Source organism: Passer domesticus, chromosome 2, assembly GCF_036417665.1.
Source record: "Passer domesticus isolate bPasDom1 chromosome 2, bPasDom1.hap1, whole genome shotgun sequence".
Taxonomy (NCBI): domain Eukaryota; kingdom Metazoa; phylum Chordata; class Aves; order Passeriformes; family Passeridae; genus Passer; species Passer domesticus.
The window spans coordinates 122,873,352-122,977,960 of NC_087475.1; the positions used below are offsets into that span (position 1 = coordinate 122,873,352).

Here is a 104,609-nt window from a genome sequence, read left to right on the forward strand (position 1 = left end):
TCAACTCTTGTTAAATTTTGCCTTGCTCCAGTGAACAGAGCGCGTGTTCCAGCCAAAGGGCTGCCCCATCTCGGCTGTGGCTGACGTGAGCCCCACGCTCGGCTTTGTGAAATGTTTCTGAGCGTACCTGGATGGAAAATATATGCCCCCCTGTCATTCCCCTTTAGCAGTTGAACAGAAATATGGGCAATAGTAGAGAGTTCACAAAGAACTGTGAAAAACTCAGCTTAGCCATTTATGTATTATGCATTAAAACCTGTCTCTATTGAGCTGTCCAAGATAAAGTCCTACTGGCATGTGATCAAAAGCGTAGGAAATTACCTTGATTTGTCCTGGCTAGAGCTGGCTGCCTCATGTAAAAATATTTGTGAATAAATTATTTGCAGATTGATGAGGAAAATGTGAGTAATTTATTTGATGAATATTGTTCAGCTGGCTCTTGAGCTAACCAAACCATGAGGAAAAAATATTGGTGAATGATTTATTTGAAAATCTAGTTGAAATCTGACAGGAGAAAATGGTCAAAAAATCTGCCACAATTATTCAAATTCTGGTAGACCTGGATAATGTTCACACGCTGCTAAAGCACACCCCAATGCTTCAAGACATGGCAGTGAAGATATTGAAATCTGAATTCCAATCTTCAAATCTATACTCTAATCTATACCTTCTCCTTAAAAGAAATTCTCCTCAACCACAGACCCAAAGGTACCTATTAATGAGCATAGAATAGATTCTACACTTGCAGTTATTTATTCTTATTTATTATTAAGACACTCTGGAAACTCTCTTGCTTGATAGAACAGCAATGAAAATTGAGTACCTTTTACTCCTCTACAGTTTCCCTTCAGTGGATTTCTAAGCACTTTACAAATTTCAATGGGTTTAATGTTACAGCTGTTCTGTGAGGCAGGAAGGCATAATGAAATCCAGGAAAAGTAAAAAGCACACCACACGCTACAGGTTTCTTTACAACATAAACTCAAGCTTCATGAACATCTTTAGACTAGATTCCTTTCAACAGAGCACATCTTTCTAAGACTGACTAGATTTTTCAAATCTGACTGCCTGAGCTTGGGCTCCTAACTACTTAAGCTCTCATAGACACACTATGTGTTGAGCTCTTGTTGAAATTTGTTGGAACTTTTGAGCACTAAACACACAAAGAAAACCCCCATGTGTCGTGATATTTCCGTGCATATGCACAGATTTACCAGCATCTCTCTAGATGACTGATGGTCTCACGGGTTAGAGCCATAATAGCTGCAAAACAGGCAGGTTGCAAAAAGCTGCCTGTGGCTGTGGGTTGCACATCATGTCGCTGTCGCCACATGAGCAAGCCACATGCAAAAAGGTTATCCAACCTGTTAAGCAATAAATGACACATCCTCCTACCTCCCGCCTCCCTCCTGCACTTCCAGCAGCAGGGCTGCAGTCCCTCTGTTGCTTCTTGGTTGAAATGGTGAATGAAATATGAGGGGCTGCACTTCAAAGCGCTGGAGAGATGTTAAAGATCTGATGTTAGATGTTATGGCAGCTCCCACTAGGGCAGGAACAGTAAGGATAAAATCAACACCCTCTTCAAACTACTGGACATTTTCTTGTCAACTTGAGTGCAGACGGGATTTGATCTGTAGTACCTAAGTAACCAAAGAATTAAGGAGCAGAAAATACATGACAAAATTATCCCCCCAACAACTTACACTCTGAACTCCTACAGAAGTAAATAATTAAATAACCAATCTAAAAGATGCCTTTTTTTTAATAAGGAAGACTGAATATCAAATTTAAAATCTGCTGTCAGCCTTAACACAAATAAACTATAAAACCAGAAATAAATATTTGTATAATTGCTGTTGATCATTAGAGGCAGTTTAAAATCCTGATTTACTCAGTGTGATTTTTATTCTCCTTCCCACTGGCATGTCTCCTCTCTTGAACTAGGAGAAATCAAAAGGAGTCAATTTTGCTTTCAGGTTTTCTCTCTTTCTGCGATGTGACTGCAAAAAATCATAGGGGAGGATATTGCTCTGTTTTAAAGGAACAGATTTCATTAGATACAGAGAAGGAAAACAATAGAAACATTTCTCTTGGCATTTATTTGTTTTTATATGGATTCTCCTAGGGAAAATTGAAGTCACGAGAGAGGGGAGTCTCTGCTTATAACATGGGCAGGTACAATTCTACAATTCTTACCCTGGTCCAGATTCACTCTCATGATATTGACCAGTTGCACTCCATTTTGGGAGCTTGCTTTTTTTTCAGTAAGGTCAATCTGAACTTAGCTCTTCTTTGTGTTTTTCACTTGTGAGACTGCTGTCTTCCTACATCAGAAACAGGCTCAAATCCTTTTCTGACCTTGATTGCAGGACATCCATGTGATGAGAATAAATCAGATTAAATCAGAAGCAGGAACAGTGCATTTCTTTGGCAGGTCCCAGAACTTCACATATTACACAAGATGTGTAACCCAACCTTGACTTTAGGCTGTTCTGAGGCACAGAAATTATGGAAACAAGAGGCCAGGAGGTCTCTGCCTATGCTAGACTGGAATGCTACACATAATACACACTGAGCTGTCACCCATTATCCTGAGTTGATTTAAAATAATCTATAATCCAAGGATGATAAGTGAGCACCATAGGAAGTGGGAAATCCTTCTCATACAGCATGACAGTGCTGTCATTATACCAGACCATGAAAGAAGAAACACACTGTCTCTTCAAAAAAGGACTTCTAATTTCTTGAACACTACGGCTAAAAGAATCTTTTCGAGTCCATTTGCATTAACAGGAATTAATTAAGAGATTAGGCTAAGGCTGGTGATTAGGGCCCTGTCTGAGAATGTGGGCACACTCTTTATTAACAAGAGCCTAGAAACAGGAAGGAGGCTCCACACCCCCCGTGCATATAAGCTAGTGCAGTCACTGCATTCCAAGGAACTGAGATCTCAGTACAAAGTAGGATCCAGAAGTCAGTCTTCTGGGGATCTTCCCTCCCCTTGGTGGGACTAGAGGAGATGCTATGAAGAGAGCTTTGTGTTCTCAGACAAAAAAAAAAAATAGTCTGGGAAAGTCAATGAAGTCTCAACGTGTGTTTTTCAGGTTAATTTCTAACTTGCAGTGCCAAGCAAAGAGAATAGAGATGCAAAATACATGCAAAATAAAACCAACATAAAAGTTCAGTGACAACTGGCATATTGAAAACCCTGCTTTTAACAGAGTTCCAAAAACCAACTCAGAGAGCTTAATGCACAAATAATAAAGGAGAGCAAAGCAACCTCTGTACTTATATATTTCCAGTCCTTTTGGCATCCTAATAGTTCGGCATCTTCTGCCTATTGCAATTTGCTCTCCTTTCCTCTGTTTTGTTTTCACATCGAATGACCAGCTAACTAGCTATTGAGCCAGCAGAGACAAAAAAAAGGTCAAGAACTGCAGATGTCTCCGTGTTTGTGCCCAGGGGACATCAGATAACAAGCTGTTAGAGTCTGCCTGCAAATCTTGCAGGTTGACTTGTTATTCTTGAGTGTCTGCGTAAGGCCTCATTGATTCTAGTTTGGCACTGTGCTGTTGACCCTGCAGCGTTTTGAGGAGATCTGCAGTACAAAAGGCTCATCAGCTCATCCAGCACATCTTCTGTGAGTCTTGGATAATGGTCAGAGAAGTAACTCAGAGAAGCTGTACCTCACCGCAGACCTTCAGCTGAGCTGGCAGCTGAGGGCTCCTGCTCTCTGTGGGATGCTCCGTACACCTGTGCCTTGGCAAATCTTGCATCCTGGGAGATGGGCACTGTTAGAAGGTGCTCCTGTGTTGGCAGAATGATGGCTGCTGATCCTGTGGTTCTTCAAGACACCCCAAAAGCCCCAGAAGTCACAAGGTAAACCACAGCAAAGTCCCCTTGCCTACTCTCTGACTGCAGGGACTGCAAGCAAGGAAACACATTCAGATTCAAATCACGATATATGAAAGTCTCTCTAATTTAGACCCAAGGGACTTCAGAAGAGGGCAGATTTTGGCTCTCTGTGAGAGCGCAGTGTGTGCATATAAAGTCACTGGAAAATGTTCAATGAGGCTACACACACTGTGTCCCTCAAAATGCACTTCTGTGACTGGGGAGTAGTGGCTGTTATTCATGAACTGCATGTCTTTTAGCAGAATAAGAAGGATTGATAAAAACAGCGTGAATAAATCCCATTAGCATTGTTTTAAGGACACCTCCACTCCAGCCCTTGCACAGATGAGTGAGCAAAGCTGGGCAAGTCTGCATGGGGGCTCTGGCTATTTCCTTGTATCCCTGAGGGAAACAGCATTTCTCAGTTGGTGGAAGGGATGAGAGCCTGTACATTTCCTGCCACTCAGACTCCCCATGGGCTTTGAGGCCAGCTCCTCACCCACCACCATGCTGTGGAGTGGTGTTTCATGCAAGCAAGATGACTTCAGAGCAGGGGGGATTGAGGAGCAGGGAAGGACGAGTGGAAAAGGAAGTATCACTGCATTTCCAGAGCTTGTCATGGAGGATCAGGACAGCTGGGTAGCCTTGGAGACAGAAATTGAAGGTGTGTTACGGGGATTTACATGCTGGTTTTGGAAGTCCTGTTTCAATTTAAGATGATTAGCAATATCTGTGAAAGCCCTCAGGAAGCTGACTCCTTTACGTTTCCATAAAGGAATCAGACAAGGCATAGCCCCTTTCTTTTAGCAAGAATTTCCTAGCCAGTGGCTGGAGAAATGTGCTGCTTTTCTCCTTGCTTCGAATAGGCAGCTGCTGTGCTCACTAGATTATAACCCAGGCTGCATGGGAAGATTTGATTTAAGGCAAGCCTGGCTGATGACTCTCTGCATGCAAAACTTCCAAACAAGGAGGAGGGAGCAGCTGCAATTACAGTTTTCAATTGGGAAGTGAGAAAATAGAGATAATTTCCGTTTCTACAGCAATGTGAATAATTATCAAAAAGAAAATGGTCGACTGGCAGCTAGAAGCCTTGCTCCTGCTACCTAGAGCAATGGGCCAGTAGCAGCAGCACAGGTGAAATCCTTGGACAGAGGAGTCCACTTCTACATTTTAAATCTCCTTTCCCCATTCTCATGTTTGTTTGTTTTTCATTTACACATATTTGGAATTTACATTCCCCCACCCTGCCCTGAGAACACTGTGTATTACAAGGTTTGCATGTGAATATTGCTTCTGAGATTTCACCTTGCCTCTGCTTACATCTCGGCACCAATCAAAGACTGCAAGGCATTCAGGCACTAAGCCTCTATAAGGCATCCCTTTCTAGATTAAAATCAACACTGTTTATTCTCAAGAACGTTTGAAAACCTGCCATGTTTAGCAGGTGATGGACACTCCCCACAAAGTTGCTTTGACATAGCACTAGTTTTCAGGTGCTCTCCTGTCTCAGATAGGAATTCCTAGCAAATTTCATGAATCCAGAGACTGGCAAATCCATGGCAATAGCCTTCTGAAGTGCTAATCAAATGCCAAGCAAATTCTGGAGTCATACTCTGGCATACGAATGTGGGCTTATTTATCAAATGTTGTGATGCTTCTGCTGCCAGCTCAAAGAAGGTGGTGCCCCCTGTGAGTAACACTGGCTCAGCTGAGCTACCTGACCACTGCACACCAAGAAATCCAGTGGTACTCAGCTGGTATAACTGCAAATGCACTGAAATTCACTTAACTAGCAACACTGAAAATCCACAGGATCCTAATTAGAATGATCAAGTAGTCAACTTTAAAACATCGGTACAATCTGCTACAGAGCCCACAGGCTCTCAGAAATAATGAGCATTAAAGGAAAAAAACCTCTTCAGAAAGGAAGGTCTCACAGATACCTTAGATAGCAGTTTGTGCCTTTTGCATTTCTTGATGAGCTTCTGTAGCTGGTCTTCTCCAACTGCTCCTGCCAGCACATGTTGGAGCACATCTCATGCCTATTCAAACAAACAAAAGAGGATGTCTCGTCTTTCACTTTCTCCTTCCTCCATACTGTGGGGAATTACTGCTCTTCTCCATTCTGCTTCTCGTGTGGAGAGAGTAATTTTTAGTTTTTTATTGCAGTAAAAATAATACAAAGCTTCATGAATGAAGCTGGCAAAATACAGAATTGGGCTTTACTCTTCATGCACAAAGATAAAATGGTAACATAATATTTAATCAGGGAGTGAAAGAAAGAGAAGTGAGTTCATTAACTTTTCCCTTGAGTGAAAACTCCTGTTTTCATTCTTCTTTTATTTTTATTCAAATAATTTCCAAGAGAACACCATCCATATGCAAATGCATATGTGTTCTCAGAATACAGCTTTCTTTTATATAGATGATCATGAACTCACTTCAATAAAGGGAAAAAAGTCAGGATTTTTTCATAGAAATAATCAGCCAGGCAGCCAGCAGTAAAAGCTCTATTAACCTCCAATTATCTCTCCCACATTCCCAACAGCTTCTATACTTCAGTGGACAGTGTTTTGCAGTGCTGGACATCACAAATCCAAACTGCTTTTACTCAGTCCTTCTGTGGGAAGAATCATATGCTACTTTTGGGGGTTTGAAGGGTTTTTTTTTTTTCCCCAGTTGCTAATGACAGCAGAAGAAGAAGGAGCAACTTTTTCATTGAGTTTTCCATGAAGCAAGATCCATGCTCTTTGGAAGCTCCATAATGCTCTGTGAAGATCCATGTCTCCACTTCTGGATGCTGACAGGAGGTTTGGATTTTTGCCAGGAGTGAGCTCAGAGGCAGAGCTGCCTGTGACACAGAAGGACAGGGGAAGGGCAAAGGCACTTTGATGTTGAATGATGGGCAAACATCATTCAAAAGATGACATTTGAATTGTGCCCTCATGCACCAGAGACCAGGCAATGGGAATGTGATTTGTCCTGTGTGTATCCAGGGCAATGGCAGGGAAAAAGCTCAGGGTGACAGCTTCCAGCCAGATTTTGAGGGAATGCTGGGCCTTGACACGATTGCCTGTCTCTATCCCTTGACCTGTTTAATAGGCACCAGTTGCCAGATCCCTGAATGGGGTCAGGCACCAGCTGTGCCTCTCCTGAGGCATCCACTTTAGGGGAGGAACATTCTTCTCAAGGAGACATCCCAGCTGAAAGAAGCCACACAAGAAAGAAAAGGGAAGTTGAGCCCTGGGAATGCCTGCTCACAGCTCCACCCCAGCAGCTTCCCCATCCAGACTCTGGTGGCTGCACGCTCCAGTCCTAAAGCACAGAGCATGACAGCGCCGAAACAACTCCAGAGTTAATATGTCCTGAAGGTCTCCTACTTTCACAGGAGCATGTGTTATGCCTTTTCCAAAAGATCCCTCTTATGGGTGTTACCCCTGGATACGCCCATTTGGGAAGCAGTTGGGTTGTGCAAAAGTTTTTGAAGCAATGCAAACACAACCATTAAAATAATCTAAGCAATTCCCACACCCCCCCGTGACATAAAAAACCTACTTGTCTCCCATCACCAGGACATGTGATTTCTTTATTTTTCCTCCTGTTATTTCCTTTTAGGTAATCCCATTATCAGAACCCACTAATTTATGAGGAGCAGGCAAAGACCAGGAGAGTTAGTCCCTTCCTTGAAGACGTTACTTCTGTCAGATTAATATGTGAAAAACAGCCAGAAACTTCTCAATGAATCTTTCTGGAATATTTCCTAAGCAGCTGCTGATTCTTTCTGGGTAATAACAGAAAAGAAATCTGAGAGGAGAAACTGCAGCTGCTGCCACAACAGAAAGAGCTTATTATGAGACATTGCGCTCTTTTCTTTTTTCACTTCATTTGTTTGGGTTTTGTTGAGGTTTTTATTTTTGCCGAAGTGAAAAATTGCTATGGAAAATCCACACCAGGAAATTTTTATATATACATACATATATACGCCTACCAACATGCAGGTTCCCATACAACCACGGATGATGTCAGCTATTTTGGTTAGTAATGATTTCATCCCCTGTGGTGTTTTGATTCCCTTTCTACAGGACTCAAATTCTGCGCTGGAGGCACTGAGCTGGGATTTGAATGATTTGCCACCAGTGCCTGTCTCTTTCCAGTGCACTCTGGCTCATGTTACTTCCATTTACAGTGCCACAGTGCACCACAATCCCAGTTATCTTATCTGCCTCCATGGTTATTGTGTTCCAATACTAAACCTTTTCAAGAGAGGATCATATCTGCATCGGATTTTTTGGCCCTATTGCAATGCAATAACTGATAAGAGGGAACACCATCTGCAGAAAAATACAATTCCCAAAGCTGCACTTAAGGCAACCTTTCAGTCCTTAATTACCCAACACTGAATCAGAGAGGAAAGAAAGAAAACCAGCTCCAGGCATCTGCTCCCTCAGTTCCTGAGGAGGAAACCTGAGCTGCCAGCCCAGAGTCCACCACCATGTAACATTCCTCCTGCTCGGAGAGCACGGGGGTTCTATGTTTGCCTTATACCCAGAACTGGTAGGAGGGAAGAGATTATGAAATCTGATGTTGTCAGGGCAGACTCAGCCCAGCACTGCCAAGAAAGGACATTCAGAAAAGCTCAGCATTTTGAAAAGAATCACCAAAGCTTTTTGAGTTCCACAAAATGCTACTTTACATTCACGTTACAAAACTGCATGACATTGAGGCCGAGAACCAAAACGAGAGGGAATACTTCATATTGTAATATAGTCAGAATTCAGGTGGCTGTGGGCATGCCACCTGCATGCTAACAGAAAGTGAAGATATTTCTAGTCAGCAGCAGTTTTTTCTGAACCACCTCTGACATCCTCCAACACCCTTCTTTACTGCCAAGCATCTAAATAAAATAAAATAAATGTTACTATTGAGCAAGTAGGTTATTTACCCTCTTAGGTACTCCCTGCCCTCCTCTGGAGGCTGCACACTCTTTTCTCCACCACAGTTCACTTGCTGTGCAAGTTCAGTTTGGCATTTGTCAAATCCTTTCCAAATCTGGAAACAGTGATGTGTCACGGAAGTGTTTCTTTGTTCGAGGGTTACTGGGTGGATTAATTGCAGTGGCTTCTCAAAGGACAACTTAATCTGCATTAGCAACTCACCTGCTTCTCAGTGCAGCTACTGTGCATGTGTTGGGAAGGATGGATAGGAAATTAGGACATTTGAATAATTTTTGCTTTGTGTTTCTTGATGTGTCTTAAGCTACTTGCCTAAATGGCTGGCAAGCATTTGCCACAGTACTTAAATGTCTTATGAAAACGAGTCAACAGAGAACCTCAGGCTGGTTGGGAAATTTTTTAACTTTCTCAGGCAATCAACTAGATCATATCCTCCTAAGCAGCTGAGTCCCTATATTATTTGTCCATTAAAAAAAATAGTTTTAACCAGCAGTGTGACTTTGCAAACAGTCCATTGTATGTCTTGGAATCAAAACTGCTCTGTGACACAGACATGTTTCATTATTGATTCAACAAGTTTCAATTCCATATGGCTTCAGTTACAGAAAAACTAACTGGAGCCTTTCCTTCCTTGCACAAAAGCATCGTCAGCTAAACTCCAATAACAGAAGCTTTATTTCAGGCATGTGCAAGGGGTGGAAAGAGGCTAATTGAATCTGATCTGATAGTTTTTCCAGTTTTAAAAATTAGTGAGGATTGCCATTTCTTTTACGTGAAGGAGGGGGAAAAATCTAAAAGAGGTCAGATTCTGAGCTGGTGCCCTAGTTGATGACCTGGTGCCATTTTACAAGTAGGAAAATAGTTCTAGAAGGGTGACTCCCTACAAATGGGACAGGAGGGTGTGGGTAAGTGTGAGGGTTATGGACCAGCATGCAATTCCTCTTCAGATCAGAAATTAATGGGAACACCACAGCATGGGGATTTTGCTAAATCCATACCTCCAATTTGATAGCCACAGTGATTCAGACTTCCTCCTGCAGCTTGTGGTCCTCAGCCAATGCCCACTCAAGTCAACAGAAAACTTTGAGTTGAGTTCAAAGGATATTTACTTACCCTTTATTTGTCAGGCTAGCCTTTGAGTGACATTAAAGCCATATTGTGTACAAATGCATGGTGGACACCATTCCTTGGATGATGCTTTTCTTCCATCACTGCTTGTTTGGTAGGACTGGTGATGATAATAGCAGTAAAACTGGAATAATTTTGCCTGTGCTGTGAGCCTGCCAGTAGCTTCCAGGTGTTGGGTGATTTGAGGAATCAGGGCTTTGCCTCAGTTCCAGCTTTACAAAGATTCACAAGGAGAGGAGTTTAAACCTTCCCTGCCTCTGGTATCCCTTCACTTAATTGCACTGGCCCTCTCTTTTCCCTAGATTGTCCCACTGTTGCTTGAGCCCCTAAAGTAGGACATTACAAAAAGCTTGGTGTTAGAAGCCAGTTTTGCTGAGATTTACATGGTTAGTCAGGGTGGCAGTGGGGTCCTGAGGGAGGGAACTGGGACCCAGATCACTGTGAGAGCCAAACAAAATCTTTCTGTGGGCAGAAGTGAGGTCTGAAGAGCTCCCTGCCTATAAGCCCAGTGTCTGCAAGGTTTCACTCCAGCTCTTTTCCTGGTGACTCTTACTGCTTTCGACAAGTCACCAGGCAATTGCAGATCAAAATCACAAGCTCAGCCCCAACTCCATCTGGCAGTGCCTTAACTGAGACTGGCAGTGGCTGATTTTCAAACCAGTGAAAAGGTATTAGAACCTCACCAACGTATTGCTGGGAGGGACAGGGCTGTGCTTGAGGCTCTGGGCAGCCAGGAAGCATCACAGCTGTACTGCAATGCAGATCCAAGTGTAGACACACTCATGGCCAAGTCCTGCTTTGAGGTACTCCTTCAGCACAGAGGAAACCCTGTGGCAGCTCCTGTCTTCTAACCAAGAGTAAGTGGCACTGTCCTGCTTTTCTCCATCAGCCTGCAGGATGGGGTGACAGCCAATCTGTGCATACTGCCTCTTGCTGTCTCATGGCAGAGGTTGCAGGATGCTGTTCCCACCCAGGGTGCCCATTCCCATGGAAGGATTTCTGATGTGTTGTGTGATGCACTGTGTTCATTGCAGGGACTAAATGTTTAGCTGTCTCACAGGGTGCATACATTCAGAGCTGAGCTAAAAATGGACTGGATGTGTTTGCTGCATCTTGAACTGCCTGGGTGCAACAAAACATGATAGGCTGTTCCAGTTGTTCAAACTTGTATCTGTGTTTAATCAGCCCAGGTGCCCAGCTGTCTGCTAAAGGAAATCCTTCTGGAAGGCACTGAGATGGGCTTTTCTTTATGAACTCTCATTACTGTGATAGGTGGCAGCAGTGTCTGTTATGCAGGTTGGCATTACCTTCAGTTTCTTCTAACGCTGCCTGACTTTAACTGGCTGGGCTGACATCTTTGTGAGAGGTCTTGCCTAGGGCTGATGGATTCCTCAGCCTTTTGTAAGACATGCTATTCAAATCTGGTTACTCTGGTCCTATTAATTTCCTCTTATGTTCTTCTAGAATGCCATTGTAACGCTGAAGTGCTTACAGCAACTCCTGCATTTATAATCACCAGCTCACCTGGTGAGAAAAAGCAACTATTTCTGACACCCCCTTTGTGCTGCCCAGGGTCTGCCTACCCAAAGACCAGCATACTGGCACAGTGCATGGAGAATCAGGGCTCTTGCTGATTTCTGTCACTGCACCCCTTTGATTTCAAGATGGGCACTGGGCAATGAGAGCACACAGAGGCAGTGATTACCTACAAATCTTAATGATGTCCATGATATCCCACAGGTACATGTCACCACAGGCAGGGAGAAAGTCCAGTTCTCTGGGACAGAACCTTGGTGTCTTCTCAGTGAGACAGGACCTTCTTTCAGCCTCCACATCAACTGTTACACACTTTCCATCTCCTCCAAAGAAAGGAGCAGAGGTCAGCTGGCAGCAGCCCCCTCTGTCCTCATGCTTTGCTGTTCACCCCTCCACAGCTGCAGTCTGTGCACTAAGAGAGGCAGGGCTCCAGGGGCTAAAGGAGCAGGCAAGTTGGACACTCATGGGGCCCAAAATCAGATTGCACAAGGCCACCATCATTCTGGCTCTCCTCCACCGTCTTCCTCCTTGTGGAGGGCATGCTTTCACAATCTTTAGCACTGTGCTTTTAACATCTTTTTCCTAGCAGGGGTGGTGGTGGTGGTTAGAAAGATGTCTGACAGAAGCTGACCATCCTTTGTAAAGATTTCTCAGTGGTAGCTCAGGAGATGACAGGGCAAAGCTCCAGAGACAGGTACCAGTCCCTTGGGAGGCCTGTCCCTCCTTGGGAAAGCAGGGTGAGGAAATCTCAGCTCTTGTTCCTGTGAAACTCCAGCTGAGGTCAGGCTGCCAGGCTCCAGGTGCCTGGGAGAGGTGCTGCATGCCTTGGATGTGTGCTGTGGCTCTCCTCAGGGTCCTAGCCGCCCAAATGAGCTCCCACCCATGGATATGACCTGGAGCTAGCATGTCCTCCTGCATGGAAATCAGGGGTAAGGAGGTGGAGACCACTAATCTCTTCTGATTGAGCAGGTGATACACAGCCAGGATGGGCACCTAAATTCAGGTGCTGAAAAGGTCATTGGCTGACATAATACAGATGTAGCTTCTGGCACCAGAGACTACATGCCCAGGAGCACTACTATTTATCCATCCTGGCATCAGCTCATGCTGGTTTTAGTATTTAAAACAATGATTCAAGCCTAAATTCTTCTTGCAGCCATGAAAAGCCATAAATGGAGGCTGCTGGCTGACACGCAATCCCTTCCTCCTCTTTCATTTGTGCCATGACTGGTCCTACTTTATCAAGCCTAGCACCTCCCACTCGGAAATGCCAGTCGAGATTTTACATTTATAAAAACGCGCCGTGGCGGATCTCGCAGTCTATCAGAGCATGTGGTACTCTGTATGCTCTGAGCCCATCTTCACTGCTGCACTGAGCAAAATGGGCAATTCTCCTTCTGCAAGGCAGCTATTCAGATCCCAAACAGGGCTGGTTATTTTTTTTTTCCTGACTTGCAGTTATTAAAAGCTCTGTCTTTTGCAGGCGTGTTGTTGTGCTGGATCAGAAATAGCAATGCAGGGGCACTGAAGGTTGAGCCCTGTGTTTTGCTAACACTTTGGAAGACGATGCCATCTGTGACATGATTCAGATCAGTGGTTTAGTGAAATTCTCTTGGCAGGGAGTTATTCACCAGATTAATGTTTCAGAAGTTCTCATGCTTCCAAAATGATGCTTTGCCTTCCATCTCCCTCTGCTATTTTCTTTCACATCTCTAAAGGTATGCCCTGTCAGAGTGCCTCATTAGCATGTCTGGACAAGGCAAGAAATACAATCTTTGCTGGCACAAGCCCATGATGCACAGCTTGAAAGGGTGCACAGAGGTCCTGATGCTTTGAGCAGGTCATGCAGATGCTACCAAAGCCTGTATCATGGGCACACAGCAAGCTTCCCCCCCAGACACATTTTCCCCACAGCATCCCAACACAGGAGGCATCCCCAGAGCACAGGCAGAATACAGTGTGGAAAGGAAATTTGGTTCTTTCAAGAGAAACAGGTTTTGGCCATCTGATGACCTCCATGGCAAATCATCGTGTGCCTCTGGAATGCACCTCATTTGTGTGAGAAGAACAAATTGAAAATGCCTTTGATTTTGATACCAGACCAGTATTCTCAATATTCACTTGCACAGATGAACTTTGCAGAGGTCCCCTCAGGCCAGAAAGCCCCATGGCTTTGGGTGCTGCTCAAACACCTCCAAAGCCATCAAAGAGCTCACAGCCCTGTGAAACACCTCACAAACATCCACCAGACAGCCTAGGCGTGGGAAATAAAATTCTGCAGTACCTCTGTGGGCACCTCTCCCCAGCTATTTTCTGAAATACATTTTTCCATAAAGCACCAGTAGTGTCAGACACTTCAGAGTGGCTGCAGCATCCTAAGGATGTGGGGGGTGTTTTGAATTACACCAGACCTTCTCTGGGTAAAATGATCTCCACACAGCATTATTTGTAATTGAAAATGAGAGGTTAGAGTAAATGAATTCTCATCACCATCACAGATCTTCATAAACTGCCCACTGCCACAGTAATTAGGCGCAAAAATTAGGCAATAACAGCAGTTGTTTCTGAAGTATTTTGAACATCATAAAAATAGTTTTAATGGTTAAAACCCAAAGTGCTGGGAGCCATCACTGTGACAGCTCTGTAGATGAGAGCTGCATCCCAGCAGTGAGACGCAGTAAATTTACTCACAGTAAATCTGGATCACTGGAAAAATAGTTAGATAAAACAGAACATTTTCATACCTGTTAGTTTCTGGTTTGCTGTTGATTGGACAGTGTGTCTGATCATTTTGTGCAGCAGAGTGACAAATAACTTACAAAATTATTTCTTTGAAATTGTTTGGAAATATAGCTTTTCTTGCCACATATTTCATCTGGAAGGCAATTTTTTCCTGCCCTTCTGCACATCAGCCTGGAGTTTCTGTTAGAGAGAAGTGGTAATACAGAGAGACATCAGCATCATTCATTGAATGAAAATACTGAAACAGCAAACAGTTTCTAAAAATAAAAATATAGTGAATATGTCTTTAGGTCTCTAAGGCATTATATGGTGACTAATCAGAGCTGTTTTCCTACGAAAAAGGGACAGAAGCAATAGAGATGGCATCAGATTTAATAGTACAAAATGCAAGGTCGTGCCCCGAGGGAGTAATAATGAGAATTTCTGCTACCAGCTGGGAGCTCATCAGTTGGAAGTGACAGAGGAGGAGAAAGACCTGAGCGCACGAGCTGATCAAATGTCTGTAAGCTGGCAGTAGCATGCAGATGTGAGAAAGACAAATGTGAGCCTAAGACATGTCAGATGAGGGATTTCTAATAGAAATAGCAAGATTTTAATGCCATCACAGAAGTACAGAATATTGTATGTCCATATAAAAGATGAATTAATTTAAAATTGCCTTTTTTTGTGCCTTTCTCTCTTGTCATGGCCTGGGAGGAGAGAGCTTTCTTCCATAAGAAGAGACTAAATGAGCTTGATTTCTTGAGTCTAGCAAAATGCAGGCTGGAAAAAGATATATTTGTTGCTTACAAATACCCTGGAGGGAAGTACCAGGAAGAGAGAAGAGCTATTTGAGTGAAAGGGCAGTGCTGGCAGAAGAACAAGTGCCTATAAATTTGCCAGGAATACATTTCAGCTGGAAATTAGAAGAAGGACCTGACTGTCCAAGAAGTGCATCTCTGGGATTGACTTGCAGGAGGTTTTATGGCGACAAAAAACCCAACTTGTTTTAATGCAGAAGCGAGGCAGTTCCTTACCACAGCTACCCCAAGCAGCAGGGGATTGGACAATGTTGTCCAAAAGGTCCCTTTTTGTCCCTATTTTCCACTGTCCTCATGTGCCTATCTTGTTCAACAGCCTAAGGTTTCACACTGATGGTATTCAGCTACCTTTGAGTAGCTGAATAACCAAAAAAAAATGGTTTTTTCTTATTTTGCTGACTAGAAGAACTCAGAGCCAAGGCCTGGTGCTGTTCCCCCTGGGTAGTTTCTGGCCCATTTTATTGAAAAAATTGCTGAGGACAATCCCAAGCCTGTTTCTAATGGACACATCCCACATGAGTCAGACCATCCAGCATGTCTGTGGAGAAATGGGCCAAAGGCTCCAAGCTTCCCTTTGCACTGAGATCAGCTCTGCTCCTGCCCAGGGTGGAGAGAGATCACACATTATCCAAACGTTTTCATGCAGAAGTGAGGCATTGCACATAAAGGCTTCCTGTAATGCAAGGTGCAGCATGGGCAAATTACTTTTTTGGTGTATTTTTGTGACTCTCCTCTGTGTTGAAGAGCTAGAGATGAAGCTTGGGCTTGGAGAAGGGTAGAAAACCATGATGTGCAAGTGTCAGGTGATGAGCAGCAGCTCAGGGCAGCTTGCTTGCTAACTGCCCAGCACTTCATGCAGTACTCACTTTTGTAAGATCATCTGAAATATGAAGAAGCCCGGCCCAGAAGCAAAAATTAAATGGAGCAGGTTTGGCAGAGGATCAGCTGGGTGAGTTTAGGCATGTGACATTGAAGTCCTCACTTAAAGCAGCTTAAATGGAACCATGGGTGGAATCGGCAGGTGGGAACCTCAGCCTCAACCTGGAGGAAGTTTGCTAGGTAGTTCTTACCATCAGTATGCTCTGAGCACCCCTGTAGGACAAGGAAGTTTGTCCTTCCTCTGCCTGTAACAGGAGACTCTGGGCAGATGATCTCAGAAAGCATCTGGATGCAAAGCATTAGATAAAGACACCTTTTATGTACATTTCTTTGCTTTCAGACTTAATAGAACACCACTGACCTTTGTTTTCTTTGCCTCTTCTCCGCGGCACATTGTGTCTCCCAGATTGCAGTACCATTAGGGTGGTTGTTCTCTTCATGTCTCGCTGTAACTTTACACAGCAATTTGTCACCCTAGATAAAACATCTTTGCTGTCCCAGGCTGCACGCAATTTAGAACAGGCATGGCATGCAAATCCAACCAATATTCAAGAGTTCAAGTTCAGAGGAGTCTGGAGGAGAGGAAAGAAGGGGGAGTGCTTTAGGAGGACAGTTCTGCAGAGGACTGCCAAGGCAGAGCGATAGTGCACTCACAGATGAGAGGAGGGAGGGCTGCCCAGGAACAGGAAATGCAGCACAGAAGGGCAAGAGTGGGAGCAAGGGATGCAAGGAGGGATGTGGAGGAGAAACGCAGGGGAAGGAGATTGGAGGAAAAAATTAGAGAGCTAACAACACTGCTGTTGTGTGCTCAGAAACGAGAAGGAGCCCAAGGGCACTGTAGATAACAGAGTACGGCTGCTACATCCCCCACAGCAGAGCCTCCCCTTCATTGCTGGGCAAACGATCAAATGTACACACAGACCCACAAAGCCTTTGTAGAGGCTTCAAGGTGAAAGGCACCTATAACAGGAATTATTATTGTTGACATTAAGTAGCTGTGGAAGTTTTCACTTGGAAATGCACCTGGGTTTTGTCTCCTCTCAGCACAGTTGTTATTCAACTGCAAACCTGCGCGGGAATTTCTTAAGTGCATATCTTTGTATTTAATTCAGCCAATTGGTTTGGGTTTGCAGCAGCAGAGAACCTCCTGTGTGTTTGAACAGCACACACATAAAGCCCTCACTCTTAGCACAGCAACTGAATGTATATGCTTTGTTCAGTTTTATATTCCAAGCACTGAGTAAACCCTCAACAAATGCTGACTTCAAAAACTGGCCACACACCCACACCAGTCAAACTTTCCATGGAGTCAGAACCTCAGAAATCCCTCACCAAGAAGGGAGCACTGGCCTGGTCTGAATTCATTTTAGGAGAGGAGGGAACAAAGAGAACACATTCACCAAATTTTGTCTAGGCTAATGATACTGGCCTGAAATTCAACCTTCTACTTTTGTTAGATTTTATACCCTTGACAACCAGCAACATCTTACTCCTAAAGCCTACATGGAAGCAAACTTGGACTAAAGGGAATCCTACTCTTACTCCATCTTTTTGGGCACAAATGCATCCCTCTACAATGAGCTCTCTGTGCCCCTGAGGAACTGGGGTCTCTGGGGAGCCCAGTTTGTGAAACAAACTGAGATGAGGCAGCCCTTCTCCACAGGGCCTCAGGTTGTGCAAAACAGCTCTCCTCCTCCTTCTTCTCCCATGAGAAGGGAATTCATCACAGAATTTGTGCTGCCCTGCAGCAGGGCAGGCAATAAGGACAGAGAGGCAGGCAGAGCGTGCTGAGCGAGGCACGTTCCAGACATGGGTGTAAGAGTAGGGAGGGAGCCATGGGGCAGCAATGCAAGCAGGTCTCTGGCTGCACATGGCTTTTTACACACATTGAGCTCAAAATTCATTTAACTGGGTACCCAGGGACAGCCTGGTGAGCACAGCGGGAGCTTGTGCTGCTCAATCCTTCTCCTGCACTTGCAGCTCCAGGCTGGTTGGGAAATAAAGTTATCTTTAGGCTAAGGAGAGAACTGTACTAATGCCTAGTTGTTGATGCTATCCACTGGAGAGCCCACTGTGCTCTTGGAGAGGCCTCAGCTCTCCAGGGAAGGCAAATTTCTGCTGCCAAGGGGCTGTGTGAGGGCACAGAGCAGTGTCGGCAGGCGGGCTGTGTCTGAATGATGCAGTGCACAGCAGATGTCCAAGAGACAGCCAAGAGGTGGGACTGAGGCAAGGCACAGGGAATGAGTCACCCACAGCTGAAGCCAAGCAAGGCCTGAGCATTGAGACAAATTGTCTAAGATGAGAACAGGGCCAGAGCCAAGTGGGAAAGAGAAAAAGTCTTCCTATCAGCAAAACAGCCAGAGAGATGGAATAAGGAGGACGAACAAAATCAGAGAACTACAGAAGTGCAGGGTGTAATAAGGACCACCCTTCACCAGACTGGTGGGCATCCAGCTTGGAACACTGTCTGCAGCAGCGGCCAGCAGCAGATGTCCAAGGAAAAAGTGCAGAAAAGCCACCACAAGCTTGGAGTGTGACTTTCCCCAGAGGACCCTCCCAGCCTCTGGCACCCCACAGCGCAGCAACTCCCTGAGCCAGAGGCTGTGCCTGCAACGTTCACAGCCTTCAGGGAGTTTTCTCCTCTGAACCTGATTGCTTTGCAATCCCCTCTGTGCTTTTTGCCTCTGTCCGAATTGGCAGGAGTGAGATCCACAGCCCGAGGGTGCACAGGGGAAAACACAGGGCAGGGAGGGAGGGAGGGATGGAGGAAAGCTGCTGAGAAATGAGGGAGGATGGAGGGGAACCTTCTGGGAAAGGACCCATTGCATCAGCCTGTCCAGCCATTTGCAGAACCCTCCTAAAATGGCAAATTGAGGTCACATCACTGTGGTGCACTCCTAAAGCTCTTGTGTCAGCCCCTTGGAGGGTCCAAGACATCAGCAGTGCGTTTGAGTGGACTGCCCCAAGCGTAGCTCTGTCAAAAAGGAAACTGTTTCTGAGAAAGAAAATGCCAAAACCAATGACTTCAGCACCAAGAAGTTTGTTTTCCCTCCCAAGGAGCCTGCAGTCCCCATGAGGCCAGTTCCTCTTCAAGAGAAGAGCTCCAGGCAATTGGACAAGCCTGCATTGGTGTTCCTTTCTGGACACCTCTGTGCCAGTCTGTGTTAGAGAGACAAACTTGCTCTGGGCACAGCAAGACGATAGGACAAAGGCTTCCCCCCCCCCCCAAATAGTAGAGCATTTCTTTTTTCCTGTAGGAAGGGGGCAGCAAAAGAAGGTATTATGCCGATTAAAAGAGAGGAGGGGGCAGGATTTGAGTTACAAAAGAAACCGGCACATTACAGCAAGGGAAGCTGCAAGGTACAAGGCCACAGTGTAAAAGAAAAAAAAAGAAAAGGCATTCAAACCCTCTCCAGCATCCATCAAAGCGATAACGTTATTGCATGGTGCGTTTATAGTTCCCTCGCAGCTGCGGCAGCAGCTTTTCAGTGGGGCTGGGCTTAAAACGAGACCAGAGCCAGTTCTCTGCTGCTGCAGCACCAGCAGACAGGCCTTTTCCACCCCCTCCTCCATGCACAGACATGCACAGCCTGTAGCAGTGACTCCAAAATTCATTTCACCCTTTAATTGGATTTCATGGAGGAGAGCGAGGCGCAGAGGGGGAACGGCTGGGGCTGTGGGGGTCCCTGGTGCCTGGTGGGACAGTGACAGTGCAGAGAAGGACAGGGCTGGGACAGGGCTGCTGTGGCAGGGTCCTGCCCCGTGCAGGACCCACCAAACAGGGTGTGGGCTCGGGGCTCTGCCGGCCAGGCGAGCAGCAAGCGCTCTATTTCTGGTGTCAATTTTCAGCGCGCGCAAGTCGCTTCCATTTCATCGCACTCAAAAACGTCTGGGCTTAACTAGGTCACATTTCCTAACTGTATCAGAGGCAGAGGCTTGTCTTGCTTGAGTGATTTAACTAAACATCCTAGAAGAATTTTACTGAGTGGTGCCACGAGTGCCCATGATGAGAGATGAGTCCCCCTGCCTTGCTCTGGAGGAGCGAAGACGACCTGTGCAAGGGACCAAATGCTGTTTGCAGTCCCACTGCTTTAAGATCCTAGGTGAGAAGCAGCTCCTTTCCAGCAGTATGAATGTGTGTGTCTCTGAGACAAGCTATTTCCACCTTGCATTTTTACCCCATTAGTTGCCAAGGCACAACTTTTGTGGGCTGTGTTTGTCCTGCAGACAACAGCACTAAGCAGTAGAAGCTATGAGGCAAAGAGATTCTGCACCCCTGGTGCAGGTGGAAGACAAAACCTCAGTCCTGGGTGCCAGTGAATAGATGGGGAGGCAAGAATTAGCAGACATTTCAATGTAAACCCCAATCTCCTCTGCTTCTTTCCCCACTGCTGTGGGTGGCACAGCCCAGCACCTCAGCCCTCTTTTGTGAAGAAATCAGATGGGTCCCACATGCTAGCTGATGGTTTCACCTGCTGGGGGGAGCACTCACCTTCCCTCCCAGCTCAGCATCACCTTTGCACTGTGACCACTGCCATGCCTCAGGGAAGAGCTGCAGGGAGCCTCGAGGGCAGCCCTCTGGAGCTACAGCCCAGTCAGCCTGCCCTGCCAAATCCTAACCCCAGCACAAAACAGGAATGTTTGTGATTCACCTGCATATACAGCCCTACCCTGAAACATGCTGGACTCTTGGTGTGCACAAGGTATCATGCACTCTCATCCCCGAGGCTGATGCTGCACAGCTGAAAAGAATCCATCCTTTTGCCCACATTAGCCATTTTGGCCATCAGTGTCCATGGATGTCTCTTTGATTGTGGCTCATTTAGGAGGATAAACTGATTTGTCTTTGTTTTTCAAACACTTCACCTCAATCCTCCTGATACAGGTGGGAACAAGACAGTCACTATTTTCAGCCTCTCTGCATCCATCACTTTCTCTGCTCGATTTTTCTCCACATCCCTCATCTGTTACACATGCTACAAGAGAATGTCTCCAGTCCATAATTCACCTGCTCTGCCTAGACAGCAGAAAGGTGGTATTTTCAGCATGGCTTTTTTTTTTTTTTTTTTTTTTAATGCTGTTCTTTATATAGCCAGCCATTTTGTTCTCTTCTGAGCCAGCTGCTGCAGGCTGAGCAGATGTTCCCAGTGAGCTGTGTGTGGTGACACCCAGCCTCCCCCCACCATCACCCAGGCAGCTGTGGTTGACTGAGAACCCAGAGAGGCAGCGGTGCCATCGAGGCAGCCTTCCCCACCCTGGGTGTCAGCAGTGAGGGTCACCTGTCCCTTACCTTGGGTAAGTCCCACTGGGTGCCTGCACAGTCTTCTCTATCCTAAATTATTTCATGCCATCTGCAAAACTTGCTGCTTCACTGCTTCCCCCACTTTTCCAAGTCATTAATAAATATTAAGCGCCAGCAGTGCGCTCACAGCTCACTGCCCAGTCTCCTCTCTCCATCCCTGGAGGGAGAGTGCATCCCTTCCCCTCTGCCACCACTGAGACCCCCAGCATCAGCTCCCATCTACCCCCCCCATCATCCCCACCTGGCTGCAAGGGGCTCCAGCCTGCACAGAGCAGCCTTGGTGGGCTGCAGGGGTGTTTTTGTCCCTGGTCAGCCCGTGTTTCTAAAAATGGAGCACAGGTTGCCCGACCTCAGCTGACTCACTCGGCTCCTCCACGTTGCAAAGCACTCAATAATTCACAAAGCTAAATGGCCCCTTTGGTTCAGGCTGAGCTCCCATCCCACAGGATGACAGACACGGCACCACCAGCTCTGGTTACCCTGTCTGTTCTGCAGCCAGAGCAGGACTGCAGCCCGTGACAGAGGCCCCAGGCTGACCTCCCACAGGTCCTGAGGTGCTACTCAGCCCTCTGAGGAGGGCTGTACCCCTGCCCATGGAGGAAGGAGGATGCTGTGAGCTGTGAAAGGAAAGAGGTCAAGAGATCCAGAAAGATTTGCCCTAGTAGAGACTTCTCTGCTGACTTATTGGGCAGAAAAAATGTGAAGGAGCCTGCCCTGGCTCTTGGGGGGCACTGAGGGCACCCACCTTCCCTCCCCACACCCCTCTGCACACAGCCCAAGATGAGGCTGGGTTTGTGACAGTCTCCCCTTGGCATACCCAAAAAATCCCTTTGTGGGGTTTGAGACTCTCCTCCCCTTGCCCAGGGGCTGGTGATGGCCACCTGCACAAAGCTGCTGTCTGTGGGGAGCTGCATCCAACATTTCATCTCTAGTTTGCAAGGAGGGAAGGCTTTTTAAGTTTTTTTGATTATCTATTCTAAAGAAAAACATAAGGAAAGTAGGAATTTTGGTCTGCATGTCTCTGAAGCACTGCTGCATACCAGAAGTAGCTGTGGACATCATGTCTGTTTGCCCAAGGAGCAGAATATCCCTCATGCTTCACCACCTCCCAGCTTTAGCTTTTGTATCTCTTGTCCACTTCACCTCCTTCCTTCCAATACCTAAAGGGAGCCCACAAGAAAGATGGAGAGAAAATTCATACAAGAGCATGTAGTGACAGGACAAGGGGGAATGGATTCAAACTGCAAAAAGGCAGGTTTACATTAGATATTGGAAAGAATTTCTTTACTGTGAGTGTGGTGAAGGACTAGAACAGGTCACGCAGAGAAGCTGTGGTTGCCCCATCCCTGGGAGCTCCACCAAGGAGCTGCAGTGCAGGGTCTTCTGCCCCTCTCCAGCCTTGGCAGGGGGTCAGGCTGGGGCTCTGACTGCATTTTGCTCAGCCCATGATACATTTAACCAGACTTGTCACTGTGCAGGGAAATCAGCCACTCATGCAGACTGCAAAGCCTTGTTCAGATGCTCACTTTGAGAGCTTAGCCACAGAAAAAAGTACAGTGCACGCACAGTACATGACTTTAAAGCAATCAAAATGTGCTCAAGAAAAAGTCAGCTTTGCAGACATAAGCTGAGAGAGGTCTTCATTGCACAGGTTACTTCCCTGTCTAATTTCAGCCTTTCATTCTCTGGGGTTTTGGCCAAAAATCTGCTAAGAACATCACTAGTTTCTTCCTAATTGGTCAAACCACATTTCTTTTCCAGAGAAAGCGTCCTTCCTGCACAGACCCAGGCTGGAATAATGACCACTGCTTGAAAAACAAACATTTTGAGCAACTGGGGAAGGGGTAATTGGAGAGAAAACAAGTGCCCTGGCTGTCCCCCAGCAGCCCCCACGCCTGGTGCTGTGTCCTCACAGCCTGCCTGTCCTGCAGCAGGGCACTTCCCTCCCTCCTTGGCAGAACTGTGGATGCTAGCAGTGATAAAGCCTGTTTCCCCTAAACCCAGAAGGGAAACAAAGGAGAGATTTCCCAGTCACTCTTCCAGGATTGCTTCCCCTAAAACTCTCTAAAGCAGTGCTACAAGCCCTTCTTTGATGTTTGCTTACATCCTCCTTTATCTGCTTCTGTGACACTTTTGTGGCTTTTCTGCACAAAAGGATGCAGCTCCCTCCCGTGCTCTGCAGTGGCCTCCTGTGCTGGCACTCGGTTACTCTCTCCTCTGGTCACACCTCTCCTGACCCACTGTGTGCACCGTTTGCAATTTGGGTAGCAGCTCCTATCATTTCAGCTGTATCTTGTATCTGTATGGGGGGTTTTATATGTATCTTGAAAGAGAGTAGCTTTTAACAACAGCTTTTGCTGACCTCTCTGCTGCATTCAATTCATTTTCATATAACTCATCTAGAAGGACTAAAATCTATACAAAATATCACATGCCATCCATTCCTGAACATTTTTGCCTAAGGTTTTCTGTTACTTTGAGGTTTTTTTTTTCTCATGTAGGGTCAGGAATGGCGCTACTGAGAGAGGGTTTATAGATATTGTGCTATTTGTATTATACTACAAATCAAACAGAGGACAGGAGAATAGAGGGAAAGAGAATGAATAAAAACGCTTCTTTTTTTTTTTTTTTTTTCAAATCAGCCTGTATTGAAAAAGCAATTATTTCAGGGTAGACTCCTTCTCTTAGACCTCTCTGTCAAACTTTCCCTATACACATTCCTCCCCACTTGGTTAACATTCTGTGAGCCTGATTACAAACTTCATGGTGCTCCTTGGGGAAATCCATGCCCCCATCCCATGACATGTCCTTGTTCACCTGACTCTGCACTTGAATACAACTGGCAATGTTTTTTCTGACACATATGGAGAGCTGATGGCACCAAAATCTTCATGGGCTTGTCACAGCCTGGATAGGTGTTGATATTTTTTAAAAAATGAAATAAAAAGAAGGGGGGAGGGGTGACCAAGCAACTCTTCAGGCAGCCAAAAGATTTCATTTCAGTATTGTCAAAATGAAACATTTGGAACAATTTTTCATTTCTTTCTAAGCCAGAAGGTCTTAAATCCTCATTGATGGAATAAAGAAAATGAAATACATGGCTTTGCCTCTTTGCTTTGCCATGTTTTAAGTAAGACTGCGTTTCCTAAATTTATTGTCCTGCCATGGTGTTGCCAGGAATTGCCAGTCACTACATACTGCTAAATTTCCAGAGCAGAGGAATGAATTGCTCACAGCTTCCCTACCCATGGGCTCTGCTGCATTCCCCACTGCCACATCCAGGCAGCTACCCAGCTTCTTAGAAGTGTTTCTGCCTTAAAAGAGGTGTTCTTAATATTCCAATAATTTCTCCATGCTCTCTGCATCACCAATCACCTTTAGCCGGTGCTGTGCTGCAGAGCAAACTGCTTCCTGGGTCTGAGCAATGCAGGCTCCTCTCCTGCACTTTGCCAACAGGTTATTCCCACTGGAATGCTCTTCCAGCCTAGCACTTCCCTCCAGAAATGCTCAGCAGTTTGTCAATACAGAGCTGGCCTTGGCATGCCTGAAGGACAGCAGCGTTGTAGTTGCTGCCCGTAAACCCCATCCTCGCTTGCCCACTGCAGCAGAGTCCTCCTGTGCCCTCTCCAGAGCCCATAATCACCGAGTGATGCTGCCAAGCATCTCAATTGCAAGTTTACAGCCCAGCTAAATTGCCCTGTGCTCCCCACAGTTCCCATTCAGCATTTCCGCCGTCACCCTCTCACTGGATATCTGGTTCAGATTAATTGGCCCGAAGATGGGGCAGCCTGCATTTGTCTGGATTGTTTCCTGCCCGAGCTGCTAACCTCAATAGATATAATTTTTTGAAAAGGAACGCATTGGCAGACCATCAGAAAGGAAAACTCCCTGACAGTGCAATTATAGTTTAATGTGTAATAGCCATCTGGGAGATGCTGGGAAAGCCCAGGCATTTTGGGCGTATGGAAATACAACTTGCTGCTACACATGGAAAAACCCACTGAAGAGGACTTTGCAATAACCAGGGGTGAACAAACTCTGTGTGAACCAACAGCTCATTTCCATCTCCATCCCTGATACCATGGCCAGGGAGGGCTCACAAAGAGAAATGTAGCCATGCAGGAAAGGTGGGATCACCTGCAGGCAGGGAGAGCCATTCCTGCTGGCGATGGGCTAAGTGAGAAAACAACACCAACTCGCCCTGATCTTCGGTTCAGTGACATTGACGGAGGGATTAATTCAAACTGATTGACCACAACTTCAGACCTCACATTGCTGTCACATATGATTAAAGCTGATCAAGTTGCTCACTGCAGATAAATGCTGTGACAAACGCAGCGCCGCTATCTGTCCCCGCGTTATCAGCCGGCAGCCTGGCTGCTCACGGGCGGGCTCACTTCTCCAGGGGCTGTGACAAGTGCTTTGTGTGAAGGCATTTTAACATATGGCTGAGCTGAGACCCTTCTGCTGAAAATATCCTACTCCTCACTCAGCGTTTATGTTGTGCCATTGGTCATGTAATTCATCCTGAGTCGCCTCTAGTTAGGTGACATCCCCTCCTCATCGCGAGTTATTTGCAATCATGCCAGATTGTTCCACGAGCCTATTATGCAACTGATAGGGCTCTTCAGCCTGGCTTTGAGAATAAACACCAGCCTGAGAATTCAATTATATTTATTCACATTACTCCAGAAGATAGCTTGCTTTTCTGAACATCTTTGTGGGAAGAAAATTCTTTTTCAGCAGAGTGTTTGGGAATAAAATGGGTCACAATCGCTAAGGAAGACAGGCTGCATGTTTTATTCACAAGCACATTTTGTGAGCGTTTATTGCTACATACGCCCAGCTCTAGTGAAGATGGACATCTTTAGTTTCCCTTCTCATTTGCCCTCCCTTAGTTCTTATTTTTGTCTCCAGGTATAAACTACATCCTATTGACATTTTCAGCTACCAACTGAAGGGGAAAAAAAAGCCATTCTGGGAAACTATGCAAAAATAAAAGTTTACTCCCTCCTAAACCTTTTCCTTAAATTCAATTATATCACTCTCATCCGCAACAGTCTAATGGCCATTTACAGAGTCCGTATCAGATGCAGCCACACGGTTTCTGCTGAGCAAAAATTTCTCTGGCAAAATGCCACTTCATTTACCGGTGAGCTGGTTTGCTCAGCGCATCTCAGCTATGACAGATTTTCACCAGCTACAGCACAGGATTGCAGGATGAGTTCAGCCACAGTGCTGACCCCATCCTTGCCTCTCAGGGGGGTGCTGGAGACCCTCTCTCTCTCTCTCTTGGCCCCAGAAGCTCTCCCAAACATTTATTTTCTCTGGCCAGGTAGCAGCAGTGGCTGGGGCTTTTTGGAAATTTCTGTGTGGAGTGCCCACACTTCCAGCTTTTCAGGCCATGCTGAAATGGAGGGAGGCACAGTCTCTGACCAAATGCACACACCACTGCTCACAGTCCAGCTCAGCCACCCTGCTTCCAGGTGGATTTGAGCACCAGGAGGGCTTCTTACAACCTCTACCACTGAGGACTGGAGAGGACTTCCTGTGTTACAGGAGCCCAGACTTTCATTCCTGAAAGGTCTTGAACCTCAAGCTCATCTCATCAGTGTGTTAGGCTCAGCAGGAGTAAAGAGACCAAGAAAATGTCAACCAACACAGGGAGGGACTCTGTGTGTGTATGTTAGAGCCTGTCAACCAGGAGGCAGAAAAGAGCCCATCTCCTTCTCCTTCTCTAGAAATCAACACCAAGAGTGAAGGATGGAGGGAATGAAGACACAGAGGCAGAAAGGGTTTCTGGCTTAACCAGCCCTCTTCTCTAATGGCTGTTCCTTTCATCTGCCTCAGAAAGGTCAGCATGGAAAAGGAAAATAAGTTTTTAAAACCAGCTCTAAGATAAAGATAAGTTGAGCAAAACAAAAACTCTCATAAAAAAAAAAAGAGGAGGAAGAGGAAAAAATAAACAAAGAGATTCTTGGCTCTTACTTTATGTTACTATCTGGGGAAATATTCCTGTCTTCCAAGATGACTTTTTTCCATGCTACTCATACCTCTTGGAGCTAGCATTTGATGTAGAGCACGCATGTGCAAGGATGGCTGCATGAGAGGGATCCAGTTTTCCCCACAACCACTGAAAAGCAGACACGGATGGCTACAGGGATAGAAAACCATCCAACACCCCCTGGGTGGGACTGATCTTGCCCCGAGTAGTGTCACCACAAGGGCTCTGGGGTAGCCACTGTGCAGATGAGCACAGATGGGTCACTCTGCTGCCATGTCCCCATCTGGTACAGCAGGGCCCCCAGAGGTCCCTGTGTGGTCAGGAGCCACTGTGCTCCAATGCCTGCCATCCAAACAGGCCACCCAGCATCTCCTTCCCACTAGGAGCAAGGGAAGAAGACAGACTGGCAACGCTCCTGCCACTAAAAACACAACAATCTTCTGCCACCCCTCCTGGATGAAAGTCTGTGAGCATTACCCAAAGCAATTTGTTAAGCAAGGCCCCCTGCCCTTCTCTGAGGTACTGAATTATTATTTCCATTTTACAGGCAGGGAAACAAGGACAGAGCCAGTGAGGGTGTTTGTGTGAGATCCCATATGTTCTCCATTACAGACCATGGCGCTTCCTGGCTGCAGCACGACCTGACTGAAGTGCTAAATAACATCCAACATTTGTTCCTTTCAGACATCCACACCAACCAGTAGCAGGGAGCGCAGTTGCAAACTCTTGGAAACCTGGGAGGTCTGGAGAAGGGTTTGGGCTCCAAGCATAGAGGAGAAATGCCGGATGCATTAACCTTGTCTGCAACAAGATGCACCTCCTACCAAGGGTCAAACAGGACAGGACTGTTTCTAGCTAGCTGGAGTGTTTGCTTTGCAAAGAGGCAGGTTTCTAAGCACTCTCCTTTCCTCCCCTGGCTGCAAAAGGGTGGGAGGAGAGATGCCAGGACACCAGAAGAAGGGAGCAGAAACAGCAAGGCAAAACCACCACCCATGCAAAGCCACAGAATATCAGTGGTGGCCTCCTCACAGCTTCCATGTCCACATATTCCTGTCCCACACACCACATTCCCACCACCCTTTCACCAGGATCAAACCAGCAGGTGATGCAGCTCTTGTGCACTGCCACACAGTCACTGCAGAGGGGCAAGGATGCCATTTTTTATCCAGGCAAGCCAGGAAAGCACAACCATGATGATGGGCACAGAGCACACTGTCCCAGACAGACACAGCTGAGAGTGGTGAGGGCAGCAGAATTATTCATAATGAGCTGAGGCATCATGCTTGGACCAGCACCACCACAGTTCTGGAGGATGACTTGGGCCTGCAAGAGTCTGAATGTGATCCTCAGCCAGCCAAACCTCTGGGCCTTCTAATATTACCACAAAAGTCCCACTTAACCCCAATAAGACAAGATTTCTTTTCAAAGTTCCTCTACTCAGAAATATGATGATGTCTTACAGTCTACCCATTGCATTTGGGGTTCATTGGGGATTGGACTAAATCACCTCCAGGGGGTCTATTTCAGCCTAAATTAAGCTTTGATCCTACAGCCCTCCAATTTTGAGGGAAGGGGTCTGAGCCAAAGCACCGCTCAAGCGACAACACTGGTCTTTACTGCATAATCACTTTTATCCTCAGTGCATCTTTGAGGGAATTGTTCTTGGTTTCAGCTCGTAAAAACAACATCCCTGTGGAGACACAGCTGCAGCTGTGCTAACATGGCTGGTCACCCAGAAACTTCTGAAGGCAAGCTGAACCATTTCAGCTCACTTCATAAAGAGGATGCTGCCTCACCCTCTGCTTTGAGCCTCAGAGCCATGGCAATGGTATGAGGGAGGGCTTCCAGTGTGTGAGCCAGATTACCCCCAAAACACACATGCAGAGCCTAACTGGATTTCCAAAGGAGGCTAAAAATCTGCGGCCTCCCCGTTAGCACCAACAAATCACCCTGCTTAATACGTGTGTTTCACAGTATCCACAGTCACACCCAACCAGGACCCTAGAAGAATATGTTAGAAACAACCTTTCAAATCTGAATCACCTCCTCAGGATGCAAGGGGCTGTACAGAAGAGATTTTCTCTCCTTGGGTAGCCTGAGTGCTTTTCTGTCCCACAATGCCAGTCCAGAAGCAAAGGAGGAGCTGCATACCAGACAGCAATTGCACTGCCCATGTACTGGGTTTGTACCTTTCCCCCTGACCATAAAATTGCAGGTGACAGGAAACTTGTGCAAAGGCTCAGCTATAATGGTTAAAACAGCAATATGCTGAGGCCCTATGAGCCTCCTGGGGCTGTGGGCTCTGCAACTCCTTTTGCCAAGGCCTGACATCTACAGCTCTTTCAGCTCGCCTTGAAGGTCTCTCCACAAAACACAGCTGAGCACCATTGACCCCCATGCAGCCCAAGGCACTCATCTTCTCTGCCACAAGACAAACAATGTGCTCCAGCCCTGGCTTGCCTTTCTGCTCTGCATCATCTGGGCTAGGCTCTTGCCTTCCCACACAGAACAGCTGGCTCCATCCAGGCTCACGTGTTTCCCAAGGACCTTCTGGGGGCTGCACCAAATTTCCACTAACGCTGCGCTTTGTTTATGCCCAGAGGTCTCCAGGTCAGCAAGCTGCTGGGGGTGGGGAGCCAGAGCCATTGTTTTGGTGTACACAAGGAAGGAGAGGCAGAGCAAAGCCAGCTGAAGATGCTCCCCATCGTGGTAGCACCAGCTGCCGTCGCCTGACTGAGCAGATGAGAGAGCTCACTAAAAAATAAAACAGCTTATGCAAAACCTGGCTCTGTTAGACATAAATACAACTCTTGTGACTCACCATAAGGCTGGGACAAGGGATAGAACTGGAAGTAGCACTGGTGTCACTTCTCTGAGGAAGCTGTCCTGAGGAGACCATGAAGATGCACAGTACATCTGCTGGAAATTGCTTCTTGCCTCATGTCTGCTCTGAAGAGAAAAGAATAAATATAAGAAGGCGAAAAAAGGTAAACAGCGCATGACCAATTTAGGACCCTAACCCCAGTGAGACACCCAGCAGAGGAGGAAATTGGGTTGAGTATCAAGGGTGGTGCTGGCACAGCACTGCAGGGACAAGCCAGTACCTTTGAATGTATTTTACTCAAAAGTTCACACCCAGTGAACTTTTGAGTAAATACCCACTTTCATGGCAAAAATGTTGCTTAGCGCAAGATGCTACCACCCTTAGGGTCACCACAGAGCCTGGCTGTGCCTTCCCCAGAGGAGTCAGAATATCCTCAGACTCAGAACTCCCTTCCACACCGCATCCCATTGCACCACATCCCTTTCAGGCGAGTTAATATCTGTTCATCTGCTTCAGTGGAGCCTCTCACAACATGTGGATGCATTTGGGGTCAGTGCAGACTGGGAAGAGGGATGGAGACACTTGGCACAGCTCTTTTTGCTTCATGTTGCCGTAGCACTGAGACAGGTCACCACTACTGTTCAGGTGTGCAAAGCAGGTTTTGCACAAGTCAAATCCCATAAAGCCAACACTTCTCAGAGTCATCCACATACCTCCTCAGAGTTCTGGTCTCTCAGTCAGAGGCAATTCGCTCTGAGCAGCAGGAAGCTGTTATTTAAATGCAGAGCACAGCTGGGGAAGTAGCTGAACTCTGGGTGGAGCTGATGCCCTTTGTCCAGGGCTCAGGCCCTGCCCCTCTGCAGAGACGGGCAGCTGTGGGCAGGGACACTCCATCACTTGCAAAAGCCCCAGAAATCTGGTCCTTGAGAGCCCTGGGCAAACCAGGCAGCAGCGAGGTGCCAGAGACCTCCCCGGGAATGGCTGGTGTGCAGTGCTGAGCACTCAGCATGGGAGTGAGGGGATATCCCCATGACCTCCCCTTCCCTGGTGCTGCAGCACAGCACAGCACAGCACAGCACAGCTGCCCGCTCCCATTCCACCAACGGGGACCCCCTACCACAAGCTGTGCCCTCCTAAAAGCCACAAACCTTTGCTGATGCCACCAAGCCACCCCAAAACCCCTCCTGGCCACCCAAGCCACTCACATCACTTGCTGTCGTCGCTGCCGCTTGTTGCACCCCAGCTTTCTGCTTCTCCCTCTGCTCCTGCATGTGAGCAACGCCTCTCCCATCATCCAACGCCTCACTCAGGGCACAGGTGTGCTTAGGCAGGCTGGGCACAGCTACCCAGCCCATCCTGGCAGCAGCAGGGGTCTGCAAAAGCAGTTGCCAGGTTTTAGCTCTTACACAGATGGATATTGCACCACCCCGAGGGAAGCTCCCACCAGAGCACAGCACAGAGCATCCCTCAAGAGGAAAGTGTTTTTGTCAAAATGCTGCATTTGTACCCTTAAAACAGGGCAGGGGAATTCAGTGAGGGAGCACACACAGAGCCCATTTTAACCAGCCACACATCACCCCAGGAAAATGCCTTGGACAAACACGATTTCGAGTGGCACATCTGCAGCACCTTGCAGCTTTAGTTGACAGCCTGAACAAGCAGGAGAGACAGGCATTAGAGAAAACAGAATCAGAAACAAGGGGGGAAAGAAAGACCAGAGGAGCAAAGACAGCCTAACAACAAAGGCTTGTCTTTTCCAGAGAGAGGAAAGTATGTGTGTGCCTGTGCAAAGAAAATGAGGTTTTTTTTTGACTTGAAGTTGTATGGAAAAGGTGCCTGTATACACACAGTCTGTAGTATGAATTTAGTATAGAGCAGGCAGTGCCTTTGTACTTAATAAGTGAAGATGCACATGTAATGTGAGTTCTGTGAGCACTCTCTGGGCACAGGAAATGTTTATTGTGTCATGCATGGACTGAGAGAGGGGGTGCTCACCTGCAGGGAAGTGACACAATTAGGGCGCAAGTGTACACAGCAAAGTGAGTGCAAAGCATTTGTTGGGAGAGATTTCATGCCTGAATCTGCAAGCACCCATGAGAAATGAGGAGGCAAGGTTCACTTTTGGGGACTGGGGATAAGAAGAGTCCATCTCTGCACGTGTGAGACAGGGAAAGACCATGGGATGCTCACGGTCCCAGAAGGGAAGCAAGGTGGGGATGCTGCAATGTGACTGCATGTGTCAAAATTCCCTCCAAACAAATGGCCAGGAGCTTTATAATCTGGCTGAAATTGGTGTTGCTCCCAGCCACCCCAGAGCGCAGCAGGGCTCTGAACATTTCTCCAGCCTGACACCTTTGATTTGAAGTCTGATGGCTCAGTGTTTTCAGCCTTCAGAAAACCTGGATTTTCAGGGAGCAACATTCAACCATTATGAACACAAAGAATAAAAATCACAGAATCATCCAGGTTGGAAAAGACCTCTGAGATCATCAAGTCCAACCATTAGCTCAGCATGCCAAGCCCACCACTAAATCAGCTCGCTAAGCTCCACATCTACAGGTCTTTTAAATGCCTCCAGGGATGATGATTCAGCCCCTTCCCCGGGCAGCCTGTTCCAACGAGTTTTCCAAAAGCCAGGGTGTAGTGGCAGCTCAAAATGACATCCAAGCCCGGCACTGCTTGCAGCCTTATGTTCTTGCACAGTGAGGTGGGGCGTTTTCCTCCTTCCTCGAAACGCTGCCCTGGTTTGAGCGCTCTTTTAGTCCGCATGTTTTGGGGGAGAGCTTTAGGGAGGGGGGCAAAGACCAAGTTTTGGCCCCTGAATTGCTGCGTGGTGACAATACACTTGCATGTGCCCCTGTGTTTTTACGTGGGGGCGAGCACGGGCGTGTGCGTGGAGTCGGGGAGGGAATTTGGGGCAGGAGGAGAAGGGATGCAGCGGGAGGAGGGAAGAGGCGCAGGCGGCCGCTCCCCGCACACCGAGCGGAGCTTTGCGCTCCTCTTTGATGGCACAAAGCCGGGAGCTCCCAGCAAGATGAAAACGGCTCACAGGGTTTGTGCAAAAAAAAAGGTGGGGCGAGGGGGAAGCGAAAATAAAATAAAATAAAAGGGGAGAGAGCCCAGCAGCAGAGGCGTGCACTTAAGAGTTGTTTCCAGGTGCCCTCTCCTGGCCTTGCCGGGGTTTCTCCTCGGGGCTCTTCGCCCTCCACACCTGCCTGGAAGGAGGGGAAAGCCAAGTGGGGGTCGGGCTCTTCTCCCCAGGTGACAGGAAACAGCCTCGAGTTGTGCCAGGGGAGGTTTAGATTGGATATTACGAAATTTCTTCACGGAAAGGGTGGTCAGGCAGTGAAACAGGCTGCCCAGAGATGTGGTGGAGTCACCATCCCTGGGGGTATTGTAAAGATGTGTAGGTGTGGCACTTTAGTCTTTCCCAACCTAAAAGATTCTATGTATGATTCTAGAGATTTGTAGGTGCTTTTTTTTTTTTTTTTTTTTTTTTTTTCTTTTGCACGACCTCCAAAGCACCCCCGTATGTGGAAATAGAATCCCATCAAGACGTCCCTCTACTCACCATCATCTTGCACCACTGAGTTTCTGCAACCTCCACAGCTGACACCCTGAGCTGGAATAGTTAACCAGGGGACAAGGAGTGATTTAAGCAGAAGAACAAAGTAAGAGAAATAAAGTTAGGAATCATTCAGAAAATAAACTCTGTATTTAGACAGACATAACCTGCAGAATAATGTGCCTCCCAAAAACAGGAGGGTAAGAAGGAAGGGTAGAGAAGAATAGCACATGTCTTGTTCTAGAGTTCTATTTAAAATAAGGTTAAGAAATCCCCGCATCTTAAAATATATATATATATATATATATATATATATATTTATAAAACATGACTGTGCTGCTCATTTGGAGAGAGTGCTTTCACTTCCTTGTTGCCCCTTGCTCAGCTGTGGTCCCCGTTCCAGTTCCTCCACCAGAATTAGCAGTGTCAGACGTTTCAGGATTCCTTCTGCTTTGTGAGGAGCAAGGAGACACAGACAGGACAAAGCCATTACAGGGCAGGAAAGACCTAAGAGGAGCTGCATGGCCCTCATCCCACCTCTGCCCTTCCGTTGCCACTCAGCCTTGAACACATCCCAGACGCTGAGTCTCTGACATTGGCTTTTGTCTTCTGGAAAACAAGTTTTCTCAATGCACCCTCTGGGAAATTTCGAGGCAGCAGACAGAGAGCTTTGCCATGTGTTGTGGAAGTGGTTAGGACATGTCTGAGCAGCTGACAGAGGAACCAAAACCTGAAACTGATTGTAGTGAAGATCACAACCAGAAAATAGTGATTTGTCTCAAATACAAATAACAGGAGTCAAGGGCTTATGAGAAGTCCCTAGTCTTGATCACTTGTATGCCTTTGAGTGCAAAATGAGATCTAAATTAGATGGGCAGTTAACCATTGTTGTTTGTGCACTGGGCTGATCTCTTCTACAGGGCACAAAATGCACTCTACTGAGGGTAAGTATGTGAGGGCCGTCAGAGTTCAAGAGTTTGGATGAGCTCCCTTTAATCCTGTGATAAACAAGCCTGACATAAACTGTGTGTGGAGCCTGTAACAATAACAGCTTTCACACTGCCTATTTCAAGGAAAAGCTTTCTGGTCACAAAATACAGGCCTGATAGTCAGGATGTGAATTAGTGCAAGGAAGGCAGGAGTAAAAGGCATGGGAGGAAGGGCACAGAGCCATGGCTGGGCTGTGCTCATGTGGTCCCACTAGATGACAGCACCAACATGTTCTTGTGCACCCCATGCTCACACCAGCACCCAGCAGGCTGCTGCAGGCAGGGCTCCTGCAGCCTCCCCTTCTGAACTCTGGAGACAGCCAAGAGTCTGGCTGGGCCAAATCCTGCAGGACAGGGCATTGTTCTGGAGCTGCTAGACAGTTCTGTGCTGTAAAATGCCCTCCCTGCCTAGAGGTGTGTACAAACTGGCTAAAAAGTGCTTCATGCCTAAACTCCTGTCTTCATTGTATGGCCAGCCCAGAAGTTCCCCTTCTCCAGTGAGTCTAAGTAGCTCCCTGAGCAACTCCCTGGTCCAGCTGCCCCTGGAGCATGAGTCCAGCCTTGTGTACTCGCCTCCAGCCATGCTGTTCACCAACCAAGGAAGAGACTGTAGCCCAGAACCCACAGTTCTGGCTGTTAAATGGGCATAGCATGAAATTCCCATTCTTTGTGCGTGCAATTCTCCTCAGGGAATGTCTTCAGCGGTGCATTTGAGGTAGGGCATCCATCCTGGCCCACTCTGGGCTGTCCCTGACCTAAAGTGGCAGCAGATAGGTGTTCAGCCTGCCCAAGCTGCCAAGAGACCCATGGCAGAGATCCAGGGCTGGGGCTCCTGGCTGGGTGCCACCACACCATCTGCAGAGGAGTTTCTGCCTCCAAGACACGAGTGCCCCGCGACACCACCGCTCTCTCCTCACACAGCCGCGTGGCACTGGGAGCTGGGAGAGGGAGCATGGGCCAAGTGTCCAGGCCCAGGCAGCCCATCCCCAGACTCAGCCCACAGGGGTTCAGCACCTGCAGTGCAGTCTGCAGAGCTGGGCTAAGCCTCACCTGTCCCACAGAGAATTACCATCTGTACCATTTCTGCCATCCCAGCTTCCCGCAGCAGTTTTCTCCCGAAAGGATGCAGCGTCTTCCTTTCACACCTTGGAGAAGCGGAGCTTTTCCTTCCCTTCTGGTCAATCTAGGCCTGTAAGCTTTTCTTCTGTAGCATTTCTCATGAGGCCTTCAGAAGCATGTGTCCCTCAAAACTCCAGGAGAGGGAGAAGACCAGCAGTTCCTGCTGCTTAACGTGTGTGCACATGTGTTGAGTGAGTTGAGGCAGCTGCTCCGGTGCCTGCCGGTTGTGGTGCACTTTTTCATCTCCAGATGAGACATCACGCCTGCATTTGCCTAAGGTGTCCTGTCACAGATGCTCTTCCCTAGCACAGATGCTTTGAGACAAAGCAGATTCACAGCTGATTCTTCTGTGGTTGACATCTTGAAATGCCTTTCCTCAGGTTGTTGATATTGCCTATAACACTGGCACCTGTGGCTCTTCAGAGATGCAGTTTGGAGGTTTTCCACTTTAAGGGAAATCCAGGTTTCCTGGTGTGATGTTCCCAACATCAACAGGGAGGCCTACTGCAGGTAATATTTGATACTGAGATGTCCAGTATCATGTCCAGCCTCTTTTCCCTAGAACTTACCCCATCCAAACTGTACCTGTGCCAAGAAAGAGGGGTGAGAAGAACAAGAATGAACCTGGTGAGAGAGTGTAGTTTGGCAGCAACAGTCAGGGACATATTTGCTGTTTTCTGCAGCATCAGACAAGGCAGCCCACCTGTGACCTGAATATCTAGGCAAGACAAGATGTCTGAAAGAAACTAGGTGGAGACACCCTTTATTTCCACCCCTTCTTCCTGATTAAACACACCTTCCTTTGGAAAACTTTGGATTTTGATCTTCAACTCTTGGTATTTATTTTCCACTACAGGGCCTAAAGGCTCCTACAAGTCACTTCCTGTGCAGACAAGGTTCCTTCTTGACAGTGCTTTTTAAAAATCTCCATGTTGCTTGGTTCTTCTTTTGCAGTGGATAGCTTTAGGCTAAGTTTGTCTTGTCTTAAGCTCTGTCATTTATAAATGGCTAAAAGATAAACAGAGTCTGTAAAAACTGTAAGGTCAGCAGAAGAGCATTGGAGGTTTTCCTGGTTGAATTTTGGGTTTGAAATACCAGCACTTCCCACCAGCAGTAGGAACCACATCCTCATTCTGCCTTGTACTAGAGTGGCCCTGGCTGCTGAAATCTCTGAAGCCAGCTAGAGCTGGTCACTAACAGTGACCGGTGTGACTGCAGCACACAGACCTCGCAGTCCCCCTTGCTGTTGGTGCAGCTGGGTGCTGTACAGCCATTCCCAGAGACACAGCTCCCACAGTACAGCCATTCCCGGACACACAGCTCCCTCAGGTGGTGCCTTCAACAGCTGTAAAACTTCCAGGAGAGCAGAGATGGAGGAAAACAGCAGCGCCAGCACAAACTGATAGCTTCCCTTCTCATACAAGAGGAGAGATCCCATTCCTAGCAGGAATACAAATAGGGGCATCACGGGGGCATCCCAAGCCTACAGACTGCCCTGTGCCTATTGCTGAGGACAGGGCAAGTCACAAGGGACAGACAGGACACACCAGTCACTGTGAGATGAGACAGGAGTAAGAGCAGAGCCAAGGCAGAGCAGGGCAAGCCCCCAGTGCCCTGGCACGGAGTTCCTTTCTAGGAATCGCCCAGCAGGATCCTCCAGAAAACCTGCCAACAAGCACAGGGGGCTCTGGGGCACCCAGCCAAAGGGGGAAGGACTGATGCGGGCTTTGCAAAGAGCCCATCGTGGAAACACGTGATGTGCATGCATGTTTTATGAAAGAAAAGCTGGAGACCAGGACACCCTTCCATAGGAACTTGTTGCCAAACAAGCATGCCTTTATTTCACTGCCATTATTCATGGGAAAGCTCGCTTTGGCTTTAACAGAGGAAGAGGGGTTTGCCTGATTCCTCCTGCTTGGAGCAGCGGTCCCAGACGCTTCACCCTGCGGCTCTACAAGGGCCAGTTGTCCAAATGCCCTACCGCCTGTCCCCATTTCACTGCTGCTGAGCCAGGGAGTGGCAAACAGGGAAATGCAGCCTGGGGGTGCCTGCAGGCAGCGTTGTTCCAGAGCTGTTCCCCTCAGTGGGCAGCAGTGACCGCACCAAGAGCGTCTCTCCTCGCACCCTCTGCCTCCGCACCGCGCTCCTTCACCTGCCCATGCCACAGCAAAGGGCTGGAAATGAAAGCAGGCATTTGTGTGGGAGGCCAGGCAGCAGCCAGAAAGACTTGCCTGCTGTTTTTAATGTAGGCAGAAAGAGTGTGTGGGAAACACAACCAATGAGCATCTCTGTTGTGGCGTTATCTCTTCCTGTTATCTCAAAACAACGCTCCAGATGCACCGGAGGCAGAAACTGTCGAACAATAGCACCCAAACCAAAGGTAGGCGAGGTTCTGGCACCTCACTGGGGTCAGTGCTGGTGACAGCAGGTGGCCAGGAGCAAACACTGCCTAAGCAGGGCCTCACAGCACCGTGGGCTCCATGCCCAGGGCTCACCGCTGCCCAGAGAGACTCAGAAAGGGGAACAGGCCCAGAATGTGCACTTTCCATGGCAGAAGGCAGCCAAGAGGCTCCTTCCGGAGCCAGGAATCATTCCCGACAGCACTGGCAAAGGCAGCCAACAGCAAAGCAACCCAGAGAGGGGTTTCTCAGGGTTGATCATGAGGAACCGTGCTCTGAAGCCATGAGGACACCTTGGAAGTCCCCTCCCCTCCCATAGGCTGACATGTGGAGAGGTGGAGTCCTGAGGTGTCATTCAAAGAGGAAGAATAAACCATCCAGAGTGGGCATTTTGTAGAAAAGGAAAAGTAGAATAGGCAGTAATGGTGGGAAGTGTCACGGGAGGTGAGAACAAGGCAGCTGGACCTCAGACAAAAAAAAGGAGGGGGAAGCAGGAGGCCCAGCAAGGCAGGCAGCTCATGCCCCTGCCCAAAGGGTAAATCACACTTCAGAGGGGAGCTCTGCACAGAAAGAAAAGCCACACCCCAGACTGAGAGTGTGACAGTCAGTTACGTGACTCAAATCCTGCTTCCTCGTCATCCAGCTCATCTTCTCAAGCAGCCATTTCTGTGCCCGTCCATCCTCTTCACCTGCCCTGTTGTCCTGTATGCACAAAGCCTGGCTTATTCACTGGGCCAGCTCAGCTGATCCCTGCCCCTGAACCCCAGCCTGGAAGCTCTGGGCAGCAGCTGGCAGATGTTCCACTGATCACTGTGTGAGGCAGCTCCTCACATGCCTGCCCTTTTCTGCTCACAGCTCCTTTTCACGCCTTCCCAGCTCCACCAGAGGGTCCAGGGGAGCAGCAGCCATGTCCTGCTTTGGGAAAGCTCCTTCACCTGTGTCCCTAGGGAGAAAGCAACTCCCCCTCACAAAAGAACAGCAGTTCTGGTGAGGGGGCTGTAGCAGAGCCAAGGAGAATTTCAGAGGCCCTCAAGCAGCTGGTCTGGCACCTCTCTGAAAAGGTAAAGGCTGAAGCTGCACCTCAGAGGGAGGGAAAGGCTTCCATGGTTCAGCTGATCCATGGCTCAAGGCAGCCAGGCTGGAAGGATGAGAAAAGGTGCTGTGGTAAAGTCCCTTCTGCACGGAGGGAAGGAGCACTTTGCTGGGGTGAGAAGTTGGGTTTGGCACTCCTCTTCTGAGCCGAGGCAGAGGAGACCAGGATGCCAGTTCACTGGCTCAGGGCCTCTTACTGTGCTCTCCTTCAATTAACCCTTATCTTTCTTCCCACAGCATGAGATAGGATTGCCCAGCAGCAGTATTTCACGAACTTGGTGGCTACTACAAACTCATCCAAAATCCTGAGGCCAGACCTCTTACGTTATCAGCTGCAGCACCTGAATATCTGTTGCAGAATAAGGACAAAATCAGTGTCTTCTCCCCATGGCATCATTTTGGTGAACATCTCAAGAAAGGCTTGTACTAGCTATGGTTTCCTACTTGACTTTTTACTCAGAGTTTAGAAATTAAATTATCTAGCTGTGTCCCACACTGCCTGTGCCAGAAGCCTGAGAACCTCCCTCTGGACAGGCCAACAGAGGTACAAGCAGGTTCTGGCTGCTTTACTAGAAAGGCCAGGTTTGGGCAGCAAGTGCTGCTGTTTCCACAAGGCTTAATGCTGGGATAGAAGGTTTGTATCTTCTACAGAACCAGCCATTGCTCTTTTGGGTGCCTGCTCAGTGTGCCCATCTGGTGAGTGCTACAGGACCACAGCACAGCTACAGACCTGCTCTGATCACGGGGCTGACCCTCCCTCCCATTCCTTCAGCACTGGCTCTGGAGCACACCACCCACACACCTGATCCCTGCTAACAGCCAGGCAGCAGAAACTGCAGCTCTCAAACAGGGGGATGAGGCAGCAGACAGAAAAGGACAAGAGCAGCATTGATCATCTTACCCCCTTTAAGAAGAGTAGGAAAAAACACTTCATCTCATGACTCAGTGGGAGATGCCTCTACAAAAGAACCAAGAAAGGTTACAGCAAGAACCACCAGAGCCAAGCACATCCTGTTATGTCTTAGGTCCCAATGTCAGCTCATTTTCCAGAACTGAAACATCCACTACAGCACAAAAGCCCGACATTTGAATGTCCCACGACACACATTCAGAAAAATGAAGTTCTGCTTGGTGCTTGTTTGATAAATCAGCATTTTTTTCTGGATGTGTCACAGAACATTGATAGTCATTGTTTTTGTGATGTCTCATGTTTGCTCCTGATGTGCTGCAACGGACAATACTTGTACAATGAGACATCACAAAAACAATGGTGACTATCAAATAAGAGGAGTAAATAAAAAATGAATTTTGCCCTGGTGAGCCTTCCATTGCACAGGCATGCTTCGTGCTAGTAGTATTTTCTTGCCTGCCAAGGACTATGTTTTGGGGTAAACCAAACCAATAGGGATAAATCTTCTTTCTCAGGCCCCAGTAACCCTCCCTCTCTCCCAGAAAGGACCCCCACACCTGTAACCACAGCGCTGCACCAGTAAAGCCCCGGCAGCACAGGCCAGGCACAGCAGCTGGGCTCACCCACACCAGCCTGAGCCCACCAGCTCCTGGCACCCCAGCACCTCCCAGGGGTGGTGTGACACCTCCTGCACCCTGCCCCTGTGCCTCAGGGACCAAAATGTTGTTATCTCCTTTGTATCAAAGTGAGATACTGAAGTACCAGCACAGCTGTGAACTAAGATCCTCTGCACCCAGTCTTCTCTTTATTTATTGAGTACAGGGATATAGCATATGGTGTGTTACAAAATAAACCATGAAACATTTACCAAATTCAATTTTAAATAGCAAAAGCCCAGAAATCTGTCCAAAAGCTGCAGAAAACTAAGGCAAGAGAGCAAGTGGCACTCCCAGGGCTGTTCCCTCTGTCAGAGTTTAAGTGAAGTGACTGAGCTCTGGAGGAGGCAGAGGCTTCCTTTTCCTGACAAGTTGCCTCCTTGCCCTTACACCAGCAGATAAAAATATTCATATTTCTCAGGAGAAACAAAGCATGGCTGTTTGATCTCCCCTGGCACATGTGGGATAGGCCAGCCTGAAAGAGGTACTGGGTGCTCTTCTGCCTGACAAACCAGCTAGCTGGCTGGATGTCTTGTGCTCTGTGGCTCTGGTAGCTCTCTCTTCCTTTACCTGCCTTGCTTTTTACCCCAGATGGGTCAGTGTACCCATGCAGACACTGCTCTAAAAGAGGCCTGTGCCCCCAGCTCCTCAGCTGTCCTGTAGAGGCAGCTATGGACACCCCCAAGGCTCCACAAGCAGTGTCCAGCATGTGGAAGGCAATGCAGTACTGCATTTATTGCAGTCCAGCTTCTGCCTTGGGGATGCAGATCTCCCAGCAGCTCTCTATCATGCCCTGGTTATACCTGAGGTGTTACCAGCAAAATCAAGAAAAACAGTCCCTCGCCCTCAGCAGGAGGCTTTGGGAAGTGAACCCTGACAATTCAGACAGTGCCACCAGTAATCCTGCTGGCTGGCAGTCTATAATGCTTTGTTTCACAAGCCAAAGGAGACCAGACCTCTTCTAAGAAAAAAAAAAATTGTCTGGATAGCCCCACAGATTTTTGCTGAGAATAAAGGTCTGTTTTATTTGCCTAAAAGTCACAGAAAACTCAGTTGAAGCTGTCCCTGAAGAGGCTGTGTAGCACATTCTCCTGGCCCTTGTCAGGGCAAAAAGGTTTCACAGAATGTTGTCTCATCCACCCTTTGAAAGCCCAGTGCTGGAGAACACCTCTCCCAGAAATCTCTCTCAGTGTTTCATTAAAAAGAAAAATAAAATACTGACCTAACCCTCCCCTGCTGCAATTCAAGCCTACAGTTCCTTTCTAAACACAGTGAAGAAAGGGAAAGGGAGAAAAGGGGGAAGTTCTCCCTTTCCCATTCGTGTTTTTCCCACACAGGTCCTTCAAGGTTCTCACACGTCCCTTCAATATTTTCTTCTCTGCATTATACAACACAAATCCTTTCAACTTCAGACAAATATTTAATTACATACAACCATTTTTTTTAGTACAGGAGGCCACATATTTGATGCTGAAGCCAAAGAGCTGTCCTAATGTGTGGCAGGAGATGAAACCCTGTAAGATTCATAGGTCCATTTTGTCCAAGTAGAGCTTTAGCTTCTTCTTGGTGAAAACCATCCAAAAAGCTCGAAGACAACAAGGCGCAGTAAAAGCAAGTGAACCACAGAAAGATGCAGGTTTCAGGGCTGAGTGATCCTAATATGATGGAAAAATGGCCACAGGGATGAATGCCCATCACCTTGAGTCTCCTCATCTCCACTTGATGCTCTCTCTGATTTTCTGCAAGGCAAGCCGCCTTTTCGTAGCTGAGCGTTACGCAGGGCTGGGCAGGAGGGGCTCCTGGCTGGCACGACCTTTCTTTTCCCAGTGAGTGGTGGAGCAGAGAGTCCAGCATCCCTCCTGCCAGGCTGCCTGCTCAGGGCCTTTGTCTCGGGGGGTTGGGAGTCCGTGGCTGGGCGCGGGGCCGGGGCTGGGGCCGCGGCGGCTCCTGGGGCTGCGGGGGCAGCGGCCGCTGCTGCACCCGCAGCTGCTTCGGGGTGGGCTGGGATGGAGCCTGGGGCAGCTCCCGCAGCCCCCTCTCACGCTCCAGGGGCAGGCTCTGCATCGCTCGCTCCTCCTCTGCAACAGCACAAGGAGCCCACAGTCAGACGTGCACCAAGTTGAAAAGGACTTGTCAAAAAAGACATGGAAATGTGTTTGGCCCAAGCGAGGAAAAGCCAAATATTGGGTTTTGAGCTGCCACTCTCAGGTGTTCCTGCTGTGCCAGTGAACAGCAAAAATCACCTCTGCCTGCTCCCTCCAGGCCAACATGGAAGTTTTTGGCTGCCTGGCAGAGATCGAGGTACCTGGAGCATTTGGGAAAGATCTGCCCTGTTATCGCTGGCCTGGGTCTATATACAAATCACTAACGGGACAGGACTGCTAGGAACGTGCCTTGAGCTGTTTTATTTTCCAGCATCAGTCTCATTACATGGTTATGACAATGGGAAGATGCCAGCAGCTCACATCCCAGGCAGCAGACCAAGAACTTAATGTTACAACTTACTTTAAACCTTTTTTGACCACTCACACAAAGCAAAAGCATATTGACAGTAGTTCTATCCAACTGCTAGGAGCATATGTACCTCGGTTAAAACAATGCTTGCTTATTTCAAATACAATACCTGCTTATAAGCCTTAAAACACAATGCACAGAGCTCCATTATTAAGCTTAGAACTTCCTAACATCTCAGTAGATATACTTTTCTACAGCATAGGGAGTTATTCTAGGTAAGTGTTAATACACTGACCATTGTTCTATTTGTCCTTACAGACCATTGTTCTATTTGCCCTTACTTTTCTACTTATATAATTTTTTTGCTGACCTATCTTATGGCTACTGCTTAGCTCTAATCACAGCTCTGCTCTCTCTGAGGCCTGCCTTTTGCAGCTTTCCCAAAACCCTCTGATTTTATGGATTCCCACACCTGTCTGTTGGAGGAACCAGCTTTATCAGGGAGGCCACAATAGATGTTGATGGACACCCCCAGCCTGAGCTGCTCTGTCCCCTTTAGGAGGCTACTGAAGGGAAAGTGAGATCTGACCCCAGGAAGTCACACCAAAGCACTCTGCCCTGCCTTTGTCTGTGCTGGAATTTCCAGATTCTTGGCAGCCAGAGATCCCTTTTGCCAGCACTAATTTTCACACACAAAGAATTAAAATCTTACCAACTGACTTCTGAGCACTGACTCATAATTTCTGAAATATCACTCATCTTAACTTCAAGATTGAGGGATTTAACTCTTGAGACACTGAGTTGGCCTTAAACTCACTGTTTCAGAGAGGTTAGTCACTGTAAAACAAGCACTAAAATATTAATTTTCATTTTCTGACTAATTTTCTTAATTCCTGCTGAATCCAGGCCCAAGAACTGAGGATATGGTGTCACTGCACAGCTGAGGCAGTGATCTGTACCACTCAAAAGAGAACAGCCATAATGTAAAATAATACTCAGGTGGCTTTCTCAAAGTACATATAAGAAAGTGAGACTGGCAATCCAGCTGATCTACAGAGATTCACCATATGCTAAAACCAGATTATTGCTCATGTCAGGGCAGATAGAATGCTCCTGACTACAGGGCTCCTGGCAGTGGGAATCTCTAATATTCTAGGTGGCTGGATAGCAAAACAAAGCCTCTTAAACACTTACCATAAACTTCATTCCTTTTCATTTTCCTCCTTCTGATACAATAAATAAGACAAATCACAAAGATGACAAAGAAGACTGCACCTCCTGCTATGCTTAAGATGAGATAGAAGTCCATCTTGCCTAGTTAAGGGGATGAGAGAGGATGTTAGATGGAAAGAAATGACTTGCACAACGTCCACTTAGAATTCTGTATTTTCTTCAATTGACTGTAAAGACAGGCCAATAGACACCCCACCCTTTTCTTTTTAACTGTGTACAGCAGAAAGTTGCTGTTCCTCATTGTTGAGAATTTTGATTGCTCCCTGATGGATTCAAGTTCTGCAGAAAACTGAAACCAGAGCATTCATGTGTACTCACATGTATTTGAATTGCCACTTGTTTTAGTAGCCAGTGTTACATCAAGGTGTATTTTGCTTTTTCTGTGCCTGTTTTTTTCCCAGATGAGTGCAAGAGGAGCCAGGACGGATTCACATATAATTACACTTCCATGAAAAGCTGGCTGAGTTAAAACCCACCTGAAATGTACTTTGCCTGCAAAGGTCAAAATTCAAGGTGATTGGCCTCAAATGCAGGACCAAGTGTTCACAGGGGGCAGCAGGGTTAGAGGGAGGTTTGACTGCAAGATGAGGGATTTTTAATCTACTGTGGAGCTGGCAGAGTCCTGCCACTACACAGAAAATTTGAGAGGTATTCAGTTTGGGTGGAAGAGTAGTACTCCATGGTCACAGGTGGGTTTTGGTGTCTGAGAAATGCTATGTTTGTGCCTTAAAGATCATTGGTATTTCTCTGTTAATGATGTGAGAAAAACCCCAAAGTCTCTGACCCAATTCACCCTGTGAAAAAAGAGCATTTCTCAGGGGTGAGAAAAAGTGAAATCAAAATTGTCTAGATAATGCCCAATGTCTACCCATAGCAGCAGTGCAGGCAGACCTGTGCTTGCCTGGCTTGTGTCCTGGCATGGGCAGCTTTGGCCAGCATTTCCTCATCCAGACAAGGGGTTTGGGATATTTGCCTTGTCTTAAATAGATCTCATCCAGCAGCACGCTTTCATACCTGGCTCCAAAGTCCATGCCACATCCTGCTCACCCCTTCCCCATGCTAACAACAACAGGACTGTGCAGTCCATCAGGGCAGGCAGCAGCAAAAAAATACATTGTTTGGCTGTTTTTGAAATCAGGAGGATTATTCAGAGGCAGCAGCTGCACAGAAGAGCAGTGGCCATCCTGTCCCTCAGCTCTTTGCCCATCAGTCACAATCAGCAGACCTGGGATCACTTCAGTAAAGCCTTTATGCCTTAAGGCTTGCTCCCTCCCTTCTCACACCATGGGCTGTCCTTCAGGCTTGGACTTTCCCTAAATTCACTGTGGCAGGTAAAAACAGGTAAAAATTGGAAATACTGAGCCAGCTCTTGTGAGCCCCACTCAACTTTCCACCAGCTCCAGCAGGAATCTAGAGTAAGAGAATGCCTCCAGCAGAGCACTCATGGATGGGTAGGATGAACCCAAACCTGGGAAATTCAGGGCTTTTCCCCAGCACTGCACTGGAATTCTGGACTTTGGACTGAGCACCACACCAGTGTCATACCAGTGTGATCTGTCCTTTGTTTGTGCCTTAAACTGCAGAATTTTTACGTGGGAGGATGACAACTGTGATGACTTCTTTTGCCTACTGAATCATTTTCAGCATGACTCTTCCCATTTAAAATGCAATCCCTTCAGTCCTTTTGCTGCATCTGTGGTTAACTGAATGGGAAAACCACAGTACAGTTGAGCCATGCTCATCTGACCCTTGTAAACCCAAAGAAAAATCCTGCATAACTTCCCTCCTAATTTCTAGGCCAAGCTGAAGAGTCCAAGCAGCTTATTTTTCCCCCTGTGAGAGAACTCATCCACACCCATGAGTATGTGGAAGGCATCCTCATCCAGGCAACCACCACATTCACAGACGTGATTATGGAGAAGAGAAAAACACCATGGATTTCCTCACAGGAGAGGGGAGGAGTACAACCCCTCTCACATCCCACTGCCCTCTGCAGTAGCACATTCTGACCAAAGAGATTTTTTACCTGAGCAGTTAATTACTTTTTCAGCCATTTTTTCACTGACTTGGTTCTTAGCAATGCATCGGAACGTCCCAGAATTCCACCCGTGCCATTCCAGCACTGTTGTGTTCTTTTGGATTTTTTTGCTGTTGGGTTGAGTCAGTTCCATTATAAATGCTTCAGCCTCAGGCTTGTCTTTTGCTTCATTCTTGGTCTTCTCTTTTGCTTCACTCTTGGCCTTCTGTCTGGCTTCACACTTGACAGACACACTTTTATTCCTGCATTCAGCCATGAGGATTGGCTGAGGGACAGGTTCTGAAAAAGGAGGGAAGGGACAGGCACATCTGAGAGTTTCTCCTCTTGAAAGCCTCTGCTATTAAGCAAAACAGAGAATAAACCCCAAATCACCAGCTAATGAGATCAGAGAAGAATGAAGAGCAAATTAGACCTCTGCTGCAGAAGTAACAAGGCAATAATCAAGAAAATGCAGAGCATTATCTTACATAGTTAGAGCTGGACACCAGGCAGGTGAGGGGAGGAAGCAGGAGGAGGCAGGAAGAGGAGTCTTCTTCAGATGGGTGGAAGGGACTCAGAGCCACAGCCCCCTCCACCTCTGGACCCTGTGTTTTGGTGCAAGGGAAGTTTATCCTGTTCTGCCTGTACCCATCAGGGAGAGATTTTCTCTAAAGCAGGAAAAACTATGAAAAGCTCCTTATGATATTCTGTGTGCTACCAACGCACTCAGTGAGCAGGACAGCACAGCATGGAAGGCCATCAACCCAGAATGGAGAGCCCAAACAGACACTTCAGCTCTCAATGTGGTTATGACAGAAAAAAATGTATCTCTGTCTCTTCTTATGCCCTGCAAACAACTTTCTCCCTTCTGGTTCCAGTTTCTTCCAGTTTTTCTATCACTGGTGGCACTGAAAGAGATGGAAAAGCCTGCAGGGTTTTCCTCAAGTAAGGGCAACTGGCAGGGACAGCAAATGAAAAATAATTATTTCTACCTTTAAGACCAGGTAAACAAAAACATGCCAGTGCCACCTCTGGTTACAGGCTGAGTAAATTTTATGGAGATAATAAATTCTGAAGTAAATAAGGACTGCTCGTAGCATACGCAGTCAAGGTTGACACCATGACATCTGCATCTACCCTTTCCTTGGTAAGCTCACTCCTCCTCTGCAAACTGGAACTTATTATTCAGGGAAACATTCCAGTGGCAAACATTAGAGTCCAGGTGCTGGAGTTGAGTGATGATATTATTGGGACAAATTTTTTTTTTTTTTAAACAACAGTTTGTCCCCAGTAACAATGGGCCAGCCTGGCTGACAAATTGTTCTACCACTGAGAGTTATCACAGGACTTCCAAAGCCATGTGTCAGAGGTATTGCAACCTCTCTGCTGCACAGCAGAGGAAATGATGCAGCACACAGCTGGGCTGCAACATTAACCTTGACCTGAAGTGAGGACACCCCAATGACAGCAGAGTGGCTTCAAACATGAGCAAGAAGCATCAGGCCCTGCTGACTTCCTGAATCTGTTTACAGTAATAGCTCCCAAAGCAGTGAGACACCTCACTGCCCAGCAGCCCATTAGACACAGGGCCTCCCATTGCACAGAAACCCTGCTAAAACCATTCCAGCTGTCCTTGCTGCCTCAATATGCCATCATTTCTGTAATCCCAGCTGGTGCCACAAACTCAAGATGTCAGGAAAGGTGGGCACGAGGACTGAAGAACAGAACAAAGCTATCCCCTCACTGGGGAAAAAAACCCATGCTGTCCTACAGCTTAGAGGTCTGGAGAGGTCACAGCAGCTATTAAGGAGCAGAATAGCCATCCCCATCATCCCTACTCACCCCAAAACCTGTGGGCTGTTACTGCTCTGATCTCTTAGGACAAGATACAGCACAGGAATGGAGGCTGCCCTCATGCTTTGAACCCAAGCAGCTGAAATCCCCAGGTGGGTGCTTAACTGTGCTTCAAAGAGCACAGACTTCATACTTGTTGTGTTGTGCTGTGCAATGATAGGTTGCAGGAGTCTTCTTCCACTGCAAATTCAGCTCCTATTGTGGTTTATCTCAGGGGAGGTGACTGCTGGCTATTTTGTATGTCAGAGCAAAAATGGAGTGGCATTTAGTGCCATCTGGACTCCTGAGCTCTCCTCAAGGGGATGGCAACACAAGCTGCTCAGCTTGCTGGACCAGTGGCCAGAGAACAAAAGTCATAACTCAGAACCCATAAAATGGCACCAGAAATACCCAAAACCCACAGTGCATCAGCCACAGCAGTACCTCCCATAGGCTGCTGTGGTCCTAGCAGAGGTTTCTGGAAGCAGGATGCTGCTGGGAGCCCATTCCCCTCTCAAGGTCCCAGTGCTGTTTGTGGTGATGCAGTAGGGCTGACCACCCTCACCCTCCTGTCAGTGTGAACGTGCTCACAGCTGCTTTTTTGGGCACAGCTAGAAACCTGCTGGCTGACAAACAGGGGAGCCAGAAAGAAGCCAGGGATTTGAGGCCATCAATCAGAGCAAGAGAAGGAAGAGAGGCAGGCTCCTGTCTGTGGCAGGAAGAAAAAGGTATGTCCTACAAAAGTCCTCCTACTCCTAATCAGAAAAGAGGGCACTGAGTTGGAAAGGCTGTGGGAGAAAGCAGAGAACACCAAATCTTGTTCAGCTGTCCTGGGCATGGTATGGGAAAGTCAAAACTCACCCTGAACAAAGAACATTACATTTTCTTCTGCCTTCAGCTTTCCATCCCGCTGATAAACCATCACCGTGTAGTTCCCGCTGTCCTCTCTCTCCACGTGCTGGATTTGCAGAGTCCCGTTTTGCAGTATGGCACACCTGCACTGCTCCTTGTTCACAAAGTGCTTGGCTTTGTTGTCTTTGATCTGAACCAGCCTTTGTCCCCCTCTCCTCCATGTCGCCTCGTAGATGCTCCCAGGAGCAGTGATGCTGAGAAGAGCTGTCTCATTCACTGCCTTGTAAATCCAGCTGGTGCTGGAGCCTGTGGAGGGAAGCACAGCCAGCCTCTCAGTTGTCTCCAGCAGACACAGCAGTCACCCAAAAAATTGTCATTTGCTATGCCACCCCCTTCCTGAGCTGCCTAAGCCTCTCTGCTTTACTGATGCCATCTTCTTCCCCTGCTCCAAAATATTTCTTGATTGCTCATTAGATAAATGCCAGCATCAATTTAATTCTCAGAGGCAAGAAAGTTAAGAGCCCAGCTTTCAAAAGCTGAATTTATACCCTGGCTCACTTAGAGTGACTCTGGATGCCAAGGTTCATGGCTTCCCATTCACTTTAACATGAACTAAGCCCTTCCTGAAAAGAAGGTCACTTCTGTGTTTTGCACAGGGCACAGGCTGGTACCCAGAGTGCCCAGAACTGTAATCAGCAAAAACAGTCACATTCCTGGACAGCAGAATCATTTCAGCAACCCCAGTGACAGCAATGGTGATAATAATAGCAGACCACATCAAGCTGTGAGGGAGTGTAAGGCACTGAACAGGAGGCACACCCACAGCAGCGCCTCCCCTCTCCCATCCCAGTCACTCTGCCCCACTGGAATGCATCCACTTGGATTTTCTAGCATAGGATCCTCATGGAAGAGGCGGGAAGAAACAGCTACCAGCATCCTGTGAACTGAGGGGCTGCAGGAGTCACTACAAGAAAAGCAATTGCCAAAAAGAAAAACCCAAAAATCTTTTCTCTTCCTTTGATTCCAGGTCCCTTCTCCAGAACAGTGAAGAGTAGGAGCTTCTCAAAGGTGGTGTCAGGGCTGGGAAGCACCTGAGCATGGGGCTGCCAAAGGGGATATTCACTAAACACCCACGGTGTTTCCAGCAGTGGGGATGACACACTCCTGGAGCAGTGCCCGGGTGCTCTGCCCGCTCCCCTCCAGGCTGCTTCAGCCACTGCCTTTGCAAGGCCCATTTCTGGAGAGCCAGGACTTGGGAAGCTTTGCTGGGAGGTGATTTCGAGTGAGGAACTGTCCCCAGCCCCGTGGCAGGTGGACAGACCTGCAGGAGGAGGTGAAATCTGCGTGCAGGTGTCAGGTGGGATAAGCTCACTGAGACCTGACACACTCAGAGCCGCAGCCTATTTAGTTTGTCATTTTCTTGTGTTCATTCCTCCTCAATTTACAGGGTGAAGCCAATCAGCAGGAGGAGATTTCCCTTCCCATCACCACACAGAGCCGATTCTGCCCGAATTTTATGTATTTTAAGTATTTTTTTCCCCACAGAGAGAAAAACCTGTGTTTATGCATATTTTTATTACAGTCCTTCACTCCTTGTATCTAGGATAATGATAAATGGCACCACAGAGAGGAAACTGAAACCCAGTGGCTATTTCATTAAACTAACAATATTAGAGATAATCAGAGAACTAAAATAGCATGCCTCTGCAACAGGAACATTAATGCTGTAGTGCTCCTGGCAATTCACCACCTCTAAAGAGATGTTGTTTTTTCAGCATTGCCTTTCTTACAAGGTATTTGATCTATCTAATGAAATGTCCTGAAATAAAGCTATCAACTAAACAGCCTTGGAAGCAGCTATGCCCCACACAGATGACACTACACAATATTTGAATTCTGATGCTTGTTTCTGCTCAGTCAGGAACAAGTATTTAGAACTAGTAATAGGATTTCTTGGCATAACAGACACTACTTATATTTTCTCTCTGAAAGTAAAGAAAAAAAGTAATCTGAGTTTTCAAGGATAATTCAATGGCACCTCTGTGGACCAGAGACATCTCTAGATATTGATCTGATTTCCATAGTCTTTCTAGTGAAAAGCAAAGTATCCCACATATATTGTATTAAAAATCTGTTTAGCTAATGAAACAGCACTTCTGATAAAAATGCCCATAAAATGTGCCCCAAAGGGCAGAAAGGTTTTAACTGAGAGACTACAGCTCACTCACAGTCACAAGAAAGAGTTAAAAGAAAAAGCTCCCATAGTAATTTTAGAGAAGGAAGGAAGCCTCTGAAACAATTTTCCATTCAAGGGAATAATCCTTATTTTTGCTGGGGAAGATGTTTTATAGATTGTGTACATAAAAAGAAGAAATCCTTATTTATCTATTAATTTTGTTCTGAAGGAAAAGGAAAGCATTAAACAGCCAGACATACAAACTTAGGGGAATGAAACAGGGGGAAAAATTATGCAGGCTTGTATTGTCTCCATCTCTTAAAACCTTCTCTAATCTATGAGTTAACACCTTAATTAAGTTTTTAGATTAATATTTTAAAAAATAATGAGAACAATAATATGGAAAATATAAAAAATATATGCAGTTGCTTGCTGTTTTCACATCTTAAACTTCAGCTCCACTGAAGACACTGAAATATATCACTCTGTTAATATTTATGGATGAATATAAATTGTACTTTCAAAAGATTTGCACATCTTTTGATAAGAAAAGGAAATTACATGCGATAATGCACAGTGAACTGGATCTCTAATGTAGTACAAGCTGCCTCGAGGGCAGAAAGCAAACTGTATGCTGACATTCCTCATTACACATGTGTCAAATTAAGGCTCATTAACTTAAAACCAAAACTCTTTACAGCTTATTATTATAACTGGAATAGAAAACTCAGGTCCTGCCCTCCCCCTGGCTGAAAATTAAATCAAATAATAATAGCAATAACCCAGATGTCTTCACTCACTGGAAAAGTGGAACAAGTTTCTTATCAGTAGCAGCCCACCAAGTTGTAAATGCTTTAAAACGCAATTTTAACATCAGCCCAAAAGAGCAAAAAACTGTAAGAAAAACTCACATTTTACACTGGGAAATAAAAGCAGCAAGCACTTGACTAGGAAAATCCTCCTAAAGTTCATTTTCAGGGTCAAAAAACATCCAGTGTTGCCTTGTCTAGTGATAGCTCCTGGCAGGTGGAAGGGTTTTCTGCTGTGAGCAAGCAGTGATGGGACATGTCGGCGCAGCCTTTGTGCCCTCCTCCTCTCCTCCAGCACTTCTCATTTCTAGCAGAGGCGGAAATAAGCCTCAACAGGGTGTTTTGTCTGCTTGGAGGCAACACGGAGACACAAAGAAAATGGGCACTAAAATGCAGGAATGCCCTGGAGGTTTGCCCACCCAGCTGGAGGGCCAGCTGGGGCCCTCGTCCTCCTCAATGCTCACCTGAAGAGCTCAGCTCCAGCATCCACGTGCCACCATCCCAGTGGGAGGGATGCAGTTTTTGGGTGGGGTAGCGATGGGAATCCTAATTCTCCCCCACAGCCTCAGCAGCAGCAAGGGGAGAGCAAGCCCAGGACGCCCAGTGAGGAGCAGGTGGCTGCTGGACAACGCTTGGAAAGGAGGCACACTTGCCTTGGAAACCAGCAGGATCAGCTTGGCACCAACATCTGGTGTAGAGGGGCTGGCCAGAGCCACAAACGCTTCCTGCAGGCAGGGCCAGCCACTCCAGCAAGCTGTGAGAGGGATGAGCGTGGAAGGGGGTGAGAACACTGCCTTGATCTAGCCACAAACCAGCCCTGAAGCTGGCTGGTGTGGGAAAGACGGCGAGGAAAGAAGCCGTGAGGAGCTAGGTCCAAAATCATGTGAGAAGCTAATGAAGTCCTTATTCCTGATTCCAATACAAAACAGATGGAGTGGTGAGGATTTTGAGTCTTATCCTCACCACCATAATTCCTCTGCTTCAGTAGCCACTGAAATCTTCCAGCTTTTTGTCACAGATGTAGGCCAAGAAAGAAGACAGAAGAAAATCTGTGGCACTAGAAATGTACAAGAGTAGATAAATCTTTCTTGTTCGTTCATGTCATTCCTCTTTCTTGAGGTTAGATCTTCCTTGTAAGACATGTCCCCTTCTCCAGCTTAATAATTTTTTCCTGGTATTTATGAGATTTAAAAAAAACGCTCCTTGCAGGAAAACCTGGTTTTTCTTCCTTCTTTCTGCTATTGTTTCCTTCCAAAGAACACACAAAGGAAGCACACACAAAAGGAGAGAGGAAGCAGCAGCAGCAAGATCACATTTCTGTGCCTGCCCTCCACCCTCTGTGGCAAGAACCAGGCTGAGGGCAGGGGCTGCCATGCTCAGGTACCTCCTCAGCCAATCGAGCTGTGTCAAACTCCTGGACACATCTGCTTCCAGCATGAGCACCTAAAGAAATTTGGGCAAAGGCAGCAACCCTGATTTCTCCTCTGTTTTTTGAAGGTTTTTTGCTGGGTCCATCAAGCAGAGCAGAGGTAGGCCCAGCATGCTGAAACCACTCATGTCCATGCTCTGCTCAACTTTGTCTCCCTTCTTCTTCAGGGAAACATCCCTCAAAGCCCCTGCCTGCTTCCAGGGTACCCCTGCACGTTGTCTTGTTTGTTGGCATCCCTGCCAACACATTGGGGTGGGAATTGTCCATGGTACAAATGAAATGCAAAGAGAAAGATGTGTGTGTGTGAATGTGAGAGAGAGAAGACAGGTAGTGGTAGAGCTAGGTGTAAAAGAATTCCCTTTACTCATAACGAAGGCCACTACTTCCAGTTAATCAGTTTGGCATGCTCACATGCCACACACAACCTTCTAAACTCACTGCTGAAATGGGTCAGACCAAAAGCCCCTATGGTCCAGCAAACCAGCTCACCAAACATCCTGGTTGCTGTTGGAGCAACGGGTGGGCAGGAACAAGAACCCATTCCTGAAGGATGTAAAATGTCTGTTCAAAAATGAGCTTACTGTGAGCAGTGAAGAAGCACTTGACAGAAGGTTTGAGGGCTCTGTGGCTGATGCCCCACTGGACACTGGGCCTTGGTATTCCTTGGTGCACGTGCACAAAATCCACTTGCAAGGCATTAAGTAACAAAAGCCAAAAGCATAGCCAAACCTGCAAAAGGGGCACATCATTCACCTGCAGCAAGAACTCCCCGTGAGGTCCTGGCACGTGCATGGCCTGTCCCAAAAGCAGCCCCTTTTCCAACCAGCCTCTGAAACCTCCTGCAGCATCAGACCCACCCGGAGAAAGACAAAGCAGCCCGTGTCTCTAAGCTCAGTCCTCCTGCCAGATGACAAGAGGGGAAATGTCAATATTCTACCAGCTTTACCCCAACCCTCTTGAAAAGCAAGGCAATGTCATGCTGCAGTCCTGACTGGGCTCTGATCCCCTCTGATCCCCATTTTAGAAGAAGGATTTTTTGGATGTTACATGGAAGGAAGCACTCTAAGTTGCTGCACTAATGCCTCTGTTTTGCCTTCAAGAAGAGCCCCAGGAGAAGGCATTGAGGAGAAGGTGCCTGAAGGTGTCTCCGGAAAGCACAGCAGCTCTGGCTGCTGCCACAGAGGAACCCTTGAAGCCAGCAGGTACCTTCAGAGATGTGGCATGGGAAAAACCCTGAGAACAGCTAGAGCAGAAAGCACTGGCAGAGCAGCCCCTACACCAGCCAGAAATGCCCTCCAAGGTGGAGAGAGAGCTGAGGCTGGAGCTCTGCGTGGCCACAGCCCAGACACTGGCCAAATCTGTGCTGGGCAGGACAAGGTGAGCTGTAGATAACAGCTGTAGATAACAGTGCTCTCACACTCTTCTCCTCACTGCAGACACCCTCTCACCTCACACAGGAAGTAACACCACTGGACTAAACAAAGCCAGCTAGAAAATGGGCAATGATAGAAAAGCAGATGTCTCCCAGCACAGCTCTGCTAGGCCTGGTTCAGTTAGGCCTGTCCTTAGCATCAGGCTAAGGATGCTGGAGCCCTGTTTAGCCCATTGCATTGCTGCACATCCCCATCTTCTGACACACAGGAGAGCAGAGGGCTGAGCACACAATGGGCTGTGTCTTTGCACATCTTTGCTCTCTCTCTGAGGCATTGTTTCCACTGCAGAAGCCACAAAACGCCGCACTCTTACATTTGCTTTTGTGGCTTGCTCTTTCCTTTACACTTCTGCTCTTTGTAAGACAGCACACAGTTTCCTCACAGGGAATGTATCACACATTTCCTTGTAAAGGTGACAGAGTCCCCCACATCTGAAGGCAACATCTCAAGAGACAATAGGCAGATGTTCCCAGCTCTAAGTTCTCAGCTTAGTGATGAGCCAATAAACATTCATGCCTGAGGCTTATTTAAAAAAATTAAAAAGGAAAAAATATTTTTATTATACAAAATACTGTTATTTGATCTACTAGAAAAGGAAGACTACAAAAAGTAGATTTGGATCCCACCTGATAGTTTGTACCATCTTCTCTGGTATGAAACTTTGGTTATAGTAAGTGGCATTTGCATGCAAGTCAGACATCCTGCACTGAGCATCACCCAAGACCTTCACACCTCTAAATATCTCACCATGGCTTTGATGAGGAGAAGAGTGTGATGAGAAGAGCAAATGTGATTTTAATTGGAGTGTCAGATAGGTAATATATGGAGGGGCAGTTTGGGGAAGGGTAACTTTACCCTTGGGAGCTCTCCTGACCTTGCACCCTGGCCTGCAAGGCTGGGCTCCATCTGGGGTGCCCTGGATGGCAGCTGAGGGATTCCTGCTGGCACATTCCCCCTTACTGTAGCTTTTTACAAAGCAGGAGGGATTGTGGGCAGTGGCTGGAGCAAGGAAGAAGCAAAGTCCACCCTACCCTGCACTACAAAATGCCAAGGAACTGCCAATTCCCACTTAGAGTTTCAGGCATTTGCTTGATGAAGGACACATCCTGCCTCCTCCTCACTTCTGCCTTACACAGGGCCAAGAAAGGAAAAACTCCAGCTTGAATCAAGTGGTGGAAATGTGAAGATCAATAACTCAAAATAGAGCTTTAGCCAAGGGTTTGGCAGGGATGCTGACTCGGTGCCTCAGAGCTAACTGAGAGCCCTGAGCTGCCTGTACACAATGGAAATCTTCCACAAATAGTGACACACACATGTACATACGCATGCTACTGATACTGAAAAAGTTGTCTGCACAAACTTTTTCATCCTTCTCTCAAGAAAGGTAAATGAACATTTTCAAACTATGATTCATGCTCACCTGATTATTTGAAGGGACACAATTCCTCTGCAATGTCCATATTGCCACAAAAAATCATAGAATATTCTGAGGTGGAAAGGATCCACAAAGATTCACCTCCTGTCCCTGAATAGGACAGCCCCAAGAGTCACACCCTGAGCCTAAAAGCATGGTCCAAACAATCCTTCAGCTCAGACAGACTTGAAACTGTGACCACTTCCCTGCTGAGCCCATCCCAGTGTCCCAAAAGCCTTTGGGAAAAGGGTCTTTTCCTGATATCCAACCTAAACCCCCCAGCCCAACAAGCTTCATGCCGTTAAACCTTTAGCCCCAGGTGTTCTCTCTCAGATGAATTTTCTTGTTTTTCAGCTGTAAGCATGTGTCAACAGCCAAACCTGACAAAAACACCCTTCATTTCTGCTCTGAAGGAATATAATCCCCCTCAGACCAAGCAGCCTGCGGTTCACAGCAACGACTGAGGCTAGAGCAGGTGGCAGCATCCCATCAGTTATCCTTGCAGATGGTGCACTTCAGTCTTGCTGATGATTTCCATCATCTATAATGGCCCTAGATTTAGGACCTAACTTTCAGCATCTTGTTCTAGTAAATTCAGTGACATTACCACTGCTGCAAAAGGTATTGGCTTGCTGGCATGCTGCAATCAATCTGTCTCATACCAGAAGCCAGATAAATGACCATAAAAGCCTCTTCTAGTCTTGGCAGTGGTAAACACACAAAGACCTGTGTTAACTACAATGTGCCCCTTCATCATGAGAGAGTGGATGGACCCAAGAAGGATAATAGAAGAACAGCTGCCCCTAGAAATATCTAGGAAAGACAAATTGTTGCTGGCATCTAAGTAATCTTTTGGACAAGATCTGACACTCCCCAGAAGCCATCAGCTTAATAAATGCATGTATACCTGATGTTTTGCACAGTATTTTACTCTACTACAGTACTATAAATTCAGAGAGGAGTGAGGGACAGTTGGAATGGGCAGGTGGGAGGTTGAGAAGTGATGCAGGAGACTGAGCACAAACAACTGGATAATACATTCCAGTACTAGGTGCATTTATTCCTAGGAGTGGCCTTTATGTAGTTCCCAGAGACAAAGGTAAGCCTGCCCTTCAAATGCAAGAAGTTGTTTGCATTTTTCCTACTGGTGCAGCCCCTGAGGGGCATGTTCGTGGGCATAAAGTGTCCCTCTTCCTAGAAGAACTTGAATAAGCCTCTCTGAAGCATCACTGTGGATCCTAAAAGTGTCTATAGTTTATTTATTAGACAGTGGAGCTGTGATAGCAAAACAAAAGCCCCACTCTGTGGCCTTATGTATACCTATAAGGAGGTTTGGCTGTTATTACTAGGGAAATGAAGATGCAAATGTCTCAGAAACATCTGAATGACGTGTCAGCACAGTCTTGCTGCTGCTCTCTGAAGCAAGAAAAGTGCCCTGGTGCCTTTCACACCACCTACACCTATGCCCTTTGCACCATCGATACCTGAGGCCATGAGATGCAGTGACAATTCAAGTCCTTTCCTGCTCAGTGCAGATCCTGACAGCAGCTCAGTTTCCCCTGCTTCTCCTCTCATCCTACATGTTTCCTGTGAACCTGGTTTTGGCCTCTCTGAGGTTTGTCTGTTCCTACATTTAAATGCATCACCTCACCTGGTCCTGCCAGGTGGCAACATCAGGGTGCAGGGACAACAGAGTGGCAGGGTGGGCTCAGCTCTGGGGCCAACACCCCACATCTGCAGCAGGAGCCCCACCAGTGTTGGCAAAGAGCTTTTCCCACAGCAAAGGAAAGCACAGGCACAGAGCTGCCCACCTTTCTAAACATTTACCTCCCACAGCTGCTGCTGCCTGCCAGGAAGGGTAATGGCTAAGATGCTGTGTCATTGCATTTCTGAGAATTTCTGCTTTTTAAGATCTCAGTGAGGCAGGTGCAGGATGTGCTGTGTGATGCAGATGAGCACCTGTTCTGTGTGATGCACTGGTGGCAACTTGTGGCTTTCCACAGCATTTCAAGGGGGGCAGTACCTGCAGCCCAGCTCCTGCTGTTGCACTCCTGACAGTCAGATGGTGTCACCATTCTTTTCAGCCATCCCTTTACACTTCCATCATGGGAGAGCAGCCTTTTGTTAATTGATGTGTCTCGCGTTCCCTACGTACATGGTTTTCAGCAACTCAGTAAAAATTTGCTTAACTCGAGCGGGCACTTTGCAGAGCAGGAAGTTTACTGTGCAGCCTCAGTGGAAAGTTACTGTGCATGCCTTGTGCCCTCACAGATAGGATGCACTGGGTTAGAACCACAGCTGCCATGGTTATTTGTGTTATATTGATATTCCTTTAAGCTCTCTGGCATTGGTAATTCAGTATAAAAATGAGCATCTACTTTCCTCTTATGCTGAGGGTGTTTAACCATTGGGACTCTTTAAGATAAATGAGATAAAATCCATGGCAGTGTTGACTTCTCCTGATTTTCTCTCCAGCAAAGAATGGACTTTTCATCTGCATCTGGTTCTCCAGAGAAAGCTATAAACAGATCTTTGTACTGCCCAAATAACAAAGCTTTAAACACTCAACAAAAGGCAGGGAAACCAAACTCCTTATCAGACACCAAATCATCTGAAGGAAGAAAAAAAGTCCCAAACTCTTGACAGCTGGGCAGAAACGTGTACAAAGAGAAGCTGAAGTTGCACAGCTTTCCCCATGACCACCTATAGCACAAGAGGAATCCTGGCCCTACTTGTGCACAGGAAGGAAAGGGAGCTGGCACATTCCCACCTGCATTCAGGGTACCTAAAACCTGGCTGGGTCCTGCCTTTCCATCACCCTTCTCCCCTCTCATCCAGCAAAATCTCTTCCAGAAAGTGACATCAAGATAAAGATGCTGGAAAGGGTTTGCTAGAATGAGGAGGTGGAGGAAGAAGAAAGGTTATTTCCTGTTTGCTGCTATCAGATTTGGGTTTACTCCCCTTCTCGGGCTTATCAAAATTAGCACAGCACATTCCCCGCAAGTGTCTCAGGAGAAAGACAGAGAGGAGGAAGGAGTCCCTGCATCACCCGAGGGGCTCAGCGGGGCTGTGATCTACCACCAGCAGAGGAGTGCAGCTGTCTGGGGAGCACCACCCATGACAAATGCCAGGCAGAGCAGGTGTGAGGAGAAAGCAACAGCAGCTGCAGCTTTCTGCAGAAAAACATTCTGTACTGCCTGAAGAGCTTGCAGGATGATGGAGGACAGACCTTGCCTGAGACCCCTGCAGCCTCCCCACCTATTTAAGGGAAGAAAAAGCATCTCTGTCTACCATTACTCACCAGCACTTCTGTACCCTCAGCCATTAAGCCCATTCCCTTTCTTTCTTCCCTTTGGATCCTGCACAGCAGTCACTGAGTGTGGCATCACCCCTTCCTCTCCCTGTCCTGTCACAGTTCATCCTGACACAGCAGAGGCTGTCCCACCCTGCAGGGCTCCGTGTGCCCCCTCGGGAAAGCCTCCACCAACTTCTCCAGTTGGCTCCAGGTGAATTGAGTTGACATTCACACACCTTCCTGAATGTGTCACACATCCCTGAACCCCACTCCTGCTGTCCCAAATTCACTAGCCATAGGTCTGCCTGTTGTTTTAGCAGAAAAATCTGATGCCTATTGCTCAGAAAGCTTTCACAGGAGTGCAACACAAACTCTCAGTGCTCTTTGTTCAAGTCATGCTGTCAATGACACTACTGCAATTCTCTTCACGCACACAAAAACATCATCACAAGTTATTGTCCTTTCTTTCTTTCTTTTTTTGTTTGTTTGAAGATACCTTGTTACATGACTTTTCACTACCAAAAAAAAAAAGCTTTGAAAACTGCTTCGCTCCCTTAGTTTAGGGAAAATATGTTTCACCCTGAAAGAGGAAGTTGTATAAACCAAAGATGAGACAGCAGTGCTGGCTGGAGGATAGGCACCCAGCTGTATTTCTTTATTCCATTTGCATATGATATGGGAGTAGACAATCATTCTCTCCAATGCACTGCATTTGCAATTCCAAAAGATTTGCTGAAAACTGCCTCCAAGTAGTTCTTGGCCTGTAATACATCTAGTTTCTGTAGTGTTAGATAATACTAAAGCTATCAGTAGCCATCATCAGTTTTAAAAATTCTGCATAGAATTTCCAGTAGTAACTATATTTATATTAGCTATAAAACACACACTTGAGACTATAGCCCCATTCAGTATTTTATCATGGATATTGGCTAAGTGTGACACGGAATATGTTAACCAGAAAAATAGATTAATTTTAAAATAAGCTGACATTGGCCACCCATATTTTCTACCTCTGCAGATGGGAACTTTCCTTATGTTAGTGTTTGGCACAGTGAGCACACTACAGCTGTACATGAACTTGCAAGTGTAATGAATGATTTTACAAAGTCAGGTTCCTGCTGACCTCGTGGCTGGTGGGAGAGTGGGGGAACCTCTGCTGCCTGGGGCTGAAATCCTATCTCAGACAGGAAATACCTTCATGAAGGTGACAATGATGCCTCAACCTGCATTATATATATATTATATATATAAAATTAACACCTGCCAGCAAGGACATGCAGTGGTGGGACATGGGGCAAAGGCTTCAAACTTTTATTTTATATTGGGTATCAGGGAGAAATTCCTTTCTATGAGGGTGCTGAGGCACAGGGAACTGTGGCTGCCTCATCCCTGGAAATGTTCAAGGCCAGGCTGGACAGGGATCTGAGCAATCTGCCCTAGTGGAAGGTGTCCCTCCCCACAGCAGGGGTGTTGGAATTAAATTAAATTTTAAGGTCCCTTCGAACCCAAACCTTTCTATGATTCTGTGATTTGCTTGCTGGAAGCATATGAATATCTAGAAGGGCTTAGGGCCTTCTAGGTTCTCAGTAAAGGCACCCCTGCTGTCTCCAGCCACATCCTCTGCCTGAGATGAGTCATGTAATCTCACAGAAAGGAAATGCAACATTTACTCTGAGCAAAACCTTTGCAGGACGCAGTGGTTGTCAGAGGTACCAGGCACTGGGCAGCCTGGCAGAAGGCACAAACAGTATCTAAAATACTAATCCAAGCTTCTGCAATGACACACCACAGAATTCTGCTTCCACCTCACACAGAAATGGGTGATGCTGCTGTTTTTATCCCCTCTGTTACCAGTTCTGTGTGCTTACCTGTGGAAATCTGTGGGGCATCTCACTCCTGCCTGCCTGGTGGTAATAATACCAGTTTAGATTTTACAGCACCACCAGAATCTGCTGTTTCATTTTAAGAAATGGCTTTAAAGATGTCTATCTGTGGCACTGCCTGCTACAGGTTCATTGAACATGAACCTCCTGTTTCCTTGTTTTGAAATGAGCTGTAATAATTCATAAAAAGTGACATGAACCTACCACGCACATGCCTGAAATCTAGAGGGGGTTTTTTCAACTACACAGAGATTTCTATCAGAAGTTCACACAACCACTGACCACTATCAGTTTTGTCTATTTTCTCTCAGACTCCCCAACTTCTACTCTTGTGGTTTCTGTAGAGCTGAGGGTGACGGGGGGGCTGGTCCTGCAGCTCCCCATAAACTGCTGGCTCTGGCCCTGGTGTCTCTGCTCCCGTGCTGGGCTCTGAGGCAGCCCCCCAGGGACATCAGGCACAACCACAGGGACATCAGGCACAGCAGCCTGTGGCAGAGGTTGAGAAACAAAGCAATGTTTCACTGCTGGGATGTGGGAGCTTTTCTGACATGATAATTTTTTGGGGATGAGCTCATCCTGAATGCTGAAAGAAACCTAAAGGGATCCTTCAATTTTCTCTGCTCACCATTCTACAACACACTTCTTGCTTGCTTTTGTTTTCACTTTGATCTTAAGCAAGTTCATTCTCTGCTCTCCTTTTATAGTCATAAACTAAATTAATTACATGATGAAAAGATTACATATTGCATTTCATGTCAGCTGCTGCTTAGCACATGCCACAAGCAATCTCCTCTCTTCCCACCAGGAAAGATTGACACGGATACAAATCCAAACCTCTACTCTGTACAGTGCTACAAACCACTTGTGGGAGGATATCACATCCCAAAACATCCACATTTCCCACAGAGCAGAGCTCCCCTCGTCCTGCCAGCCCTTGGTTAGCAGAGAGGTGGAAGCTGCACTACTCCCAGCCTTGCCCAGTGGCCAGAGAGGAGGATGTGGTGCTCAGTTCCCACCACCAGGTCAGTTCCCTGCCACCTGGAGGCATCCTGACACCAAGGACTCTCTCAGCAACCCAGGGAAGGCAGGGCTGGCATGGCACAGCCTCACCAAAGGCACCAGAAGCCCCAAAAAATGCAGCACAGGCACCTCCATTTCTGGTCAAATTCCTGATAGCAGCACATCCCACATCCATACCCTGTTCTCTTGTCAGACCCAGGATGGAAAGTGTCCCTGCTCTTTCCTGGGAGATGCAGCACCATAGGCAGACTGGGAAACACCTGGAAATTCAGGCAGATGGCTCCTGGGAGTGCTGGGTACATAGACTGCAGGGCAGGACCCCCCATGCCCAGTCACAGCAGTGTTCCAGGGATAAACCTGTTATGGCAAACTCGAGGGATTTGATAGGATCATATTAGGACATTCCCTTTACCCACAATCTGGGCCCCATTGTCCAAGGGTGAGAATGAGCCACCTCCTCCTTGCAAAAGATGCAGTGAGTCCAGCATCCTCTCTCACAGCCAAGGTGGCTTAGGTGCCACAAAAAAAAAAATACAGATGGATAAAGATGGGTAAAACCAGACCATCCCCCTGCATCCCTGCCCTGCAGCTCACAGCTCAGGCACCAGAGCAGGCTTGGTGAGCTGCTGGGGCACACAGATGTTCTTACACATGAACACACACATTCCAGCAGGGACAAGCTTGTGCCACTGTCCTACAGCCTCTCCTGGGATGACTTACAAATGAATGTCCCCATGATCTCTGTGCTCTTGACCACTCAAGTCAGCAATAACTTGTTATCACCTCTCCTTTATTTGGCTGTATATAAATTGGAAAATAAGCCTGTACTTCCTGTAAAAACCAGAAAGAAACAATTATTAAATAACAAAACTTAAACAGTTCTGAAACAAGGTAGAAAACAGATCTTTTTTTATTTGGAACAAAATGAATCACTGGGGGAAAGGAAAAAGAAAAAAAAAAAGAAAAACACACCAGAAAGAGAACAATAGCTGGGCATGAACACATACAGTTAAAGAAAGAGCAGAGGCTGCATCACTTCTCTCCTGACCTCACAGTAACAGAACCTTTTGCCCCGTGCTGAATGGCACTTTCAGTGGAAAAGGACAGAAAACCAGCCATAGTTCAGTCTGTCTCACAAAGACCTCTTGAATTTCTATGGGAAAAATCCTTCCAGGACTGGGATCATAATAATGGTGATGTTTCCAGCTGCTGGGCACCCCCAGGGCTGCCAGCAGGAAGGCAGCCCTAGGATGAGCTGGAGCTGGGATGCCCCAGCCCAGCAGGACAAGGCTGGCCCAGCTCTCTGACCCAGCACTGTTGCATTCTCCAGTGCAGCTCAGAGCACTGATCAGCCTCTCAAGCATGTGCTGGACTCGACTGTCCCCTCCTGCCCCTGCCAGAAAGTGCAGCAGTGAAGCAATGCTGCCTGTGTCCTCCCGTTTTGGTGACACTGGCCCAGTGTCAGAAGCAGCATTGCTGCTTCTGCCCTGCCACCCCAAGCACTCAATTTATTTTTTTTTTTTCATTCAACTCACAGCCTTTGAGGAATGTTTATACTGAAAAGAGAACAGCACCGTAAGGAAAAGAATTATCACCTCCCTCTTACCGTGGAAAACCCGATTCCTATGGCAGCCTTTGAAAGAAGAGACAGGCTGAATCACCACCAGCACAGCACACACGACCCAAACATCTCCTAAAGAGAGTCACAGGACAAGGAAACAACAGGAACAATCACCTGTGGCTGGGTGTCACTGCTGCAGAGCCTTGGCAAGCACACAGAGATGAAGGGCTTCCAGGTAAGCGTGCAGCCATCCCGCAGCTCCCTCCCCTGGGAGAGAAGCCCTCAGTTCAGTTTGGATGCTGCTGGGCTGCTCACAGCCCTCGTTGGACAGCTTTCACCAGGCATACCTTCAATCCATTCCCAAGGGATTCACAGTATCAGTACAACATAAACCAGGGACAAAATGACAAGGGAGGAGAGGAATGCAGTACACCACCTCCCCATCCCTTTTGGTCCTGTACCATCTCTGCTTTTACTACCATGCCTTTCTAGCCCAGCAGCCTAATTTAACACTAACAACCAATCTACCACCTCACTCGGACTACTAAAATTGTCTCATACAGTAAATTCCTTGCTCTGGCAGCACATCCTGCAGCACTCCCTGCAGCTTCTGGCAGCTTTGCTGGGACTCAGCTGCCTGCTGCCTGAGACAGAATCCCTGCCCTCTCCTCACCACGTCCTTCTTCCCTGCAGGTCTAGCGCAGCTGCTCCACAGGCACAGCTCCCCTGAGCAGAACAGGACGTGCGTAACAGCAAGGCTTACCTAAGAGATTCTATAAATTGCTGCTGTCTGTGCAAATAACACAGCCTCGAATAAGCCTACATGCACAGGCAGATGGCCAGCTTCATCAGCTTGCAGTAGCTAAACTATTACACTAAAGGCACTAATGCTTGCATTGATAAACAATCTCAGCCTTAAAATCGAGGTTTCTGCCAAAAATTGCAGCCCCAAGCCCCAGGCCCCCTCCTGCTGCAAGGCAAGCAAGCGAGTGACAGTGCTTGGGGGCAGCCCAAGCAGTCAGGTTCTGGTGAAAGGTAACCTGTACCCTCTGCCATTTGGGGCACCAAGAGGTGAGCAAAGCCAGCACCACCCCGGGTCTGCACACAGCATCTGCAAGCCAAATTTCAACCCCCACCACTGCTCCTGCTCCAGGCAGCAAGAGGGGACAGCCAAATCTGGAGCTCAGAGGAGCAGCTCACATGAGCACCCAGGAGAGCAGATACCAAGCTGAGACCTCCTTTGACTTTCCTTGGCAGGGCCTGGGAAAAAAACTGCCCTGAAGTCTCCCGAGAAGAAGCTTTCTCAGGAAATTTCTGGCAAGTCCTTGGCTTCTGCCTGGGACTGGCAGGCCACCTCAACCTGCCTGCAGTGCCTGCCCCTGGCTGGCAAAGACAGGGCAAGGGATGGGGTGGGCAGGGAGCAGGAGGAGCCCTCTCAGCCCAGGCTGTCCCCTGGGCTCTTCAGTTTAGCTACAGCTCTGTTATCAGGCAAAGCATCAGAGAGCTGCCCCTTTTGCTTGGTGGTGAACTTGTCAGGGCACGGCAGTGTGTGCTTTTCTCTGTATTTTCTTATTAAATGAGGTCAGAAGGTCTGACACCTCACTTCTTTCCCCTGCTAAAATTTTCCAGACACAGTGAGACTATGGGATGCAAAGGACAAGTGTCACAGGCTTCAGGGTGGAAGAGCAAGCATGTCACATCAGTCATCGGTGGGATCCGGGAAACAGTCTGAGGCATCTTCCTGGCTTTCCATGTCGACTAGGACCTCAGCATCTGCCATCTCCTCAGCTTCTACCTGCACTGGTAAGTTCTCTTCTGCCAGCTCAACACCTTGACCAATCTGGGCAGCATCTGGAAAAGGGAGAAATGGTTTATAAGTGCTCACACTGTGGCTCACCCTCGTGGAAATTCACCCCCTGGTCCTTAATGCTGCAGCTGCCTAATCCACTCAGTCCCCCAGCCCCAGGCATCTGCAAGCCAAATTTCATTTTTCTCTGTAACTGCTCATTTACTGAGCTATGCATCATGACTTAGGGCACTTTGGTATTGAAGCTGTCTGGCTTCCCAGTACCAAAGTGCTTTAGTACTGTTAGTACCAAACCTTTAGTACCAAAATACTAAAGCCAAATCTATTCATTTACATGTGAATAATTAAAGCTGGCTAACAGCACACATTTAGTTCTTGCCTACTTTCCATATGCATCTCTGCTTTTTTACTAAATTGTAAAAAATTTAAATATTAACTATTTTTTGTTAAACTTATAATATTTGAATTTTTTATTAGAAGCTCTACACTTGAAGTATATTAATATTAAAAAATGACCTGAAAGAGTTTTTTTTTCTCTTTCTTGCTGCATGTTCATGAGCAGCACATAATATTTTGAAAGCAAAGCAAATAGCATCCAAAGTTAGATATAAAGCACAGCAGAGCTACAGGAGGCTGTGCACAGTACAGTGAAGGACACCAGAAACGGAGACAGCAGTGCTGAGACCAGGCTATGACCTATGTAGAGCTGCTCCAGTTCATGATGTCTCTACTAAACCTACTTCAGCTGATGATGGTGCATTACTAGGCAAGGTGTTGCCAGCATTTGTGTTTGGGAAGCAAAACTGAGTGACACATAATGCAAAAAGTGGAGTACTAATATCAAGCCCTTACAGAACAGGACATTTCTGGAGGGTTTTTATCACCACACTCTCTTGTGCTAAGGCTGTGGGAGTTTATGCTCAATTTCTTTGAAAAATTTAAAATGTGACCATATTCCCACTCTAGCCTCAATTTAAGAAAATGCACAAGCCTCTGGCTTTGATGGGATTTAGCTGTGTTTACAGCTCAGCATATTGGCTCCTGCTGTCCTGAAGATGACTGCTTAAAAAAACAACACCAATTTTCATAAAATGTTACTGATGAGAAGGAGAGAAGGGTGAGAAAATAGCAGGAAAACTGCTGAGATTTGGGGGTTTGCTGTTTCTGAGGTATGTTTTTGCACAGGAGGTTCTGGAACAGACAGCCTGCTGTGGGATGGCTGCATGAGTAAGGTACTGAAAAATGCCCTGCTGCAACTCCTGGAGAAGGTGCAGCACCTTCCCTGTGCTGGCAGGTCCCAGGCCCCTCTCTGCTGTCACCTCCACCCCCAGCAGCCACCCCCAAGCACTGTGTCCCTCCTGAACAAGGTGTCTGTGACCTCAGACAGGTCTGTGGACTCACCAGGCTTGGCAGGAGGGTCGGTCTGGGCAGCCTGAGCCTCGACACGGTCTCCACTGGGGGGGCTCTTCGTGCCCTCCCCGGACACCACGGACATGGTTAACCCGTCATCCTTCTCCTCCTCTGTGAAACCAAACCCAGAGATGTGAAGGAAGAGGTCCCAGAGCAGGGGGGCCCTGGCAGGGTTGCTGTGAGGCCAGACCCCACCACGTGTTTGTGGCCCCTCCTCAGGCGGTGCTGGCTCCGCTCCCGGAGCAGACAAATGCCAAGAGCAGAGGGTCACTGCCAGCCTGCCAGAGACCAGCCTGGCCATGCTGGCAGGATCACAGCTTGAGGTGGCACAGGCAGATTGCTCCCAGGGACTGGTGCTGACACAGCACTGCCATCAGAAACCATTTGGGATCACACCTGAATCAGGTTCCATTTTATTTCCATTTTATTTACCATAGGACACGCTTTGCTATGGGTTTTTCTTCTAGCCAGGAGCACAGGGTGAGGGCACAAGTGTGAGGTGAACAAAGGAAAAGTGAGGTTTAATTCTAGCCATAGAGGCTGCCTATCAGCAAGCAGACTCCTGCTCCAGCAGGTCAGGGGAGGACAGGCTGGAGGACAAGCAGCCACCCAGCTGAGACCAGGTTACTCTAAGGCCACATCAACCCCAGCCTGCACAAACACAGTCCTCTCCAAAATTCATAACAGGGGCATCACAACATTCCCCACTCACCTGAAGGCACTGGGATGAACTTGTGTCTCCTCTTCATGCAGCAACATATGGCTGCAGGCAAAGCCACCACCAGGATAAGCACACCCGCTGCACACCCTGCCAGGATGTAAATGAAGCCCGGGTACCGCAGCAGGTCTGCAGGGAGGACACAGCATCGTTAGGAGTTTGTCCACCCTGGCAGCTTTCTCCCAGTGGGAGAAACCCTGCAGCCAGATCAGAGTTTGCTGACATCACTGTTGCTTTAGTTTGGATCAGGGCAGCCGGCACTGTGAGCTGTGTGGCACTTTGTGATTTATGGCACATTGTTTAATTATGGCTTGGAATTTTTCACTAGGAGGAGAAGCCTGTGTGCATTCACTTCTGCCTTCTCTGATCACTGCCATCTAAGGTAACCTGTAAGATTTAATCAAATTTAACAGAGAAGGTGGTAATTTGAAAGACACATTTCAACAAGCTATATGAAAACGGGCAGCTGAGGAGGGAGACCTAAGGAAGCATCTCCTTGTGGCCACAGCTCTCTTCACAGAGAGCAGCAGGCACAACTTCCCAAGGATTTTTCCTGGGAAGGCAGTGAGAAGCACAGAGAGAAGAAGAGAAAACAATTCTTTATCCACTGCTCCTGTTTTTGCACATGTGGAATGTGTTATGGAGATTGTTTACCCAAAGTGACTTGGTTAATTGGACACCGGTGAAAAGTTGTTTTGAGTGATTAGCCAATCACTCAAAGCTGTGTCCTGGCTGTCTCCGACAGTCACAGGTTTTTCAATAGTATAGTATAATATTCTTTAGTATGGTTATAATATAGTATTAATGTAATACAGTATAGTTTTAATAATAAATAAAGCAATTGTTCAGCCTTCTGAATCACGGAGTCAGAGCACATTATTCCCTGGCTGGGGGATTGCCTGCTTCTACTATACCTCCTGCTGAAGGAAAAGCTGCAGAGTCTACCCAGAGCTGGCACCAAAGAATCTGCTTAGGACAGTCATGTAAAGCCTGCACCAACCCCAGAGCAAGTCTCATCAGAGCCTGCACTGCCTCAGGCACCAACACTGTGGCCACTGGAACTGTAGGGAAAAACCCCTGGTTCACGGAGCCCTTCCCTGGCTCTGCTGCTGCCCGGGGAAGGATTCCACCCTGTTCCCCTGCCTGGCAGTGGGAGCGAGGGCTGCAGATGGCTGAGCAGAAGGGCAGCACAGGTCACTGGTGATTATTCCCCAGCTCAGAGCCTTGCTCAGGGTCGCTGTGACGGGGCAGACCCGCACATTCCCTGCTGCTGATCAGGCAGCTGGTACAGGGCATGGCAGGCTGGCACAAGAGAGACCCAGCCAGGGTTGCTCCTTCACAGAGATAATCCCCTCCAATTTGGGCAGCCTTCAGGAAAACTCTTCTTGCCATATGCAGAAAAACCCCCACACAACTCCACTTCAACATAAATTCCTTAAAACTCCTTAGGTAAGCCTGTGCCATCCCTTTCTGAATAATTTAACTGCTTTTCAGCAGCACACATGCCTGCACAGCATAGCAGCAACTAACTGGCTCATTTGGAGCATATTTTCAAGCCCTCAAAAGCACTAATTGCTCCATATCTCCAGAAACTAGGAAGAATTTTAAATGTTCCAGGATATACTACATACCATCATACTCCACCTACTCACCAGGACAGCAAAAAACAACTGCACACAGGTGCTCATGGTATTTTCAGAGTGCTTGTTCCAGTCTTTTTAAAAACAATTACCAAGTTCAAAAAAATCCATATTCAAAACTAAAAGCTTTCAGCAATTCAGAAATAATTTCCCTAATTATTTTAGTTGATGAAAGCTGAGAGAGTTTTTTCAAAAGTATAAATACAAGTTGGAAATTTTTTCCTCAACTTTTTTTCCTAATAATTTGCCACTTGTTAATAAGGTCTTTTTGAGGTAAAATATTGTGTTAAAAATAAGCAATGAACAAGTAATTAATCAATAAAAGTCTTTTATAACTGTTGACTTCTTAACTTCTGAATCCTGTGTGTTCAGAGCCCTCTGTTGCCTGGGAAGTTTGCCGCATTTCTGCCAAATTGTTTTTTGGTTATTCAAAATTAATCTCATCTGCCAACAAGTTGCCCACATTTATGTTTTTGCATAGATCATATACCTACAGTGGAAAAACTAAATTCAGCCCTTTGCCTGGAGCAAATAATAACCCACAAAAATAATTAGTTAACTTTCAATTAAATTAAATGAACCCATTTTCCTCCTCAATTCATTTTACTGGTATCCAGAATTGCTTTAATTCACTTTTTACAAATGTGGTTGCATTTGATTACTAAAAAGTGGAATTGCTGCCACCTTCTTTCGTTCAGACCCTTCCAAATATGTGTTTATGTGCATGTCCATCCCTAAAGAGATATCACCAAATTCCCTCATGAGCTTTCCAAGGGGATGGGATAAAAAGATATCACACCCAGGGGACTGGGCAGCCACCCAGGATCAACTATGGAATCTGACAGCACTTGTGTGATTTCTCACAAGGCTTGACTGAACAGCTCATGGACGTTCACATCCTCGTTCCCCAGTGCCTCTTGGCCAGCTTGGGTCTTACTGGAAGGAACAGCCTCTAACCAATTTAACTGGGCAAAATCCAGATCACTGCTCCACAGCCACAAATGCCAAATCTGCACAGACTGTCCAGTGGTGCCAGAGGCAGCAGGCACTGACAGCCCAGAGCACCTCTGCTGAATGCCACCACGCTGGACACAGGGTCTGGGTTGGGAGGGGTGCTCTCACACCAACTGCATGCCAGCCACAGAAGAAAGGATAGTATCTGCCAGGGAGCTGGAGTGTCCCAGACAATTTCTAAAATGTTGCAGTACAGTCTCTCTAGTGGCAAAAATTATTACATTAATTACAGAAAAATTTGTCAAAAACCTTATGGTTAAATTATGCCTGTAGTTTTGATAACCATCTTTGCTACCAGGGAGTAGAAGGACCTTCACTACTGGAGGTGCAAATTAAATCACACCCAAGGATCCAGATTTTCTGTCTCCTTAAACTTTGGCCTTATTCAAGCAGAATACTCAGCATTTATGAATGGCTTGCAAATGGATAAAGTCCCAGCCTTCTCACAGACTTACGTGTCTGAGCAAGGATATGGAGGGGGGAAAACCCTACATTCCATAAGTAAATGGCTTGTGTCTTCACTCACTTCTGATGGATTGGGCTGATGGAGAGACATTTGTATAGATAAGAAAATCTTTTGTGCTTCTGGCCTAGATAAGGAGAAAAGAGATGAGGCAAAACACCTCAACTGAGTCCAGCAGCAACAGGGCTGAACTAGTGGAAGTGTTTTTATGGGGATGCACAGAAATTGGAAGGCATCTGGGTCATGGATGCACATCAGAGTAGGAAGAAGCATAGAGGATAGGTTCACAAGAGAGTGCAAAACTCCATCACAAAAAAGTAGGAAAAGAGACAGATGGAGATCCATCCTTCTCAACAAACTTATCCCTTCTGTGGTTACAGGCTGTGTCAGTCCAAGGCACGAGAGGGAGAAGGAAATCAAGGGGTCACTTTCTAAAGGCAGGATTTGGTAACTCTGGGCGGGATATGCTAAAGGACAGAAGAATTTGATATTTTGAGGACACCAAAAACCCCTCAGTTGGCTGCTGCAAGAGACCAAAAGGAAGATTTTCTGGAGATGCCATTACTCACCGTAGCTGCACGACAGCGTAATGGGCCTGGTCCTCGTGACACTGTTCCCCTTCAGAATTTCACACACAAACTCCCCAGGCTCCGTTGTGCCCAGGTGAACCTTCTTCCCAGCATCCTTAATGCAAGCCCCCTCGGCTTTCAGGTGGGTGCCATTCAGCAGCCACCTAAAGACCAGGATCTCGTTGCTGGCCACGTTGCAGGACAGCTCTGCAGTTCCATCAGGGAAGCACTGGATGCCAATGGTCGGCTCTGGTCACACACAGCATGGGGCAAGGGGAGCAGAGAGGAAAGAGAGAGGTGAGGAGGGGAATCAGCAGTGAACACCAGCTGAACAGAAGCTTCCCTTTCCAGCAACCCCAGTAATACCACATTTCATGTATCATGGGAGCACAGAAACAAATAATTACACTCTTGGAATGCCTGTACTCTGTCCTAAAATGCTTGGGGTAGTGCCCACACCAACCCTGCCCTCCTCTCCACCAGAGGTTTGTACTTTTGCTGTCACTCTGCCTCTTCTTCCATTTCAGAGAGGAACTGGTGCAAATCATGGCCAACATGGACACAAACACAAGACACTGCAGTTAAATACGATACACAGACCAGGACATTTTAAGATAAATCAGTGAATCATTACTCTTACTACATTTGCCTGAATTTCTCTCTTTCAGTCTACCACAAGGAGCAAACCTATTTCCTACACTTGCCACTTTGCACATACAAACTAGACAAAGAACTGGTATGGTTTTAGGACAGCAGGAGCAACACTCAGAACATGTATCCATGGAAATAAGCTCAGAAATCACTTTCTTGTGCTAGGACATCATCTTCAGTTAAAATTCCCTGCCTCCAGGAACATGTTGGCAGTGAAAGTTTTTCCCTGCCTTAGAGGTGGCAACAGAACAGAAGGAGGAGGCAAATGTTCCCAAAGTAAATCCACTGAAATGGAGGTTAAACCCAGGACTCCCCTGCAGTCTTTGACTCCTTCCAGTCTACACCCCTGTTCTTCACACCAAGGAGTCACATCTTTGACCTACTGTGCAGAGCAGTTCCGCCTGTTTGCACCCAAAAGGTGTAAGGGTTCATTTGTCTTCACTGAGACCAGTTTGCTCAGACATTTTCATTACAGTTTCGTGCGCTCCAATTTATCTTAGAAGCCTGTGTAAGTGAAAGCCCTGCAAAAGGAACGGTGGTGATGAGGACCAGAGCAACGCTCTCTGTCTGCCTGCAGCACTGTTCAGCAGGAGGACAAACCCTCCTAAGCCTTCTCCATATTAACCCAAGCAATGAGCTGGATCCTGTACAGAAGTGACTTTGTTTCTGTCTTTGCTGCCTGCAGATGGATGAGCGGGCACACAAAAGGGAGCAGGAATTCTGAGGCTACAAGGGACAGGAGAGAGACTGGCACGGCTCCCAGGGGCACCTATAGCTCCTGCAAGCTCAAGCAGTTTCTTTGGAAAAATTTCAAGGCATCAGGCTTCCAACAAGTTCAAAAGCTTTCTTCTTGCTAAGAAGGCCACTTACCAAACACTTCCAGTGTAAAATTTTTGGCGGTGTTCTGAAAAACAAATCCGTATTTTCCTTCATCGTCTTTCTCCACGCTCCTCAGCACCAGGGAGCCATTCTCTAAGTTCAGCCATCTACTGGCAGACGTGCCACACTTGGCCAACAAGGTATCATTTAGGACAGTTGTAGAGCATTTCTTATCCTCCTTGCTCATGCTGGAGAAGGTCTGCAGGCTTTGGATTTCCAAAGAAAAGACTGCTGAGTCGCCGCTGAGCGCTCCAGTCCAGATGGCAGAGCCTGAAAGGAGAGCAAGCTTGCCATGTCCATCCATCCCCTCCTGGCTGCCTCCCAGGAAGGAAAATGCCCAGGTGAGGCATAAGAGGGACAGACCCAACCTTGGGGACAAGTTGGATCACCAGTGATTGAAAATCAGAGGATTCCCATAAGGTTCAACATCCCCCACATCAACAGCACAGGAATGGTGTGCACACCACGCACAACAGGGAAAACAAAGGCTCAACAGCTGGTATTTTGTCTCCCTGAATTTAAGATGACCATCTACCAGCCCCCATCAGAGATGAGAGACTGTGCAAAGAAAGGTTCTCAGGGCATCAGTGCCATGGACCCTGCACAGAGGGTAGCAGAAACAACAGCTGCAGGTGCACAGCTGCTTTCACCCAAAGAGTAAGGTCACAGTTTTAACTTGAACAGGTCTCTCAGTACACTTGCACATTATTAAGTTGTTGTGTGTAAATCAGAGGTGGGTAAATGGCAGGGTGACAGCAGCTTGGGGACTAACCCAAGGTCACACCAAGCGTTGGGAGCCGGACCACGTCGCTCTCCAGCCAGCACTCTGTGTACAAGAATGTGTTACATTCCCTGCTGAAAAGCTTCTACAGATGCAGGACACTCCCAAAGTACAATATTGTTAGTTATTGTTACTTTACTCAAAAAATAATCTGTCTTACTTTGGTCTGACTTCCCCTTTCATGCATTAGCAGCTGCGCTATTTGATGTCGCCCCAAACCTGGTAGCATCCTTAAAAGATCTTGGAGCAAAATTAGGGTGTCTGCTCATCCAGGAAAACCTGTGCCAACCCCAATACAGAAAAATCCTACCTACCTTGAGTAACAGTTATAATCACCAGCAAGCAGAGCAGAGTCAAAGGAGAGCTGAAATCCATTTCAAAGAGCTCCTTGCATCATATGCTGAGGAGACGATCTGGCTACAGAGCTCGGTGAATACAGTGCTCGGGAAATGATGTCAGAAGCAAGAGTGGGGAAGAAAAAAAAAAAAAAGAAAAGAAACTCCATAGTGGACAGATTGAATGATGTTTCAAAATAGACCTGCAAGGTTTTGGGTGACTGAACTCGGGCTGAGCCAATGCAAGTCACAACGTGCTCTGCAAAGTCCCGCAGCTCAGAGGTAGCTGTGAGTGTGAGAATAGGGCTGGGAGGTGAGGGGAGACAAAAATATCTCCTGGTCAGCTCACCCCATTTAGGAAGAGGCCAATGCCAAGAGCAGGCAAAGGAGAAACACCTACTTCTTTCCTAGTTTATCAAAGTACAGTATCCCCACTAAGGGAGGATAAATTAGTCCAGTCAGATAAAGCACTGCACATGAAAACCAGCTGATTTTCTGAAATACTAAAAATGATCACTCCTTGACATCTCACCAGCAGGAAGGAGGTGTGGGACAAGGCTCTCCCTCTGTTCCCAAAGGCTGTGTTGCCAAAGTGAACTGTGCCAGGCTCTTAGTGACTGAGTGGTACCTGCTATGCAGGAAAAGCTCCATACAGACACCCCAGGCAAAGAGTAAAGCTTATGGAAACTTAAGTTGCACTGCAAAACTAAACTGAACGCAGCCCAGAAGCCACCCCAGCTCTGTTTGGAGTGTACATCTCAGAGATGAGACTGAAAAGCCAGTCCTGAAGAAACAGTGTGAACCTGGAGAGCCAGGTAGGGCCAGATACCTGGCACTTTTTGAGATGGCTTAAAGCACACTGGGCATAGCACCCAGTGCCATGATGGGTTACACAAACAACACAGGAACAGCAGGAACTGTCTCACTCACTGGAGGAAGTACACTGGTATAGCATCAGAGCCAACATCTGGATGCTTTCAGATGCTTACCAGATGTGCTGGGGAATAAATACAACAGCTGGGTTCAGGATGCAGCTGGGAACCTTATATTTTTGTTTCTCTGGACACAGATAGACACAGCCCCCTAAGGAAGCTCCCTGCAGTGGATGCATGTGTACACACACATTTCTGAGAAGTGGGTAAAACCCTTGCATCGTGGTCTGCACTATTTTTCAAACAATCTGGCCATGCTTGAAAAATTCCACATTTCAGCTGCTGGTTTGGCCACTCTGACTTCTTATCCATAACAACTGCACCTCACCTCCTGCTCCCAGTGACCCAAACTTACAAATTTGGTTCAAGGCTATCACAGCAATATTCTCTCTTTATCATATGTGCATAGGACAGGCCTAAATTGATCTAAGATGAGACAGAAATAGACTTCTCTGAGAAAAGCAGTGAAGTGAGTCTTCAGACACTCGCAGCAGTGCAGAGGAAGGGAGAGAGAAAAAAGTATTTACAGTAAGAAACACTTTCATTTCCTTCTGTGCTGCTGAAATAACATGAAGAAAATCTCTCAAATGCCACTGCAAGACTGGGGCTAACCATCTGCCTCGGATGTGCACATTTAACTGCATTTCACCTTCATGCTTGAAGGGCAAGCTGGTAGAGCTTAGGGTTGCAGTGCTGTGGTGGAGACACGAGACAGAACAGACAGCACGTGCAGGGTTACCTCTGAACAGCACCCCAAAATCTCAGAATCTCAGCAAAACAAGATGCAAAAGGGGTCTGCATAAAGACTAATCCAGCAAAAGTTCACCTTTTCTTCCAGCCAATGAGAGCAGAGCCCATTTGCAGTAAAACCCAAGAAAAATATGGCCTTTCTGCTGCTCTGTTGTCACAGAAGTGACTCTGCAGGACTGTGACATTGCAGTGTCCTGCATTTTGTCTCCCTCTCAGTGACTCCAGGGCAAATGAGTACATTTATGAGCTCAATATTCCTGACTGCAAGTGCCCCATACATCACACAGTATATGAAGTCCCATTAGGCTTCTTCTGTACCTCACACCCTCACCAGCTAAAAAAAAAACCCAAAAGGAATACAGCTGGGATACAGCAGACAGCACACACACAATCTGTTGTCATCAATCAGCAGCCCCTTTTAAGAGCAACACTCTCAAATTTCACATATAATGAAACTGTTACATGAGATCTGGCATTAATTTCTAGCATTGGCTAATGAGTGCTCTCGCAGCACCCTTGGCTAGGCAGAGAATTCAGTTCCCCTTTTTATATAAAGACACAGAGTTTTGTGTGATTACTGCAGACAAAAACCACCTTGTAAGGCTTAACAGAAATCACAAGTAGAAAAAGGGGGGAGGGAAGGTGGACCAAATAAAAAACTCAAGAATTTGTAGTTAGAAGGTGAACTAAAACCTTTTCCACTCGACCTTTTTTACTTGGTGAGCTGCATGCTCACAGGGTCATTTTGCTCCTTCACACTGAAGGCTTCATGAAAGGAGAATGGAGATTCATTCCATAGATGGCAAAAGGCCCTGATGGAGCATGGGAGATGGGAAAACCTGAGCTAGCAAGTAAAGCAGGAAATAACCCGTGAAATATTATGGAGAAATCTGTACATATCAACTCTGCACATCCCCCTTTGCACAGGCTGGTAAGCATAGGCAGCACACCTATTTTTACTGTCATTAATGTGTGTCAGTGCTCACTGGGGAAACACACCAGATTCACTCAGAGGTAGCCAGCAGAGCTAAATGCAGAAACTCAACACATGCAAACAGAAAACAGGCCTGCAGCTCCAGCAATGCACAGCTGCAGTGGCCCTTCTGTCCATCCATGCAAGGCAGGAATGGGGCACACCCCTGAGAAATGCTTCTGTGTGGGGCAGCAGGACCCCAGAGACTGATGAAGATCCATATGAACTCTTCCTTTGTTACATTAAACTAGCCAGAGAGCTATGCTTATCTTCAAGACTTTTCTTGACCATAGCAATAGAAATAGAAAGCAAAAATAAAAGCAAATGCTAATGTCAGAGCCTCAGCTACAGATGATATCTCCATGACAGGGACATTTAAAGAAACCCACAAATTAAGAAAAGGGATGTTACAGAAACGTGCTGAGATCAGAAAGGCTGCAGACCTAATTATAGACAAGGTACATGTGGTTTTCTCCATCCTGTAGTACCTCTGGGGAAGGCACAGTCCAGCACTCGCAAGTGTCAGGGCCAATAGGAATGCACACTCTTCCTCAGAGCACCCATGGACACTTTCATCCTTCTCTTGCTAAGAGATGGAAGGAATGCCCAATATCCTACAAACACACACAGCTCCTCTGACATGGCTCTCCCAGCCTGCCCCACGATGACAAGTCAAAAAGAAGAGCCCATAAATGGAAAAACTGCTAGAAATGACACGATTTATATTTAGCTGTGTGCAGGGTGAAATGCTTTGCATTTGCTCGAAAAAAGAAAGCAAAAAACCAAACCAAATGGTTGATTATTGCAGAGCTATTCAGACATATGGGTTCAATCCTGTCACTACGTGAGCAACACTTAACTGCAGGAGCACGTTCCTCTTCCTCCTTGCTTTTTGCCTCATTTTTAGGGGAAAACAGACTTTGCTAAGCCCCAACTTGGAAGATGAACTTGGGAAATTTCACTAATGTTGCCGCCTTGAAACTAATAATATAAGCATTATTTACAGAGACAAAGAGATTTCACAGGTTAAAATTTTCTGCAGGATTCACTGAAGAGTCTAAGCACTTCACCTGCTGTGGTTAGGAGAAGGTTAATGCCAGGCTCATTTAAAAAAAATCTTCAAATACAGTGCAGAATGGGGACAAAAGCCACCAGAACAACTTTACAACCACAAGATTGCAGGTGGTTGTGATAGGGATTCCCTATCAGTCACACTCTAGCACATGAATAATCTAAAGTGACAGTCAGAAGACTTGAAAAAGCAGCAAAAAACACACTTTGTGCTTTTTCCTGAAGCTTTGCCACCACACACAAGAAACTGCAGCCACTGATACCTGTGGCAAATTAAGGCATTCAAGAGCTTTAAAAAGTTTCCTTTAAGCAACAGAGAATATTCTTTGATTAAAAAAAGACCCAACCAAAACCCCTGGGTCATTTAACTTTGTATTACTTACTAGAAGTGCTAAGAAAATGCAGACATTTGGGATAATGGCTGTCTTGACAACAGACTGAAATCCATTGTAAAGGCACCAGAACAGCACTGAAAAAAAAAATTTAGTAGAGCCACAAACTGAAAGAGGCTGAAAAATAGTGTTTTATAGGATCAAAGCTGGAAACACAGCTTCAGCATGCCAAGTAGGACTTAAAAGGCAGATTGAAAAGTCCTTGATCATGACACTCTTTAACATGGTAGTCTGGCTGGGGCCAAAACAGCAAATAATTGAGGCCTTTTAAGACTAGATTAAATTTTTGCATACCCTGATATTGTGAAATGAGTAAGATTTTCTGAAAGTGCAAGCATGGAGGCACTTAGGCCATAAAATGAATGTCTGACCATGCTCTGAGAGCAACCCCTGGGCCCACAGATAGCTGACACTCACCCCTGGTTCTTTCCTCTAGAACCCTTCTGCATACATATTTATTTTTATCTCCTTAGAGATAAGGAGATCTGTGTGTATTTATCAAACATTTGGATCTCAGGGTCCCTCCAGCAATACAGGTCATAAAAAAAAGGCAACAAACTGGAATTTTGCAGCCAAGATTGCGTTCATAATATGAATATTCCAGCCACTTAACACTTGTGCTGGGCCAGTCGCAGTTTATTTGGCTTTTACACCTCATGTGCATTAAAGCAACAGGAATACAGGTACAGCATCTGACCATTTAAGTCTCTGCAAAAATCTGTATTTAATGCTTCAATTAATTTTTTCTAATTTCCCTAATGATTGAGGGTGGGACAGAGAACACAACTTTTCTCTATTCCTAAGCTGTAGGCTTATACGTATCTTGGAGAGGTTTTGTTCAGTAATGTTTTTTGTCAGGAGAGGGCAGGGAGGTACCACAATCTCCCAAATACCCTCCCTTTTCTTTACAGAATTGTAATTTGGCTGGGGAGACCAGATAGCCTTTAGCTGTCAAAGCAACTGGCATTACATGTGTATTCCAATTTTCCCTATTTGTACTTGCCATTAGCACATCATCCCCACTCTGTATTAATACAAAATTATTAGTTAACTGTCCTCTAAATCTGCCTAGGCTTTTCAAAAATTAAGTTGACAATCCTGCAAATCCTTGAGGAAATCTAGTCCACTTTTACTGTTTTCCTTCCCAGGTGTAGACAAAATTATTCTGAGATTCAGGATCCACCATTTTACTGAAACAAGCTGGGCATAAATCAATTACTGCAAAACATTTTGCATTAGCCAGTATCATGTTTACTGTTGTTGAAGTATCAGGAACTAGAGCCCTGGACAAATCTATAAACTGATCTTCCATCTAAGATTAATTTAGGTTTTTTTAATCAGCAAAACAGGAGTATTACAGGGAGACTCGCAAGGGAGAAAATCCTCAATTATTTGTCTTGTACCTTTCCTTGCTTCCAGAGATAACAGGTGTTATTTTAAGGAGAGAGGTTTGCCTCCCTGCATTTTGAGCTGTACTGGATTAGCTGACCCTAATAACCCACGGGACACCTCTGAGTTCCTGGGGTATTTCTTTCCCCCTTCAGTCACACAACCATCATGTTTTGGCACAGAGTCACAATGTGAACACACAAATTCCTTGTGGTGAGCACTGCAACTGTGGCAGAGACTGTGTAACAAATACCTCCCCACCAAGTTTGCTGGTGCTGATTCCAACAGCAGGAAAAGAATGATTATCAGACTGTGGATGTGCCTGTGCCATCACGTCCTGGGTACAAAGGTAGCTTTACCTTCTATTCATACAACATTTGCTTTACCCTTAATTGTTGATCCTTCCTGGGGGGTTGTTAATGTCACATAAACTGTGCTGGTCTATCAGACATGCCTTAAGTTTCACCTCCAATTTTTTAATCTATAATTGGTTCACTAAGTCCCCCAAGGTGATTACTTTTGTACCTCCTTCCACTGCTAGGGCCTGGGGGTCTGGTCTGATCATTGTTCATGGCTTTCATTCGGCTCCCGATTGATTTGATTTTCGCTTTGTTGCTCTCATCGTTCCTGCCTCAGGATCACAGGACATTTTCTTTCCAGTGTCTTGGTTTTATTGCAGTAATCCTTTGGACTTCTCCAATTTAAATTTCCATTTCCCTTATTTCCATTATTACCCCTTTGTCCTGTGAAATTCCTGCCTTGCAGAGCAGCTGCTAACAAGCCAGCCTTCTCTTCCTGCTGTTTTCTCTTCTGCCTTATCTTAAACTCATCCCTTACATTACACACCAATGTTGCAATAATTAATATCTCCTCAATGAGCTTCCCATGCCAGCCCAGAAAACATTGGTTAAAATGATGAACATCTGGAATCACTTGATCTACTAATAAGGAGACAAGCAAAGACTCATTCTGCAGGGCTTCTGGGTTCATTCCACCACTGAGTGAATGCCCTGTCAGCATTATTTTCCCTTTGTCTCATTAACCATTTCTTAAATCCTCTTCAGCAAAATCTTAAGGCATCTGATCCTGCCTTGGTCTGGTAATAGGAACTGTCTGGCTCTGCCCACACAGTCCTACCATCCAGCAGACTGTTCTCTATTTTCCTGCATAATCAACACTTTCTCTTTATGGGGTAAACAGAGTTCCCAGTAACCACCAAACATCTGCACAAAAAGGGTCACATGCAGTAAAAATTCCCCCAATCATTTACTGAGCCTTTCACTCCAGACTCCTTCCTGGAGCCTGGGCATTTGCTGCTGCAAAATTGATTTTAGATGTTTAATCAGCTGAGGAAGAAAGGGACAAAAGAACAGAAGTCCAGGGTGTTTATTTCATGATCATGAGACCCCTCCTTAATCAGAAGGAATTTTGAAGGAATTTACATGCAACTAGAAAAGAAACACTAAACATGGCCATCTGACAGCACACACACTTTTGCCCTCTTCCCTCATGCCCAGAACCTTTACAGCATTTTCAGACACGCCTTTGCCACCCTGTGTTTAACACAGGCACAGCTCCAGACTTTCCCCTTTGACAGCCCAGCACAAGTTGTTCTTTATTAATCCCTCTCTTTAGAGCAACCTGCCAACATTCCACCTCATTGCTGTTACTACCTCTAAAAAAGGATATTGTGGTCAGTTTTGAAAATCAAAAGTCAACATATCTCACAATAACACAGCCTTCAAATCCTCAAATCCTGGAGGGCTGCAGTAACAGAGTTCTGCAGGAGAACAGCCATCAAACACCAGCAAGGACAGTTTGTGACCAGTACCTGCAGTTTTAAAGCATTTTCACCCAAACATCATTACAACTCCCCCTGCAAAACATTCCCACAGGAGTGTAACATGTCTTCCTCAGGTCCTCATGGATCAGTCTGGTGTTGGCAGGAAAATAATCAGCGTGGGGACTCACATGATGGTAGGGACTGACTACAGGATGCTCCATAAATAATTATGGAAATCTGAGCTGAGTAACATCCTCCATGAGGAAGTATGTTGTTTAAAGCAGAAAGCAAACAAAAAATGTCTGTTCACAGCTGAAGCCAAGTTTCTACAGTTACTAGATTTGTCTATTTACTGAAAACTCAGAAAAAGTGTAAATTGAAAGCTCAGTCTTTGCCACGTCTCTCAGGCAGAACATCTGAATTTCACTTCGCTTTACCCACTACCTCCATCACTTCCTAGAACTATAAAACCCAGCAGGAAAGGAGCCCAAGAGGACACATCTGTTGCCTGGACAGCCCAGCTCACTCGTGATGCTCTCATGTTGCAGTGCTCAGCACTCCAGGGCAGGAATCACTTCTGCCCCCACCTCACACAGCCAGCCCAGGGTGCCAGCAGATCCTGCTCCCTTGGATTCCTGCAGATCACATCCTGGTGTGGAAGGGAGAGGCTGTGTCATCTACCTCTGCAGAGCATCTGCCAGTGTCATGTTCCTGCATCCTGCCTCGTCTGAGATGGTCTAGAACAGTCTCAGAACTCTTCCCCATATCCCTCGTGGTACCAAAAACATGCAGCATTTGTCCAAGCCATTTCTGTGTTTCCTTTTTTTTTTTACTCTCCAGACCACCTGAAAGAAGTGTTTCAGCTTTGTATCTGTTAGATTCACCAATAAGTTCTGTAATTCCTTTAAATGCTTATGCTCCTGAGGGAAGAAAAACATATCTGCTCATTATTGGGATACATTCCACAGAGAATGACCACAAGCAGGATTATTCTTTTTATCTCTTGTTAATTGGAAATGCTCTTCCTTTACTATATTTATTTGAAATACTAGCCCGAAACCAATACAGAGAGATTCACTGTGAGTGCTTTAATACCTTACCTTGTAATAAAACAGGCCTTTTTTTTTTCATTTTAACAGCATTTCTTCCATCTCACATGCTTACACAGATTTTCCTCACCACAACAAGATGTGCAGGAGGGATGCACAGAAACCATATATATTTGCTTTCTGAAATCTCCTACTTCCTTGGAAGCACTGCCACACAGGTTTACAAATTATCAACTGGGAGCCTGCACACAGCCAGGGCTTGCTGTTGAGAAGGCAGCAGGTAAAAAATGAGGTCCCTGAACAGTTCCCCCACCATAAGAAGGTCCATTTCCTTGTCAGGCTGAGGAAGCATTTTAGTTGGATTTGATTTAGAAAGAGACAACCCTACTGGGAGGTCACAAGTCATAGCAAGAGTGTGTTTTGAATCAGTGTCCATCAGATATATTAATGCCTAGGGACACATCTAGAATATTGTCTTTGACACTGCAAAAAACTAAACCAGTCATTTTTAACAGCTTCCCTACAAAACTGGATCCTGACATTTGCAACAGCTGCTATGTCAGAAGCAGAAACAAACACTATCCTTTTATCATAAGTTGAATTTGGCATGTCTGAGTTATACAATTACTGTAGTCTGAATGAAAATAACTCCCATACAAATGATAATTGCTTGCTTCTAAAAATCTAACTGCTTCTGGGCCAACATTATTTTGTTCTCACTAGCAAAGATTCTGGCCACATCAAAGCCACCTGCCATAAGACATTTGAGTCCTTTAGCTACTTCAAAATAAGATAGGACACGTTTCAAACAGCCTCCTATTGGTCTGTTCTGTCTTCTCATCCAAAGCAGAAGGAAAAAAATTCCCTGGTTCCCATCTCCAGGAACCAGAGTAAGAGCACTAACTAAAGGGCACAAAAACCAAGTCACCCCACACAGCAGTGTCATCAGAATCCATTTTCTGCCTCATGTTCTTGTATTGCTCTGGCTTGAGTCAGAGATGGCAAATTCAAGCCACTGAAGCACAGAACACGAAATTTCCTTTGACATCCAGGGCTACCAGGAGGGCCTGGCTGGGTACAGACAGCATCAAGGGAGCAGTGCAAGGGGGAAACTCAGCCTCATCCTCTACTCCAGCTGCAAAATGATGGAACCAGAGGGGAAGAAGACTGGGAAGACAAGGAGTCACTGGGGAGAGAGGCAAGTACTGGCTTTTGTGGCTCTCCACAGCCCTGAAATCACAAACAGATGGGGGTGTTGAGACAGGGAAGCAGGAAGGCAGAACACTCAAACTTCTGTGCCAGGTAAAAAACCAGTAACATCTCACAGGCCAGGATGCTCAGAATAAGGAGGAGAGTCCTAAGCAGTATTTTGTTGGTCCCAAAATCTCCACATTATTAAACTGTGGGTCAGACTTCATGAAGGCTAAGGCAGCTTTCAGTAAGCCTTGCTGGCCTGGGTTGACCTCAATATCTATGTTAACACATATTTAAAAATATTTCTAGCTGGCAAAGTCAAGCACTGTATAGAGACAAAAAAAAAAGTACAACAAGATGTGATGTGAAAGAATTTAAAATTAGCACCAAAAAATTAAACAAGGAAGCTCAGTAAGAGCTCAGAACATTTAGGAACTTAAATGGGTTTAAAAGTCTAACTGTAACATCTTGTTTTCATTCTTGCAGCAGAAGTGTAAATGCTAATTGCAAGGATAACAAACCTTAAATCAAGAATACAACACACAGGAGTCTCATTTAAATTATCACGTGAGCTCAAAATGAACTGACATGAACTTTTGCCAGGGAAGGTTCATATTAAACATTAAAAAAGAAAAAATTACACTGGAAGAGTGGACAGCAATTGGAATAAGCTGCCCAGGGAGGTGGTGGAGTTGCCATCTCTGGAAGTCTTAGAGGCATCTGGATGTGGCACTTGGGAATATGGTTTAGGAGTGACTATGGCTGGTGCTGGGTTGAGAGCTGGACTGGACGATCTCAAAGGTCTCTTCCAACCTCCATGATTTTTTGAAAAACAGAGGCAGCAGATACCAACTTCAAAATATAACCTATACAACATAACACAAACAAGTGTCTGATCCACACAGCCCAGCACCGAAAGACAAGGACTTCAGAGTGAGAATTTCCACCCACCACACACACATACACACACCTGGAACTCTCTTTGGGTGAGACAAAGCTGTGAGAGCTGTTGCACACGTGGCCATCTCCCATCCTCTTTCCCAAACATGCAGAGCCCCCATTAGGGAAGACAGGAATGTGCTGGCCAAGCTCAGTGTTCCTGTGCATCCAGCACTGTGAGGACCTAGTTCTTGGTGACAGCTGATCCAAAAATGCTGCTCCAAGGTCAAAAAACAACAGCCACATGCTCTCCCATCTATCACGGGCACATCGCTGTGAGCTGAAAACACAGCGCATGGAAAAAGTCACTAACAAACTGTTCAACACAATTATAGGCATCAGGCTGAAACTCTGGTGATGATGGGGGGGGTTGAGAACGTCACCTGGGAGCTGGGATTTAAAAGTGAGAACTGGGATTCACTTCCAAATCCAGCTACTGAAGTGTAAGGTCTCTAAATAAGCACCAAAGCCTGGCTTGTCCAAGTGCCACGCGCTATGCACAGAAGGCTTTGCACCAGTCTTCCTCCTCAGCAGTTTCATGAAGCTTAAATGAGATATTTCTTTTAACCCCTGTCAAGATTTTTTTATGAAATAAAGCCACAAAAGGCATAAACTGATGTTAAAAAGTATTACTGACAGCTAATGAAGCAGCTATTTCTATTCCCTGTAAACGCTAAGACACAACTCTCAACTCATACTCAATTAATAATATCTAATAAGCCAACTCTGTCAAATTATATTTGTTTTATTATTATTATCTTGCTTGAGTTTATTACAGTGCTCCTTCAAACATTAAATCTTTAAGAGGAAGCTGTAAGCTTAATTAATTAATATTCTATTTTTAATTGCTTGCCTTTTTCATATTCCAAATATACTGACGTAATTCCATTAGCCAAGGCCTTTTATTTCCCAGTGGAATTAATTTCAAGCAGAAGCTGCTTAACAACAGCAAGTGCAGCATGCTTAAACACTTTAGAAACATAATTTTGTTTCAACCCAGCACTAAAATGTTGTTCTGGTCCTGCAGCTAATAAACCCACAAGCCTAAACCTCTAAGAGCACATCCATGCCAAACCAGATATTCCAAACCAGACTAGCATAAAAACATGCTGCTGCTAGGGAATTACTCGGAATTACATAAATTTTCTTACCTTCAAAAATAACAAGTGCACACAATGCAGCCTGTAATGAATAATACTTACTATTTTAATAATTATTATAAAATATGAATAATTATTAAATCATTTTTAAACAGGTAACACTTCAAAAGTGACCTTTTCTTTGCAATTATGTATACATTTCGTCATGGGCTTGTTCATCAGGTAACCTTCAAATCCCATTAACTTAGATCCACGTATTCTTGCATGCTAATTATTTCCTTACTATCATCTGAGCAGAGAATTTTTAGATAGAATAGCTGTTTCATTAAAAAAAAAAAAAAACAAAACACAAAAAACCTGTAGTTTCATCAACTGCCAGCAGTGTCTGCTATGAACTTGTGGGTGAGTTTCCCTTTTTTCCATGCCACAAGTGTGACACTGGAGATTCGCATTGTCAGGCAATTTTTCAGAGCCAGAAGAAACCCAAAGGTGTAGCTGCAGGTCAGCCAAGGAAGATTAATTGCTAGAGATGGACTTGCATATCTGGACTGGAAACTGCTCCTCTGGCCCTCAGCAAAAATACTCTTAACACAGCCAAAGCTCCTCTTTGTGTCTGGTCTTTGTCATCAAAAATGTGGAGATGTCTCAGAAAAAACCTTACATTACAGTTACCTGCAGCATCAGAGCTTGGGGACACAAAATTCATGTGAAATAGTGTAACCTCACACAGAAACCCAAAGCAGTGCTGTGCATCCTCCTCAGCTTCCAGTGCTGCCTCTGGATGTGACAAGCCATAAGAAGCCACAGGAGACAGTGCAAAGCGCTCCTTGACATGCCAAGAGAGCATATGTGAAGAAGCCAAACTCCTGCAAGTCTCTGGAGAAGCCCCTCATTCCAACTCCTCTCTGCCAGCTGAGCAGGCACCTCAGGAAGTAATTTTATTTCTGGAGTTCACAGAATCTGATTTCCCAGCCTGACAGGCAGCCTTGCAGGAGGAAGTTTCCCTTTGCAGTTCATGCACTGCACCAAGGCTGCAATTTGAGCAGCAAATTGTTGATTGAACCTGTCCTTGCTGCCTCCTGGCTGGCACAAATCACTACCTTCAACAAGGAACAAGGCAAACTGCACACAGGGCAGGGCTGACACTCAGGATGAGCACCAAAACAGACAGAACTCCTGAGGAGGAGCACAGGCTGTCTCCCTGCTTGTTGAACCCAAATTCAGCAAGTTCATGGTCAGAGAAAAGCACACTTCCAAAAGCCTTAAAATGAAACAAATGTCAGCTGCCTCACAGTGACTATCCAAAAAAAACCTGCTTGCTGTTGCTTACAGACAAGCAGAAATGAGAGATAAATCTCAAATGCAACCATCTGAAAGATTTGACTAAAAATTCGTGTTGCCATCCAATCAACAAGTCAAGCACTTCTCACATGCCAACTTGACCAGAGCCTCCATAACTTTCATTGATACCTTCATGGGATGTGTTTGACCACAGCTTTGTGGGTCTCTTTACTGCCTGATTTCTGCAAACATTGAGCATTTGGAAAACAAACCACCTATGATTACATATTCATAAGAAAAGGGAGGGGAAAACCACAAACCAGCTCCTTTCAACACAAAAGCAACCAAATTAAATATTAAAATAGCAAGAAACAAGCACAAAAAGCCAGCAAACACAAGAAGCCTGAGCCATATGCAGCAACTGCAGAGATCTAAATGAACAAGGCAGCTTAGAGAAACCAGATAAAAGCTGGATGTCTGTCAGTGCCACTGGCAGCAAGTGCCATTCAGCTCCCCAAGATCTCTGAAGGAGAGCAGCCACACCAGTAATTAACATATTTTGCTGTGGCAAGGATGGACAGAGTGCATGAAATGAGCTCCACAAGCAGTGCAGAGGCACGAATTCACCCTCCTGCAGATCTGCTGGCAAGGGCACAGCTCCTCCGCCTTCCTGCCACACTGAACTGGGGATGCTCCTCATGTGGATAAAAAGGCAACACGTTTACCAGGCAGCCAGGAAGAGGCTGAGCCTTTGCACAGCCCAAACCAGCAGCTGAGCAGTGCTAGTTGGGGTTTTAGCTACAGCTTTACACCAGGTTCAGAGATGCTGCCTTGCAGCACCAGTCTTGCTAAAGCCACTGTACCCTCCTGTGAAAAACACCAATCACTTGTTTTTGACATTTTAAAAGTTTAATAGTAATAAAATGGTTATTAAAAAATAGTAATAGAATAATAAAATTTGAACATTTGAGATTAGGACAATATGAGACAATAAAAACAAAGAGATACGGACATCTGGGTACCTTTTTCTGGGCAACACAAGCCTGAAAAAGGACCCTGGTTAACAGAGGATTAACTCTTAAAAACAATTGCCTGTTGCATATTCATACATCTCATACATGATGCATAAATTCCATTCAAACAGAGGATTCTGTCTGGTCACTGTCAACTTCTTCCTCTTAATCCTCATGCCGTCTTCCAGCCCGAGCGAGGTGGGAAGAAGTTAGTTTTCTGCTGATAAGGGAGCAATAAATTCCCTTTCTCTGAAAGATTTAGGTGTCCTGTGGCTGGTGTGAGTCCTTTCTTAAACAAATACCTTGCATAGCACAGTTTCTATTTTAACCTTATGTTATAACCTAAAACTATATTTAATACACTACTTAAGAAAATTAATATAGCATGACTTTCCAGCATAATACAATATTCATTTTAATACTTGAGAAAAGCCAATCATAAAATACACATTCTTCACACTCCCATGCTCTGAAGAACCGTGTGTGTGTGCAAGTGCCAGCATGCCTAAGCTTTTTGTTTTAAGCTTTGTCTTGCTGGCTGGATCCTCAGGCAGGCATTGTAATCAGAGAAAGCTCAGGAGAGAAGCAGCTGAATAACTCCAGCCTCCCTCGGCAGGCCTGCTGAGCCAAACCTTCCCAGAGAAGTAGCCTCCAGTAATCTCATAATCAGTGTTAATCATTTCTTCTCAGCACCCACGGAGCACTGGAGCCCAGATAATCTGCATGTGCCATTACCTTTGGGCAGATAAGGCTGGTGCAGGCAATTTCAGGTGCATGGATGCACTTGGAGCTTGTCAGCCCATGGGTTCCAAGTGAAACGGAACTGCAGCGGGACCCCAGGCCACCCCCTTTTTGCTTTGCACAATGTGATTACCCTGATGAGCCCGGGAAAATAAATATTTAAACAAATAACCATGCTAATACAGCTCAGTCCCTAGATCAGTCATATCCTAAAATGAAGTCATTCAACAACACACTGCCTGAGGAAAAAAGTGGGGAAAGACTGACCCCTTCAGTACAAGAACGTGTTATTCCCCAGATGTCTGAGAGTAAAATACAGCTTTCTTAGCACACCCCAGGATGTTTATGTAATTTTAAAAATGAACAAAGCAGAGTTAAAGCAATTAAAATCAAATTTCAAGTTCTCTCTGGTGAAAAACAAGCTTTCAAATACAGACAACAAGCACCTCATTCGTGCTTCTCCTTCCAATTCTCCCACAATTGTACACAACATTTCCCTTCACCCATTCTGATTGGCTTCCCAATGCTGTTATCTGCCTGATGTCCTTCCATCCCCAGGACTACATCAGAAGTGCTTCAATACTTCCCCAAAAACTGCTGGGAAAATGCATGCATACTTGTCACTTCCCTTTGCCTAACTTCAGCTGCTCAGCATGATCTTCTTGAATGTTTTCTTCTAAATACCTAATCAATGCTCTGACACAGACTCTGCATCCCCAATGGAACTGATCTCCTAATTCACTTAGCACAAACAGAAAAGAATGAGAGAACTGACTCACAAATCACCAAGCACGACATGGAAATCTGTCTGGCTATTACAAATACACTGGCAGACAACAGCAAACTTCATCAATGCCAGACTGAAGGGACAATTGCAGGCCATGATCTATGATGTTTGCCTTTTACTTGAGGGTGTTTCATCCACATTCCTTAAACAAGCCTTTTTTCCTGCCACAGGCTAGTGTCAGTTAAGTGAGGGAGACCACATTATACTTCAAGAAGTCTGAAATGCCTCAGTGAAAAACACGAGTGACAACCACAGTGCTTCACTGCAAAACTTACACATTTTAAGGGCACTTTACATGTTGAGTTCTCCCTCTAGACCTCTAAGATTACATTTTGAGCTTAATTAAAACAAAGAAATCAGTAGGTAGTGTTGTTTGCAGATACGGAAAGCTCAAGAGAGAAGTTTACTAGAACATCGCGTTCAGATATTTACAAGGAAAGCATTATTATTTAAAAGATTTGCAAAACTGTGATGTAAATGACAATGCAAGTTACAAAATAAGAGAGCCCTGCTGCTGCAGCCACATGAACACAAAGGTGGGGACACAAATTTTGGGCAAAGCAGTCAGGGCACAGGTAAGCTGCACTTAGAAGGGTCTCACAAAGGAAGCATGACTGAACACTTGCCTTCCTTACAGGCAGGCCTTCACCTTCAGGAGGATCTTCAGTGTGACTCAGTATGACAGTCCTTTCAATGCCTAACCATGCTTTCAGTGAAGAATTTTCTTCTCATATCCAATCCAAGCCTCCCCTGGTGCAATTTGTGGTCTCTTAAACCTTGTCTGTCTTCTAAAGATGTAACAAAACTGAGCACCTATTGAAAAACTTCTCAACTTCAACCAGTTTCCCTGGTTGCTTTTCTGGGGTTTCTCCAGCTCCTAGCCCCTAGCTGGTTTTGTAAGTGCATGGCCAAAGCCATAAATGCAGGTAACAGGTAATTAGGCAATCAGGAACTCCTGTGACTGACAAGCTTTCCTGGGGATACAAACACAGCCCCCACTGACAAGAGGCACAGTGTGTTGGCCAGCTGTCCCAGGAGTCTTGGGAGCTGGCTCTGATAAATTCACACAGTTGTGTTCACTTGTTCCTTGTTTTCTTTAATATTTTTTCCAGTTACTCAAAGCTGGGAATGCCTCTGCTGCCACTGGCTGATTCTCCTCCCCTAGCTGTTGCACTCCTTTATGTTTACAAGGGAATTTTTCCTTGAATTTTACTTAGGGGGTCTTAAAAATCGCACAATGACAGCTACTCTCTGTTCTGGGTGAGGGAAGGGTCCCTTTCAGATTCCTTACACACATGTCAGCTACAGACTGCAGGTACACAAGTGTGTACCTAGGAAAACCCCCAGTGATAAATCTCCTCAAGTTCATGGCACTTGGCAAAGTGGTGAACCTGGTGCACAAACATAACTTTGATTTTGCATTCCATATGTAATTGGCCAAACACAGAGGTCAATTTCTTCATAAAGGGAGCTCACGTCATCATTTGTAAACAGAACAGGACATTAAAAAACAGCAGATGCATGGATGTGCACACATTTCCATCTTTTTTTAATTTGGAAAATCTGCAATTTATCCAGTCTGGGTAAGCTTGAATCAAACCTAGCAAGAAGTTTGTGGCACCCCTTTGTTGCCCTCACCATGTGTCTGTAATCACTTTGATGGCCATCCCAGTCTGTCACAGATGTCCTTGAGTGTCCTGACAGAAAACTCTTCTTTCTGCACCCATCTTTAAGGCTCCTAGTACCTTCACCTCCATGTAAGGAGCTCAAAGCAGCAGTTCTTAATCAAACACAATATGAATTCCTTAAGATAGAATCCTCTCTCTCACAGTACTGGCACCTGCTGTGGTGTGAAGAATGTGCATCCCCTCAAAAAATAGGGAAGGTGCCCTGAACTACAAAAAAATGGAATGTGATGTGGTGATGCTGCCAAGCTTTTGGTGGTTTGCTTGTTCACTTGTTTTTTCCACAGGCACATGCCTAGGTTAGGGTAGTTGTGTTTTAGCATTGATACATCAACGGTTTGCTTTCCAGTTTTTTAATCAGTCTGGCGTCAGTTTGCTCTCTGCCATATTTTTTCCTCCTAAAATGCCATGGAGATGTAGAAATCCTCAGAACCTGAGTGGACATGGCCTCCAGCAGCCTGCTCTGGCTGGCCCTGCTTCACCAGGGAGCTGGGCTAGGTGGGCTCCAGGGCTGCCTTCCAACCTGGGAGTCTGTAACTCCAACAGCATAAAGCACTGGGAGAGGGGGAAGATTTAATACTTCACATCCAAACCAAGGGCTGCCATTATCTGCCTGGAAAGCACTTCACTTAACTTTCTGCAGTGTTAACAAGCAATCTTCTCCAGGCTACGAAAAGCTTGGAATAGAGTTTCCTGTCAAACGGGCTTGAAGAAGAGTAAGGCAGCAAACTGTTCTCCTTGTTTATTTCTCTTTTAGCAGCTCTTCAAAGTACTGGTGCTCTCTGCATATAAGTGATTGATGCATCACTCGATGCCAAAAGTTTTTTCAGTGCAGGTGAAAATGGCTGATCAATACCTAAGTTTAAGAAACAATCTTCAGTGGGCAGCCACAATTCTTCAAATGCCTTTATTAAACTTACTTCTTTCTATTTAGATGGCAGTTTTGCTCAGTGTAAATGAATTTCTGTAAAAGCTGCTGGGTAGGTACAGTGCTCCTTTCAGCACTGCAATACCAAGAGAAATGCAAAGGCTAAGGCTAGCTAGAGCTTGCTGCAAAGTGGAAAAACAGTTCAGTACCTCTCCTTACTCTGTCACTCCCACCAGGGGTTTTTCATTGCTCTTCTCCAACACGGGAGTTTGGTTATTTCAATTATTTAACCATCATGGACTTTTTAGAGACAAAATACTTTTAACAATAAAAGCATAGAGACTTTTAAAACTGAAGTCTTGTCAAAACAAAACCAAGAATAAGGAAAGGTGATTGTTAAATCACTAGCCAGCTGAAGTTCAAAGTAATCAAAGACTGAAATTGCTCTGATGTTGTAAAAAAAATGGAGCCAAGGCTTGATATGGTGGTGTTTCTGAACTATTACAGATATTTTGAGATGAGAGATTTTTTTTATACCTTCTGCCTGGATTCAGGCAGTTTTATTTTAATAGTGATGTAGTAAATGCTGGCTTGTCATTTATATCAACCTGGAGTCACTTTGTTTCTTTCCCTTTTCCTTGAAATAGTCACATTACCCATTTTGTACACTTCATTGCTTTACACATTTTCAAGACAGCCCAAATCTTTTTTCTGAAGATTTCTCCCAAATTACCAACTTTTAATTATTGAACTGTCTGCAGGATGGAGACAGTATGGCATAAAAAGTGTTCTCACATTTCAAAATATCTGTAATAGTTCAGAAACTGCTGAAATAATACACAGAATGCTGATTGGAAGAAACCTTTGGAATCCAACCTCCTGCTCAAAGCAGGACTATCACCACCACCAGAGCAGGTTAGGCAGGGCCACACTCCAAAATCCTCCAGTGATGGAGACCCAGCCACCAGCCATCTTCCCCTTTTGTCCTTTTGCATACATTCATAATTTTCCTGTGAGCACAGTGATCTCCACACCTCTAAGCAAATGTGCTGCGTGGCACAAGCATGAGGAGGATACAGCAATGTGCCTGTCAGCTGCAGTGTTGTGCAAATTGATGGGGTTATGTTTTCCCTTCAGTTCTATTTCAGTGTTCCCATCTTATTTTGTTGACGACTGTTTCTCCATCTGTACGCAGCCACGGAGTCTAATGAGCCTGTATCAGTCATCACTTCTCCAGCAGAAAAGGTCTTTAATGCAAATTGATATTTTAACCTTAACAAACAAAGCCTCAGCAGGACAACACTGAACCCTCTTCATCTGTCTCTTACTGCAATTCCCATATACTTCGGGGTACACAGTGACTAAGGTTGCTGACTAATTCACATTGTTTGTGCCCTGCTAACAATAGCTTGAAGTGAAAAGGGGATCTGGAGGCTTTTAGAGTCTTTTTCTCTTTGTTACCATGAAAGATTTTCACATTCCTGAAAAAACACCCCTTTCTTTGTCATCCTGTGGGTCCTCAACTCATGGCCAGCCTGTTTGGTATCACTGCTAAGCACAAACTAGGTACTTGGGTGTTTTAGCTCCTAGAAAGGCTGGGTAATTTTCTGTATTGTAACCTGGGAGAAAAACAATCACCCATAAATGCAGTGTATTCATCAGCTGAGATACCGGGGCCAAGGTGAAAATCAACTCGGTTTTTTACAGCTTGGGGAAACCCATGTGCTGTCTCACGCCTGTGGCCACAGGGTGGCTTCCTCTGTCTGCAAACCTGCTCACGGTGCTCGGGTAAGGTGGCAGGGAAACCCAATGTCACCATGCCCAAACAAACTCCTTCCCACGTCACCTCCTGTGCTGGGAGAACTTCTCCAGCATCAGTGTGGGAGCAACTCAAGCAAAAACACCCAAGCTCTTACATTTTCCACCACATTTCATGGAAACACGCAGACTCTAATTCTTTCTTCCCTCCAGGTATGTGTTAGATGGAGAAATTAAGAAGAGCAGGCACCACAGTGCAAAAACACGTGTACATTTCCTTCCACTGGGAAAACTCCACATAAAGCAAATAATTCCAGAAGAGTGACTTCCTATCTCTTCTCCCACCTCGCACAGCACGGTGTCCTCACAAGGAACTCCCGTGTGTCCTGTTTTCCACCACTGATTAAGTACCATACCCCCCCAGATCAGCTGCTTTCCTTTCTGCCCTGAAGTTAAGCCTGGCACTGAGATGTCACAGCTCCTGCCTGTTCCTGGGTTTAAGCCCAGCTGGAAATGAAGCACCACAGAACTTCTCGCTTAAACCCCCTCTCCTCTTCAGCCGGGTGGAGTGGGGAAGAGAATCAAAAGTAAAACTTTCAGGTTGAAATAAGAACAGTTTAATGATTGAAAACGAAGTAAAATGTAATAATAATGGTAATTAATAATTATATAAAGGGGAAGGGGGAAAGAACAACAACAACAAAAAAAAAAGAGTGAGCACAGTGCAATTATTCACCACCCCCTTCCTGAAACCAGACTGGTTCCACTCCCAAGTAACCCCCAGTTTATACACTGGGCATGAGTTCTGCGGTGTGGAATATCCCTCCAGCCAGCTCCAGTCACCCATCCCGGCTGTGCCCCCTCCCAGTTTTCTTTAGTGCAGCTCCTCACTTGGCACAGCATCACACACACACAAATAAAATTTAAAAAAAAAAAAAAAAAAAAAAAAAAAAAAAAAAAAAAAAGGGTCCTTGACTTAGGATAAAGACGCCTTAGCAGAAACCAAAGCCCCGGTGCGCCATCAATTATTTCTCAGGCCGAACCCGGGCGGTGGGGCGGGCTTATCCCGGGAATGCGGGGGTACCGGGGCAGCGGGGGCTGATCCCGCGGACTCAGGAGGTTATCCCGGGGATGGGTGGCGGTACCCCGGTGCAGAGGAGAAGCCCCCAGCCCTGCCCGGTTCCCGCCCCGCCCAGGAAGCGCCCTTTGCCCGCGGAGCGGGATCCGGGAGCAGCCGTGAGGGGAGGCTGGGCGGGGACGGGGCCGGGATACTTCATCACCTTTTGGTACTGCCGCAAGCATAATGTGTCCCGAAAAATAGCTGGGGAGAAGAAGATTTGAAGGTGCCCAGCACGACCGTGGGCTGCTGGTGGCACGTCAGGAGCACGGGAAGGTGAAATTGGGGAGCTGTGCTCTGGGATGAGCCCCAAAACCTCCACACCTCGCTCCAGCCGTGGCAGGAATACAGGGCTGAGTGGTCGGAAGAGAAATTGACTAGCCAAGTAAAGAGCATCCGTTGTAGGACCCAGATGCAAAAATAGGCTATGACAGCAATAAAGCTAAAGCCCTGGGCACAATATGATGTTTGCAAAGCCTCAGTGGAGGTCCACATTGGGTACCCTTCATACCTTGTCTTAGTAAAGCTGTAGACATTGCCTACAGGACTCATGTACACAGATGGTCTCCCTGTTTTGGTTTTCACGTTCAAGCAATAAGTCAATACACCCAAGGCTATGCTTCTGCTAGCAACAGATGAAATCCCTGCAGGAGTGTCCCCTCTCTTGATGCAGTTTGTGTCCTCCTTTCACAGAAACATGACTGCGATCCTGGGAAAGGAGGAAATCCTTTCTTCCTCCTGACTACCCTGTTCTGTAGAAGTTACCTGCTTCCTGCCATGGCAAATCTGAGCACAGCAGCAGTGTGTCAGTGGCAACCTGAACTAGGCATTTTTGCAGGGTCAGAAGGCAACTCTTCCTTCTGCCCTGTCTGCCTGCTGAGATGCTCTCCAGGGCAGTGATTGTTGGGCATTTGTCAGGTGCTGGTACCACCTCTGAAATGCTGATGGATTTGCTCCTCCAACGTTCCTGTTTGTTTTCAGCTTTCAGAGCAAAACCCTTCTGTTTGTGGTGAGTTGCCCAGGGGGAAATATCTGTGTGTGGACACAGTTCTGACTGCAGCTCTGGAGCGGGGGCTGCCCATCTGGTGCACCTTGCAGCATGTAAATAGCTTGGGCTGGCTGTAAATAGCTTGGAGTGGCAAAATCCTGAGAGCTGCAGGGCTGCAGAAAGCAACCTCCCTTTACATATCAGCTTGGAACTGCTGGAAACAATCCATCTGCACAGGTGGTCCACTTCAGCATTCAGCAACTGTTTGAAGTAGGGACTCAGATTAAGGTGGTTTTTTAAATTATTTTTGCTAAATCTTCCATTTTGCTCATCTGTTTGTTTTACTTCATGATTCTGCAGCTCACAACTGCAGCCTTTCTCTTTTGCTTGATCACTTTCCTTCTGTCCAGCTTTGCCACAGAGAATAAAAGATTTCAAGACCGGTGTTTTTTGCAATCCCTGGCATCTGAGGTACAAAACTGTCCTGTCACCTGAGCTGTCTCCTTGGTTCTGACACTATCCAATCCCTTATTCCCATAGTTAAATAGCTGGTGGGGGATGAAGTGGTCTGGGCACTCATCAGTTTGCAGTGTTCTGCCCATCTCTCCAGTAAGTCAGTTCCATCTGGAGCTTGAATGGTTCTGCAGCATCTTTGAAGTGATGAAAACAAGTAGCTCTAAAGATTAAAAGCAGTAATATTTTAAAAGCTTTAAAAATATTCCCATGAGCGATCTCAGATTTAGCTGTGGTACATGTTGCTCCCTGCTCCTAGATTTATCCATCCACCCCCCCTCCCAGTACCCTTTTCCTGCTATCTTTGATTCTTACTTTTTAAAATAAAATGGGATCTTTCTTGCCATTGCATTTTCCCTGTTCTTCTGGGGTTTTTTTGCAGCAACTGCTAATGCCAGCCCTCTTGATGCTAACTGCTGTTGCTTACTGTTAGGCTGGTTTTGACCTCAAAATAGTAAATACTGACAGGAAAATTCTTGTCTTGGGTGTTGATAGCATTTGTAAGGGCAGCCTGCCCAACAGTTGCATTCATGGTGGTTGTTGGAGCTCAGCAGGGATGCCAGGCTGGGAAGTGACAGAATCCACTGGGTTTTTCTGCCTCAGCCTGAAAGTCTTGGAGGAAAAAGAAGAGATGAGATAGCAAATACAAAAATCAGGTGCTGGTGTCTAAGAAGTAATCTACTTAAAATTCTTTTAGGAGAGTAATTAGACTTTTGGCTGTCATTATTGAAGAAGTAGGTGCAAGTGTGGCTGGGTTTTGCTCTTTTCTGACACCTGTATCTATGATTGATGTCAACCAGTTCTGAGCCCACCACATCTGGTGCATGTTCTAATGTGTATCACTTATCAGAAGAGGGGCAACCTTGAATCTCCTTTAAGAAAAATATCTGACACCAGATGCCTCAGTAATACAGAAGATGCCCATAAATGTCTGTTGCTTGGTTGACTCCATTCCTTTAAGTAACCACTCTGTTTGTTGCCAGTATTCAGCAGGGGCAGACTTCTTGCTGAATATTCAACTAAGATTGCTTCTGTTTGCTCCTGCAGGAAGGGATCCTGGTTGCTGAACCTGATGTAACTGCACAGATGGACCAAGGAGAAGAGCAAGAATGCAAAGCCTTGGAGGAGACACACATGGGTGAAGAACAAGTGATGTAAGTTTACAAACACAGAGCAAGCAAAATGCTCTTTGGGCTGCCTCAGTGCTGTTTGAGCCACTCTATTTTATGCAGGTCACATTGAGACTTGCTCTTTCCCCCTCAGGGAAGGCAGCCTGCTTGCCTTTGTCAGCTTGCAGGTAAGGGTGTGTGGGAAAAGGGAATATTAGGAATGTGTGAAGGTTTTTTGGGGATAAGGAGACACCTGTAGCATTACCCTTGGCTCTGCTGTTCATGGTACCTTCAAGGACAGAGAGAACCTAGAGATGTTCTGATATCAGGGTCTTTTTTTGTTATTTCTAGAGAAGAGTGATTTTTATCCCAGTAAAAACCAGCTAAAAATTGTACCTGTTTTCTGTACAAGCTGCCTGTGTTTTACCTCACAGTAAGGCTGCAGCCTGAGATGATTGCTTCCAATAGAATCCACATCTCCCACATGCCAGCAGTCTTGGTTTTAGATGGTGCTTGCATCTATTTATTTGAAGCCCTTACAACGCTGTGCTGGGAGCCTCTGTGTGCATATTGTGGGCCCAGCTGATGCTGTTCTGGGGCCATGTCTGTGGAACAGTGTGTTTGCTGGGTTGTACCATTGTTAACTTGACAATTCCAGCAATCATGCTGCTGTCTGACAGCTTAGTCCTCAGCAGCAGGTAACTAAACTATCATCCTAATAGGTGTTTCTCTCAGAGTCTTGATTAGGTGTTTTTGTGGGTGGCACTTTATGAATGTTTTTATAAGACTTTAAAAAGTATTTAGGATGACTTTTTCAATTGTGATCTTTTAATTGCCTGATGAACTGAAAATGAATAGGAGAATGATGAACAGAAAAATGATGGCACTTGAAAAATAAGCTGTGTCAAACCGATTTTATATTAAATGTTAAACATTTTTTCTTGCATAAAACTTTTGAATTCAAATACCATGGCTTGGCTTTGCATTGTTAATGATTACAAAGAGGTAATTACAATTTCTTGACTGACTCCGAGAATTTCTGTGATGTTTCTGTGAGTGGTTTTGACAGTTTTAATAATTACTTTCTAAGGAACATGAGGGATGCAGGATTCTGAGAAAGCAGAAGGATCTGACCTCTGAAGGGATCTTCTTCACTTTGAGGAGGAGAATACTACTACTGGAAGTCTGTCCTTAACAGAAATTCTAGCTCAGGCGACCACTTGGTACGGGGGAGGAGGAGGGAACTGGCAGTAATAACAAAGATGTTAATATCTCTAGCATGGAAGAACTCCCTGTAATGAGTGTGGCAGTATATACTGAAATGCCTGTTCCACCCACGAAGACAAACAGGGGAAGAAATCACAGTGTGCTTCAGGCAAGAAGACGAAACCATCAAATCTGTTGTGCTGCAGGGTTTTTATTTTCAGCACCTCACACAGGCCTGGTGCAAACAGCGAGCTTTCACACAGGGGTGAGCTCCCAAACTGGGGAGATCATTTAGGGCACAGAATGCCCAGCATGAGGAGCACAGAATCCCTAGGAAACAAGCAGGCTGTGACCAGAATATGACTGGAATAACAGTCTGAGTAATGTGGATACATCCGTGCCTCCCTTAGCCACCAACTGCTGGCACAAAGGGCACAATTTCTTGCTCCATTGGCAGCAGATCGGGTTTAAGTCATTTGGTCTCTACTCTCACCTTCTCCCTGAGAGCCTGAATAATATAGTTGTGTTGAGTAAGTGTTCACATGGCTGTGCTCTTAAGATCCATGAGATGATCCATACTTTTTAAATGACAGACTTCTCTGAGTTCATTCCAAACTCAATTAGTCTAATCTAGACCACAGGCTCACGAGGAGCAGGGTATGTACCACTGAGGGGCTTGGAGTCAGAGAAAAGACAGGCCAAAAAAAAGGAAAGAAATAATGTGGCAAGTATTGCTGTTAGTTCCCAAAGAATACATCATTTAAGAGGTTTGTTGCTTTTCTTCCTCTTTTTTTTAATGTTTCTAAGAAAGGCTAGACCTGGAAAAGCCTGACACATTGCCTTTGTTGTTTCTGCATTCCCAGCCCCATCAGAAAGTCCATTGCCACCAGAGGATGGAAACTACAATTCATTTTGGTGGTGTCCTTGCTGCACATGCTGTTACCAAATATTTATTTATTCTGAATGGTAATTCTGCCCCCATAAAGCAGCTGAAAAGATGTGTCTTGCCTCAGAGTTGGAGTTGCAGCCAATTGTGTACATTTGTGGAATGGACAAAGCAAGGCCAGGGGAGTGACATTTACAGAGTAAAAGGTGCCAAGGGCACAGAAGCCAAGCAGTATTAACCCAAGGTGAACTCTTCTGCTCTGTTTCTGTTCATTTTTCAAACTAGGCACGTGGAGAACCTGCTGATGGGCATTATCTGCACCCAGTAAATCCTCACAGAGACACTGCTGCTGTGCCCTCACTCTCCACTCCTGCTGTGACAAGCCAGGGCACTTTGTGCTCTCTCTGTTCAGTCACCACAAATCCCCTGGTTCAGAGCCCACAGCATCCAATTCAGCTTCATTGCATGGTTAATTCAGGTTCCCTTAGCTGGGAGCCAGGCAGAGTGGGAGAGCTATGAACATCTGAGGACATTTTCATACTCTTAGTCATTCATTGAGGTACAGGAAGAACGGGCAGTGGGCCATTTTGGGATCAGCCTCTTTCTAGAGATGGCAAATAAAACTGCTGTGAGGACTTGCCTGGCTGCATGACTTTTCAGAGAGCTGGCTGTCATGTTCTAAAAATGCCAGGTTGCCACCTAACTAGTTGTGACCTGGACAACACATTGGTTTTGGTGCACCTTGTGCCCCCATGGACAGCCTTGTTCATCTGGCAGTGACAGTGACTGAATGTGGGCTGTGGCAGACAATTTTACTCCAGAATATACTATATATATATAGAATATAGTACACTAACACCTCATGCAGAGCAGATGGGCAGGGACAGCACCCAGGTTCGCTCCCTGGGGCTGTATCACACATGGGTGAAACAACAGAAGAGTCCTAATCAGCTGAGTAAGATGATCGATGCTCATGCAGCATCTTTGTGTTGCCTCTTGATGTGCTGAAGCACACCAGCATGTTGCCCTTCCCTTTGCTTGAATTTAGTGTTAATCTGCAGGCAGCTGTTTGCCTTTTCCAGACTCTCCCTACTGGCTGCTTCACAAACACCAGTGTTCTCCCTCACTCCCCTAAACAGTTTGTCCAGTATTTTGACCATGACCTTTTTTTTTTGTTTTCCCATTAATCTGAATGAGTTTAATCATGAAATCAAGTGTAATTGAGATGCTCAAACAGGAAATCAGTTAAGCTTAGCTGCAAGGGCAGCTTTCTAATTGATTTTCTTGCAAGCAAGGTTGAGCTTTTCACAGAAGTGTGTGGATCACAGATGTTCCCAGCAATACTTGGGATGCTATCCACACTCTGCCTTTCAAAGATCTTTGAAGTAGTACAAAACTAGGCTTCTGCTCTTCAAACACATTTTGAAATGTGTTCTCTGCATGCTGCACATGCTTGAGTGTTGAACTTTTAGACTTAAAATTCTCTTTAAATCCTCTAAAGCCCCTTGTTGTCGGGAGCTCTGTAACTCCAGGCTCATTGATATGATGAGGGAAGTTGGGACGCTTAGGAATTGTTTCATCTACAATGCAGCATCTTCTGTTAATTAAGAAGTGTCTCTGATCAGGATGACAGGCTGTCCATGGAGACCTCTTGATTACAGAGCTCTGCTACAGTAACTTTCCTTTTACAGCTATTCACAAGAACCAGCCTAGGTTGCATTTTACTGAAACTGGGGAGAGAAATTTTTCATTCAGGCACCATACTGGCCTGAACAGAAGGTGGGTCTCTCTTCTGAGGAGTGAAGGCAAAAAATTTTATAGATATAAATATATATTTCTATTTAAAGAGGGGGGAAAAAGAAAGAAAAAATAAAAAGGAAAAAAAACCAAACCCCAAGCACATTTCATCATTTCCCTCCCCCAGTACTAATTAAACATACCTTAGGCTCACAGGCTGCTACCCACACAAATTCTGCCACTCTGTCCATGGGGTGAAGACCTTTCAGTGCATGGGACCAAGTGCTCTCCAAGCCTTGGCAGCTCAGCTCCACAAAGATGCAGATCCAAGTTCCATCACTTGGTTCTGGCTGCCAGGGTTGCACATTGCTGTCTCTGTAAATTGGCTGCACTGGGGTGTTGTGTGCACTGTGGTTTTGCCAATTTGAGTCGTTTTACTCTCTCAGAAATCCTGAGCACTTGACTGTGCTGAAAGCTCAGCTCAGGAAGCTGGGACTCCAGGTTCTAAAGAAAAGCATTCCAGGTACCAGGTCCACACACCCTTTCTGTATGCACTCAGTAATTGTGGCCAAGTTCATGCATGAAGATCTGCAGGACCTCCATTTTAGACAAGTATTGCTCAGACTTTAACTGCATAGGCCTACTCTTCAAAGTCTAAGATTGCCAAAAACCTGAAAGAGAAATCCAGGAGGAGTTTACATAGCTAAGATAGCCTTCACTTTAGTGACCTCACCCTCCTTGCAGAGTCAATGATGTGAAGATGAGAGAGGGGTTGCAAACCCCTTGTCAGGGATGCTGTCAGCAGCAGGGCTGTTCCCTGAGGACAGCCCAGAGCCATGAGCAGTAGGTCCTGCTGGGCTGTGTCCTTCCCAAAAGGCACAGTCCCAGGGGCCAGAGGCCTCTGGGCATTGTCACTTGGCTGACTTGCTTTAACCCACATTTCCCCCTACATCCTCCTGTCAGAGGCCCATTTGCAAAGACCATGGGTGTCTTTTCTGTCACTGCACATAAATTTAGTAATGACTAATAGACAGACTGGTCCTTAGGAAGGACACAGCAGTGGGCTGTGTGTCTTTACACTTTTTACACACTTTACACATCTTTTACACACTTTGCACAAGGTAAAGCTTATAACTTTTTGTGTTGCTTCTTTACCTGATCTCCACCCTACTGGATGTTAAAACTCCTTGCCAAAACTTTTAATTCCATGGTGAGCAGGCCTGAGGCCTGTAGAAACACATATTCTGGTTTTGCCAGGAAGCAGAGAACTTTCAGAGATTAAATTAATTAATGATTTAGCAGGCTCTTGAGTGTAAAATGCAACCAGTTGGAGCTCTGCCTCTCACTACCCTGGAGTACCTATTCAGAGACAAGTGCACTGAGTGATTTGTTGCTCAAAGAGAAGATCTGATAACTGGGACAAGAAAATCACTCCCACCTGCTCTGGAGAGGCTGATGGAAGCCAACATGACATGTAAGCAGAAAGGATTTCTGTCACACAGCGAGGACTAAATGAAAACACTACACCTGCTGTAATAAGTGGTCCTGTGCCATTTGAGGCAATCTTTTCAGACTCCTTTCTCTAATTCAGAAATGGCCCTGAATCACAAACCTGTACCTACAGCCAGGTGGTCACGGATAAGTGTGCAAGTTGTAGCCAGGAATTACAGTGGGAGCTGCAGGGCACCTCTGCTTGGCTGGCACAGACACTTTCCCACCCAGAAGTGACTTCCTGCAGAGCTCTGAGCTGGGTGACCTCTCAGTGCTTCTGTTGTCAGGTCTTTAAGGTATGGATGGACACCTTTCCTGCCCCATGTTGGCTTGGAGACTTCTGCAGAGGGGGAGCACTGAGGGACAGTCAGAGGAGTGATAAAGAAGCCCAAAGAAACACTGAGCACTTTTACAGGTGGTGAAATAAAAGAGTGACAATTTTCAGAGCCAAGGGATGCTGTGCCTTGCACAGGGAAATACAGAGCAGAGCTGGGAGCTGCTTCTCCTGCACCTGACTGCTGATAACACCTATCAGACACGATCTAAACATGTAAATGCTGTTTAGGTTACACCTACAAACAGTGTGAGCTAAATCCATTATTTACAGCACTGGGACAGGATCTGAATGAAGCTGATTGTTTATGACACAAAAATAATCAGTTCAGAGTATTGCAGACCTAAGGACAAAGAGGCAAAAAAAATGTCTGTAATAGAAATATAAAAGTTTTCTGAATTTAAAAACAAAAAATTACATCTGCAAGAGCAGGGGAAAAGTTTATCCTTTCTCTGAAGAAGTGTGGCTCCATAGGGTACCTGCATGGATTTTTTTATATGAAAACACTGGGCAGAATGTTTTTTATATGTTATCCTGTGAATGGTATGAGATTTATGGAGTGTCTGCTGCTCTACTGGAAAATATTTGGTTTATTGCCCAGTAATCAAAAAAATGGGTTGAAAACTACTCATGTAAACTGCTCATATCTTAGCAAAAATTGGGCAAATTATTTGCCTGCAGGATAATAAAAAGGCAGATTGGTGGGAGCTTTTCCTGCTTTTACTCTCCATGGTGACAACTCAAAGGCAACGACTTCGATGCTGTAAGCACAGCAAATGTATAATGCTTGGTAATTGGGGATGTGGATGTCTCCCAAAAAGCTATACAAGTGTTACATTTTCATTATAGAGTATTGTTACGTCCTTCTCCCCCTCATATTGAAAAAGTTCATTACAGGGGAGGACAATCTAAGTAAAATGACAGCAGCAAAGAAAGCCACTCACTCACTGTGTAATGGCTGGGGAATGGCTGTGGTAGGCAGCAACAGAGGCAGGAAAAAAGCCCAGCCCATCTGTAAACAGCAAGAAAATTGTACCCCTGGGCCAGGGCTCAAGT

The 104,609-nt window shown here is 46.1% G+C and overlaps 2 protein-coding genes and 1 long non-coding RNA gene across 8 annotated transcripts; all 3 read right to left on the reverse strand.

The window, feature by feature from the left end:
• Nucleotides 1–598: 598 nt before the first annotated feature.
• On the reverse strand, nt 599–30,868 carry LOC135295015 (uncharacterized). 4 transcript variants are annotated; one of them, XR_010357063.1, is made up of 6 exons: nt 30,775–30,868; nt 30,059–30,186; nt 16,293–16,503; nt 14,255–14,432; nt 5,838–5,936; nt 599–3,924 (listed from the first exon to the last, which is right to left on the reverse strand). It is a non-coding gene; the product is annotated as an uncharacterized LOC135295015 (long non-coding RNA). The 4 variants fall into 4 exon arrangements; XR_010357061.1 differs by having other exon boundaries at nt 599–4,538; XR_010357060.1 differs by having other exon boundaries at nt 599–5,936.
• A 10,061-nt stretch (nt 30,869–40,929) lies between these two features.
• Nucleotides 40,930–52,500, reverse strand: CD2 (CD2 molecule). The gene is made up of 5 exons (XM_064411027.1): nt 52,268–52,500; nt 49,190–49,486; nt 46,505–46,795; nt 44,440–44,559; nt 40,930–42,869 (listed from the first exon to the last, which is right to left on the reverse strand). Exons 1-5 carry the CDS (start codon nt 52,326–52,328, stop codon nt 42,667–42,669), a joined length of 972 nt encoding a protein of 323 aa, XP_064267097.1. The 5' UTR covers nt 52,329–52,500; the 3' UTR covers nt 40,930–42,666.
• A 10,921-nt stretch (nt 52,501–63,421) lies between these two features.
• On the reverse strand, nt 63,422–90,883 carry LOC135295018 (uncharacterized). Of its 3 annotated transcripts, XM_064411038.1 has the most exons (7): nt 90,488–90,883; nt 84,971–85,219; nt 73,343–73,621; nt 71,822–72,070; nt 68,130–68,264; nt 67,409–67,528; nt 63,422–66,051 (listed from the first exon to the last, which is right to left on the reverse strand). In XM_064411038.1, the coding sequence occupies exons 2-7, from the start codon at nt 85,059–85,061 to the stop codon at nt 65,900–65,902; spliced, it is 1,026 nt and encodes a 341-aa protein (XP_064267108.1). In that variant the 5' UTR covers nt 85,062–85,219; nt 90,488–90,883; the 3' UTR covers nt 63,422–65,899. The 3 variants fall into 3 exon arrangements, with proteins under 3 accessions (XP_064267108.1, XP_064267109.1, XP_064267110.1); XM_064411039.1 differs by lacking the exons at nt 84,971–85,219; nt 90,488–90,883 and adding an exon at nt 74,447–74,887; XM_064411040.1 differs by lacking the exon at nt 84,971–85,219 and having other exon boundaries at nt 63,423–66,051; nt 90,488–90,870.
• Nucleotides 90,884–104,609: the final 13,726 nt, after the last annotated feature.

Bases quoted from the DNA above. Each gene is read 5' to 3' on its own strand.
- CD2 (XM_064411027.1), bottom strand. From the start codon at position 52,328: ATGAACTTTAGGAGGATTTTCCTAGTCAAGTGCTTGCTGCTTTTATTT. The intron at 49,487-52,267 runs GTGAGTTTTTCT...TTCCCTCCACAG, and splicing joins TTTATTTCCCAGTGTAAAAT to GCTCCAGCACCAGCTGGATT. The intron at 44,560-46,504 runs GTAAAAAATCTC...CCCCTTAACTAG, and splicing joins AAAAGTAATTAACTGCTCAG to GCAAGATGGACTTCTATCTC.
- LOC135295018 (XM_064411038.1), bottom strand. From the start codon at position 85,061: ATGGGGGCTCTGCATGTTTGGGAAAGAGGATGGGAGATGGCCACGTGT. The intron at 68,265-71,821 runs GTGAGTAATGGC...TCCTCCCTGCAG, and splicing joins TACGCTGTCGTGCAGCTACG to ACCTGCTGCGGTACCCGGGC. The intron at 67,529-68,129 runs GTGAGTGGGGAA...TTGGTTTCACAG, and splicing joins GTTCATCCCAGTGCCTTCAG to AGGAGGAGAAGGATGACGGG.